This window comes from Callithrix jacchus, chromosome 16, assembly GCF_049354715.1.
Source record: "Callithrix jacchus isolate 240 chromosome 16, calJac240_pri, whole genome shotgun sequence".
Classification (NCBI taxonomy): Eukaryota; Metazoa; Chordata; class Mammalia; order Primates; family Cebidae; genus Callithrix; species Callithrix jacchus.
In genome coordinates, this window is record NC_133517.1 from 46,972,801 (window position 1) to 47,116,979 (window position 144,179).

General features: G+C 37.9%; 1 protein-coding gene and 1 long non-coding RNA gene across 3 annotated transcripts; one reads left to right on the forward strand and one right to left on the reverse strand.

Annotated features, from left to right (window-relative positions):
- Positions 1–31,747: 31,747 nt before the first annotated feature.
- STMN2 (stathmin 2) lies at positions 31,748–86,935 on the reverse strand. 2 transcript variants are annotated; one of them, XM_002759021.6, is made up of 5 exons: positions 86,838–86,935; positions 60,650–60,745; positions 55,980–56,152; positions 43,138–43,329; positions 31,748–33,082 (listed from the first exon to the last, which is right to left on the reverse strand). In XM_002759021.6, exons 1-5 carry the CDS (start codon positions 86,854–86,856, stop codon positions 33,023–33,025), a joined length of 540 nt encoding a protein of 179 aa, XP_002759067.1. In that variant the 5' UTR covers positions 86,857–86,935; the 3' UTR covers positions 31,748–33,022. The 2 variants fall into 2 exon arrangements, with proteins under 2 accessions (XP_002759067.1, XP_078208879.1); XM_078352753.1 differs by lacking the exon at positions 86,838–86,935 and adding an exon at positions 86,264–86,290.
- Positions 44,807–50,881, forward strand: LOC103788530 (uncharacterized). The gene is made up of 3 exons (XR_614484.5): positions 44,807–44,929; positions 46,914–46,977; positions 50,642–50,881. It is a non-coding gene; the product is annotated as an uncharacterized LOC103788530 (long non-coding RNA).
- Positions 86,936–144,179: the final 57,244 nt, after the last annotated feature.

Consider the following 144,179-nt stretch of genomic DNA (forward strand, 5'->3'; position numbering starts at 1 on the left):
GCTTGAGTACAGTGAAGCTAGTTTTGATTCAGATTGGATTCCCCTGATCGAATCTTTATCCAGCAATGGGAGTGAGCTTTCCTTATTCCAGCCTGCTTCCCTTGGTGTCCAGAAAGAACTTTTGCACTTTGGGGCTTCTGCTAACTGGAATACAGAGGTTTGATCCAGGAGAGCTGATTGATGGGTCAGCGTGGGCTCTCAGCAGCTGTGTGTCTTGGGAAAGTCACTCTATTGTTTGTGATTCGGTTTTCCTATGTGTAAAATGGAAAGGCACTCCTGATGCCAGGCCAGGTTCCTGTGAGGGCCAAATGGGATAATGTGCTGGAAGACCTTTTGAAGCTTTTAACAAATTATTGTGTACAGTTTATTTATTTTTATTTCTTTGTGAAATCTGCCACAAAGTGTGTTTATTTTTGTAAACTGGAAAACTTTATGCAAACAGAAATATACATACTAAGTATTCAACCCCCATGGAAATATTAACTTTCTGTAAGAATCTATCTACTACTCACCTCTTCTGGAATATTTTGAAGCCAGGATCCTTCCTGCTGTCTGCTTCACCTACTGAATGCTACTCTTCTAAGGAGCTTCCTGAAGAACTTTGTCTCCCTAATGCTATGGCCGGTGACTTTGTCTTTGTGTTGAAACTGCTTTTACAAGGATTATGACAGTGAGAGAAGTCTAGCATGGCTGACTCCATCTTGCTTCTAGCCTCACAGGCTGGCTGTCCTTGCTCATTCCTGGGCCTGGGCCAAGCTAACCATGGGAGGAATTTAGTTGATAGTTTAACGCGAAAACAAAAATGATAGTAGTTCTCTAAAACCAACTTTCTTCTTTCTCAGGGACCAAAATTGCCTTTGTAAAACTAATGAAAGGCCATGAGATTATTGAAGGGTCCTGAATTTTACTACACTGTAGGTATAGTTTCTTTAATTCCTTACTGCTCAGGAGTCATGTGGCCACAGGTCACAAGATTTGTGACTTCCTCAGTTGCTCCTATAGATAACTTCAGTATTGTAGAAGCTAAGATTGGTCTTTTGAGATGTTTTTCAGACATATTCCATCTGGACTCATGACTCATGACTCAACTGGTCCTGTGGTCAGTCCCCTACCCAGAGGTGGACTCAGTGCATGAGGATGGTTTTCCACACCCCTGTGACTGTATCCCCAGTCCATCAGCTGCACCATTCCCTAGTCCTCTGCCCACCAAATTGTCCTAACTGCTGAGCCTTCAGAAAGACTGATTTGAGTAATAACTGCATCTTCTATGTGGCCAACCTTGAATTGATAAAACTCTTTCTCTACTGCAATAGCACAGTGAATTGGTTTTGTCTGTACAATGCGCAGGAAGAATCCATCTGGCCATTATAGTGTGCATCCTTCTAGTAGACTGTGGCCTCTGATACTTTTCACATCTTCTTGATTGCAGTTATTTATTTGGATTTTACCAAAAACTCCACAAAATATATGTACATGGTGACAGATCAAACTGTATCCAGAAGGGTATAAAGAAAAAGTTAATCCAGTTTCCTTCCCCTCCAATCCTGTCCCACTTCAGTAATCAATGTTATTAGTTTGGTGGTATGCTTCTACTCTTTTCTCTGTGCTCATGCAAATGCTTTTAACTGTGCATGCATACCTATGGATTTCTCTCCCTTATTTTTTACAGAAAGGGAATCATATTACAAATACTACTTTGCAATTTACATTTTGCTTTAAAAATATAGCACATACCTTCAGGCCAAAACATATATTATTTTTTAATGGATACACAATTTCATAGTATGGATATACCATAAATCATGCAATTATTTTCTTATCTGGATTCATTGTTTCAAGTTATTCCGTCTACTCTCCACTAACAAAAAATTCTGTGACCAACATTCAAATACAAGTATCTTTAAATATATTGGTGCTTTTGTTTTTTTGTGACAGTTTTTCAAAGTTAAGGCGCATCATTGGCTCAATGCATTTTGGAATGTATTAGGTGCCATAAGAAAACTGTTAAAAAGATGGCAGCCATTTCCACTCCCACCTGCAACATATTAAAGAGCCTGGCTCCTCACATCCTGGCTGCCACAGATGCTGTCAATGCTATTGACAGGTTTTAATTTACATTTCCTTGATTACTGAAGATTATGAGTATTTTTTTTCAGACGTAAACTGATTGTTTTCAGTTCCATTCCTGTGAATTACTGTTCATATTCTTTGGTCTTTTTCTATGGCAGATTTTTTTCATATTAATATTAACTCATCTACTATATATAGTTTAGATGTGTTATAGTCTGAATATTGGTGTCCCTTCCCTCCAAATTCATATGCTGAAACCTAATCCTCAGTGCCATAGTATTTGTTCTGTAAGAGGTGGGGACTTTAGAAGGTGATTAAGGCATGAGAGCTCTGCCCTCATGAGTGAGATTAATTCTCTAAAACAGGCCCAAGGGAGCGTGTTTACCTTCCACCATGGGAGGACACATAGAAGGCACAATGAACAGGCCCTCACCAGACACTGAAGCTGCTGGTGCCTTGGTCTTGGACTTCCCAGCCTCTAGAACAGTGGACAATAAAGTTCTGTTATTTATACATTATCCAGTCTAAGGTATTTTGTTATAGCAGCTCAAAAGGACTAATTCAAGATGTTTTCTCATAGTCAATTAATTGTTTATTTCTATTATTTATGGCATCCCTTGCCACATGGGAATTTTTGTCGCTCACTCTCTCAGAAATCTTTTAATGATCTGTGCTGCTTCAATACTTCTGTTTTTCCCCTCTTTCCTTCACTCTTCCTTTTCCATTTATCTCCTGGTTTCTTCTTCTTTTTTTTTTTTTTCATTTTATCTAGTAGTGATGAGTTCTGCATGCGTGGTATTTTTTTCACTCAAAATGTGGAACAGTCCTTTGTCATCTCTCACCTTTATGCTGACGACATCCTGATCTGTAACTCTAGCACCAACCTCTAGTCCTAGGTGTCCAGTTCCCCATGGGGCATCTGCACTTGGATCTTTCTCCCTCACCTCGCAGACAACTTGGGTAAGAACAAATTCTGTTTAACCCCTGCTCAAAGCACTTTTTCCCACCAACTTCTCTGACTTTCGCAATATAATTAGTTCTCTGTCACCTGGACCTGCAATTTTGGGTTCTTCAACTCTTGTCCAACTCACTAAGGTATTTCAAACCCAGTTCCTGTCTCTGCCCAAAGCCTCCTCCTTGGTCTAACACCTGGCACTTTGTGAGAAAATACTTCCATTTTTAAGGTGTGAGATTCCTCCTACACGGACACAATGTTTGATGCAGTGTATTAGGAAATGCTGTGGTACTTGGAAGAGTTAAAAACGTGGTTCAGGGTGAGAGTTGTGGGCATGGGAATCCTGGACAGGAAAGCTCCCTGCAAGAATGAAGTCATGTGTGATGCCAACCATCTGGTGAGCAGGTGAGTCCTAGGTACGTCCAGGGAAATGAGAAAGGACTTCCGCTAAGAAGGATCTTCTCTAAGCTAGATATCCAGGTAGTTGCTCCCATTTGCATGTTTTAAAGATGGTTTTACCACATGAAATAGGCCAGAAGGTGAGGGTATCAGGCAAGTATTCAGGGATATCAGTCTTTGGAGTGAGTACTGTGTTCTGACATAAGGAACTGAGTAAGTGAGCTAGAAAAGGAGTAGAGATTTGTGTTCCGTAAGTCAAATTGTTTTTTTTTAGTATTTTTCCTGTGTTTTCACTTTATTCTCATTTATGAGGTTTTTTTTTTTTTGTTTTTTTGTTTTTTGAGACAAAGTCTCTCTGTTGTCCAGGCTGGAGTGCAGTGGTATGGCCTTGGCTCATTGCAACCTCTGCCTCCTGGGCTGAAGCGATTCTCCTACCTCAGCCTACTGAGTAGCTGAGATTATATATGCCTGCCACCATGTCTGGCTAATTTTTGTATTTTTAGTAGAGATGGGGTTTCACCATGTTGGCCAGGCTGGTCTCGAACACCTGACCTCATGATCTGCCTGCCTTGGCCTCCCAAAGTTCTGGGATTACAGGTGTGAGCCACTGCACCCGGCTGTTTTTTTGTTTTTTGTTTTTTTAAACCAGTTTTGGCTTGCTTCAGCACTAAGGGGACAGGGCAGGAGACCACTGCTGAGATTAGCATGGTAGTGTCAGCAAAGATGCTGATGGATGAGTTCGAGGAAAAAGGGGAGGTGTTACCTGAGAGAGCTAAATACTTGGGAGGCAATGTAGTGAAGCTGTGGAGGATGCAGGCTGTGTGGCTAGACTCCAGCTCCATCACTTGCTAGCTGTGTAACTGATATGGTTTGGTTGTGTTTCTGCCCAAATCTCATCTTGAATTGTAGCTCCCATAATTCCCACATGTTGTGGGAGATAATTGAATCTTGGGGTGGTTTCTCCCATTCTGTTCTCATGGTAGTCTCATGAGATCTGATGGTTTTATAAGGGGTTTCTGCTTTCGCTTGGCTGTCATTCTTTCTTGCCTGCTGCCATCTAAGACATGCCTTCCACCATGATTGTGAGGCCTCCCCAGCCAGGTGGAACAGTAAATCCAGTAAACCTCCTTATTTTTTTTTTTTTAAAATAAATTACCCAGTCTTGGGTATGTCTTTATCAGCAGTGTGAAAATGTACTAAAACAGTAACCTTCAGCAGGTCACTGAGCATTTCTGTTCCTTAGTTTTCTAATCCATAGACGACAGTAATAATAATATCCACTTCATCGTTCCTGGGAAAATTAAATGAATTAGTATGTCAAGTTCTTAAAACAGAGTGACTAGCATATAGTAACTATTAGCAAGTATCATTGTTGTATCACCTCTCCTTTGTGTCAGAAGACTATGCTTTGGGTACTCAATTTTGGAGACTCTGCAGTTTACTCTGATAGGGAAGATGACATTCTTTTCTATCCTTTGTGCCCTGAAAAATATACTAACCTCCCATTCATCACCCTCACCTAGATTTTCTAGGCTCTAAACCAAGCTTGTCCAACCTGACTTATTTTGTTGTCATTGTTTTGTTTTGGGCTTTCAGCAGCCTGAAGCCACGGTTTATAGTTTCTGTCTCTAGTGATAAGCAGAAAAGAGGGATGAGGAAGGGGCTTTATTGGCCAAACCGGAAACAGAAACTAAGGACCCGTGACTGCGTTGTCTCCCTTAGACACCCCCGCGTCTTATCACCAGAATATCCTTCCGCAGAGGGTACTTTATCATGACCCTGGATTCCTTCTATCTGTGAACATCATCTTTTTCCTCACAATTTGCTTTGTTCTGGTTGGTCTCATATGCTATTTTTGTTGCTACCTCTTTGACTTCCTTAAGAATACAGGACTATTCCCTTACCTGAAATGTTCTCCTGTGCCAGCCGCCCTCCACCTCCACCCTTGCACCTCCCTCTACAAACTCTGCCTAGTCGTCTGGGCCTAGTGTAATCCAGACTTTTCCAGAAAATCTTCTATGGCTACCTTAGTTTTCAACTAGGGGGTCATCTCTACTAGATGTTTCACATGCACCTTGAGCTCGACGTATTTAAATCTGAGGACTTTTACCCTCCACTCTTCCCATTCATTTTCCTATAGTTTTCTCCTGTTGATGCCAGCCAGGGTGTGAGTTGAAGATTGCACCCAATCATGATCCAGTAGAAATTAAGACCCAATAGAGATACATTGTCCTTGGCACTTCTCATTCCATATTCTCAACGTTAATTGGCTACCATGTCATCTTGGTTCTACATCCTAAGTAATTATTCCATCCCTCTCATTGGCTTTTGTTTGGACGATGGAATTGCTTCCTAATTATTTCCTTTCCTCTAAGCATGTTCCACTGCAAACAGTGCTCCTTGCAGCGATTACAATAATTTTTTGAAGATGCAGATCTGATTGTCCTAGTCTCCTCTTTTGATATTCAAAGACTTCCTATTGTGTAAAGCTGAAACCTCCTCCTTTTTGCCATCTGGTCTCTGCCCGCTACTGTGATTATGTCCCATGATCGCTCAGCTTTGACTGTGGTTCATCGATGACTGAAGCACGATGCCGTTTCCTTACTTTGTATCTTGCACACTAGTTCCTTCTACCTGGAAGACCTTCACTTACGAGTCTGCTTGGAAAATACCTTCAACAGTTTCTTCAAATGTCACCTTTTTGTGATATTTCTCCTAGTTCTCAAACCCACCCTAATGACCGTCATCTATCTATCTACTTACTTGCCTACCTATCTATAAACAAATAGGCCAGTCTTCACTATTGTTAAAATATATGTATTTATTTTTTTCACGTCGTCTACTTCCCTGTAAAAATATATGTATATATGACTACACACACACACACACACACACACACACACACTGCATTGAAAGTAAATGATTTGGGTTGGGCATGGTGTCTCATGCCTGTAATCGCACCACTTTGAGAGGCCGAGGTGGGTGGGTCACCTGAGGTCAAGATTTCGAGACCAGCCCAGTCAACATGGAGAAACACCATCTCTATTAAAATCACAAAAATTGGCCAGACATGGTGGCTTGTGCCTGTAGTCCCAGCTACTCGGGAGGCTGAGTCAGGAGAACTGCTTGAACCTGGGAGGCAGAGGTTGCAGTGAGCTGAGATTGCACCATTGCATTCCAGCCTGGGTAGCAGAATGAGACTCCATCCCAAAAATAAATAAATGAAAGAAAGTAAATTATTTGTTGGCCAGGTTTGGTGGCTCACACCTATTATCTCAGCATTTTGAGAGGTTGACTGGGAGGATCACCTGAGGTCAGGAGTTTGGGACCAGACTGGCCAGCATGGTGAAATCCCATCCCTACTAAAAATGCAAAAAATTAGCTTAGCATTGTGTCATGCACGTGTAATCTCAGCTACATGGGAGGCTGAGGCAGGAAAATAATTTGAATCCAGGAGGCAGAGGTTGCAGTGAGACAAGATTGAGATCAAGTCACTGCACTCCAGCCTGAGTGACACAGCAACACTCTGTCTCAAAAAAAAAAAAAGAAAAGAAAAGAAAGTAAATGAATGATACGTTTATAGGTCTGCCCTGCCAGTCCCCAACCAGACCATGAGTTCTTGTGAGTAATTGTGGGTTATTCATATTCTTCTTACCTAGCATGTGCTTTACATGTTGTTGGTGGTCCATTAATATTCATTGAATAAGTTAATAAGCAGAACAAACATAGTCTTTACAACTGGAGTTTAAAGTCTGCAATGGCAACCACAGTGCCTTTTCTATGTTCTTTCATCTCACTCATGCTTTACACTTAGCGGGTGATCAAGAAATATTTATTGACAATCTCTGTGAAATTCTGCCATACAGAAAGTGTTTTATATTATTATTTGCAAATGTTTTAATGCATATATGCCACGCTTTCATAATTAGATTTATATTCTTTCAGAATAGGAGCAATTTATATATATGAGTGAGATGGAGTCTTGCTCTGTTGCCCAGGCTGGAGTACAGTGGCACGATCTCGGCTCACTGCAACCTCTGCCTCCTGGGTTCAAGTGATTCTCCTTCCTCAGCCTTCCATGTAGCTGGGATTACAGGCACATTAGCACACCTGGCTAATTTTTGTGTTTTTAGTACGGACAGGGTCTCACCATATTGGTCAGGTGGGTGTCAAACTCTTGGTCTCAAGCGATCCACCTGACTCAGCTTCCCAAAGTGCTGGGATTACAGACGTGAGCACTACGCCTGGCCAAGAGCAATCTTTTATACATTGCTATCCCCACAGTGACTCATGCAGTGCTGTTGAATGAATGGCCACTGATTGAATAACCAGGTAGCAAAGCCTGGATTCTTTCCTTCTAACTTTTATGGCATTTTACTTCCTGGAACAGTATCTGGTCTCCTATTAATGGTTTCTGGTGAAAATGTTGCCAAGGCCTCTGGGAACACTCCTCTTTGGGCCAAACACAGGCTCTAAGCTGTTTATACAGGTCACAATGTGCTCTGACAGGAGGAACATCTCTGCGTCTTAAATATCACTGAAAGCACCCGGTCATTGACTTTTGCCAAGAAATGGCAGTGCTCCAGGGCTTGCTCACTTAGGCTGGTGGTGAATCAAAGGAACTCCCAGGGAGCCTGTCAAACCTGGGTGGCCGTGTTCAATTCTGCCCTAACCAGCAGAGAGCTCCTTGGTGTTTCCTTATCTGCCAAACAAAAATTATAATTGCCTCTCATCTATCTCAATGAGTTATGATGAAGCTAAACAAGACTATTCAATATGAAGGAAGCACAGGTTGGAAGTGCTTGAACAACATAAGTACCAAATAAAAACAGGAAAATTCCTTCTCATCCAGTATTAATACCTGCTGTGACCTATAGCTGAGTGATGGAAATTATAAATGATTAGGAAGTGGAGATTTGTTCCGTTAGATAAGGATACTTATACAATGATGAAACGCCTTTTATTGTTCCATTTTAATTCATTTAAATCCAAATACAGTATTTGTCATCTTCGAGGATTGTGTGTTTGTTAGTAATGTAGAAGAAATGAATAATATTTTAGGTCTGAGTCCTCTCTTTCCTTAACACAGAAGTGCCTCCTTACAAAGTGATTGTGCAAACGTGTAGTTGTCACCTGTGATCAGATATTGCCCCCTGGTGGTCGAAAGTGACCTCACCTTTTTCTCAACAAAACGAATCCAAAGGAAACAGACCAATCTCTCTCTTTTTCTCCCTCTCTCCTCTCTTTCTCTGCCCCAGCACAACTTCGTTCCCTACTTACTGTTCTTCCTCTATCTACCGTGTTCTTTTACACCATCATATCTGCCATGTACTTCTATCATTCATTCCTGTATAGACTTATTTGTTCAGTTGATTGTCAAGGAAACACTTATTGAGTGCCTACTATGTGGCAGGCATTTGTCACCACCTCAGACAGGAATTTTTGGGCCACTTTATCCTAGTTGATCTCTCCCTTTATTCTCTAATAGAGCATGGTTCTCATCATTTTCATGGCCATTTCCCCAAGTTGTGTGAACGTTTATACTTACTATCTCCCCTCATCATTTGAGGTCTGTGAAAGCAAGGAGCATGTCCATCTTGATCATTGTTGTGCACTGAGCACCTTGACAAATATTTGGCAGTTAACAATTCCTCAATAAGGTTTGTGAAGTGAATGGGTAAAACCTAAATCATTTCAATTGCAGTGTGATAACTGTTGATAGAGGCAAACACAGAGGGTTACAGGAGGAGAGAGGAGAGCCAACCAACCTGGGGCAGTGTGGGGCACAGAGATGTGTTCAAGACAGGCTCCTGAAGGAGGCCGTTGGATGTCTGAGAAGCAGGAGGAGGCAGGCAAACAAGGAGGAGGAGCAAAACCATCCCAAGCAGAGAGGACAACATGAGCAAAGGCACGGGACTGAGGAAGAGCATGGAGTATATGGGAGGTGTGACTGTTGTTTAGTAAGGTGGGAGGGTGAAGTTTGAGAGAGATGTGGTAGGTGGGAAGCTGGCCAGGAGGATGGAGATCAGGTTGTGCAAATTCCTCTATGCCGTGCTCAAGACTAGTGGGTAACTGGAAACCTTTGTAAGAGCACAGCTACATTTTGTTTTTCAGATTTGCTTTTTTGCAGATCACCATCTGCATGGCCTCAAAGCTGAGGATCAGGTTCCATTCAGTTATGTGCAGGTCCTAGCATGCAGGAAGCAGGACATACATGTTGAATCAAACATGAATTAGAAAGAAAAGGAATTTGTTCTTTCTTTTCTTTAGTAGAGAAAACCAACATGAGGTTTCACCATGTTGGCCAGGCTGGTCTCAAACTCCTGACCTCATGATTTGCCTGCCTCAGCTTCTCAAAGTGCTGGGATTGCAGGCATAAGCCACTGGTGTGGTGTTGATGGGTACCTGTAATCTCAGCTACTTGGGAGGCTGAGGCAGGAGAATTGTTTGAACCCGGGAGGTGGAGGTTGCAGTGAGCTGAAATCACACCATTTGCACTCCAGCCTGGGTGACAGGGTGAGACTCTGTCTCAAAAAGAAAAAAAAAAAAAAAAAAAAGGAGTGAAATAAGAGCAGTTATGGGGATGGTAGATTGCAAGTAGAAGATAAGATAGTGGGTTCATGTTTGTGTGTAGAAGAAAGAGCAAAGGATAGAAGATGAAAGTGAACGTTTTCTCCCGATGAGTAAACTCCATAGTAATCCTCAGTAAATATTTGTTGAATGAATAAATGAACCTTAGAGCTAGTTACTAGAGAAATATGGAGCTGAAATTGTCGCAGTGAATTTCCAGATTCTCCAAAGCTTGCTGCGTGGCAGGCAGAGAGCCACAAGTTCTACTTTTGTTCTGGGCTTGTTATAGTTCTCATTCTGTAGTGTCTTACAGTATATGCCATTTGAAGACCTAGGTCATTGATTTGCTTAGGTTTAACTTACACTTTATAAGGTTTCAACTATGAAATTGGTAAGGAAACTCTTTTGAAATCTGGGCATCTTTTCCAGAAGTTGGCCCCTACCTAAAAATCTACAGATTTTGTTCTTGGTGTGCTATGATGAAATGAGCTATGATTTTGGCTCATTCATGGGGTAGAATTTTATCTTAAATTTATAGATAGAGTAAAACCCATTTTGGGGTAGTTTTTACATGTTTTTTCTCTTGGAGACATTGAAATTCATGGGTTTTAAAATAAGCATATTACATAAGAGTAAGTTTCACTGGGCAGCAAAAACCTTTCTAGATTTCACTGCAGTTGCTGGAGGACATGAAAACTTAAGAGTCCAGCACAACAATTCACAAATATTCTGGATTTTGTAAAACTCTTAAGGAATGATCTGTTTTTATCGAGGTTTCTTATGTTCGTAAGTGTACTGAATTCTTCAGTGATATCAGAGTGGGAGGAGCCTGGTGTGAGGCTTGAGAAGAAGTCTGATTTGAATGTAAACTCTAAAGAGTTTCTCTTTATGAAAATATTTTTTTGGGTAGCATTTAAATAAATTCCAAGTAGTTATGGCCTTTAAAAAAGGCCAGGTGTGGTGGCTCATGCCTGTAATCCCAGTACTTTGGGAGGCCAAGGTGGGTGTATTGTTTAAGCTCAGGAGTTTGAGACCAGCTTGGGCAACATAGAGAAACCCTGTCTCTACTATAAAAACACAAAAATTGGGCCAGGCACGGTGGCTCACACCTGTAATCCCAGCACTTTGGGAAGTTGAGGCAGGTGGATCATGAGGTCAAGAGATCGAGACCATCCCGGCCAACATGGTGAAACCCCTTCTCTGCTAAAATACAAAAATTAGTTGAGTGTGGTGGTGCATGCCTGTAGTCCTAGCTACTTGAGAGGCTGAGGCAGGAGAATTGCTTGAACACAGGAGGCAGAGGTTGCAGAGAGCTGAGATCGTGCCCCTGCACTCCAGCCTGGCACCTGGTGACAGAGTGAGACTCTGTATAAAAAACAAACAAACAACCCCCAAAATTAGCTGCGTATGGTGGGAAGCATCGTAGTCCCAGCTGCTTGGGAGGCTGAGGTGGGAGGATTGCTTGAGCCCAGGAGGTTAATGTTGATGGAGTGAGTCCCTGTCTCAAAAAAAAAAAGAAAAAAAGAGAAAAGAACCGTTAGCAATAACAATGTCAGAGACTATGCTAATTATATCAAACAGAAAGAGATTAGAAGAAATTAGGTGCTTTACCAGAACTTTGAAAGTGCTGAAACAGTGAAAATCAGAAGGCTTTAACTGTGATCCAGAAAATCAAGAAGTTCCCGCTGCCACCCAGGAACCAGGAGATGGTAGGAAAGGCCACTACCAGGGCACCATCGTCCTAAAATGACAGGTTGTCAGGGAAACATAATTACCTAAAACAAGCTTGGTCCAACTTGTGGCCATGGGCTGCACACAGCCCAGGACAGCTTTGAATGCACACATTTATAAACTTTCTTAAAACAATATGAGTGTTTTTGGTAATTTTTTAAAAGCTCATCAGCTATCCTTAGTGTTAGTCTATTTTATGTGTGGTCCAAGACAATTCTTTCAGTAAAACCCAGGGAAGCCAAAAGATTGGACATCTTTGACCTAAAAGACCATGTTTGCTGAAATCCACACATACACTGCCAATTACAGAGAAAGGCCTCTGCTCCCCTTCCATCTTCCAAATCTGACGCAGGTACATGTCATTGTAAAAATCTGTAGTGTCAGAAGCTGCAGTAGCAAAGAAGACAAGGAAATGCAGTTTACAGACTTTTAGTCCCTGGGAAGACTATGGGAGGAAGTGGGAATGCTGCTGAATGACATTATGTAATATCTGGCATATTTATCAATAATAATTAAGATAGTTATACATCTTACATATTTTTTATATTGACAGAGTATATCCTTGACTAATTTTTCAGAAATTGACAAGTAACTTTTATGAGTTCTTATATTTCTAAAATTATCATTATTTTGAACTCATATATGATTGATTATCTGGTTGCATACAGGATCTTAGATTCAAAATTATTTTCTCAAGACTTTAAAGAGACTGCTCCATTATCTTTTAGCTTTCAGAGTTGCCAAAAGAAGTTCAGAGGCAATTTGATTTTTATTACTTTGTAAATAAGTAATTTTTACCTCTGTTGAAATGTAAAGGATTTGAAGTTTCAAACGTCAGCATTTGTATAGGTATAGTCTTTTTTTGTTCATCGGTTTGGCACTTGGTTTGTTCTTTCTATTTGCTGACTCACGTTACACTAGTACTAGACCGTTTTCTTCTGTTATTTCTTTATTTTGTACACGCACTTCCCCTCTCCCATCTAAGTAATGTAGAAGAGCTTTTAGATGAATGCTGGAGCCCTCCACCCATCCTTCTTTCTTCCTAACTTTTCTTTTAATGGGAGTGATACGTTCTGTTCTCCGTTTGAGGATATTAGCTATTCTTATTTCAAAGCCCTCCGTTTTCTTCATTAAGCTGATCTCAACTTTTCTGTTCATTTGTTTTTGTTTCTGTTTGTTTGATTTTAGTGTCTCTATCTTTTGGCATTTGTTTTTCTCAGACATTGTGATTCTCTGTGGTATGCTCTTCTTTATTTCTGAGTTTTTGTTTGCCAGCATTTGAATGCCATTTCTATTTAGCATAAACTTCATGTGGTGAATCTAGAGAGGGGAATGGTGGGCTGTGTTTTTGGATACGGGGACTACTATCCTTTGGTGTGAGTAGCTATCTGAGGCACTACTTTGCCTCTGTAAGAGGACTTACGCTCTTAGGACTGCTTTAGTGTGAGTCCAAAGAGTGATCACTGCCCAATGCTCAGCAAAACCTGGAAACGGGAAAGGAGTCAGTTGGGCAGGATGCTCAAGAAACATGCTCTCAATTAAATATGTACTCTGAGATCTGATTGCTTTAGCATCTGTTACCTCTTGACTCTGGGCTTAGGGCTCCCCCAAATCGGATATACCTGTGCAATACATGGCTTCCTCCAGCTGGTTTCCCTATAGATCTGAGTCCACCTCTCGTTCAGAGGTTGCTCAAAGTTTCTGGCCTGGTTATAGAACTTTTGTTTTTTGTTACTGCAATGGAATTATTTTATCTTTAAAAATCTTTGATGCCATTTCCCAGGTACTGAGCAGAGGCAGTGATAGATGAGTATATCTAACCTTACATCTTGATCCAACCGGTGACTTCTTGATTATGATTTTAAAATTTATTTTCCTTATATCATTTACAGTGTCACTGAAATGAAAGAAACTCACCACTGACTTTTAAAATTTTAATTAAACAGTTAGATTTTAAAACATGTATATACAAAATTATAGCACCAAAATTACAAAGTTTAACAACTTTGTAATTCTATCTGCTTTTATGTGTTACAATGTGCAAACCTGCCCAGTGACTAAAAATCAACTTGTGAATCTGTTGCGATTACTTCTGAATCTGGGTTTTTGATTGTTTTGTTTTTTACTACCCAGACATTTAAAAAAACTGTCATTGGCTATGGTTGTGGGCTACAGCCATGAAAAGAGAAGATGCATATCAAAATCATTACAAAAAATTATGTATTCCCTTTATTTTATCCATTCATTTTCACTCATTCATTCACTCCCTAAGTATTTATAAGGCTCCTGCTATAAACTAGGCACTTTGTTAAATGTTAGGAATAGCAAATCACAGTATTTTCCAGAAATCCAAGGAAATGAAGCTGCTACATAGGTTATGAGGCTCTAACTGGTAAGAGATGAAAGCAGTGAGACCACAAGTTTGTAAATTATGCTAGGGAATTCAGATTATCTTAAGGGCAATGAGAATCTCCCAAGATATTTTAAGTGGAGAAGTGACACAATCAGATTTCAATTTTAGCCACCTCCCTCCCTCCCTCCCTCCCTCCCTCCTTCCCTCCCTCCCTCCCTCCCTCCCTCCTTCCTTCCCTCCCGCCTTCCCTCCTTCCCTCCCTCCCTCCCTCCTTCCCTCCCTCCCTCCCTCCTTCCCTCCCTCCCTCCCTCCCTCCTTCCCTCCCTCCCTCCCTCCCCTTCCCTCCTTCCCTCCCTCCCCCCCTCCCCCCTCCCTCCCTCCCTCCCTCCTTCCCTCCCTCCCTCCCTCCTTGGCTAGAGGGTATAGAACAGATTGGAGGTGGGAAAATTTTTTCCCCAAAATACTGCCTTGTTTCTAGCACCTTTTTCTTGCTCTTCTCCTACATTTGGTGTTAGCATCTTTTTACAAAAATGAAAACCTAGCCAAAAAACATAGTCTAGTTTAATTAAGAAGGTTACATTTGATTCTGTAATACATATTCTGTAACAGTAGACATTGCTCACGTTTAATAGATATTTTCCCATATCCTTTGTGGTAATATTTAACTATGCTTGGTTTATAGCCTTGTAGTAGAAATTATGTTTCTTTCTTCTGTAACCATTAATTTTATACTGAATGTGTTAACATTAACAGTTTCCAAGATAGATATTACTCAAGATGTGAAACTTTCGGAGAATCATTGAGTCAGTCTGTTACTCCCACTATTTGCATAGAGTATATAATTTACCATTAATTGTTCATCTTCCAGTAGATGATGAAAGAACTATAGAAGCAAAATATTGCTTCTGAGTGAGTGCTTGTTAGTGAGTAAATAAACGAATTACATAGTAGAAAGTTGTTGACAACAGCTTGAAGTTGTAACTGATTCTTATGTTTTGCTGGGTGATGTATTCCTTCATCAGAGTAAAAGTATGTGACTAATGTTTTCTCTTTGTGGCTGCAAAAACTGTAAGAAGGCATATATTTATACCCTACTTATGTTCCAAAAATAGTCCTGGATATATATATATATATATCTAAATGAGGACCTATATATATATATAAATATAGGTCCTCATTGCAGGTGAATATATGTTTGAAAATTAAATCTCTAATAAAACTTCTAAGAGAGTGTAAGTTGTGTAGGTACAACTATAAAAATTCTTTTGAATAGCTATTTGGAATGAGTTTAATATAAAGTTCATGAAAGAAAAGCTTATATTTCAGCACTATTCATATCAAGCTACCAATCTCATTTTTCACAGAATTAGAAAAAACTTTTCTAAAATTCATATGGAAACAAAAATACCCTGAATAGCCAAAGCAATCCTAATCAGAAAGAACAAAGCGAAAGGAATCATGCTACTCAGCTTCAAATTATACTAAAGCTATGGTAACTAAAACAGCATGGTACTGATACAAAAACAGATATGTAGATCAATGCAACAGAAGAGACAACCCAGAAATAAACTGCACACCTACAGCCACCTGATCTTTGACAAAGTCAACAAAAATAAGCAATGGAGAAAGGACTTCCTATTCATTAAATGGTGTTGGGATAGCTGGCTTGCCAGATGCAGAATGAAGCTGGATCTCTACCTTTCTTCATATACAAAAATGAGTTCAAGATAGATAAAAGACTTAAGTGTAAGACTTCAAACTATAAGACTCCTAAAGGAAAACCCAGCATACACCATTCTGGACATCAGTTGTCCAGAAAGTTGCGGGAAAGAATTAATGACTAATCTTCAAAAGCAATTGAAACAAAAACAAAAATTGACAAGTGGGACCTAATTAAACCAAAGAGCTTCTGCACAGACAAATAAACTATCAACAGATTAAACAGACAACCTACAGAATGGGAGATAATATTCACAAACCATGCATTTGACAAAGGTCTGATATCCAGAATCTATAGGGAACTTGAACAATTGAACAAGTAAAAAACAAACCCATGAAAAATGAGCAAAAGACATGAACAGACAGTTCTCAAAAGAAGACATACAAGTGGCCAAGAAACGTGAAAAAATGCTCGACATCACTAATCATCAGTGAAATGCAAATCAAAACCACGAGATGCCATCTCACACCAGTTAAAATGGCAATTTTAAAAAAGACAAAAAATAACAGATGCTGGTGAGGCTGCAGAGGAAAGGAAATACTTATGTATTGTTGGACTTATGTACTGTTGATGGGAATGTAAATAAGCTCATCCACTGTGGAAAGCAGTTTGGAAATTTTTCAAAAAACTTAATACAGAGCTACAATTCAACCCAGCAATCCCATTACTGGGTATACATCCAAAGAAAAATAAATTCTTCTACCAAAATGCTGAGTGTGATGGCTCATGCTTGTAATCCTGGCATTTTGAGAGGCAGAGGTGGGAGGATCACTTGAGCCCAGGAATTAAAGATTAACACAATCAACATAGTGAGATTCCATCTTTATGAAAAATTTAAAAAAATCAGCAGGGCATGGTGGCACACCCTTGTAGTCCCAGCTACTTGGGAGGCTCAGGTGGGAGAATGGCTTGAGCCCAGGAGTTTGAGGTTGCAGTGAGCTGTGATTGTGCTACTGCACTCAGCCTGGTCAGCAGATTGAGACTCTGTCTCAAAACAAAACAAAAGCAAAACAAAAACAAAAACAAACAAACAAACAAACAAACAAAAACCCACCCTGTAATAGTTCATTGTCACACTGCTATAAAGGACTGCCTCAGAGTGGGTAATTTATAAAGAAAAAAATGTTTAATGGACTCATGGTTCCATGTGGCTGGGGAAGCCTCACAATCATGGCAGAAGGCTGAGGAGGAGCAAAGTCATGTTCTTACATGCTGTCAGGCAAGAGAGCTTGTGCAGGCGAACTCCCATGTACAAAACCATCAGGTCTTGTGACTTATTCACTACCATGAAAATAGTATCAGATCTCATGAGACTTATTCACTACCATGAGAACCATGGGGGAAACAGCCCCCATGATTCAGTTATCTCCATCTGGCTCCACCCTTGACACTTGAGGATTATTACAATTCAAGGTGAGATGTTGATGGAGACACAGCCAAACCATATCACCTTCCCAAAACCCAAAAAGACACATGCACTCGCATGTTATCACAGTACTATTCGTAATAGCAAAAACATGAAATCAACCTAGGTGCCTATCAGTGGTGGACTAAAGAAAATGTGGTACACATACCACATGGAATACTATGCAATCATTAAAAAATAATGAAATCGAGGGAGGACTCAAGATGGCGCTGTGAGAACAACCCAGGATTGGAGCTCTTCTCGTTGAATCCGCAAACGGTGAGTCAGAGCGGCATTTCCAGACTGATCTTTGTTGCCCACAGAACGGGGAAACTCCCAAGTATAAAAAAGACACGGGACACCAGGCAGTAGGTCTGCCTGGCGAAGCTGGCAGCCAGGGCGGCGGCGGCCGGCCCTACCCAGCAATCCCCACAGGGCGCGCTTGTCCGGGTGCCCTGTTGAACCGGCAACCTGAGACTTGAGAGGGCTGGACTTGAGACTGAACGAGACTTGGACAGTAGGCCAGCCCAGGGGATTGCAGGGATTGGGATACCCAGTGGGACGAACAAAACTGCGATTTCAAACTATCCCGAGCAGACGGTCTGAGACTCTCTGTGGGGGAGGGGCGTCCACCACTACAGAGGCAACCTGCCCCAACTGAGATACACGCCCACTGCTGACGCAGCCAGCCGTTGCCGAGGCAACCCGCCCCAACTGAGATACACGCCCATTGTGACCCAGCCAGCCATTGCCGAGGCAACCCGTCCCTACTGAGATACACGCCCACTGCTGACGCAGCCTGCCGTTGCTGAGGCAACACACTACAACGAAGAGACTCGGCCGCAGGGCGTGGCGGAGACCACAGCAGAGCCGGCAGGAACAGCGCGAATCACACAACAGCAGGGCGGAGCCTCGGCAGCCAAACAGTGGCTAGACTGCCTTCTAGCTGGGCAGGACAACTGATCGGACATCCAAAAATAAAGCCCAAACCCCTCAACACAGAGCATTTGAGGAAAAAAAAAAAAAAAAAAAGGGTTTTTTAATGAGCTCTGTTGCAGAAGAATAAAACATAGCAGCCTAACAGCCCTGAATGAACAACAGAGTGCACAGCTCAGCAATTAAACCCCTATAAAGTACAAACTGTCTCCTCAAGCAGCTCCCTGACCCCTCTATATCCAAAAGACTGACATTAGGCAGGCATCATCCTGGGACAAAGAGAGCAGAAAAAGAAACTGGTAGCATCCCTCGCTGTGCCACAGCTACTAGAGGTGCACCCCAGACAAGCAGGGTCTGGAGCGGACCTCAGCAGTCGTACAGCGAAGGGGCTAGACTGGTAGAAGGAAAACCAAGCAACAGAAATACTTCATCATCAACATTCTGGGTGTCCACTCAGAGACCCAAACGAAAAGCCAGCAACTACGCAGACGACCAGCAGACAAATCCACAAAGATAGGAAGAAACCAGTGCAAAAAGGAGGAAAACACCCGAAACCAGAACACTTCGCCTCCTAGAAAGGACCAAAACTCCTCACCAGCAAGGGAGCAAAGCTGGACGGAGAATGACTGTGATGAAATGACGGAATTAGACTTCAGAAGATGGATAATGAGAAACTTTTGTGAGCTAAAAGATCATGTATTAAATCAATGCAAAGAAACTAAGAACCTTGAAAAAAGATTTGAAAAAAGATTCGAGGAAATGATAACAAGAATGGATACCTTAGAGAGGAATATGAATGAATTAAAGGAGCTGAAAAACACAATACGAGAACTTCGCGAAGCAAACGCAAGTTTCAATAGCCGAATTGACCAAGCAGAAGAAAGAATATCCGAAGTCGAAGACCAACTCAATGAAATAAAACGAGAAACCAAGATCAGAGAAAAAAGCGCAAAAAGGAATGAACAAAGTCTCCAAGAAATGTGGGACTATGTGAAAAGACCTAACCTACGTTTGATAGGTGTACCAGAAGGGGACGAAGAGAATGAATCCAAGCTGGAAAATACTCTTCAGGACATCATCCAGGAAAATTTCCCCCACCTAGCAAGACAAGCCAACACTCAATTGCAGGAAATACAGAGAACACCACAAAGATATTCCGCAAGAAGAGCAACCCCAAGGCACATAATCGTCAGATTCAACAGGGTTGAAATAAAGGAGAGAATACTAAGGGCAGCCAGAGAGAAAGGTCGGGTCACCCAAAAAGGGAAGCCCATCAGACTCACAGCAGATCTCTTGGCAGAAACACTACAAGCCAGAAGAGAGTGGGGGCCAATATTCAACATTCTTAAAGAAAAGAACTTTCAACCCAGAATTTCATATCCAGCCAAACTGAGCTTCAGAAGTGAAGGAAGAATAAAATCCTTTGTGAACAAGCAAGTACTCAGAGATTTTGTCACCACCAGGCCTGCTTTACAAGAGCTCCTAAAAGAGGCACTACACATAGAAAGGATCAATCAGTACCAGCCATTCCAAAATCACACTGAATGCTAAAGAGCTTCAACATAATGAAGAACCTACAACAACTAACAGGCAAAACAGCCACTTAGCATCAAAATGGCAGTATCAAATTCACACATAACAATATTAACCCTATATGTAAATGGACTAAATGCACCAATCAAAAGACACAGACTGGCAAATTGGATAAAAATCCAAAACCCATCAGTGTGCTGTATCCAGGAAACCCATCTCACATGCAAGGACACACAAAGGCTCAAAATAAAGGGATGGAGGAAGATTTACCAAGCTAATGGAAAGCAAAAAAAAGCAGGAGTTGCAATTCTCATCTCTGACAAAATAGACTTTAAAGCAACAAAGATCAAAAGAGACAAAGAAGGCCATTACATAATGGTAAAAGGATCGATACAACAAGAAGAGCTAACGATCCTAAACATGTATGGACCCAACACAGGAGCACCCAGATACATAAGGCAAGTTCTTAATGACTTACAAAAGGACTTAGACTCCCACACAATAATAGTGGGAGACTTTAACACTCCACTGTCAGTACTAGACAGATCAACCAGACAGAAAATCAACAAGGATATCCAGGGCTTGAACTCAGACCTGGAGCAAGCAAACCTGGTGGACATTTACAGAACTCCCCACCCCAAATCCACAGAATACACATTCTTCTCAGCACCACATCACACCTACTCTAAAATTGACCACATAATTGGAAGTAAAGCACTGCTCAACAAATGCAAAACAACTGAAATCATAACAAACAGCCTCTCAGACCATAGTGCAATCAAGTTAGAACTCAGAATTCAGAAACTGACCCAGAACCGCACAGCTTCATGGAAACTGAACAACTGGCTCTTGAATGTTGACTGGGTAAACAAAGAAATGAAGGCAGAAATAAAGAAGTTCTTCGAAACCAATGAGAACGAAGACACAACGTGCCAGAACCTCTGGGACACATTTAAAGCAGTCTCTAGAGGAAAGTATATAGCAATAAGTGCCCATATGAGGAGAATGGAGAGATCCAAAATTGACAACCTATCGTCAAAATTGAAAGAGCTAGAGGAGCAAGATCAAAAAAACTCAAAACCCAGCAGAAGACAAGAAATTACTAAGATCAGAGCTGAGCTGAAGGAGATTGAGACACAAAAAACCCTTCAAAAAATCAATAAATCCAAGAGCTGGTTTTTTGAAAAGATCAACAAAATAGACAGACCACTAGCCAGATTGATTAAAAAGAAAAGAGAGAACAACCAAATAGATGTAATAAGAAATGATAAAGGGGAAATCACCACAGATTCCACAGAAATTCAAACCATCATCAGAGAATATTACAAACAACTATATGTGCATAAACTAGTAAACCTGGAAGAAATGGATAAATTCCTGGACTCCTGTGTCCTCCCAAGCCTAAACCAGGAGGAAGCTGAAACTATGAATAGACCAATAACAAGGTCTGAAGTTGAGGCAGCAATTAAGAGCCTACCTCACAAAAAAAGCCCAGGTCCAGACGGGTTCACAGCCGAATTCTACCAGACACACAAGGAGGAGCTGGTACCATTCCTTCTAAAACTATTTCAAACAATCCAAAAAGAGGGAATCCTTCCCAAATCATTTTATGAGACCAACATCATCCTGATACCAAAACCCGGCAGAGACCCAACGAGAAAAGAAAACTTCAGGCCAATATCCATGATGAACATAGATGCAAAAATCTTCAATAAAATATTGGCAAGCCGATTGCAACAGCAAATCAAAAAACTTATTCATCATGATCAAGTAGGATTCATCCCGGGGATGCAAGGCTGGTTCAACATACGCAAGTCTATCAACGTAATTCACCACATAAACAGAACCAAAAACAAAAACCACATGATTATCTCAATTGACGCAGAGAAGGCATTTGACAAAATTCAACAGCCCTTTATGCTAAAAACCCTCAATAAACTCGGGATCGATGGAACGTATCTCAAAGTAATAAAAGCTATTTATGACAAACCAACAGCCAATATCATACTGAATGGGCAAAAACTGGAAGCATTCCCTTTGAAATCTGGCACTAGACAAGGATGCCCTCTCTCACCACTCCTATTCAATATAGTACTGGAAGTTCTAGCCAGAGCAATCAGGCAAGAAAAAGAAATAAAGAGTATTCAAATAGGAAAGGTGGAAGCCAAATTGTCTCTCTTTGCAGACGACATGATAGTATACCTAGAAGACCCCATCGCCTCAGCCCAAAAACTCCTGAAACTGATAAACAACTTCAGCAAAGTCTCAGGATATAAAATCAATGTGCAAAAATCACAAGCATTCGTCTACACCAATAACAGACTTAAAGAAAGCCAAATCAAGAGCGAACTGCCATTCACAATTGCTACAAAAAGAATAAAATACCTTGGAATACAACTCACAAGGAACGTAAGGGACCTCTTCAAGGAGAACTACAAACCACTGCTCAATGAAATCAGAGACGACACAAACAGATGGAGAAACATTCCATGTTCATGGTTAGGAAGAATTAATATCGTGAAAATGGCTATACTGCCCAAAGTAATTTACAGAATCAACGCTATCCCCATCAAGCTACCATTGACTTTCTTCACAGAACTGGAAAAAACCACCATGAACTTCATATGGAACCAAAAGAGAGCCCACATAGCCAAGTCAATTCTAAGCAAAAAGAACACAGCGGGGGGCATCACACTACTGGATTTCAAACTATACTACAAGGCTACAGTAATCAAAACAGCATGGTACTGGTACCAAAACAGAGATATAGACCAATGGAACAAAACAGAGGCACCGGAGGCAACACAACATACATACAACTATACAATCTTTGATAAACCTGACAAAAACAAGCAATGGGGCAAGGAGTCCATGTTTAACAAATGGTGTTGGGAAAACTGGCTAGCCATGTGCAGAAAGCAGAAACTGGACCCCTTCCTGACACCTGACACTAAAATTAACTCCAGATGGATTAAAGACTTGAACATAAGACCTGGCACCATAAAAACCCTAGAAGGAAATCTAGGCAAAACTATCCAGGACATAGGAGTAGGCAAGGACTTCATGAACAAAACACCAAAAGCATTGGCAACAAAAGCCAAAATAGACAAATGGGACCTAATGAAACTCCACAGCTTCTGCACGGCAAAAGAAACAGTCACTAGAGTGGATCGGCAACCAACAGAATGGGAAAAAATTTTCGCAGTCTACCCATCTGACAAAGGGCTGATATCCAGAATTTACAAAGAACTCAAGCAGATTTACAGGAAAAAAACAAACAAGCCCATTCAAAAGTGGGCAAAGGATATGAACAGATACTTTACGAAAGAAGACATATATGAGGCCAACAATCATATGAAAAAATGCTCATCATCACTGGTCATCAGAGAGATGCAAATCAAAACCACATTGAGATACCATCTCACGCCAGTTAGAATGGCAATCATTAAAAAATCTGGAGACAACAGATGCTGGAGAGGATGTGGAGAAAAAGGAACACTTTTACACTGTTGGTGGGAGTGTAAATTAGTTCAACCATTGTGGAAGACAGTGTGGCGATTCCTCAAGGCCTTAGACATAGAAATTCCATTTGACCCAGCAATCCCATTACTGGGTATATATCCAAAAGACTATAAATCGTTCTACTATAAGGACACATGTACACGAATGTTCATTGCAGCACTGTTTACAATAGCAAAGACCTGGAATCAACCCAAATGCCCATTGATAATAGACTGGATTGGAAAAATGTGGCACATATACACCATGGAATATTATGCAGCAATCAGAAATGATGAGTTCGTGTCGTTTGTAGGGACTTGGATGTATCTGGAGAACATCATCCTCAGCAAACTGACACAAGAACAGAAAATGAAACACCGCATATTCTCACTCATAGGTGGTTGATGAAAAATGAGAACACATGGACACAGAAAGGGGAGTACTAAACAGTGGGGTCTATTGGGGGGAAAAGGGGAGGGCCAGTGTGAGGGGGAGGTGGGGAGGGATAGCCTGGGGAGAAATGCCAAATGTGGGTGAAGGGGAGAAGAAAAGCAAAGCACACTGCCATGTGTGTACCTACGCAACCGTCTTGCATGCTCTGCTCATGTACCCCAAAACCTATAATCCAATAAAAAATTAAAAAAAAAAAGATTACAACTGAAAAAAAAAAATAATGAAATCATGTATTTTGCAACAACATGAGTGTAGCTGGAGGCCATAATCCCAAGCAAATTAATGCAGAATCAGAAAACCAAATGCCATATATTCTTAATTATAAGTGGGAACTAAACCTTAGGTACTCATGGACATAAAGATGGCAGCAGTGGACACCAGGGACTAGTTAGAAGGGGATGGGAGGGAGGGGGAAAAGGGCTGAAAAACTAAATATTGGGTAGTATGGGTGATAGGATCATTTGTACCTCAAACCTCAGCATCATGTAGTATATCCATGTAACAACCCTGCACATGTACCCCTGAATCTGAAACAAAGTTGAAATTATATTAAAAAGCTTACATCACAGTTCCTTTTAGATAAAAATAACAAAAATAATGAATACACTTTGTAAGTATAATAGTATGTATGACTCACTAAGGGACAGACATTGCCTTTAGTCCTTAAAGTTGCTAATACTTTTAATTCTCAATAAATGTTATGAGGTTGGTACTGTAATTATCCTCTAATTTATATGTGAGGAAACAGAGGCCAAAGGGGTTAATCTATCTGTTTATTGTCATATGACTGCTAAGTAACAAAGGTGGGCTTTGAATCCAGCATTTTGTTCAAAAGTCCAAATTATTGTCTAGCGCATCATGCTGCTTCCAAATAGCTATCTCAATAATTCAAACAAGAGAGAACAGTAGATCAGACAGAGGCAATAGGGTCTGTATCCATATGCGTATCTCCATCTCGATAGGCAGATTTTGAGAATAGAGGCAACAGAATGTTCTTATGTTTGTCTGTGGGGAATGTAGAGAATAAAAGGAATCAAAGATACTACAAGAATTTTGGCTGCACAATTAGAAGAATGAAAATGCGAAATATTGGGACGGAATGTTGGAATATTGTTTTGGATGTGTTTTGAGATGCCACTTATGTATACAAAAGAAAATGTTTATTAGTCACATGAGAAGAAAATGTTTATTGGTCACATGAGATGCGAGTTCAGGTGACAAATCTGGAAAAATGAGTTTAGGAACCAGCAGCATATATATATGATGTCTGAACTGTAAGAGGGATGTGGATCACCCAAGGAAGTAAGAGTAAGCATGGATACAGAAAAGAAGGAGATCAAAGACTGATCCCTGGGGCATGCCAACAAGCAGTTTGGGTAGAACAAGAGGTAGCAAAGGAGATAGAGAAGCAGCAACACTGAGATGATAGGAAAGCCAGGAAAGTGTAGGATAGGGAAAGCCAAGTGAAGAAGATATAAAAAAGGAGGCTCCTCAGTTATGTCACATAATTGGTAGAGTAAGATGAGGGCTGAGAACTTACCATTGGATCTAGCCCCATGGAGATCACTGGTAACCTGACAAGAATAGTGAAACTGCAGAGGGATGAAGGAAAAAGACTTACTGGAGAGGGTTTATGAGAGAAGGAGAGGCAATAAATGGAAGACAACGAGTGGAGACAATGCTTCTGGAGTTTTGCTGTAAAGTGAGCTAGAGAAGCACGTCAATAGCGGCTGGGAAAAATTAGAACCCAAAAGTTTTTTAAGATGAAAAAACGCAGCATATTTTATGTTGAATTTGTAGAAAGAAAAATGATGAAATGGGAGGGAGAGAAGAGAATTTTTGCAGCAATACATCTGAGATGGTGAGAGGAGATGGGATCTAGGGTACAAAAGGGAGAACTGGCTTTAGATAGCTCATCTGTAGTAGTAGTTGAAAGGCAGAGCATAAGTGTGGTAGGTGGGTAGATGTGTTGGAAGAAGTCTATGGAAACTATCTTGTAATTGCTTCATTTTCTCAGTGAAGTAGGAAGAAAAGTCATTAGCTGAGGATAGGAGAGGAGGTGTTGGAAGTTTGAGGATATTTAAGAGAGTATAAGACTAGGGACATATAGTGTGATTGCCAGGAAAAATTAAGGGCTCACTTGAGGTTCCTGTTCATGAATTTAAAGAGACACCAGTCAGCATAGCTATTTGATTTCTACAGTTATGTTCATCTATATGGGTACAGGCATGGATTAGGTGGAGAGTTAATTTAGCTAGCATGATGGGTTTGACCTACTGAAAACAACACATTAAGAGAGGGAATTATGGGGTTATATGAGAGAGATTATAATAATTGAATGATTGGAATTTAATCTGGGTAAGGAGGAAAGACTAAGGATGACAAGGGATGTGGAAAGCTTCTATAAATGGATGGGAATCCCAGTGATGTTGAAGGATAGAAGTCAAGCTACTGAAGAAATTAAGCTGGAAAGACAGGAGATGGTGGTCAGAAAGTGGCATGCATGGAATGGAGCTAATGGAAGGATTGTGATACTTAGTAGTGAACACCAACAAGAAAGAGAGTCGTTGAATAGACTGGAGACATGAGCTTCAAGAGTGGGTGTCTTAGAAAGAACTTAGAATTATCTAGAAGTCACGAATGACAGCAAGGAAGATAATCAGCGTAACTCCTTGAGAAGACAGTGTCCTCAGGGGAGAGAGAAGAAGCGAACTCTGTGCCTCTGGATTCTCTCTCTGCTTCTCGTCATCCTGCTCGGCCTTAGAGGCTGAGTTCTATACACAGGATAACTGGGCTCCCCTGCTCTGTAATTTCTGGTTGGATTTGGCCAATGTGAAACCTTGGCTTGAGATTGAAGGGTGAGGGAAGAAAGATATTTAGATATTTATCCCCAAATCCTTCCTTGCTAGGCTGCTTTTGTTAGAGGCAGAGTTCCTCTCCTAAAGATCATAGCTTCTGGTCAGGCAATGCTTCATCATCCTCTGTTGGTTGCTCTTAATCTGCCCACACCCTGATATAGTTTGGATGTTTGTCCCCTCCAAATCTCATGTTAAAATGTGATCCCCAGTGTTCGAGGTGGGGCGTGGCGGAAGGCGCTTGGGTCAGCCGGGATCTCTCATGAACGGCTTGGTGCCCTCTCCGTGGTGATGAGATAGTTCTTCCTCTATTAGTTCATGTGCGAACCAGTTGTTTAAAAGAGCCTGTCAGCTCTCTCTTGCTTTTTCTCTTGCCATGTAACAAGCCTGCTCCCCCTTTGCCTTCTGCCATGAGTGAAAGCTTCCTGAGGCCCCATCACAATCTGAGCAGATGCTGGTACCATGCGTGTATAGCCTGAAGAATTGTGTGCCAAATACATTTCTTTTTTTTCAGAAGTTACTCAGTCTCAAATATTCCTTTATAGCAACATAAAATGTACTAAAAGACACCCTTTTAATATAATTGTCATAAAATCCTCTTCATTTACTCTTTTGTACTATGCCTTCTGTTTCCTGCTAAGGTCTGATCCAACATGGTGATCAGTAAAAACCTAATGACTTTCTGGTCACCAAGTCTGGCGGGCAGCAAGCAGGCCAAGAAATCTGCTTCCAAGGAGATTCAGATTCCAAGGAGGCATATTTCTCAATGTCCTTGCAGATATGACCGAGGAGAATAAAGAAATAGGAAGATTTGCTTAGAGAACAACTAAGAGCCATGAAAAACGTTGGACTGAGGAGCTCCTTTCTGGGAGCATAATGGAGAGAGTCAAGGAATGTGTTCCATCTTAAGGGTAGAGGGGCTTCACAATATCTGGCCAGTGGAATGCCAGAATTTATATGATCAGTAAATATGGTGTTGCTCCCATTCTTATCCTTTAGAATGAGCATGTTTGTTGTGATTATACTGTCCTATTTTGCCATTACATATTGAATATTCAGGGAAAGATGACTTCTTAATTTATTTGTTTCTCAGGTCACAAGAACCCATGTCTAAGTGTGTGTGTGTGTGTGTGTGTGTGAGAGAGAGAGAGAGAGAGAGAGAGAGAACTGTGCATCATCCAAGACATTGACCTTGAACTTGATGCCATGATCAAATGATACTTTGAGGTTTTATATCTTGTGGACAATGTGAGTGTACTTTACAGGGAGGAAGGAGAGTGAGCTGAATATTTAGTGATCAGCGGGATGACAGTCATTGGTATGACTCACCAAATAAATATTTCTGGCTTTCCTCCTGAGCTTATGATAAGACTGCACTTTTGTGTCCATTTCAAGTTAAATGAGATCATATCACTTGCTTCGGCCAATGAGATGTGATGTGTACTTCTGGGTAGAAGCTTTAAGAGAGCCAGTGCATGATTTGCCATGTGCACATTTGTTCCCTCTTCCATAGTGACCAGCAACATTACAGATAGAGGCAGCTCCATCGCCTTTGGCTCCAGAGTGAGGCGCACCATAGAGGAGAATCCACAGTGATCAGGATGAACACGTAGCAGGAGTAGGAAATTAACCTCTCTGGTGTTAATTTACTGAGATTTGGGGGTCCTATGACAGCCCGACTTAGCCTTTCCTGTAGCGAAGATAATTCCATACCGAGTACAGTGTGTGTGTGGAAGCCATTGGCATGTCAGAGTGAATAGTTTGGGGTTCAATGAGAGTAGTGTTTGTTTTGTTTAATTTTTTTTTGAGACAGGGTCCCTCTATGTTGCCCAGGCTGAAGTGCTGTGGCACAATCACATCTCATTACAGCCTCGACAACCTGGGCCCAAGCAATCTTCCTGCTGCAGCCTCTCAGGTAGCTGGGACTACAGGTGCATGCCACCATGACCAGCTAATTAAAAAAAATTTAATAGACATGGGGTTTCACCATGTTGGTCAGGTTAGTTTCCAACTCCTGAGCGCAGATGATCCACCTGCTTCGGCCTCCCATAATGCTGGAATTACAGGTGTGAGCCACCACACTTGGCCAGCTAATTTTTAAATTTTTTGTAAAGACAAGTTTTTGCTATGTTGCTCAGGCTAGTCTCGAACTCTTGGATTCAAGTGGTTTTCCCACCTCAGCCTCTCAGAATGCTGGGATTATAAGTGTGAGCCCTGTGCCTGGCCAAGAGTAGTGTTCTTGAGGAAAGAGATGGTGGAGCACTTCAATGTCATGTAGAGGTGTACAGATTGCATTCTAAGATGGGGGGGAGTAGAGTCCTGGAGAGACTTGATCACTGTGTGGGGGCTGTGAACTAGAGCAAAGCAGACTTGTCAGAAGACTGTTGCAAGCGTCTACCAGGACCCAAACTAGGTGGTGGTTCTGGAAGTAGAAAAGAAGCAAGGACGGTGGGACAGTGTGGAGGTCAAATTTACACCATTTGATATTCAACTGGAGGTGGGTGGTGGGGGACAGTGAGGAATCCAAGATGACTCAGGTAATCTGGGGGAGCTTAGGGGCCTTAGCTTTGCTCTGGGCTCTGTGCTGTCTTAGCAGTTTCAGCAAATGGCCTGATGTCTTGTCCAGGGGTTGAGAACAGAGGGATGATGTGTTATTTGGATGCTAATGCCACAGAGGTCATGTTTTCCCCTTCACACCCTCTCCTTCAGTAGAAGGAGGGTAGATAGGACAGAATACACCTATTGGCACTTTTTTCCCATTGCTTTCTCTTGTCAAGTGTTGTGAAGGCTGATGAAGAGCACAAAGGTGGGACTCTTGCTGAAAAGAGAAGGACCTTTGTCAACTTTCAGTTGTTTCATACATTTTTGGGTGTAGAAGAGATAGGAGAAGAGGATGAATCATCAAACCAATGGAACTTTGTGAATTTTCACAGAACATTTCAAAGGCATTTATACAATTTAAACACAGTACTGAAGAAGCCAAGACTCTGTAAAAAAAAAAAAAAAAATCTGTAAATGGAACCAGGCTAACAAACTGGGCAATTCACAGAATGGCAAATCCTCGCAAAAAGCACTCAGTTCATCTGTTAACGGGTGGGGAGCATCATCAGATTTTTGATCCTTACTGAAATCAAGTTGTGTGAAAGATGCTGAGTCATTGGTACTCTGATTCCACCTTAGCTCTATCCCAGCCCCTGGGTGCACGATTGCTTCCATTGTTTCACTATCCTGCGAGCCACAGCTGTTCATCTTGCTTTTGTCTGGATTCTTTACATCCTCCCACCCCTGAACTTTTTTGAATAAGAGTGAATGAGTTTCTTTTCATGCCCTGCCTCCAGCGGAACACGCACTGATTGAAACAGATGCTCTCTGTGACAGCCACAGAGAATGCACACACCTGGATCAGTTGCATTGTTGATAGCAGGACTTCTCAAGTAAGAGCTGCAGACAAGCAGTATTAGCATCTTCTGGGAATATGTTAGAAATACACATTTGCAGGCTTCCAGAGACCTCAGGAATCCAAAGCTCTGGAGGCGGGACTCAGCAATCTGTTTTTAACAAGCCCTTCATGTAACTCAGAAGCATACTAACATTTGAGGCCCCCTGCTCTAAGGAAGCTTCCTAGACATAATCCACCCTCACTGGTGTGGAAGGTTTGGAGGTGTTCTTTTTTCCACCACTGTGAATTATGCTCTTTCATTTATTTTTCTTTAAAAATTTTTTTTTGCTTTTATATTTCCATAGTTTTTGGGGAACAGGTGGTATTTGGTTACATGAGTAAGTACTTTAGTGGTTATTTGTGAGAGTTTGATATACCCGTCACCCAAGCAATATATACTGCACCTAACTTGGAGATGTTCTTCTGAGGAGCCTCAAATAAGGGGAGAAGTCATGAGATGTGGGCACTGTGGTCTGGAGCCGACCACTCACCTTGCCCTCCTCTGCTTTTCACTTTTTTTTTTTGAGACAGGGTCTCATTCTGTCACCCAGGCTGAGTACATTGGTGCAATCTCAGCTCACTGCAGCCTTGATCTCCCTAGGCTCAGGTGGGGATTCTCCTATCTCAGCCTTTCAAGTGGCTGAGACTATAGGTGCTCGCCACCATGCCTAGCTACTTTTTGTATTTTTTTTGTAGAAATGGCATTTCACCATGTTTCCTAGGCTGGTCTTGAACTCCTGCCTTCAAGTGATTGACCTGCCTCGGCCTCCCAGAGTGCTAGGATTACAGGCATGAACCCCTGCACCCAGCCTGCTTCTTCATCTTTGAGATTAGGCAGTTGGACTGGTCAGCAGTTTCAATTCTCATACAAAGTACTATGAGAAGCTTATTAACTATTTCTGATATTTCAGAAACTTCTTAGAAAAGATCTGTTTCCCCCCAGTATGCTGTAGAGGCTGACCAACACATTATATTTGCTGTTTTGGGGCCCAAATAAGCTATTGGACTGTGAGCTTCCTGTGGTCATTCATGTTCATGTTTCCAGGGCTTATTCTGATCTAATGAATAATTCAGGTAATGTTTTCCAAACTAAGTTATATAAAACCAGTATGAAGAGACAGCTCATTTCTTGCTAATCGAAAGCTCATGTGTATCACATCATCTATTGCAGTGTTAGTCTAATCCGCAAATATTAAAGGATATGCAAAATAGAGACCAAGTGGCCTGAACCCTAAACTTGGCTTATTAGAGCTCCTATGGACCATAGCTCACTGTACTTATTCATACATCTGTGTGGCTTCAATTATTTATGATTTTCTGCTAAAACTGGATGTGGTTCCTTTGGTCCTGTAAGATCCATCTGGGTCACTGACAGGACCCTGCTGCGTCCATGTGTGCTGTGTGTTTATTGGCAGTACAAAATTTGGCAGTATGGCAGGGAATCACATCTTAACAGACGGCCTAGGCTCGGGGAGGCATTCTGTGGCCATGGGGGAGAACTTGAGATGATGCCAGGAACCTTCAGTGTTTTGAAAAGGTCTCTCTTCCTCAGAGTTATCAGTCTGAATCCTTGGTATCTTGTTCAGTCCTGTATGTTTTTAAGGGGAACAGATTGAAAACCTCTCCCACTGTGTTGGCGCATCAGAGGGCAAGAGAAGAGAGATGCAGCCTCCTGCTCCCAAAGGGAAATGACTCAGCAGGGCATTGGTTTCCTTCAAACCCTCATTATTATCTCTTTGCTTGTGAGATTGTCTCATTCAGTGGTCGCCCTTTAAAATCTGTACTCCAGTGTCAGACACACAAGGTGGCAAGAGAACAGACCAAACCTTTATTAGTTCACAGAACTCCAATTCTTTATTAATCACAGCTTGCTCACAATGACATACAGGAAAATAGCACTAATGAAGAGTAAATATGCAGGCAGCAACCTTCAGGAGTTGGGAGTTGGGGAGAAATGACTTCAAAACTGCGATAGGTACTTATGGTGGGTATCTGGTGATTCTTAGTTGGCACAAATGCCCTGCCTAGCCCCCTTAACTGCGTCAGCTTCACAGATGGAGTGTTTTGTTGTTGTTGTTAATAGGCAGGATTGCCTCACACTGGGGAAGAAAGACCAGCTTGAGTGAAAGTCCGCAGTGTTTTTGATTTTGTTTGTTTGTGTGTTTTAATGCAACAACCAGCTCACAGTTTCCAAGTGGAAAAATATTCAGTAGCATCATGTACTTGTACTATAGGTAAGAGCTTAGAATGAACATCATCAATCATGGCATCCACAAATAAGCCACCTGACACATTAATTAATTCATTCCATCAAAAGAACTTAAACTAGAGAATTAAGCCCACTTTATGAAGAGCAATTTCATGGCTGCTTGAACCATTCGAATTTGGATTTGTGTTCAGCGCTTTAAAAGGTTCAGCTTTTTGCTTCTACCCAGATTGGTCTCAGATCTGTCTTCTCATCCATCCCTTTCTAAAGCCAAAGCACATTTGTAGCACATAATCCAGGAGAAGAAGTAAATGCTATGACTGGTGGTATTTCTTAGCCTGGTTGTGTAGTTTCTCTTAGGCAGTAAATAGATTATGAGCAAACAAATGTGAAGGTTCATGTGGAGTCATAATACCTGTGATCTAGGTATGGTCTTAGTCAAGCTCAGAGATAACAAAGCCTTGTAGGTCATTAGGCAATGGTGGGTTTCTAGCACCATGGACTGTCTACTGACCTCATTTTTCTTTTGGAATGGAGTTAGACATGGGGAGCTTCAAAAAGAACAGACCTAGCAAATTCATTTGAGTGGAAAGACACAACATCAAAAGCCTGTTACAGGACATGTAAGATTATGAAATAACTTGCATAATGCAATACTTGTATTTTTTAACAAAAATGTAAGTATTTACAAAATAAGATCCAAGGTATTTTTTAAACATCAAGCAAAACATTCTGCAAAGAGACCGCATTGATTTTTTTAAATTTTTGATTTTTTTTTTTTATAATGAGTTCTTTTTAAACCATGTCATACATTCCCCATCCTGATATCGCATGATCCATTATAATATAGGCAGGGGGAGTTACTATTGGTGGGGCGTGCCAGACCCTCCCTTGCTTCAGCCAGACAGTTCAACCTGGAGTTCCTTGTTCCTGCGCACCTCCACAGCATGCCTCTCCTGAAAAACACAACAGGAAGAAGAAACGTCACAGGCCCTTGTTGTCTGGTCCTTTGTGTACCATGCGCTTGACTAGAAGTAACCCAGTTTGGTGGGAATTTTTCTCATTTCAGTAGAGAGGAAAACATGGGCCCCAAGAAATGTCATGTTAGAAGAGAACTTACAAAACTTACCATGTTTTAAAAAATATATTTAACACTGTTTTTGTCTAAAACTATGACCAAAAGTTCATGTTATTAAGATAATTTTTAATATTAGGACTACAGTGTGACTCCAGAGAAAGGCAATAAAACATCATATTATTGTTTCTCTATCATTTCTAATGATGTCGTTCCTTTTCACTAATATTTGAAGGACTTTGTAATCCTGATGGACACTTCAGGAAGGTTAGCTCCAGAAAGAAGACTTTCTATATTGCTTCTTAAACTCTTGACCTATTTGTCAAGGCCTTTCGTAAGTGCATTTGAGTGGAAAGACACAACATCAAAAGCCTGTTACAGGACATTTAAGATTATGAAATAACTTGCATAATGCAATACTTGTATTTTTTAACAAAAATGTAAGTATTTACAAAATAAGATCCAAGGTATTTTTTAAACATCAAGCAAAACATTCTGCAAAGAGACCACATTGATTTTTTAAAATTTTTGATTCTTTTTTTTTTTATAATGAGTTCTTTTTAAACCATGTCATACATTCCCATCACTGCAGTGCAAGTGACTTTTCCAGTCATAACCCCCATCTTTTCCTACGAACACTTGGTGTTTCAGTTGAATGGAATTGTCTCATGCAGTTTTCAATGCTTGATAATCCTCGTCTTTCATCTCCACTGGTCAGGATTGTAAACTTACTCTTTAAGCCCTGTGACTGTTGTCCTTTTCTTTACAAAGATTTTTATGAGACTGCAAAGGCTAATCTGCAAACCTATCTCACTTTCCATTTGAACACCTGCATACCTCTTTCCTTTTATTCGGCACTTGTTTTTTTCTGGCTTGTATTATGAGCCTCTCTGTTCTTGTCTCCTCTGTTGTATTTGACTGTAAGCTCATTATGGGCCTGGACTGTGTTTTCTTATTTTTCTTCGATTTGCAGGGCCTGGCAGAGTGCTTTGCAGATAGCATGTGATTGGTGGATGTTTATTTACAGGAGGAACCAAGGTACTGGCCTTGGGTTGTGAACTGACTTTCCTGAGGAGAGAACTGTTGGAGGAAATGTGGCCCCAGTACTTTTTAGTACATGGCTATACATCAGATGGCTAAAATCACACTGTTTTGCATGTATCATAGGTACTAAATAGATGTTTGTTGAACTGAAACTTTAAGATGTGAATTATTATTAGTGTTATTTATATTTCTATTTAGAACATTGCTTATATGGCTTCTCTCCCTCCCCCGAAGCTCCAGAAATTATTTGAGGCTCTATAGATTCTTTTAGTTCCGTTGCTTATAGCCATTACTGGATAGTGAAAAAACAAAGAAACAACAACAACAACAACAACAACAAAACAAAAAAAAAAAATAGAAAAAAAAGGAAAACAATTCTTTGAGTTCAGGAGAAGTAAACTTGACTATAAAGTAAATCTTATCATTAAACTCTATTAATCTGAAGGAGTCTATACTAATAGGGTTCTTTATATTATAATACTGAATATTTATTAGGCACTTAATATGTACCAGGCCTGCACCAGTACAGGTTTTACCTGTATTAATTCTGCTAATCCTCACAATAATCCTACAGTAGACAGTCTTTTATTGTCCCTACTTTGCAGATGAAGAAACTGAAACGCAGGAAGTCTAAGTAACTTGCCCACATTCATGACACTAACAAGTGGGATTTAAACCCAGGGAACCTGGCTCTACAGCTCACCCTCTGAATCACTGCTATACAATTTCAATGTTGAGTGAGAAGAACATATTATAGTTGTGTGGAAAAAATGTGTCTTTTCAAGTGTAGGTCCTGGAAGAAAAAAGGCTTAGACCACCCTACACTTTTTTCAAAGATACAGAGTTAGAGTAAGCAGGAAGTTGACTCTAGAGAAAGAGATTAAAAACAATTTTATTTAATTGGTTTAAATGAGCTTTTGTGTATGTTCAAAAACCATGAAGGGAAGGAAAAAGGCATGCATAGAGAAATCAAATCCTGTTTGGAAATGTCACAGGGGAAATTAGCATGGATGCAGCTGATTCTTCTTTTCGTTCTGCTGTTATGAGGAAAAAGATGAAGCAAAATCTCTTTCTCATGCAGAAAGAAACTAATTAGTGAGCTGAGCTCTGGCAAAAATTGAGAAAAAGCCCAGACCATCATTATGCTAGGAAAAAACCCTCAAGTCTAAAGATTCACATAAATTCAAATTTATAACATAGCAGGAAATATTATAATTAGTATTATTAGGCTACTTGGGAGTACACTTCTTGGTAAACTAAAAATTAGTGTTAATGAAATGGATTTTGCCATAGGAAAGAATAAATAGAATTTGTGAGCTTGAGATAACGTGAAAAAAGATAGAATGAATTATTATGAGTTTTTAAATAAAAATTACTTGTTTTCAGGCATTTTAGTCACTATTATTTGAACACTTTGCATTCACATTATCAAATATCTACTTATGAAATGTTATTGTGACTTTATATCAAAATATGGGGGAACCAAAGGAAGTTCATGCAGGAAGCATATAATTTCCCACACAGTCTGTTTTTCTTATCAGCTGTTTGCAATGATCAGACTGTGAGTCTAGAGGTTCCTAAGGCAGTTGAGATACTCAGAGAAGGTTCACCAGGAGACTACTCTTTGATAATATTTATTTCATTATTGAGCTCCTGATATTTCTAGGCACTGTCAGAGGCCCAAGCATATCTAAATTTACAATGTTTTCTGCAATTTACTCCCTTCCTCCATCAATATAAAGGACATGTAATACAGTGTTTTAGCATTGTATGCAACTATGCCTTTTATATGAAAGAATGTATGAAAGTTGATTTTAGGAAAAATTCTGGTTCTCTACTTCTTTCCTCTGATTTCATAGAAAGATTTCTCTACTGGAAGGTGAGAAATATGGGGTATTTTCTTTCTTTACATTTTAATGTCCTTTTAATCTCACTAGGTATCCAATATAAACAAGGGCTTGGACTGCTATGTCAATTCCATCTATGGAATTCTGTCATATGAGCCTAATTAAATTCAAGATGAGGTCAATATCATCAAAATTCCTTCTTTTTACTAATGGCTGTGCACTTGCAATATAAAAGAGGGGTTAGGGTGAGTTGTGTGAGCTAAGAAAGCACATGTTCATGCATTGAGGTGATAGTGATCAGGGGTGATGGGCAGCTAGTAAAAAGGTTTGGCGTCAAAGACTTGCATTCATATCTAGTCTCTGTGGCCTACTTGTGATCTTGGCCAAATGATTTAACCTTTCTAAAGACCAGGTTCCTTAGATGTGAAATGGGGATAATCGCAGTATTTTCTTTTAGGGTTGTTGTTTGGATGAAATGTGATAGTACATCCAGAAATGCCTGGCTTATAGCAAACAATTAATAAAGGCTAGTTTTAATCCTGTTTCCTATTTAATTATTCATTCATCAGACATGTTCAATAGCAAATGGTTGCACAAATGCTATTTGTGAATCAGAATGATAAGAAAACAAAAGATGAAAAGAATCCAATAGATGTAAATTGATAATAGTTGAAATTATAACTAAAGGGTTAAATATTATCAACATCAGGGAAATGCAGATTAAAACCACAATGAAATAACATCTTATTCCTGCAAGAATGGCCATAATTAAAAAGTCAAAAAACAATAGGTGTTGGCATGGATGTGGCGAAAAGCAAAGAGTTTTACACTGCTGATGAGAACGTAAACTAGTATGATCACTATGAAAACATAAAGAACTAAAAGCAGAGCTATTATTTGATCCAGCAATCTCTCTACTGGGTATCCACCCAAAGGAAAGAAGTCATTATATGAAAAAGACTGTGTCATGCATGCTTATAGCAGCAGCACAACTTGAAATTGCAGAGATATGGAGCAAAAAGTGTCCATTGACCAACAAGTGGATACATAAAATGTGGTATATATACACCATGGAATACTACTCAGCCGTAAGAAGGAATGACATAGTGACTCTTGCAGCAACTTGGGTGGAGCTGGAGTCCATTATTCTAAGTGAAGTAACTCAGGAATGGAGCACTAAATATCACGTGTTCTCACTTATAAGTGGGAGTTAAGCTATGAGGATGCAAAGATATAGGGAAGGTTGGGAGTGGGGGTGAGGGACAAAAGACTACACATTGGGTACAGTGTAAACTGCTTGTGTGTCAGGTGCACTAAAGTCTCAGAAATCACCACTAAGGAACTTATCCATGCAACCGAACACCACCTGTACCCCCAAAACTGTTGATGTTTACAAAAGAGTTACATATTATCAAAATTACCTCTTCGGGAAAGAATCACAGAATCTTATTCTCTGAAAATATTTTTATCATTTTAAGTTACATCATATTATGTGCTGCTATTGCCACTAAAATAATGGCTATATTTTCATTTAATATTTTCTAGATGTCAGAAGTGAAATGATAAATTATAGTGAAACGATTTCTTTTATTTCCTAAGCACTGTACCGCATGGTTGGATAGGATAAAGCCGCTGTCAGGTTTGTCTGGGTCACCGGCTTCTCTCCTTTCTGAACAATATTGAAAGCTCCTTTGGTATTTGTTACCATGTTATGAGCTCGGAAGTCTTGGCATTGACTAAGATGATACAGTAGAATTACAAAAGAGAGAAGATATGAAACAATCTGGATTAAGTGGGGAATTCAACAAGGTCCAGTCGAGGTCCTCTTCAGTGATTTGCCATGTCGACCTCTCTATTCCTTCCATTGTCCTGCTGTCTGATGGCTCCTAAATGCTGAATTGTTTGAGAGGAGAGGGCTCTTCCCTACTATTGCCACATACTTTCCCCCTCATCGGTTGTGTTATATGCTTAATTATAGCCAATGGTATTTCCACAACTGTTTAGCAATTTGCATTTGAAAATTTAACTCTTTAATTTAATTAAATACTACATTAATGGAAAATTGTGAGGGTGGAGAGGACCTTTGGAAATACTTGAGAAAGTGAAATATTTAGTAGATATTGAGTGAATCAACTGTAAAAGCTATGGAAAAGTTGTAAAAAGTCTATATCTAGGTTATTTTGCAGGTGTCTTTAGTCCCTACTCAATTTTAAAGAAATTAAAACTGTAAATCATAGCTAATGTGAATAGGTGTGAATAATGACAAGAAAAGAAGTTCCCATAGAACTATTAACCTATCAATTTTTTGAAAAGGTATTCAGCCCAACGACATCAAAAATTGGTTTACATTTACATATTTGATGTTAAAATTATATGTTTAGTGAATAGATGCATTGTTGTTAAAATGATTATATCTGCTTTAACTGATTTTTCTTTTTTTTTTTTTTTTTTTGAGATGGAGTTTTGCTCTTGTTACCCAGGCTGGAGTGCAATGGCAGGATCTTGGCTCACTGCAACCTCTGCCTCCTGGGTTGAAGCAATTCTCCTGCCTCAGCCTCCCGAGCAGCTGGGACTACAGGCGTGCACCACCATGCCCAGCTAATTTTTGTATTTTTAGTAGAGATGGGGTTTCACTTTGTTGACCAGGATGGTCTCGATCTCTTGTCATGATCCACCCGCCTCGGCCTCCCAAAGTGCTGGGATTATAGGCATGAGCCACCGCGCCCGGCTGTGCTCTTCCTTTCTTCCTCTCTCTTCCTTTCTTTGTTTCTCTCTCTTTCTACTTCTCATACCACTCCAAGAATAAGAACATTTTGAACTTCACTATTGTGTCAGTCATAATCCACAGACTCCTTGTTTGAGTCCTGGGTATGACATAAATAGATCAGCCTAATGCAGGTCTTTGTGGCATAGGCATCCCTTCTCCCACATCCTTTTCCACATTTGATTCTTTTCTATATAATAGCCTGGAGTGTTAAGATGAGGTGATATGAAAACAGGAAACTGAAATAAAAAGTAAGTGTAACGTTCTTTTTTGGAGGAAGAAAGAACACTTATGCAACAAAGACAAAAAACACTAAAATATAATTTATAATGACATAACAAAGTATACTTAAGAAACCTTTAGCGTAGTGGTTCTCAGCAATGGCTAAATATTAGAGCCTATTAGTGAGCCTTTAAAATAATCCAAGGTTCTTGGCCCTATTCCAGACAATTAAATCAGAATCCCTTAAAGAGCTGTCCAGTAGATTCTGAAATGCAGCCAGGGCTGCTTTTGCTTTAGGCTTTCAGTTTGAGTTAAAGGCTTTGAGATAATATGGCTGGGGCTCTGAGGGGTTTCTGGGAATTTATCAGTCAGTGACAATGAAGATACCGTATGGGCATCATGGTGAAAATATGCTCGAATGCTCAATTCTCTTAATTGAAGGGAAGAGGGACTGAGGGCTGAATGGTAGGCAGATAGTGGAAAAGCTTGCACAGAGTTGTATCATGTCACTTGCATAGTTGATAGGGGCAGCGAGGGCTGTCAAAAGGGTGGGTGCATGGTGTAGTGAATTTACTTTTACTGATATTATTCAGTGTCTTCGTATTTACTGTCTATATTGGACCATACTACATGTTGTCTCACTCTCTAATTGTTGGAGCTATATTATTTATTGCTGAATTTTGTATTGCCTGTATTGGGAATGACATGGTTGGTAAATATCTTTCATATTACATCCTCTTCTAGGTTCCTAAGCATATAGTAGGGACTCAATAGATATTCATTGAATGATTGACTCATTAAAAGGTGTCATTTCGGAAGTTGTCATCTTTTTTTCCTCTTTTTGTTTTGTTTCCTCACTTTGTTTCCCAGGTTGGAGTGCAGTGGCATGATATTAGCTCACTGCAGCCTCGAACTCCTTGGCCCAAGCAGTCCTTCCACCTCAGCCTCCTGAGTAGCTAGGGCAACAGGCCTGTGCCACCAGTCCTGGCTAGTTTTTAAATTTTTGTTTGAGACAAGTTCTCGTTATATTTCCCAGGCTGGTCTCGAACTCCTGGCTTCAAGCAATTCTCTTGCCTTGGCTTCCCAAAGTGCTGGGATTACAGGTGTGAGCCACCATGCCCAGCATAATCATCTTTTTATATGTAGATTTCAGGACAGCTTATGTTACCTTGGCAGTTTCAAGCCTTTCACCTTTACTTTTATTACTGAACATCTTTTAAATTTCTAATTTTATAGGAGTAACTTTATTCAAACAAAAGGCTAAATATTGATTACAATATAAAATTTTGTCTTATTTTAGGAAAAAGCAAAGTAGTTTTAGTATATACAAACACATGCACAATATGTAAACAATTTTGCACTCAATCTATGTGATATACATCAAATCAAAGTAAATTTGGTATTTCCTCTTTATTGAGGAGATAAAAGATCTTGACTGACACTGCCAAAGATCCCATTAGATTTGAAAAGCACCTCGTTAGCTATGAAACACCAGAAAAAAAATGTGGTCCTAGAAATTATCTGGGCTGTATTATTTGACATGGGATAGAATGCTGACAGCTGAGATTTAAATCAGAACAGGCAGCAAACCACTAGCTCTCAAATCTGGCTGCATATTGGACCCATACAGAGACTTTTCAAAATATACGGATGCTGGGTCCCATCCTTGGAGATTCTGTGGGCCGATGCCAGGAATTTTAAGCACTCTTTAGGTTGATTATTTCCAGGAAAAGTGGTTTGCAGGTATGCATGTATGTATGTATGGGGGAAGTCACTAAAGTTGGGTGGGAGTGGAAAGAGTGCAAAAAGGAGCTGAGGATGGCTGGGCTGGGTGAAGAGAAAAAAACACAGAGGAAAAAAGGCCTATTAAAAGCTAGCACTTCTGGAAATACTAGATAAAATATGCAAATTTTATGAATGATTTTAAATTGAAATCAAGAAGGATAAGCCCTGCCGGGCATGGTGACTCACACCTGTAATCCCAACACTTTGGGAGGCCGAGGTGCGTGGATCACTTGAGGTCAGGAGTTCAAGACCAGCTTGGCCAACAAGGCAAAACACTGTCTCTACTAAAAATACAAAAATTAGCTGGGCGTGTTGGTGTATGCCTGTAATCTCAGCTACTCGGGAGACTGAGGCACGAGAATCACTTGAACCTAGGAGGCAGAGGCTGCAGTGAACTGATATTGCACCACAGCACTCCAGCCTGAGCAACAGAGTGAGACTCTGTCTCAACAACAACAAAAAAGGACGATATGCCCTGTGTTTGTATGTGTAATTTGAAAAATAAAAATGCTCTGAGACTACCAATGATATAAATCTTGCATTGGATGATAAAGGCCTAATTGAGGATGTTGCAATAAGATCAGCATGTACCGTTGTTAGCAACTTCACTTAATTTTTTAGGGTATAGGATGTAAGATGCAGGTTGAGTCACAGTGATCTCAAAGAGAACACACGGTGTCCCTGTGCTGTCCATGTTATGAGCACTGGTCAAGCAGGAACGTTTTTAGTTCTCTAGAGAAGTGCAAAATGGGGACAGATGGAGGAAGACCAACTGGTTCAATGTCAGGGGAGTAAACTTTAGCAAATGGAACTTTGTTCTGAGTAATACATGTGTTCCTACACTGCCATAAATCACCTGCAAATTCTGTTGTCTCTTCCAAATTCTGACTTGACTCATTTGGGTGAAATGCAATGAAATTGTTCTGAGGTATGAAAACACCATCTAATAAATACAAATTTAATCTGAACTTTCATGTTTTGGATTAGGCATCAGGTGGCTATTCCAGCTCTTGCCCAGGTCAGCAGTACTCATCCACGTACCTCTGAGAGCCTCAATGTCTTACTGCTGCATCAGAGTCCACACACCCTTCCCCAGCAGTGCTTTAAAAAATTCCTCAAGAGCACAAATGAAAATCTCCATGCAATTATACCTTTAAAAGATTTCATGCCTGATTTTTTTTTGTTTGTTTCTAGCTGGATAGTTGCAGTCGGAGTTTAAGAATGAAAACAGAATCATCAGAACTTCAAGATAAGGTTGTCTGAACCTTAGATGAGATGGGCCATCTCTAATAGAAGACATGACACTCTGAGAAATGTCAGAAAACAGGAGGCTCATCTGACTAAACTCTCTGGGCTCTGATGACAGGCACAGTCCGTTTTACTCTTGCATCTCCAATGTCTGTCACACAAAGGCACTCACTACTGGTGGGAAGGGTGACTGCTCAGAAAAGGATTGAGGCATCTTCCTCAAACATGCTATTTTCAATGCTTAATCCAGTTTCTGGAAATGGATACAGCTAAACTACTCACTGCTAAGCTGTATATTTTCAAGGGAAAGGTTTTTGAGGGGATGGGTGGGAGACAGCATAGAAAGTGCAAAAGTGAAAGACAGCGTTTTTCAGAGGACCTCCAGCACAGCGCCTCCTGACTCATGGGAATGAGTGTATGTTTAGATTGTTGAGGAGAAGGGCATCAGGATACCAGAACTGGACAAAACATCCTCTATGAGCTAATCTTTGCTATGGTCCTATGTGATGTTATTACACCCTAGTTTTCCACGTAGAGTTTCTACATGGAAAGAATGGGTTTTCCAGTGTTCATAAATATCCTGGCAAATATATTTTCCTAATTTAATATTTTAATTAAATATATATTGAATGCCACATATTAAATATTAAGCCAAATGTTATTTATATTTTATAGCAATATAATATATTAATACTAATATTTCCAATGTAACATTTTTCCAGTAGATTGCCTCTTGAGGTTTGTATAGAAGTTACACATTTCAGAAGCATGAATCGGCCTCCCTGAATCCACTCACCATAGGAAAACTTGACAAAATTCCAGCTTTAGTGTTAGATTCCCATTCCTATACCATGTTGCACCTCCTGCTAAGTCAATGCTACACTGTGAGACCCTGCCCATGTGAGTTAGTTGTCCTCACACCTGCAGCAAATTTTGACTTAGTCTCTGGTGCTTAGGCATCTGAGAGTTCACCCAGCTGTGTTGCATATGAATACATCCATCTGCTCAGGACTCTGCTGACATTACCTTTTCCTGCAGGCGTTCAATAATAGCAGCTAGATTAGCCTCACGGTTTTCCTTAATTTGTTCCATTTTCAGGATCAGCTTTTCCTCCGCCATCTTGCTGAAGTTGTTGTTCTCCTCCAAAGCCTTCTGAAGGACTTCTCGCTCGTGTTCCCTCTTCTCTGCCAATTGTTTCAGCACCTGGGCCTCCTGAGACTGGGGAAGAAAAATATAGCCATCTTACAATTATACAAACACAAACCTAGCAGAATAATGGCCCACAAATTGGAGGGAGCGTCCTTTTCAGATGAATAGTACTTCCAGCCTTGAGCACTATTGTCAAGTCTGTATTCATCCGCATGGCTTAGAGTTTTCTATAGAATGTGGCTAGTTGGGAAATGCAGTTAGCTGAATTTTCAGCTGTGAATATATTTCAGACTTTCTTAGAAGAAGAAGCATTTAATTCTCATTGAGGAGGTAAAAAAAATTTTTTTAAAAGAAGTTTCTGCTAAACATCTATGCAACAGAAAATGCTATAATGAATTACTGGATGGCAATATTCCGTTGAAGCCTAAGAACAATGGTTGAGGATTGAGGCAAGTTCTGATCTTCTTGATCTATTTTTTTTAATCAACTGTAGGCTGGGCCCTACAATGAGCTTTTCAGCTTTTATCAATCAAATCATCGAATTCACTTTCTCCTTTTCTTTCACACGTCCTTCCCCACCATCCCATCCTCCATACACCAAAGTCTCTTTGAAGATTTGAGAACAGTGCAAATGTAGTGTCTACTTGGCCACAGAGAGCAGAAAGTCCTTTTCTTGACCCTCTCTTGAAACCCTGTGGTTGCTCAGTGATTAGAGCCAGATGTACACCCTGTCCTGCACTTTGAACACTGTAATTTTCTTCCAGCATCAGGAGCTTGTATGGCTCTGAACAGTGGATAATCATTGCAGCACTTGACAACAATGCAGGTGCCTGGTATGTACCTCTAGGGATTCTAATTTCAAGGTTCTTTGGTGAGGTCCATTGATAAGCATCACCAGTGATTCAAATGCAGGTAGTCCAGTCTACCTTTTGTAAGTCATACTGCCATGGGCTTTGATGTCAGGCCTGTGTTCAAGTCTTACCTCTGTTTGTGACCCAGGATGTGTTATATAATTTATTTCCACATTCATTTTATTCTCATTATGCAGCTAAGAAAAATCCTACCCATTACTGACCCATCCAGGTTTGAGACTAAATTATTACACACTCATGGCTCCTGGATAATTCCTTAGGATCAGCTGACGCCCTGACGCATTCCTTCACAAAAGTAATTATAAATGGGACATCTAAACAATGATTGATTAAAAAATATTCTAAGTGCCCTGTTAAATACTGATTACCATTGAAAGCATTAGTGGGAAAACAGTTGATGCTGGTGGTTGTGGGCATTTACTGAAGGGTCTTGATGTATGAACAATATGGGGGCTAGAGAAAGGGGAAACTTATCTTCAAGTAAAATTCTACAGAAATGGTAAGGTCAGACTGCCTTACACATCTTTATTGGTGTTTTTATTTTGAAGTTGATCAGAAGCAGGTCTGTGGCTCACTGGAGGTTAAGCAGAAAATCCTGGGAACCAGCCTTGCTTCTTGCTTTAACCCTATAATGGTTTCAGAACATTTTGTTATCTATTTGTTTATTTTTTTTAGACAGAGTCTCGTTCTGCCACCCAGGCAGGAGTGCAGTGGCGTGATCTCTGCTTATTGCAACCTCTGTCTCCTAGGTTCAAGCGATTCTCATGTCTCAGCCTCCCAAATAGCTGGGATTACAGGTAGGTGTGTGTCACCACGCCCTGATAATTTTTGTATTTTTAGTAAAGACAAGGTTTCACCATGTTGAACTTCTGGCTCAAGTGATACACCTGCCTCAGCCTCCCAAAGTGCTAGGATTATAGGTGTCAGCCACTGTGCCTGGCCGATTTCAGGGCATTTTTAGTGGACCAAACACATTCTTACTTTGTATTAGTTTCAGGAAAACTAACACAAAAGTAATAAGAAAATTATAACATAAACTGAGTTCAAACTCCAATGAAGCCTTTCTGGAAGAAATATGAATAAAATATTTTCTAGCTGATTCACTCTCCTGCCTCTAGGTGGGACTGTTGTTAAAGCATCCTACATAGATTCTGTTCATTTACTGTTATCAGAACTGCTGAATTGTTACAGGGAGAGAGATGTGTGTGTAAATATTTCTCTCTCTCCGAGAAAAGTCTTCATGAAATTAATTTTTTTGTGTGTGGATAAGAATAGTACCTATCTCATGTGATTTTCAGGATCAAATGAAATACTGTTTGCAAGGTATTTAATGCAGGGTCTAATATTAAGTAAGTCAGTACTGAATGAATGGTAGTCATTATTATCAAAAGCAAAACTTAAGACACTTGTGACAAGGAGATGATGGCAACTGGACTTACTGGTATAACTCAAATATAACATTTTGGCAATTTCATGTGTGTGAAGTATTTGTTCATACTTCTTTGATTATGGACAGTTAGTGGATTTGGGGATTCTGAGGGTTGTTGAGAGTCCAAGTCCTTCTAACTTCCTCATCCCCACCTCACACATGTCCACTGACTCAGGCTGTATGGATAAGAAATCTCACAGTGAAGTGGGCACCATAAGGAAATAAGAGGCGACAGCTTTGCATCTTCGTTTTGGAAAATTTCATACATGTAACCTCCAGTGCAGAAAGCCATCTAGAGGAAGAAGGCTGGGTTATCACAAAACAAGGGTGCAATGTGTCCAAGAATTAGGAATTGGATTGGAGCCCTAGGATTCTCTGGTAATGAACAGAAATCTGTGGGGCATGCTCCAGGAAACAAAGCCAAGCCAAACAAATCAAAATAAAGCAAGATAAAACTTCAACATCCTCTAAATGCAGTGCTTTAAAATCAGTTTTCTATCTTAACACACAGTTAGATAATGCTCTTCTGAGCAACTCGCGCTCATCAGCCACAGCTGCTAAAGGCAGGTAGCAATGTAACATTGCTGCTCATTGGTTTAACAGTTCCTTCCTGGCCGGGCGCGGTGGCTCATGCCTGTAATCCCAGCACTTTGGGAGGCTGAGGCGGGTGGATCACGAGGTCAAGAGATCGAGACCATCCTGGTCAACATGGTGAAACCCCGTCTCTACTAAAAATACAAAAATTAGCTGGGCATGGTGGCGCGCGCCTGTAATCCCAGCTACTCAGGAGGCTGAGGCAGGAGAATTGCCTGAACCCAGGAGGCTGAGGTTGCTGTGAGCCGAGATCGCGCCATTGCACTCCAGCCTGGGTAACAAGAGCGAGACTCCATCTAAAACAAAACAAAACAAAACAAAACAAAACAAAACAAAACAAAACAAAACAAAACAAAACACAGTTCCTTCCTGCTCCTCCCCCCATAGATCAGTGTTTCCAACACTGCCCCAGATAGGATCAACCTATCTAGAATTTTTAATGGCCACTTTTTTCAAGTAGCCTTTATACAGAAATTTCTGTGGCACAGTGACACGAGCACCCGCCTGGTATTCGGAAAACCTGGGTTTGCATCCTGCTTTGCTGAGTCTGGCGCCTTGAGATGGACTTCACGGCTGGGGGCTGTGTGCCGGCTGCTCTTCACACAGGGTCTGCTACAGTTACTGTGCAGTATTGTCAAGAGGCCACTGTTAACTGCCAAATGTTTCATTTTCAAATGCTCCAATTAACTTTGACACTTTGTTCAGTCGTGCTTTAACTTAATGTTTATATTTGCATTCTTAATTTGTCTTTGTGAAAGAACCAGAATCAGGAGGAAACAGCAGTGAAATAGGATTCAGACGGGAAGGCTTTGAAATTACAAGGTAATACAGCAGCACACACTTTTCCAAATTTCTTGCCTTGGTGGGACACATTTGATCTGCATGAACAAACTCCTACTGTTCCTATTATGAATAATGGAGAATTCCCATTAAAACCAATGCCTACTGCATTTACTGGAGTGCAACGTTTGGCTCAGTTTGAAATGCTTCAATATAATGGGGTTAGTAGTTTTGTAGCTATGGGGGCTAGATGAGATTACACAGCATAGGTGTCAAGTGCATTTCTTTAGCACAGTTAATGGGGTGAAACAGAAACAGAAGGCAGTATAGAGTGTGGTCATGTGAGTCGCTGCTAAATCACAGAGACCTGCCAAACTGGTCCAGGCTGTGCTTTAGGGCTGCTCGCTGCTGTGGTGCTTTTTTTTACTCCCTGGAAGGGACTGTTACATCCACTATTATCTCAACTCACACATTTGCAGGACCTAATAATTGTCTGTGTTTCAAATATTTAAAGCTGAAGTCCATGCATACAAATACAGGATGTGAAGTCAATTATGGTGGGAAGCATTCTACCCCACGGAAATACTTATGGCTTCCTATATTAGTCTCTGTTCATAAGCACTCAATTTTAAAATGAATTTAGAGACAGGGTCTTGCTTTGTTACCCAGGCTGGAGTACAGTGGATTGATCTTAGTTTACTACAGCCTCAAATTCCTGGGCTTAGATTGTCTTGCCTCAGCATCCCTGGTAGCAGGGACTACAGGCATGTGCCACGGCACTTGGCCAGCACTCAGTTTTTGAGCAAATTATTCTGTGGTGCTAATAACCATGGGGGCATCTACCTCAGTTCCTAAAGTCTCTGCTACTTCATTGGCGCAGAAAGGCATAACCTCTCTTCCTTTTTCACAGTGTAGAATCCAGATAGATACTGCTGCCTATAACTCCTCTAACTCAATTCCTAGGTAGAAATTGATTCTCACATGAACAGCGTTTAATCTTCTAGTCATATCCTCAAGGAAGAAAATTGGTTCTAATTCCAATGAACAAATAAGCAGTTTAATCAGTGAAAAAATAAGCAGTTTGTTCAGAAAACTGCACTAAAACACGATGAGAAATGAGTGAGGCTGTAGAATAAACGCATATGCTATACAAAAGTGGAAGCATTTTTCTTCATTTTTGGCAGAGAAGTAAAGTTCTCACTACATGTTCAAATAGGCATTCTTACTTTATATCTTGACTGTGCAGATTAGCAGAAAGGGATTGTGATTGCGTGGACTGATAGGGAGGGTGGTGAAGTGAGATATTTGCTAACAGTTGTTAAAAATAAATTGGTCAAGGAAAAAGTACCTGGCCTTGGCGGAACACTTCAAGTAACCTGTACCTAACATAGAAGGTCACTGAAATAGTAAAATGGAAAATTAGGGCAAGACAATAATCAGCTGATATAATGCAAATGTCAAGGCAAAATATAGAACTGAGATATTCAACGTGACATTCTGGAGACGAAAGAACCTTCTCCATCTTGCTGTTATGGGAACTGAGGCACATTATTGGTGAGCAGCTTTTCTAAAACTTCCTCTCACTGAACTCAACATCATTGAAATAACTACATGAGAGGTATGTGAAGGGAAAAACAATGAGACAGGGAAGGTGACTTACTGCACATTTAGGAGCACCTTAACATTTGCAAAGAGGCTAATTACCATTTTTTTGTATTACTGAGTATAAGAGTTTAATTACTGTACAAATGGAGTGTAAGATAAATTTGAGTAACTGGTATATAAAACTCATTTTACTTTATGTACACAGATGAGACTTAAGACTACATTTTAGATGGCACTAATTTTCCATTTATTTCTAAATTAAACATTTATTTTCTTGTTACTTTTCATTATTTGGGGGATCTATTACTTGCTATCCAAGACCATTGATCAGACACTAAATTTCCTAGTACCAAAATGTCTTTACACTAGTAGGTTAGATGATGTGTCTGTAATTATTGGCTTTCCTGCTAACAATGAAAAAACATTATCGACCCATCTAAAGTCACAAATAATGTCCTGTTGCAGTATGACAATTGAAGATAATTATGTAAAGCCAAAGCGTGCAGAATTCACTTTGTGTTGAGGAGCCTGAGGCATAATAGGAAACTTAAAGTGATTAAAATCCAAAGACCTTCAGAATGAGCCCTTCTGCTGAAGTGTGTAATGGGTTTACTGTGGTTAGCTCCTAGGAAAAGAAATGTGGGGGTGTTCTTCCCCAAGAAGGTAGCACGCAGGAAGATGCTGTGGCCCACGTGCCAAATTCTGTGAGGAGCAGAATGTTTCCTGAATGTCAAGTTGTGAATAATCCAGTACTTTATTTCATAATCCACTGCTATACAAACTGCCCCCTCTTTCCCTGGATTCCATTTTAATTGCCATCGCCAATGTGAGATGCCAACAAATGGAAAAGGTAAGTCTATCATATGTGGTGACTAATGACCCAGTTTTACGCCATTTTATTAAGAGTAAGCAACACCTTTTCCTTTCAGAGGCTTAGTGACTTTGAAGCTGATTATGCCAGTAATGAGAGCATGCTAATGAATGAAATCTCACTGGACTGGTTGGAGTAGGGTGCTTTTTAATTTAATCTCTTTTAGGGTGAGATTTTTGTCAATGTCATTAAGATCCTTTTGTTTTCACAATATTAATTGTTTTAAGACACTTCTAGTTGCCTTGATCTATTTATGTATTACCTATCAAACTGTCTTTTCTTTTATGCAATTTGATAAAGAATATTTTACAATATTTAAAAATTTTGGCTGAGCATGGTGACTCACACCTGTAATCCCAGCACTTTGGAAGGCCAAGGTGGGTGGATCACCTGAGGTCAGGAGTTTGAGACCAGCCTGGCCAACATGAAAAAACCTTGTCTCTACTGAAAGTATGAAAATTAGCTGGGTGTGGTGGTGGGTGCCTGTAATCCCAGCTACTTGGGAAGCTGAGGCAGGAGAATTGCTTGAACCTGGGAGGTGGAAGTTGCTGTTAGCCAAGATGGCCCCATTGTACTCCAGCCTGAGCAAAAGAGTGAGACTCCATCTCAAAAAAAAAAAAAAAAGCAATGAGCAATGTATTGTATGGTAGCATTTCAGTCTCTGTTAATGAGAAACATCTTTTCTTTATACAATCATGAGTTTCCTAGACAATCTTTGTGAGGTCAAAAACTGGATGCATCTTCACATAGTAATTGCCAACCCTTTTACCATGCCTGTTACATGTCTTTATGTAGAGTAACCTTCCAATTCTCACAATAACTTCATGACATAAGTTCTATTACCAGTCTCATTTTACAGATCATCAGAAGAAGACATATAGAGATAAGGTGAGCTGCTTGAGGTCACGTAGCTTTTAAGCAGTGGAACCAGAATTTGAACACAGACATTCTCTTAACCATAAGTTCTTAAACACAATGTTTTAAAGATGCTTTTAAACACTGTGCCCTGCTAAGGATGACCATATAATTGATTGTCCAAACTGGAACACTTATTAGAGTAAAAGAGAAATAATTAATAATGGTATCAAAGCGACGGGAGTTAGCTGGAGTTGTCCTAGGCCAACTGATAGTTAGGCTAGCTCTGCTGCCTCTTGCTAAATAGGTATTTGTTGAATGAATGAATGAATAAATGATAAATGGATGGTTATTCATGTCACTTCACCCTTGCAGGTCAGTTGCATTATGGAAACTTTGATTTCAAGGGATGAGCTTCAAGCTGACCGCATGAGATTGATACAGACTCATAGAGGTGATCACCGACAACCAGCAACAATCAAAGAATGGAGAAAAAGCGGGGAAAGGGCTAATTCTTTTTATGACAAGCTGCTTCTACTAGCCAATCACTGGAGCATTAATTCTGGTTCAAAGAAGCCTGAGGGAGTATCCTCCAACCTAGTAACCAGATGGTCAGTGCTGCAATAGTGTCAACAGATGGAGTGGGGAAGTGGGGAAATGGCCAAAACATTGAACATAAAGTGAATTTGAGCCTAAATGGAGATGCCTCTGTGGCAGCCTTCCAGCTGTAAATCCAGGAAGTCCCCCAAACACAGCATAGGTCATTAGTTCCTTGAAGGTGTCCCTGAAGTCCCAGAAACAGGCTTTCAAGGTATTAAGGGTAGGGGGAGGGAGGAGAACTCATAAGCTTTTTATGTTTAAAAAGCCCTAACAGAAATCATATTTCACATCTATATCCATGTCTATCTTTATATTTACTTTGAGTTAGAATTGTCAATTTGGTGCAAAAATGCTTATCTTATAATAATTAGAAATAATAGGCAATTACAGATTACTTTGATTATAATCATCATAAGATAATTTATTAATACTTATTTAAAAGTAATATGCTTGCTAGGTAGAATCTTAAGAAACCTGCAAATTATAGGAAAGGAAATGGGTCCAGGGCAATGAAAATGTTGCTGACCCCTGGGCCAGGCGGAACACGCATATATTTTTGGAGTCTGTAGTGACTCTTTACTGCTTATATAATGGAGTTTTCTCACCTCGCTACTCTCCAACTCCCTATCCAAATCCACTAGTCCAAACCATTGGTCTGCCCACTGCCCTAAAACACACACATTCTGCATTCTCACCTCTGTGAATTCTTAGTTCTGGAATCACTGTCTTAGTCTCGTTTTCATGTTTTCTCTATGTATCTAACACTATTTTTCTAGTCATCTCCCCCTTTAAAAAAAATGGATACTTCTTTAAAAAGATGCTACAATTCACATAAGTAGTGAAATAGCTTTATTATCCCCAATGATCTCTCATTTCAGGTGAAGTCAAAGTCCTTCATTGTTACCTCTGACTTCAGTTGCTACTACTCTCCCCCTGCTCTCTCAGCTTCAGCCATGCTGGCCTCCATGTTATTTCTCGAACATTCAAAGTAATGAGAGTAGCAGGTACAAGGGCCCTGCTACTCTCATTACTTTGAATGTTTAGAACCCAGAGAAGAGCTGCCTGCCTCACTCCCTTGCTACCTTTGTGCTTCTTTTCAAATGTTCTCTTATTCAACAGGTTTTTTTCTGATTATCCAACAGTTATATTATTATATAGTATAATAATATATGACATTATTATAGTATAGCTTCTCTCACCCCCACTCCCCTGGTTCTCTTTGTCCTGCTATATTTTGTATCATCTAATATACTGCATATATATTTATTAGCTATTTCTTCCCCACTGGAATGCAAGGTTGATGAGGGTCTCCTCTGTGCCTAGAACAGGGCCTGCCAAATAGTAAGTGCTTGATAAATATCTGTTGATTTAGTGATTTTGCCTAGAGTAGGAATTCCTTAGTGCAGTTTCAGATATCATTTGGAAACTTAGTGACTATAATTGTTTTAGGATGGGAAGATGGGATAAAAAATCCAAACGAACTATATATTGCCACTTTCTCATTTGGCCCTGAAAGATATTATTTATCTATTCACTTAAAAACATTTGTAGTACTCAGACAATGACTAGCAGGAGTTGAATAAGAAAGAAAAAAATTTTGTAGTACAAACTGTTGCCAAGTACTATAAACAAAAGACAAGTTCTATCTTCAGGGAGTTGATAATCTAGTGGGAGATACAGGGCTAAATAAATAAATATTCATATAAATACTAAAATGTGAATACATACTAATTACTTACTAATTGTGCTAGGTGCTACAAAGGAAAACCTTGTTACCGTGAAAGACAGTAAGAAGTGAAACCTGGGTTCAGAGTCCCCTCCCCACAGTGAGGAATTGACATAGAAACTGAGAGTAGGCAGCTAAAGAAAAGGGCGTGAGGTTTAGAAGGTCCTGTTATTTAAGCACGTCTGAAATCTCACACTTGCCTTAGTTCTGATAAGTGTGAGATTTAATGTAGAGATTAAAGTCATAGAATGGAAATTTCTTTTGAACTTTCTGAGTTCCTATATCAATGTGATTTTTAAAAAGTATATATATATATATATATATATATATATATATATATATATATATATAAAAGTAAAGTTGAATCTGAATAGTTATCTGGTATCAGTTTTAAAAACTTAGGCCTAAAGTTTCCCCATTTTTCATTAGATGTTTTTTGGTTTAATATCTGTGTCTGTGCTACTGGCTGCCTTTGGCTACTAGGCACTGGAAATATGTCTAATATGAATTGAAGTGAGTTGTAAATGTAAAATAAACACTGGATATCAAATGCTTAGTATGAATAAAATCAAAGTACTACATCCTTTTGGCCACAATGATTGATTCTGGATTGAGCATATGATACAGGTCAGGCCACTGAGACTCAATTTCAAGACTTTTGTTAAACTATTGGGAAAAAGAAGCTCTGTTTCTGCTGAAGTCTCTAAGTTGTGAGAAAAATAATTTGGAACTGACTACTGAAATTAAACTTTCTGGGTAATGAAACCAATTAAATGGAGGAAGACATGGCAGGCATTGAAAGAACATTTTCTGATAATTCTGTGGTCCTTGGGTCCAGCTGTTCCTGATGCTGTAGCCACTCCTAGACTTTTTGGTCACATATTCACTCTTTGTTTTACCTAGTTGAGTTGGGTTTTGGGTCTAGGCATGTCCTTACTAAGATAATTACTGAGATATATGCACTTGCTAAAGGCTCTTTAAAAAGAATTAATAGTTCTTTAAATTAGCGCTAATTAAGTCAGTATAACCCAATAGAATAAAATCAATTAGTGATTTTTTAAAGTTGGCACTTTCTTTAATTAGTAGTATTTTCTTTTAATTAAAATTCTGCCATTAACAAAAAAATAAATAAATAAAGGACATAATCTGTTTGGTGATTTTTGCATGACAAAAATTTTAACAATAACTGGAAAGGTGATGAAATAAGGCTTTTAGAGGGTTCCAAGGAATATTCTTTTCTGGGCATCGTAATACTGGATGATTACATTTGTAAATGTCTTTTACCCATGTGGCCAGTTTCTAGCTCAATTCAATTGTTTAAATGTGCAATCATTGACAATTTCTTGCTGTCAGGGTGAAGGAGCTTTATCAGATTCATTAATTAGTAACCTCAGGGAGTTTTATAGGAACATCTAGTTAATTTTGATCACCTCAGTTCTTTTTTTTATCCTAAATAATTTCCTTCAAATTAAGTGTATTACCTAGAAACACCAGCAACATCCTAAATCAGGATGTTGAATTTTGGTTTCTGAGTTTTAATTTCACCTCAGTCACTGACTGTATTCTAATCAAGTCATAGCATCTCAATATATATCGACCTATGACTCATATCTCTACCTATTACCTATAAGATGACAATGCCTGGGTCAGAACTTAAACTGCTTTGGGTACAATATGCTCTCCACTGTTTTAGATATTGCTTATATCTGTTGACAGCAAAGTTTTGATAACTTTGAATAATTTATTTTAGCTTTACTATGAGAATAAAGCTATAAATAACAAAAAAGTAGATAAAAATGTTTTAAAGCAACTTCCTGTAGTTACCTTAGTTGCGTTAGTAGCTCAGTTTCTTGCTTTCTAAATCTAGAACAATTATAGCTAGTATTATATATATATACACACACACACCCCAATCTTAATATATAATTATGGTATATATATATATACATCACATATATATATACATCACATATATACCAATTACCATTGTTATGTCTATATCTACAGTTGGTATATGTAATATATAGAGGTAGCGATATATAATATGTCTATAATATGGATATCTCTATATGGCAATTACCATTGTAATTATATATATAAAAATTTATATATATATGAAATACTCATCAGGCATTTGGAGAACATCACTCAGGTGAAAATTGAGATCAGTATGCTACATATCATAGGAAGATTTTTTTCAACCACAAAGATTGGTATTTTCTTGTTCAGAAAATTTAATCTAAGGATTTCTAACGTTTGAGCCTCATTATTTGATAATACACATATTTGTGTATATATATGTATGTATAAATGCATATATATTATACATACATATTTGTTTTTGTTCCACATTCCCTCTTGGAGAATTCAATCTTTAGGAGGATCATCTTCATTCTGTTTTTAATTATCCAACATAGAAGTGTCTAAAGTGTTGGCTGACTTTTTATAGACATCATAAAATTGTGCAGGGAACATGTTCTTAGTGACTACCTAATTCTAAAAATATATCATTAAAAAGTAATGGAAAATACCACGTAGGGAGGAATTACCTGAAAGCATTTCATTTTTGGATGATCAAGAGCACCTTGATGGGATTAACTACCATAACCACGTGGTTGGAACGGACACATTCACATGACTTCTGTCTGTGTACAGAGTCCCTAGGATTTCTGAATGGTCTCAGATAATACCCTTGGCTCTTCTTAGGTATGTGATTATAGAAAATCAAAGATTTGGCAAAAGGAAAGCTGTTTAATATAAGCAGGGACTAATGGCAAAAAGAGATAAAAATCCCATCAAGGCTTAGAAAAAGATAAAGAACATATTCAAAGATCTCAGTGAAGGTCCTGATGTTGGAAGGACCTTTTAAGGAGGAAAGGGGCAAGCTCTTGGCCCTTACCCTTGGGGAGAACAGCATCTGGGCAGGAAAGATCTTGGAAGGAAGATCTGGTAATTTATAATTCCAAGGAAAACAACACCTGACATTGGGGGTGACACAAATCCTCAGAGGGAGGAATCAGCACTCCTTCCCCTCCCCGCCACTGGAGTTCACCAGGGCTGTGTTTTCTCTAACACAGTGCTTCTGCCTGATGGACTAGGGAAGGGAGACTTTTATAATAAGGGTATTCAATACAGGGGAAGGGGCACCAGTGCATTGAAGCTCTTTGGGTTTCTGAGAGCTCCGGTTTGGCTAGCCTAAAATTAGCATTTATCTTATCATAATTGAGGCAAGCTTAACCCCAACTAGCCTGGCTCTGTGTCTACTGAAAACCTATACATGTTGAGATGGTGCAGGTTCAGATGTCATTGTTCTCTGTGTGTGTGCTCGTGTGCATGAGAGGGAGGAGCAGAAGGAGAGAGAGAAGAAAAACCTATGGAAAGAATTACCTTTCTTCTTTCCTCTGCAGCCTCCAGTTTCTTCTGGATCTCCTCCAGGGACAGGTCTTTCTTCTTTGGAGAAGCTAAAGTTCGTGGGGCTTCTGAGATAGGAGATGGTGGCTTCAAGATCAGCTCAAAAGCCTGGCCAGAGGCACGTTTGTTGATTTGCTTCACTTCCATATCTGAAAAATGAACATTTGAGAATGTTAAACATGCAAAGCTTGCAGCATGGGTTCATTTTAATAATTAGGATTCCAGCAATTGGAAGTAGTGTTGTAATTCTGGGAGCTAGGAATAAAATGCTGTTTATGGGCGTTTGCTATATGTTGTTTTGAATGTATAAGACCTCTCTGTCTTTATTATAACTATGGATATCTTTTAACAGAATACATTTTTACAACATTGGGAAATTTGACAATATCTACAGGGAGTTGAATAATGTAAGCATACTTAGAAAAACAAGCCTAAATTGATTTTAAATTAAACTTTATTTTCCTTTTGAATAAATATGAGCTTTGCATGAAAATCAAAAGCACAGATTTCTGTTTTTGGAAATTATCATAGCTGTAGGCACTTCTTGGTTAGATGAGAAAAATAACAGAATTCTCCAGTTCTCACATCTAAAAAGATATCATTGTATAGATATGTATATATATGCATACACCACTATACATATTATCATCATTCCTGTGCTTAGGAATCACAGGAGCTACGGTAGAACCAATATAACTCCTGAACAGTTGGACATATTTGGCAAAGTCAATGTTGATATGCAAAGCATCCTGCTGATTTCCGTTTTGCCCTTCTTTATGTTCATTGCTTCCAGTCATCAATCATGCACAGTGTCCACTCCAGGGATGACAGCATCACTCTGTGATGGGGGTCCTTGTCTTCAAGATGCTTATAGTCTAATGGGGGCAATAAGACAACACCCATTGTAATGTCTTTGCTCCCATGTTGCTGCTGCTTAGAATATCCTCCTCTAGTGTACCTCGGCTGGTGCTGGGAAAGAGCCACTGTGGTGGAGGAGGGAGGAGCAATATCTATTAATCTAATTTACACACATGCAGTTGGGTGTAGTGGCTCACGCCTGTAATCTTAGCATTTTGGGAGGTCAAGATGGGCAGGTCACGTGGTCAGGAAATCAAGAGCATCCTCACTAACAAAGTGAAAGCCTGTCTCTACTAAAAATACAAAAACTTAGCTGGGCATGGTGGCATGTGCCTGTAGTCCGAGCTACTTGGGAGGCTGAGGCAGGAGAATCACTTGAACCTGTGAGGTGGAGTTTGCAGTGAGCCAAGATAGCGCCCCTCCACTCCAGCCTGGGAGACAGAGTGAGACTCCATCTCAAAAAAAAAAAAAAAATACACATATAATACTATTCAGCCTTAAAAAATCTTAGGGGAAATCCTGTCATTTTTCACAACATGGGTGAACCTGGAGGACACTATGCTAAGTGAAATAAACTAGGCACAGAAAGACAAATACCACATGATGTCACTTACATGTGGACTATTCATAAAGTTGAACTCACAGAAGCAGAGTAGAATGGTGGTTACCAAGGGCTAGTGGTGGAGACTGGGGACATGTTGGTCAAAGAATACAAAATTTCAGTTAAACAGGAAGAATAAGTGCGAGAGACTTATTGTACAACATGCTGACTATTGTTAATAACAATGTACTGTGTTCTTGAAAATCACTGAAAGAGTAGATTTTTTGTTCTCATCACAGATAAATGATAGGTGTGTGAGGTAATGCATATGTGAATTTGCTTGACTTAGGCATTCCCTAATGCATACATTTTCTAAACATGCCATACACCACAAATATATATATAATTTTTATTTGTTAAACAAAAGAACCGAAGAATGGTTAGCCATTTTTTTTTCTCTCAGTGGCTTATGTATTAAAGATAAGCAGATTATCAGGCCCTTATGTTTTAGGCCTGCAGAATATAAATTATACTATGAAATAGTATAATTTATAATGGAAAAGATGATAGCTAGCACCTGCTAGGACATTTATTATGATAGAACTCACAATTTAGTAAAATATAATGACTTTTAAAAGAACCTCGTTGGTCAGCCCTTGATTTCAGATGAGCATTCTCTGAGCCCCGAACTCCATCTCTCTGGTTTTAGCCCACTGATCCTTGTTTGAAATCTGGAGCTACCCACAATTAGGCCATTCTCTGTGGTGTACCACCATCTTTCAAGTATTTGACAACAGTTTGGTTCCATTTCAAGTTTTTCCCCTGGGCTAAACATCTTCAAGTGCCCTAGAATAACACTGTTTCTAGATCTTTACCACCACATTATTTCTTAACCTCTAAGTGCTCCCTAATTTATTACTGTCTTTTTAAAATTGTGGCAACCAAGCCAGCCAGGTCTCCAGGCTCTTGATGTGCAGGTTATGCTCCCATTAATGTTCTTTTAGCAGTCCGGTTAGAGTCTGCAGTCAAGTAAAATCCCAGGCTGTAGGGATTGACCTCATATCCTTAGCTGCTAATAGATAGTCTAGATAAAACTAACTCAATAAGTACATTGGAAATAATGTGCGGTTTTTCCTTCATAAATGTAAAAATGCTTTTCATTTTCCTGATGGCATCCAAGATTATACTTAAATTTTAAATACAATTCTATAAATACTTTGTTAGCCTTTGGCAAAGGATTATAAGAGAACACGGGCAAATAAAAACAGTGTATTTGATAAGGTGATGGGGTTTTAAATGGCTTAGGTTAGAGGCTCTGGAATTAGAATGACCTATACTTACATCCAAATAGTGAGCATCTCTTAATAGCTGTGTGACACTGGGTAAGTTAATTAACTTCTTTATGCTTTTATTTCCTCATTTAAAAGATGGAAGTAAAAAGAGTACCTTCCTCCTAAGGTGGTTGTAAAGATTAAAAGAAAGGATGCTGAATGCAAAGCACAAACCGTAGTACTTAGTGCTTACAAATAATTAATAATAATAATAATAATTTCTTGTTATAATGTTTGCCTACAATAAACAAGTCACATTATGATCTAACATAGAAATATCAGGTCAAGTTAAAGACTTCAGAAACCTGAGATTCTCTACGGACTCTTTGAGGAAGCATAGTTGACAAGCAGTGTTGAATTGTCTATTCAACTTCAACTTTAAATACAACTTAATAAAAATGATAGAAGCCTATAGAAAAGGACTATAAGAGAGCACAGGCAAATCAAAATAGCGTATTTCGAGATTCAGATCACATATAACTTCACATTTTTTTCTTCCCCTTTTTTCAATCCCAAACCCAGCAAAAACCATCCCTGCCTCCTTTGTCCTAACCACTCTGTTTCCTACTGGTCATTCACATAAGACTATTTTACTAAGCCCTGAATTCTTTGTAGGTGAGGACTCTGCCGTATTGAAATCTGGATCCTTAGGGACAGCTCGTAGTTCGACATTAGATTCTCATAAGAAACAGCTGGATCCTTCGTCACAGCTATATCTAGCAAATAATAAAGATCTAATTTATTTGTTGACCAAATGAATTTGTACAAAGTAGGCATTGGCCCTGCATTCTAATGAGTATTGTGTTTGGAAACACAAATCCTTTCACATGGAGGACATTTCCTTATGAAATAGTTAATAGCATTTATGATGCTTGTGCCATGATGGAATAACATTAGAAGGAAATGCCTTTGAGTCCTTGTATAGGTTTTAAAGGCACAGAACAGGTTAACTGCCACAAAGTCTGTTTGTCTTGTCTTTAATGTCTTTCTTTACATATGTGAAAGGAAAAATAATAGTGAGTCTGAGAGTTAGCAAAATATGCCTTAGGGATATCCAGGATACATATAACTATGTGAACTATTTTAGTTAAATTGACTGGATTAGGTAGGGATGACGTTGATAATGATAGCTATCATTGTAGAGTGATCTAATGAGCTAGGCTTGGTTTTGAGTATTTGACTTATTTATTAAACCATTTAAACCTCACAACAACCCTGGGAGGAAGATGCTAGAGTTAAACGAGACTCAGAGAATCTAAGTATCCATTTGCCCAAGGTCATGTGAATTGTGGCATAGCCAAAGTAAGCAAAATGAATCAGGATAAATCAAACCTAAAAAGTTGCACTTCGATAATATTAATTGTCATGCTAATTCTTTAGGCTTTTATTTTCAGATCCTCTTTATCTAGGGCCACAGTCATAAGTCAGTTTTATTTGTTGAGTAAATTATTATTATTATTATCATTAGCTTATTGACATGTATATACAAAATACAGAAACTTTATAAAGACTGCAATAAAGCAAAAACAGTGATGGTTGTTGATACTTTCCCTTGAGTTTTCTAAGTTTAAAGCATTTTCTTACAAATTTTGATCTGCTCTAATTATGGCTTAGCCTATTATATTATTTGTAAAGAAAGGCCTTAGGCATATTGTATGGATGTTGATATGCTGGATGTGGCTGTTAATAAGAGTCCATCCACATTTCTTTAGACAGCGATGTGTTGTTATTAGCACCAAATTCAAACCGTTTTGAGCAATAGATAATCAACTGGACATAATAGGTAGACACAGCAAGTCAATAGTGAGATCTACAAAATATTGATTTAATTACATTGGGAGCCGTGAGAAGCAAACATACATTAAGCTTTCCAAATGATCTAGCCAGCAGGGGCAGGTCTATTGTAGGTAACTCACCATCATAAGTATAGATGTTGATGTTGCGAGGTTCTGGGTAAAAGCAAGAGCAGATCAGTGACAGCATGGACAGCTCCTTCATTTTTTCCTTGTAGGCTGAAATGAAAAGCTGAAGATTAGTATATTTCATTTTCTTTCTGCATTTCCCTTGACTGCTTTCTTTAATTTCAATAATAATTATAGCGTCCTGTAGAGTGAATATTGCCGGGTACACTCCTTTGCCTCCTTTCACTAAATATAAATGAATGCAAGATGTCAACAGAACCCTGAAGTGCATATTCCTTATTGCAGAGGGCATGAATTGCATAGTATAGCACGTTAAATAACAAGGGAAAGAAAGGGAGTTAGAAAAACAAGGGGAGGTCAAAGGAATTAAGATGCAGCAGGATAGGAGGGAGAGAGAGGAAACAGATGGAATTAGTGGAAACAGACATGACTACCAGAGACAGAGAGGCTCATTCTAGTAAATATGCATGCATATCTATTGTATATAAGTAAGATTCCAGAGGACTCCTCTGTTGGTTTAGCCTGAGTTGCCACGTACTTATTCGGGGATAGTCAGATAACTCATCAGGTTAGTTATTAAGCAGATACATTATTCAGGGTCCTATGTTGCTGCTTTCTCTTAATCTCCACGTGCATTTTATCTGTCCCTCTTTTCTTTTCTTTATTTTTCCTCTCTCTCCCTCTCTCCTCTTACCCCTCTCTCAGAGTTGCTCTGTCACCTAGGCTGTAGTGCAGTGGCGTGATCTCAGCTCACTGCAACCTCCACCTGCTGGGCTTAAGTGATCTTCCCCTCTCCGCCTCCCTAGTAGCTGGGACTAAGGTGTGGTCCACCATGCCTGGCTAATTTTTGTATTTTTTTGTAGAGACAGAATTTCTCCAGGTTGCTCAGGCTGATCTCAAATTCCCGGGCTCAAACAATCCACCTACCTTAGCCACCCAAAGTGCTCGGATTGCCTTTTTTTTTTTTTTTTTTTTTTTATTTCAAGTTTTACTTTAGATACAAGGGGTATATGTGAAGTCTTTTTACATGGGAATATCATACGATGCTGATGTTTGGGGTACGGATCTCGTCACCCGGGGATTGAGCATAGTACCTGATAGGTAGTTTTACAAACCTCTTTCCTTCCTCCCTCTACTAGTCTGCAGTGTTTATTGTTCTATGTTTCTGCCCATGCATGTTCAGTGTTTAGCTCCCACTTATAAGTGAGAACATGCTGTATTTGTTTTTTTGTTCCTGTGTTAACTCACTTAAGATTATGGGTCCCAACTGCATCCATGTTGCAGCAAAGGTCATAATTTTATTTTTTCTTATGGCCATGTTGTATTGCATGCTGTATATTTACCACATTTTCTTTGTCCAATCTACCACTGATGGGCACCTAGGTTGATTCCATGTCTTAGCTATTGTGAATGGTACTGCCATGAACATACTAATGCATGTGTCTTTTTAGTAAAATGATTTATTATATACCAAATAATGAGATTACAGGGTCAAATGGCAGCCTCTGTTTTAAGTTCTTTCTCTCTCTTTCTACACACACCAAAGCCCTGGATCTGAGACCTGATTAAACTGATAAGGATCTCCTTCCCTCCCTTGCAACTCATCTTGGGTGCCAACCTTGCCAAGCAGTTGCAGGAGTCCAGATTGTCACCGCCTTAGTCCTTCACTCCCCTTTCCCATTTCATTTTCTCATTTTTCCTCTAGGAGGCCTCCTGCCCAGGTAAACTTGGTGAATATCTCCTCACTGTCAGTTGTCATCAGGCCAAATATCTCCAAACTACCAGGTGGGGGTAAGGAGGTGAAATCTTCTTACTTTGCTGATTATTCAACTAGTAAAATTAACAAATTAAGGAAAATGGAAGAAAATGATAGATATACTGTGCACTAACTTGTGAGAAAGTATAAAGAGATGGCTGTGGCCTAAAATATAGACCTCACAGGTTAATAGTTGCCTCTTGGCAGGGACTTCCAATCATTACTATAATATAACCCAGGGGAGAGTGCGTATCTTGGGAAAGAGCATTCTCAGAAGATCAGTTTGGGCATTATTGACAGGTGCAAGTTTTTTTTGGCCAGAAAGAAACATATTCAACACTTGGATGCTTTAGATCCACAGATATTAGAATTATTCTAAGAGATTATTTAGTTAACTGTCCACATATCTCACTACCAATTTTACAAATGAAGATATAGCCCCACAGAGGTGAAAGTCACATGTAGCCAGTGAAAATGGTGAAGCTTCTGAGTAAGTTGCCATAAATCAGTCTATTTTAAAACTGCCAGAAGGCTTTCTTCTAGCTCTACCTTTTTAGGATGAGGTTCAATGTGTTAACAGGTGCAAAGATCAAATATCATTTGCCTGTGATTCAACCTAACACATCCTGAGGCTCTGCTAAAAGAATCTCCTCACTATTTAGCTTATTTTCTTAAAATAGGCAATACATTTTGTCCTGTGCCATAAAAGTCCTGGAACACCCATTCCGAGACATTTTATTGAACACCTTTGGAATTTTACAAGGCTAAACCAAAATTCTTTCTATCATTTGTTTACTCGGTTAATGAAATTGTGTCACTTACAAAGGCCCAGGCAGATCTAGATTCATATGGATGTTCAGTGGGAATCATTATTTCTGCCAGAGGATAAAACATTTGGTGATTTAATACATTTAATTCCATGAACTAATTGAAAACAATAACAGCAAGGCTTTGTAGGCTGGTACCTTTTTTGGAAGAGAAATGCAATCTGGTATCCAAAATATTTTGCAAAATTAGCACATATTAGAAGCACATGAAGCATACTACATGCTGACTTTATTAAGAAGAGTCAATCCAAACATAAAAATAAAAGATTTTCCATCTCACAAAATAATAATAGATGAAAGCTGTAGCAGAACATGAATTTTTAGTGAAGAAAAAACTCCTCAACATCTGTCCTTAGGAAATGAAATTCAATAATTTTCAGTAAAGCCACTGCCCTAATTATGCTTGACAAGCTAATAAAGAGAGGTGAGTGTAAAAATTGTCAGATGCTAGCACATTTAGAGCCCTATGTGTAATGAATAATCATTACTATTATGGACTAAACATTTGTGTCCCCCCACAATTTGTATTTGAAATCTAATTCCTAACGTGATAGTGTTTGGAGGTGGGATCTTTGGAGAGTAATTAGTTCATGTAGGTGAAGCCTTCATGAATGGGATTAGTGTCCTCATAAGAAGAGACCAGGGCCGGGCGCGGTGGCTCACGTCTGTAATCCCAGCACTTTGGGAGGCCGAGGCTGGTGGATCACGAGTTCAAGAGATCGAGACCATCCTGGTCAACATGGTGAAACCCCGTCTCTACTAAAAATACAACAAATTAGCTGGGCACGGTGGCGCGTGCCTGTAATCCCAGCTACTCGGGAGGCTGAGGCAGGAGAATTGCCTGAACCCAGGAGGCGGAGGTTGCAGTGAGCCGAGATCGCGCCATTGCATTCCAGCCTGGGTAACAAGAGCGAAACTCCGTCTAAAAAAAAAAGAGACCGGAGAGCTATCTCAATCTCTTCCTGCAGCATTAAAATGCAACTAGAAGTTGGCAGTCTGGAAACCCAAAGAGGGCCCTAACTAGTATCTGATTATCATGGCAGCGTGATTGTGGACTTTCAGTATCCAAAACTGAAAAACAAATTTCTGTTGTTTATAAGCCACCTGGTCTATGGTGCTTTGTTATAGCAGCTAAAACTAAGAAAATGATGATAAAAGTGTTCTTTCCTGTTCGAGGTGGTGTGGCGACAAAACCTAGTTAACCTCTGTGGGTGATTCCTTTAATAACATTCTTGTTTTTAGTGTTATTTGTATCAAAGGCTATGACTCCGCATAGCATGACTCTACCCAGTGACAGCCATTGCATAAGTTCTCATTGATAAGTTGCTTGCATTCTAAGGAGATCCTTAAAAGCCAGCTGCAGCCACAGCCCAGGCAAATCCTGGTTGCTTCCCTGCAGCAAAGGAACACTCTCTTGTGAAGAAGGGTTTCTTCCTAATGTGGTGAAGTTGCCCAAACTCCCCAGATGGCATTGCTGGAAAGATGTTATCAGGAAGCAAACTTAAGACACAAATGCATAAAGCACAGCAGGTTATGTGACCTGGCTAAGGGAAATGGTAGTGCAAAGAGAAAAAAAGGGAAAAGACTTAATGAGAGTAGAACTGATAGGAACAGTAATTGAATTTGGAGCCACTGAACCCTTTGAAAGGTGGGATTAACTCATGAAAGACTCTTCTTAGATGTTTTCTGGCTTGTGTGGGAATAATCATGAATATGAATTTAAACACTTTCATTTTGTTATTTAATTTGGAATTGATAGTAAATTATCATAAAAATTGCTTCTGTTTATTCATCCTAGGCAAAATTTTATTTGACACCTTAGTTTTGGCTAATGCTGTGGGTAAAAGAAGCAGCAGTATGTATTAGACTTCCTGATCACATATAAAAGATAGTAAAGAATGCTCTGGAAATGTCATTAATATACTACTTTGAAAGAAAATGTGTCATAATCCCTGATGGGAATACTTGTTTGTGTCCTGACCCACTGGTGTTCTTAATGACCAGAAAGAAAATGTCATTCACAGGACCAGATGGCTGACCATGGCCTTGTGTTCAGGACAGCTCTGCTGACGAGTGCCCAGGGTCTGTTATCACATTCCCTGGCCACTTTTCCTTTCTCTTGTTTTCCCTGCAATCATGTTAGTCTAGTGGGAGGTTTTCTTGGCATGTCCTAAATACTCCATTTAAATTCAACCTCATTTTTTCCTTTTGAAAAGTGCCTGGGGATAAAGTAAAGGCTAAAGTCAGATGTTATAGAATGCAGGATAGATGTCTTTTGGCCTTGGTTTTACAGCAATTTGATTTGCACGGTTTCTGATAGACAGAAAGGACAAAAGCACTTTATATATTCAGTGGCAGAAAGCACCTCTTTCCTTAGGAAAAAAAACCCTGTCATTTTCAGGCAGTGGCATCTTTAATTCCTGGTAAACTGGGGCAATAGCTATGGACCCTGCAGTTCTCAGAGCTGATGCCAGGATTTAAAAGGACAGCAGTTAATGGGAGTAATAGGGGTCGCTGCTAATGGGTTCTAGAAAGACCTGAGTCTTGCACCCACAATTGTGAAACACTGCTCCTTCCCTAACTCTGTCCTCCCTTTTCTCTTTCTCCCATTACCTAAGTCTTAACAGAGACAGAAATAGCTAACTTGTAGTTCATTTTTGGTTCTTTTTTTCTTTTTCATAAGGAAATAACATTTCCTTTTTAATTTCAGAAATTAAGCCCTTGATGATAATTTTAACTGAATTCTGATCATATTTTGTGTGCTTGAAAGTTTGCTTACTTTGGGGCACTATAACTCAAGGTCAGATTATTTTTTTAAAAGACAGATATGTAATCCCATTTAAAAATCCTTTTGGGAGGTCCATCTCTGTGATACTCTGCTTTTAAGACAAAATAGACTAAAATAATTTCATTTCAAACACTTCTTACATACATTGGCTCAAATTTGGAGCAAAAAATATTTGGTTGATAAATATGTAATTAATGATGTAACATTTAAAAAGAAAAAGAAATAACTCAGATTTTGAAAGACCCTTTTAACATCTCAGAAGATCACTGACATGAGGTAATGTTCTAGATATTTCTGCTGTGATGATGTAATGCTAATTGCTTTAGAATAAAATTAGATTCAGTTCACATTTTACCCATCTCTGTCTACAAAAATTATGGTTTCCTAAGCCAGGGGAGTTTTGAAAGATTAATATTTTGACCAACCAAAGCATTATGGTTTTTCTATAGGAATAGATATCAAATCAAATAAAGGGATGTTTTAGAAGGTCAAATCAGTACAACCCATCACTGGGTTATACAGAAACATATGAGGGTCTTAAATTTCAATTTGATATATTTTTGGCACCAGTGACAGTGACAAGGAGAAGAAACTAGATGACATGAATCAGTCCTTGTGATCAAAACTGTAATAGAAGCAGTGAATTGTTCCATCCTGGGACCTCAACTTACTCTTGATTCCAGTTAAAGCTCCTGCTGTGTTTAATGAGAGATCTGCTACATCATGTAGTCTCTTGTCCTTTTTTTCTTTCCCCTGATGAAAGAAATTTTTGCAGTGCTTGATGGAGACCAAATGGCTGTGGTTTAAAGGAGTAATGAAAGCCCTTTATTCTGTATATGTGTCAAGATTTTTAGCACCAAGTCTAATTCTGAATATTGAGGGGTTTTTTCCCCCTAAGCCCCTGTATACTACCAGGTAGTAAAAACCTAAAATGATAGCTAGATTAATTGGAATTTACATGAGACAAAGCCAGGGTAAAAAAATAGAGTGCCTATTCATCTGGTCAAGGACAGTCCTCATGTAAGAATGACTGTGCTCTCCCCTTCCTGCAGCCTTCTGAGCTGGATGCTCCTGAGCAGCAATTTGAGGCTGCCATGATGTTCTCTGAATTGTTTCTCCAAAATCGCTCAGTGTAGCACCCAAGTGATTTAAATTTCTCCCTATTACTTTTTAATTCTTGGCTGAAGAGTAGAAAAATATTTTGCATCCATTTTTAATTAGCAAAACTCAATTTCTATGCAGAATGATTATTGCATTTGTGAGGCTGATGTCCAGAGTCACAAATGTTTTGGTTGTCAGTGATAAGGATTCTGGCTTCATTGTTCACTGTGTTGTAATGTGTGGCTTTTCTCCAGAAAATAAAGCCTGGCTTCTATCTCACATAGGTTTTTGAATTTAGCCTGACTATGACTTTGTATATAAGACTGCATAAGGGTGGATTGGCTATTATGTTCTCAGTGAAAGCAGGAACTTTCAGAAATAAAAAGTGCAAGACTTTTATCACACTGCAAAATAAGAAAAAAATTCAGATGACTTTATTTCAGTTCATGGGCCAGTTGACTTTTCCGTTTGAATTAACCAGAAGTTTGGAGACTGAGAATACAGATTAAATGAACTCAAAAGGAATCCTAGAGCTATCACCATGGGATGGGGTTGACTGTCTTCAGATAATAATATATGCTAATTTATATAGAACATTAAGAAGACATAGAGTCAGATTAAGCAGCAGCAATTTGTACCACAAACCTATTGGTTATATCATGATTTAATTCCTCTAACAATCTGAGAAGTTAAAAGTTCAGAGCATATTTCTTGAAGAGTTTGCATAGAAACCTCGACTTCTTTGGGCTGGCATGAAGTTTCAGTGCATTTGAAGAGCTCCATATTGCTGTTTTAGATCTGAGTATGTCTTATAAAATTCACTTTATGTGTAATAGTTATTAACATCAACTGTGAAATGAATATTTTAACTTGGTGTTATCGCCAAGTACTATTTACTAATGTTCCACCAAAACAGAATTCTTATCTGGGTAGTGTACAAATTGTACTTAAGGCAGTCTCCCTAAATGTTGCCTTAGAAAATGAATGATATCTAAATAATTAATGGAAGATAACTACTTCAGGCAAAAGTCACAAAAGCTGCATACAGGAGCCAAAATTTTGCTTCCTTCCGTAATACTAAAAAGAATATCCAAGTGTCCTTCAACAAAATTTTGTAAAATACGCATTGTGTAGCATTACTTACTTGTGTCCTAGAGGCTGGATTTTTCAAATCACATTCATTAGAGTTTTATTTTAGCCACTCATTCAAGCACTGTGCATTGTCTGCACAGTTTGCAGCATTAGTTTGGCTTATGTAAATGGTCCAGTGAACAAAAACCAACAGGTAGGAGTTTCTACCTGAATGACAGTAAGCCCCATGACTTTGCTTGTCATACTTAAGTAATATGTCCTATGGTCACTTTGTGTCAAAGAGAATAGAATCAATATATTCTATTTTATATTTATAAAATATGTTGGCTGGGTGTGGTGGCTCACACCTGTAATCCCAGCACTTTGGGAGGCTGAGATGGGCAGATCATGAGGTCAAGAGATTGAGACCATCCTGGCTAACATGGCGAAACCCCATCTCTACTAAAAATACAAAAATTAGCTGGGCATGGTGGCATACGCCTGTAGTTCCAGCTACTCAGGAGGCTGAGGCAGAAGAATCACTTGAACTCAGGAGGCGGAGGTTGCAGTGAGCCGAGATCATGTCACTGCACTCCAGCCTGGTGACAAAGCAAGACTCTGTCTCAAAAAAAATGTTATATTTTATACTTACAAAATATAAAATGCACTATATATAAATAGAAAATAACACTGTCAAGGTTTAAAACTACCTAATGTTACACAAAAGGTTACAGTGATTTTATTTTGGGGTAGCTCTGGCAGTATGTGAGAATAACAGAGCCTGTGAGATGAGTGTGAAGCATTGTACTTTTGTTTCCATAGTGTAATTATCTTCAACATCCATCTTAGAGGCAGCTAAATAGGGTGAAAGAAATATTTTGGGTTAACCTAGATATGAAACTGAAAATTGCTTTTTTGTTTTGGAACTCAAGTGTACTTTGCAATGTAGACTCGTTTTCTGAAATTAGTTTTATGAGATCATAGCCTTGATAATTAGTATAATTTTCTGCAAAGAACCTAAGCAATATACAATACAAGTAAGTAATCCCTCTGAGGCCTTTGCATTCCAGTCACTTTTGTGTCATGCAGTTTATGTCACAAACAGGGTCAAAATATAAAAGACAACTTAGTCTTCGATAAATTTTCTTTTTTTTTTTTTTCTGGATACTCTGAAATAAAAGCTCCTCTAAGAAGTGTTATTTTCTCCTCAATACACAGTCCTCAAAGGAAGACATATAAGTGACCAGTAGTTATATGAAAAAAGGCACAAGATCACTAATCATCAGGGAAATGCAAATCAAAACCACAATTAGATATCATCTCACACCTGTTGAAATGTCTGTTCTCAAAAAGACAGGAGATTGGTTAGCCAGAATGTGGAGAAAGGAATCCTTATGCACTGCTGGTGGAATGTAAACTCATAGAGCCATTATGGAAAGGGGATGGAGGCTTCTCAAAAAATTAAAAAGACAACTACTAGGCCAGGCGCATTGGCTCATGCCTGTAACCCCAGCACTTTGGGAGGCTGAGGTGGATGGATCAGGAGGTCAGGAGTTCAAGACCAGCCTGGCCAATGTGTTGAAACCCTGTCTCTACTAAAAATACAAAAATTAGCCAAACGTGGTGCATGCCTGTAATCCCAGCTACTCAGGAGGCTGAGGCAGGAAAATCACTTGAACCCAGAAGGCAGATGTTGCAGTGAGCCAAGATGGTGCCACTGCCCTCCAGCCTGGGTGACAGAACAAGGCTCTGTCTCAAAAAAATAAAAAATAAAAATAAAAAGGTAGAACTACTAGATGATCCAGCAGTCCCACTACTGGGTATGTATCAAAAAGATATCTGTGGGAGGCTGAGGCTGGTGGATCACGAGGTCAAGATATTGAGACCATCCTGGTCAACATGGTGAAACCCCGTCTCTACTACAGATACAAAAAGTTGGCTGGGTGTGGTGGCGCGTGCCTGTAGTCCCAGCTACTCGGGAGGCTGAGGCAGGAGAATTGCCTGAACCCAGGAGATGGAGGTTGTGGTGAGCCGAGATCGCGCCATTGAACTCCAGCCTGGGTAACAAGAGCGAAACTCCTTCTCAAAAAAAAAAAAAAAAGATATCTGCACTCTTATGTTCACTACATCATTATTCACAATAGCCAAGATATGGAACCAATCTGAGTGTCCATCAACAGATGAGTTAGTCAAGAAAATGTGCTACATATACACAATGGAATACTATTCAACCTGAAGAAGGAAATTCTGTCATTAGTGACAACATGGATAGGCCTGAAGGACATTATGTCAAGTGAAATAAGCCAGAAACAGAAAGACAAATACTGTATGATCTCACTAAAAGTAGAACTCATAGAAGTAGAGAGTAGAATGGTGGTTTCTGGGGGTTAGGGTGGAGGTGGGAGAATGGATATTGGTTAAGGATACAAAGTCTCGGTTACACAGAATGAATAATTTCTTTGTATTTCATAATAACTATGATAGGTATAAAATATTATATGTAATGTGACACATGTTCCATAAAGCAATTCATGTCTTGAATTTCAAATTGTTAAACTATCAGGAAAATTTCTACTCTTCTACATACTACGTGCAAAATCTATTTTTGGCTTCAAATAGTCTTTTTCTACTGTTAGGCAGAATAAGTGAAGCATAAAGTATAAGCTTTTTGGATGCCATCTGGAATTCCCTTTGAATTCCTGATACTTATTCTTAAGACATGAGAAGGACTACATGTCTGATTGGAATAACCTGTGTATTTTATCTGTCACAGAAAACACCATATGACTTGGTCATAAACGTATCCAATAAAAAAATGAAGGCAAAAATAGAATGAAGTGCTGATCTGCATAGATAAATATAACTTGGAATTTGGCATGATAAATTGCTGATAAACCAAACTCACAACTTGGGAATACATAATACGTAAAGGCAGAACGTTGGCTCTCCTTTATGTCCTATTTTCTCTAGTTTGTTCAGCTTAAATATTACTTGTAAAAAAAGTGGGATTCATGGTTTTAAACTTTGCTCATATCTTCAAATATTTTGCCACATAATAATAGGAAGGGCCAGACTGAGGATATATAGACTAGAATGTGGTGACAATTCCTAAATGTCTCTAGTGGCTGTGGCCCTGAGGTTATTAAGACTGGATTTGTATCTTCCTAAACACAGAAGCGAAGCAAACTTAATGGTTTCCATCACAAAGGCCTTGGAGTTTCTTTTCTTTCTTCTTCTTCTTTTTTTTTCAAGAACAAGGTTATTTTCCAGGCTTGTTTCACAGACCTAAGCCCTTACTCCTCTATGGCTTTGTTTTCTGCTAATCATTTCTTTGCAACTATACTCAAGTTTCTTGAGGGCAGTGGAAGGCATCTCCTTTAACATTTGCTGTGTTTTCCCTTGTACATAGGAGTATGTGTTGCAGTTAGCAGGTGTTTCATAAATGCATATTCACTGGCTGCTAAGCAGGGAGGGGCTGTCCCTCAGGTGCAAATGGTAGCTGCTGAATCTTCCAGTGGCCCAGTTGGCTTCCCCATGAAGAAGAAGTATAGGGTAGAGGTTAAGAGCCAAGATGTTGGAGCCAGATTGAGGTCAACTCTCCTCTCCACTAAATTTCTTTATATTATGCTACAAACTGGTATTTCTGTGCACTTTGAAGAGGCCGTCTCTTTCTTGGCCCTTACCACATAGCTGCACTGATAGTTTGAAAATGGCAATACTTGGTGGTACCACTGTAATTTCTTGGTGTAGAGACACAATTTAAGAAAGTCTTCTGATTTCTATCCTTCAAAAGGCAAACTTCACTACAGCAGATTATCAACCTTCTCTATTTAAGAAGAAAGAGAAGCAGGTAAATGTTTCCTTTGTATTCATTTATGTGTTATCTTGCTTATTTTAGCTCCAATACTAGTGAGTGAATGTTAGTTATTTCAGGGTAAGGGGAAGAATATGATAGAAATTGAAGATTCGAGCTCTAGGTCTGGAACTATTCAACCTTAGATAATTTATTCAACCTTCTGAACATAAGCTTATTTATGCACAAAGTGGGGATAGGAGATTGTTGTAAGGACTGAGTTAGGTAATATATTGAGAAACTGAAGTCCTGTACTTCATGCAAATAAGCATTAATTTCTCCAAACTGATCTTTGTTCTTTGGGTGACCTTTTGAAGTTTTAAGGAGCTTTGCTATAGTAAAGTGTTGTTGAGCCTTATTTCTTATAGTTCTCCGTGCTTCTGTTACTTATTCCATCATAAAAAATCAAATCACCAACACAATTAGAGCTCTTACTATGTCTAAGAAGACTGCGTATACAGTGGTTAATGAGGTCGACTTGGGTCAGACTGATTTGTTGCAAATCCTGGTGCTACGACTGTTGTTGGCTGTGTGTGACTTTACCTCCTTTTGTTTATCACCTGTAAAAATAACCCTCCTATAAGATATTTGGCACAGCCATAGTACTTGACCCAGTAAGTACCCAATACATGTTGGCCAATACTTCAGTGACCCAAAGAAAGACAACGTTAGTGAAACAAGTTTCTCATCTTAAAGGAGTCATCAGCATAGTTGGGTACAAGAGAAAAAAAAGTCTACAGTGCAAAATGAGGAATCTGAAGTGCAGTGGAGAGAGCACTAGATTTGAAACTTGGCTCTTCCTTGGCCAACATTTGTGATCAGGAGCAAGTCATTCAACTTTCCAGGGCTCCGTATTTCTTTCCTGTCAAGTAGGAATAATGAAATATGTCTCAAAGTGCTATAAAAATTAAATGGGAGGTCGGGCGCGGTGGCTCAAGCCTGTAATCCCAGCACTTTGGGAGGCCGAGGCGGGTGGATCACGAGGTCAGCAGATCGAGACCATCTTGGTCAACATGGTGAAACCCCGTCTCTACTAAAATTACAAAAAATTAGCTGGGCACGGTGGTGCGTGCCTGTAATCCCAGCTGCTCGGGAGGCTGAGGCAGGAGAATTGCCTGAACCCAGGAGGCGGAGATTGCGGTGAGCCGAGATTGAGCCATTGCACTCCAGCCTGGGTAACAAGAGCGAAACTCCGTCTCAAAAAAAAAAAAAAAAAAAAAAAATTAAATGGAAAAAAGTGCATGAGACATGTGACTTATAGGTGGCTCAGGCAGAGTAGTTGAAGGATAAATAATAAGGAAAAAGGTAACAAATATTGCTACAAGATGATATGTGGCTAATTGCCAAATCCATTGTTAGACAGTAAACTTGTGAGAGTGCACAGGAAGAAAAGATCAAGAAAAGCTGGATTCAAAGTTGACTTGGAAAGCCTGCTATTATTTGTTTTGTGGAGACCATTATCCTTCCAAACAGAAAATCTGAGAAATCCTCTTTGGCTTCTTAGCTGGCTGTCCTCACCCTGTGTATTCATAGTTCACTTCAAAAATTTATCAAAGGGGATAAAACGCATAATTTTCTGTATAGAATAACTTCATGGCCCTTTGGTATTTGTAGGAGTGATTTTGCAATGAGTTTAAATGGACAGGTTTTTAACCTTTTCAGCTATGCAAGCTGAACACGAAGTCCAGCATTCTTTTCAAGTGGCTTTTTTCCTCATTTCTCTTCTTGGGTAAGTTGTAATATAGCTTGCCACAATCCATAACCAATGCACACTGTAACTGTGTACACTGTCTTTTAAAAAAATTCATTCTCAGAAAAATTTCAACAAATGGAATTGGATTCTTCAAAGCTGCTTAATTCAATATTTCTTCAATGTTGTTACTGAAGTTAGACAAACTTTTCATCCTAAATACTGAATTTCATTTATCTTTATTTGTTCTACCACAAAACCTTTTTTTTTTTTTTTTTTTTTTTTAAATCATCAACCAAGGCTTTGGTTCAGAAGACACGCAGTTCTTTTACCTCCACCTTTATGCTTTGGCTTGGCATTCTAGAACCTCATTAGACTTTTTTTTTTTTTTTTAATAAATAAGGGAAATGTCTACATTTTTTTTTGAAGCTGAACTCTCCTGCTCAGTGCAATATATTATGACCTTGTGAGAGTTTAGATTGTAATAGTGCTTTCATATAGAACTCCTCCTTTGTTGCTATTCCATGTTTATGACAAAGTAGATGCATATTTTATTATCTGTATTTTATGGCTTATAAATGTGAAAAAATACTGAGTATTTTCATATGCAGATTATCATCAACAGCATCTGATATGAAAAGAAGTATACTATACTTGTAAAAATAAGCACATATTTCTCTTAATATGTCTGTAGCTATGTCATAAATATAATTCCTAGTTTATGTACCATACATTTACATGATTTGATATTTTGGAGCCAAAACAAAATGTTTAACTTGCTTTGGTATTGGTAGTTATCCTCCCTTAAACCTTTGTAAACTCAGACGCTAGATGAATATTAATTTGATTTTACAAGATATCTTTGTTACTCTAGTAATTACATTTTACTGACACCTTATAGATTTTAAAAATAGCAAGAACAGATTATTCATTGGTACCTGAAACACTATTGATTGTAAAGGTGTTGCTTTCATGTGTGACTGCAAGAATAGTGCTAAACCCTTAGCATCCATGTCTTTTTCCTCACCACACTTTTCTAAGGAATATTCTGTTCGTACTTTTTGACTCTAGTGTCCTTGTCATGTTCATCCTCTAATGGGTGGAGAGAAGGCAGGCTAAATTAATCCAGATAAGAAAGTAACTGGAGAATCCCTGAAGAGATCTAGCTGAAGGAAGGGGGTTGAAAGTGGAAGCAGGAGAGCAGGAGGGTGCCAGGCAGGAAAGAGACTGGGAGGTGGCGATGAGATATTGTGCCCAGTCAGGTGATGTGGGGAGGGAGTGAAACTGATGGGTTGATAAGATGTTAAGAAAGAACAAGAGGCTCTGTGTGTGATATAATTTTCTTTTACCTGCATTCAAGAGACCTCAGTGTAGACTTTTATGCTTTAATGCTTCTAAAGTCATCTTTTGTTCCTACTGAATGATGAACCTTCCTGGGTAAGCAGGAAGGCTCAGTTTTATTGAAGGTATATATGTATTTGAAATAGGATGAGATATAAAATATGATAGGGAAACATAAGATGAGAAATATATGCAAGAAAAATATACTTTTATTTTAATTATCCATCTTGTTTGTTGTGCTATGACCTAGATAAAATGCTTAACTATTAAATTCTGGCATTACACAGAATGGATTTTTCCTTGGAAATATTATATTGGCTGCAGTCTCATAAATATGATACTGTCTCTCCCTCTACCACAAAGAATTATTGAGCAGCAATAATTTCCTCAATTCCAAGTAATTTCTAGTAGATTTGTAATACCTGTAGAAATTAATAAAGTATAAGAATTGAGATGCATACTTTAAATTTTTATTATTTTTACTTAGTATTTTCATCATTCATCTAGGGAATCAGGCAAGGGGATTAATATTTTTGATTATCAAATGCTTAACAATCAATTCCTTACTTAACACCCATAATAATCATGTGATTTAGGTATCACTTTCCCATTTCATAACTGAGAAAATTGTAATATAAAAATGGTTAATACATTTGGTTAATAATTCTCAGTGAGTAGTGGAGCATGGTTCAAATCCATGTCCACTGGACACCCACACCCACTTCTAATACATGAGAGCTCTCTCTTACCTGTAACAGGAACAGTTACTGACCTAAGCATTTTTTTGGGGAACTTGTGGTACTGCTTTTTAATATTCATTGGATTTTACATTCTTTTGAGTTCCAAGACAAGCTGATTTTTTATTTTAATTGCACAGGGCTTTATGCTTCTGTTTTAACTTTTGAAGGCAGCTTTAAACCAAGCTTTAACACTTTTGGACATGGGCTGCTTTGTCTAAGCAGAGCTTGCACCATCTCCGGAAGGCAGACTCAGAGGGTAGAGTGTGTCAAGGTGGTGCCAGTGAAGGGTAGATATGAACCAGAAGCAAAGTGAGTACTGAGTTTTATCTCTGGCTTATCAGGCCTCTCACTTTTCGGGGTGCTTGCCGGAAGTACCCCTGCTTTCAGAGATTCTCTAAGCTTGATGGCTGTCATCTTGGGCCACCGCTTACACCCTTCCCTTAAAGCAGGTTGAGTTGGGGAAAAGTTGGGTGTGAACTGACTGCAATAAAATGCTGGGTGAGTTAATTTCTTCTTCTGAGCCAACCTTCATTTAAGAAGAAGGCTCTTCTTTAGCGGGGAGAAGGGCTGGCCAGGTGGGTTAAAATCACAAGAACTACAAAATGTCTGATGCTGTTGTCAGAGGGATTCAATTAACATTTTATTTCATTTTCATTACTTAAAAAGTATTTGTCAAACAGCAAATGATTCAGTTTCCGATTGTGCTACTTGTTCCCTCATCACTCATTCTAAATGCATGCACATAGGTATTTATATTATATTTAATGATAATTTAAATACTCAACTCCTTGCATTTATATACTACTTGACAGACACTAATCATTTTTCATGTTTGTTTCCTCGAGTCTGACAAAGACCTTCTGATAAGGACAAAGCAGTTCACATGGCTCTTTTACAGATGCTGAATTAGAAGAACAGAGGAAAATTGACCTGACCAAGGTGAGTCAGCCAGAATAAAGACTAAAACTCAGAATCCCTTCTGTGCTCTTCCTTCTACGCAGCACCAGCAGCGCTGGTGGAGAGGGCAGAGCTGTTGGGGACTTAGGCTCTGACCTCTTGATGCCTTGTTGCAGAGCTCCACAGGGGAGGTAACTCACATGCTGTCCTGGCCTGCTGCTTGGGAACCCTACAGGTCACTGCTGTTTTAGGTTTACTCCAAGTGTGGTTCTCGATCAGCCTCATCAGCACCACCTGGGAGCTTGTTAGAAATGCAAACCCATGGGACCTGCTTCAGACTCAGAGTGAGAACCTCTGGGGGTGGGTTCTAGCTCCTCAAATGCTGCTGATTGTCAGTAAAATTTGGGAAGCATTTTAATTAAAGAATTCTCTGGACAGATTGGTTGATGGATATTAAATATTTAATGATAAATATTTAAATTTTTCAGCCTTGTGGTGGATCTTAGTACTTACTAGTTGATGTTACTAGTGTATCATTATGTATTATCTTGTAATATTGTAGGGCAGTATAATAAAATTGTTAAAATGGTGAAATAGTAAAATGGCGAGATCCATTTATAGTTCTAAATGACCATTATTACTATTCAACTTTTTTGATATGTACAAGATCATTTTTTCTCCAAAAGACTAAATCAACAAGGGTAAGGAACATTTTTATTTTTGTTCTCATAATACCTAGCACAGGCTTCAGAACAAAGTTGGAGTTCAAATCTATTTTAATTTAGTTAGTGACATTAATGATCAATGACTTTAAACTGAAGACAAATATGCCTAGCGTGTGGTTTTTCTCACTGTGCATATTTTATTACAGATCAGCGGAGGGAGTGCTAAACCTTATTTTGTGTGAATATGCACATATGTATGAAATAGGCACATACATAACATATTTATATATTACATATAAATATATAATAGGTAAATAATATATACAACTTTATTATATATAATACATATATTATATGTTATAATAGATATAATGTATATTAGACCTGTGTTCCGAGCCTGCCTCTGAAGCTTGTCACTGAATAAATCCTTTGAGCTTAAATTTACCAATCTTTGAATAAGACAACTTGTATACTATGCCCATCTCAGAGGGATTATATGAAGACTAAAAAGGATGAAGCAGGTGAAAGTTTTCTAAAAATGACAAGGTCCCACACAGATAGATCGTGTGATCTAATATTTCTTTTGAACATTTTTTAGTCTTTTATGCTTGCCTGCTCATTTTTAAAAACTACATATGAAAAAAACTATCAGAAGTAGAATGAAAAAATAATTTTTAAAGTGACAAGAGTGCAGGATCATGTAATACATCATCAAAAGACTAGAACAACTTTGGTAATTTTTCATGTGTTTGAACAATTATTACTGGAATTTCTCAGATAAGGCTGTTAAGACTTAAATAATAACAATAGATATTTGTGTTAGAAATAAAAAAGAACTCTGCAGTAGTAAAAATAACTATGTTCTGAAGCAGGGTTCTCAGGGAGGCTGCAATAAGTTTACCCCAACAGTGCCTGAGATGATTGATATTCTTCCCTGAGAGTCTGGAAATGATAACAGTACCGTCATGATGTTTTCTGGTCTCAGTTTTGTAACAGTCAATATATTATAAGTTGGTGTTGTTTCATGTGAGTTAGGTTGCTACTCATTAGGAATCCCAAACTGGAAAACTATTATTATAATAGGTTTACTGTGAGCAGCTTCGTTAATGGAAGTTAAACTTTATGGCTGCATTTCAAAGGGAAAAAAATCTTCCAAAAGACAGAGTAGAGTGCTAATAAACATTTAATTTACACTTTAGCATGCTCTCTTGTAAAAAGTATTTGTGGGACTAGGTTTAGATAAATTTCATTCAATTCTCTTTATTCTGATATAAAGACATAAAACTAAAAGATGGACAGATTCATTATCCTGATGATCTATTGTTATATAAGACACTTGTACTAATGGATAATGTGCAAACTCCAACTTTCAGAATACAATTATTCCAGAAGAATAACTGCTAAATGGGCATTCCTGCAGGCACTGCTTTACAATCTTTGTAAAAAATAAATTCAGTCCTAGGCAATATTCTTGCTCTATAAAAATAAATTATTTTTAATGTGCTCTATGAGAACTGTAATTATCTATTTCTTGCCATAAAATAAATTTTGAAACCTATAATTTTCCAGAGTATTAAATATTTTCCTCTGGAGGTCAACAAGAAGTGAGAAAAAACTTAAAATATTTTTGTTATGGTCTTATAGTATGATATGTGGCTTCTCCTCTAAGTACAATTCCTAGAGAAGCTATATTTCCAGATGACTAGGAAAATGATTGCTGAAATGCACTAATTAACCTTTACATTCACATGAAAGTGTTTGGTGAGAACAAATGTATACAAAATGTTGTCTTTAATCATGACTAATAAAAATGGTTATTATAAACACAGGTTTTACTACTACAACTATCTCCTTGACAAATGACAGGGCCTGATTCCTTTATTAAAAGATAATTAAAAGTGTTTCACAAGGGACTCAGAACCTTCCTACAGTTCTCTCCTGCCTGCCTGCCTGCTTTGGAGGTAATAAGATGAAAAGAATCTTGACATAATATCTAATAGTTATATTAAATGTGGGTGTGTAAGTTTATTTCATTCAACAAAATTTTAAAACTAAATATCCAGTCTATGGAAGTAGTTAAGGAGCCATTTTGAAATGTGCTAACCATGATGGGACTGATGAGATTAAGTCAATGTTATTTCTGGAATTGGTCATCAGAGTGTGTTCACACCAGAAGTCGATGCTGTGCTGAGCCTGCAGAGTGCCACGTGTCTCATACGTTACAACCCACATGGCCTCATAGCTCTTTCTCCCAAAGCCTAAATCGTGGCAATTATTTAAATAAGCCCCAGGTAAGCTATTAAAACTAGTCATCAATTTGGAAGTATTTTCTCTTCAAGGTGAGTCTGTGATCAGAAAGGAGAAGACCATCTCAGGTCTGGTTAAATGAAACGGTGGGATCACAGATGTGACCTCCACAGTGGGAGCACCTCTAACATGGAACAGATATGAGACCAGCAGGAACTGGTAAAACACAGATTCCAAAGCCACATGGCCTGGGCCCAAATTCTGGATCTGACTAACTGTGTGATCTTGAGTAAGAAACTTCAACTTTCCCTGCCTCAGTTTCCTTATCTGCAATAGAACCTACTTCTTAGGATTACTGCCAAGTTAATATGTGGAAAATTCTTATAACTTTGTTCTTAGAACAATGCCTTGCATATTATATGTGCTATACAAGGGTTAAATCAATCAATAACAGTTACTTCCGATAGAGAATCTGGAATTTATGAATACATCAGAAAAACTGTTGAAAGAAATCACCATTGGAGGAAAATTGTTGTGTAAAGGACCAGTTAGGAAGAGCTGGAGGCCCTCTAGTTTAGATTTTTGTCATCTCCAAATGAGGTTATACAGGGAACCACACCTGACTGCCAGAGTTAAACATTTAAAACATGAATTATTTTTGTAATGCTGTCTTAGTGTGTCTTCCTTTCCTTCAACGTACAAGAAATTGCAAAAATGGAAAGTTTCCCAGCTTCTGAGAGATCCTGAAATGAAGTATTAACATCAGCAACTGAATGGCTTTCAGACTTAATCCAACGTAATGTGGAGTAACAGTATATTCTGCAAACTCTGAAGCTAGTTTTATCTGGGATCTTGTTTTTAGTACCTTACAGGGGAAAGGCTATATTTTTAATTGAGACATTTTATGTATTGTATTGTTTTGCAGCATAACATTTCCAGAAGAGTGGTAATGGCTGCATGGTCAATGGCTGCCAATCTTTGCATGGGAGACCTGACTAATTACGTCTTTGATGCTATTCCTTGAAGATCCCTTTTTTATCTCTAGGTTGACTTTCTTAGAAAGTTAGAATTGAATAATGAAGGTCCTTTGTTGGCTTAAGTCAGCAGAAGAAAACACTCATACTCTTTTCAAATATACAGTTATACTCAATAAATTCTTAAGAATTTTCTCACATGGTAATCAGGAAGAAATACTCTTAGAATAATTTGGTAAATAATAAATATAGGATATATTGAGACAGCAGTCTTTTGTTTAAATTTCTTCAGTATGTTGAATATTTGTGGTGGATTAGTTGTATGATAAATGAGGTCACATATTGCACATTATCCCACATATTAAAGTTTCTGGGTTGAACTTTTTGTTCTTCACACTGTTTTTAAATAATAATAAGCTTGCATTATTGATTTACTATCTTGTCAACTGTGCCACAAGCTGCATTCACAATTCACATTCATTTTTTCTTAGGCAGACTCTGTCTGTCTCTCTTTCTCTCTCCCTCTCTCTCTCTCTCTCTCTCTCTCACACACACACACACACACACACACACACACACACACACACGATCACACAGAGAGCCAAATTCTTATCTTCTACATTTCTCTTGGAGGTCTTCTGCTGAATCCTGCAATATGAATATAATTTAAAAAATCTAATTAAGAGAGAGTGATGATGCAGAACACATAATCTCCAGAGTAATAAAATCCCTAGGTATATGAGTTCAGAAATGAAATATTTTATAAAGATTGCCATGGATTTTAAAATGTTAAGACATAAGACCAGAGCTTCCTAAGAAGGGGTATCTGTATATTACAACTTTATCCCTAAAGCTGATGTGTTTGGTGGTCAGAATCACCATCATCTGGGAGCTTGTTAGGAAGACAGAATGTCTGCCTCAAGCCAGATCTATTGAATCACAATTTGCACTTTAATCCAAATTAAAGGTAATTCACATGCACATCAAAGTTTGAGGAACACAGTAATGTGACACTACTATTTTACAGATGAATTAGAGTTACATAAAATAGAATAGAAAAATAACTCTATCAATGCATACATTAAAACGTCCACTTTTGATGATACCCAAAGTAGTTTATATTTATATATTTCTTCTTCATTAAAATTAACATTGATTTTATAATAAACAGAAAACGACTACAAGGAGATGATCAATAATTGTTAAAATCTGATAAAATTAGATTGAAATCACATTGGATTTGATTTAAAAACACATCTTTAAATGGAAAAAAAAAAAACACCCAGAAGATGAGAAAAACAATAGCAGTCAGTTTGTGGTACACCTCCTCAGTATCACATACCGGCCTGTTTTCCTCACTAACCTGCATGTTCCCTGCAGGTGGAGATTCTGATATTCAGATGTGCTCTGAACATGAAGCACATTTCAAATCGATGAAGAAGTAAACAATGATTTTCTTTAATTTATCCTTTTATTTTTAAGCATGAAAATATTCTGCTGCTAAATAATTTTGCTATTACTATTGACATTTTCCTACCTTTTATCCACTACAAAATCCCCAAAGTAACATAAGTGGTATTATAATAACAATGTAATAAAAGTGGGAAGTAAAATCATCAGGGAATAATTAACCAAGGTGTGTATCTACTTGCAGATTGTGACCACTCATTTCATCCTTTCTTCTTGAAAATTGCACAAGCTCTTTTCATACATTAGGGTAAATCATGGCATCAGCTTATTGAATAAACACTTGAATGTTTTTGGTAAAAGAAAAGATTTTATTAAAGAATTAATATTTGGAACTAGGTTTACATCAATCATCTACTTCTTTAGAGAACATGATTGCCCTCTAGTGTGGTGAAAAGTTAATGCAGACACCGAGGTTTTCCAATTGACAGAACCAGTCTAGGTTCTGAAAACATCTAGGTCACTGGCTAATTCAGTATTTTTTTTTAATGAAAAATTTCTTGCATTTTTCATATAAGATCACAGATCTTGTGACAACAGGATAATATGTGTTTTTCTTCCCACGACCAAAAAAGAAACTGGTGTGAGCTGAACTTAGCTATCAGCAGCTCCGGGTGGCCACGCCCAGGCCTAGGTTTGTGCTGTAAGCTTCCTCCTGCTCTGAGGCCAGCTTCCTTTAGTCTCCTAAATAGTAAGCAATGTACTATTAAGGTGGCCTGAGCATATATCAGTCACATTCAGTTAAAGTAAAAATAATGTGATTGATAAATCAGGAATTTTCCTAAAGTTGGTTGGAATTTATCAATGACAAAATCTTCCATTCAATATGTAATCGATTCATCTTCCATTTCATTGTTAGTTGCACAGAGTCAACTTTAAAATTCTGTTTGATAGCCACTGCTAGGTATTCACAGAACTAAGTAACTATTTGATCCTAAATTACAGAGAGGAAAAGTATTTTTTATACGAATCAGCCCTATGGCACTCCAAAAGGACATTTCCTGAATCTGAGTAAAATGTAGTCTCTTGTAGCATTTTTATCATTGAGAATGAGCTATTTGATGGAAGCCATGTTGTGCCAAATGATCAAATACTTATTCCACAATCTATCCATTAATAATTTGAAAATTAAAAACCAAAAGTAATTAAAACTGCTTTCGATGCAACAAATAAAGCTTTACTAAAAATATTAACGAGGCAATAGCTCTAACAATAAAAACCTTAATTTCTCTTTAAGAATAGAATAATTTACTATGAATCTGTAAATCACACTATTGTAAAAAACCATTGTGAATTATGATTAAAGTTCTAGATTATAATAGCACAAATTGTCCAATCTTAACTATCATTTTAAAAGATGCTTTCTCTCAGAGTATTTTAACCTGCATAGACAAACACCACCACGTCTATTAATTTATCCTCTCATTCTAGCTACCTGCAACGTGCTACACGGAGTCAGAGAGTGTTTACTGCAGGCTCAGCTTACTCACCTGGTATGGACTAAATACATGAGATTAATTGATAAACCACTGTCATTTCTTTCAGTTTTATTCTGAAATCCTGACCAAATCCTCAGCTTTCCTTTGAAAAAGGAAAAGTGCCCACTTCATTTGAAAAGATAATGGGGAATATTATATGCACCTCTTACAATCATGCTGAATACATAATTGTTTAATGAACCAGGGTAAAACACTCGCCCTGCTAATGAATTAATTATTTTTGCAATTGGAATTTCAAAATCTGTTATTTTAATATTGCAGAAGTAGTGTTCTTCTGACGATGTGCAAATGCAGTTAAGTTATGGCCAGGAAGGATCCTTGCGTTTGTCATATTTGACGTGGGATTTTTATTGGGATGGCGGCTACCATTTCACGATCCATGTGTCTGTGTAGAATTGAGGCTGTTTCAAGAATTAGCAGTTGGAAGAAGTTTCGGAAGAAACAAACTTAAAATGTGCATAACCTATATTAATATATTTATAGATGTAATCTTATGCTGAAGATCGTAACATCTCAATTATATATGTAGATTCTCACCCATTGCAGCCACAAACAATTCTCTGCAGAGAATTTTCCGGCAGTCGTTGGCACACAAACCCTGCTCCTAGCAAGCACCTGCGCATATATCCTAGCCACATGAACACACATAATCCTGACAGGAAGCAAAAACGTATTTGCTTTATGACTTAAAATGGTAAACTGGAGACAAAATTTCATTTTTTTGGGAGAAGGGGATGAGGCCAATTAGATGAAAAGTGAACGTAACAAGGGTTAATCCTTAAAGAAGAGAAATCCACGTCCCTTTTGAACAAATGAGAACAAATAAGGCTACTGAGTCATTAAATAATAATAATGATTTGAAATAATAATAATACTGATGATGACGATGAGTTTGTAGCTGCCAGCCCGCAGTGTAAACCTTTCTGAGGGGTGCAGAAAGCGAAGAGAGACCGCCCCCACCTCAGCCTCAGAATCTTTCTGGACGTGCGGGTGAACTGCGAATTGTGGAAAGCGGGGGTAGTTCAGGACACTGCGCAGAAACCGGTCTCCCGGGCTGCACCGCGGGGGCGAGCGCCCAGCTCCGGGGAGGGGAGCGCAGGGCGCGGCGCGGGGCTCTGCAGGGCTGGCTGCGCTCCACGCGCCCAATCGCCATGTGCGCCCCCACCCGGCCAGCGATAGGCGGCTCTGGGCCCCAGATGCGAGGGGTGGGGCCGAGCCGCGCCCCGCTAGAGGAGCGAGGGTCTCCCTTATATAAGCCCCTCGCGGGGTCTCCATTCTAGAAAATCAAAGAAAATCATAGATTACAGAGGGTGGATGGTGGGTTTGGGCTGGGGGAAAAAAAGCCCCGAGTTCCGCGGACCGTGGATGGGCTAGAAGAGAGAGCCCTCCCTGAATGCCTGGGAAGGGGTCACCTCTGCGGTCTCGCGCCAGGGCTGGGTGGGGCCGCGCCTTTGTGTGGCCGGGTGGGGCTGGAGCCAGCTTTTCTGCCGAGCCACCCGCTTGGCTGGGAGGGGCTCGGCGCTGGGGCTGAGAGCCATGCCGGGGGTCTGCGCACGCCAAGGGGTGCTCCGGCCGCTGTGGACTGCGGGGCTGAAAAAAGAGGTTTCAGGACTGCATGCAGCTCAACTGCCCCTCCCATATTCATCTTCCCAGCCAGTCTCGGAGCCTGAGGTCTCCCCAGCTCCGCGGGGAGGGTGGGGCAGGGCGGAGCCGCGCAGAGCGAGCCCTTTCCGCAGCTTTCCCAGTCTCCGGATCCTGCAACCAGGTCCCAGGGGACGCGTGCTTCCAGCTGCCACAGGACCCCAGGCTCCACCCTTTCTGTCCATCCTGGGGCCATTGAGCACCAGAAGGAAGCATGGGCACTCAAGGCACAAGACCCCTTGCGGATGAAGGCCCTGAATCCAGATTCTTTTTCTGTCATTTTGTGTCCCTATAGCCTGTCTCTGAGCCTGTGAAATAGCCGATATTTGGCACTGCCTGACTCACAAAACGGAAATTTCGCGTGGCTCAACTTAAGGCTGACCGCTTTTGCTATACATTACTGTTTCATGTCTTCTCTATTATTATACATACACATGTCTAGGTTCCAGAAGCTTTTCCCGCAAACGATCGAAGGTCTTCAAAAAACCCCTTATTTTTGTCTATGTCTAAACACCCTATGTATGTAATGTGGTTTCGAAAGAAAAATGTTAACCCACTTTTCCCACCTCCCTCTAAAGCAGAACAATGAGGCCAGAGTGGGGAGGGCGGGGTCAGTGGTCAGGTCTCTCTTGGAAGCCGCGGCGGGAGTCGGGAGCGCCGAGCGCGGGGCGTGGCGCCGCTGTCCCCGCAGGCTGGGCTCCTGGGTGTCACGCTGCGCTCCCCACCCGACCGACCCCCTTTCGAATGAAGATGCAGCACCAGGCGGGGGGCGGGGCTGCGCGGTTCCGCACTGGGTGGGGCTGTCCGCATTGTGCGCCCCGAGCTGCAGGTGCCTCCCCCCGGGACCGCTGGTCCGCACACAAAGAAACCCCACCCTAGTGCCTTCGAAGCTGCTGTCCCTCCACCCCTCCCCACAGCACGCTTCCCCGCCCCTGCAGCTGCCCACCCGCGCCCTCCACGCCCTCCGAGACTTCCTTTCTCCTTCCCCTCCCTTGCCCTAAAACAAAGGAGCCGAGGTCCTACTCCCTCCTCCCGTCCCCCGCCGTCTTACCTCCCCGCACCGCACCCCAGGACTAGCGGTTTCTCCGAGGAGACAATATCGTAAAATGTGCCCCGTTCTCTCCATCCCCTCCCCCCGTCTCCACCCATCTTTCAAACAGCGGGATGGGACAGCTTTGACTTTCCAATTTTCTTTTTCTTTTTTCCCACCTTCCCTTTTCTCCTTCTCTATTTTCTTTTTAAACTAGAGGAGAAATAAAAAAGGTCGTTATAAAGCACTTTCCAAAATGTCCCTTAAGCCCTTTTAAGGCAAACAGTTAAGGGTAGCTTCCTCCCCTCACGGTTGAGCCCTAATTTTAAATATGGAAACAGAATAAATTCCCTACCCACAGGAGAGCAACTTACCTGCTTCTATCTTTTAAAAGCAATTCTTCGCTTTAGATTTCCATAGACCTCTTCTCTGCCCTCCCACCTCCCCCGAGAACTGCCCCTGTCCTTCCTGGTCCTGTGTTACCATTAACGTCTTTTTCTTTATAAAATATCTCTGAATGCTTTCAGAGCTCAAGAGTGGAGGTGAGAGGTGGGCTCCAGGTAGAGCCGATGGAGAACGAGGCGCGGTGCCTTACCCATTGCTGTTTTAGCCATTGTAGGGATGTGCAGACGCTGAGCGGTGGCGAAGGCAAAGGGTCCGGCTACAGCAGCGGAGAGAGCGAGAGAGAAGACTGAATAAGGCACTGAGTCTGCAGAGTGGGACCGTGCTAGAGAAAGAGCAAGAGGCAGGAGCCCATGAATAATTATCACTCAGAAGCTCAAGCAGATTGGCTCCCAAGGTCCCCTGACATGACTCCCGCAGAGTCAGAATCTCCAAGCATTAAATATTGATCGGCCAATGGTGCTGGAGTACAAAGTACCAGAATGCAGTTTGAAATGGAAATCAGTCCTTCCCTGGCGGCTCCCCCCATTTTGGGGTCCTGATAGTACAGTCCAAGTATAGTGGCGCTTTAAGCCCTGGAGCTTCCTAGGAGCTAAGAACTGGGCTGTACCTACCTGGGAGCCAGGAGGCTTGACTTTGCTCATACATGTGCCATTGCACAATTCAATGGAAAAGAATTCAGAGGCTCGAGAAGTCCTCACTATATGCAGGCTGTTAAAAAATTCTGTTTAAACACTGTGTTTTCACTTTTTCATATTTTCTTTCACCTTTGGCTCTGCTCTGGGTCCTAGTCTTTCAGGGCTACCCCATGTCTGGCTATGGTGGCAGCTTAGAGCAGACTGCATTATTGTCCTTTATCTTACAGCTAAACTTAGGTATCTCTAAACTCTTAAAGGTCTCTCAGGAGAGGGAGGCATGGTGTTTTCTCCCCTTGGCACAGAGGAAGGGGCTACCTGGATTTTTGGGAGTAGGGATGGTAATTATTGTCCACCTGGGGACATGGGGAAAGAGGAGGAACCTCTGTCACCTGTGTCCTGTCCATCTGCTAACAGGGCAGAACCAGGTTGGCTGGCTGGTTTGGGCATTGAAGAAACCACAGGTGAATGCCATGTTGCCCTGAAGGTGCAGAATTAAGTGGATCAAAATTTTAGTAACCTTTACAGGGCTCTAAGGAGAATGCTTTACATGGAAAACTTAGAAGAGATGAAAGGTGTGTTCTGGGGCATTATTTTTCTAAGAGTCAGAGAGACAACACTTATGTAGGCCCAGGAAAGATGTGTTCAAGTTTCAGATTGAGCAATGTGGTATGCGAGGATCTTTGAGACCAGTTGCAAAAAGTCACTTTGATTACAAACAAGGCACTCATTAGTTTCTCTATTTTACTTAATGGGCGCCAGTCATTCATTTGTTCTTTTTCACTTGACTCAAATATATATTGAGTAATTTACCTTCAGTGCACAGCTCTGAAAACACAATGGCAAGAAAAAATTTAGGAGTTGCTGCATGAAGCTTTTAATTACTGCTAACTCAACACTTGTGTGACTTTATTGAGCCAGTCTAATTCCATGCAGAAACTGGTTTTAATATTTGAAAAATAGGCAAAGAATTGCATATTTGAAAGCTGAAAGAAGAGCACATCGTTGCAGTCATGAACAGGTATGAAACCCTGGGAAGCTTTTAATTTCAGAAAAATGAATAGAATTTTTCTTCTTATTAAAATAGACTTTTAGCAGCTTTCTGTTTAATCACATTTCAGTTTTATTTCTTTCCTCAGGAATAATACACAGTTTCAAATACATAAAACCATTGGAAACTAGCAGGACACTCTCCTTGGTGCTGAAATAAATTTCTTCACCTCCTATTAACTTGTAAGACATTTTAACCTCATGGACATTTTGCTGGATGATAGGAAGCTACTGGAACTGGGACAATTTTGACCTGCTGAATCATGGGGGAAAATACAAGATGAAGGGCAGATCAATAAAATTATTTCTTGAACAGGAAGATTAGAAATTATAGTTCCTGTCTTTGTACAGGTCTGTGACCATGACACAGCAAGAGAGTGATATGGAAGTTGGCAGGGTCTGGAAATAAGTAACCATTTTTTCTCTCTCTACAGGCATTTCCTACTTTAAATATGAGAGCTAATTACCTCTCACTGGAGTAGTTATCACTCATGAGATGAAGGATCTTCTGCATGTCTGTGTGACTAATATCTTCAAAGTATTTCTCTTCTCCCCACTGCACCCTTTCCTCTCAGGCTGTGTGTCATCTTTACACATTCTTCAGCTTCCTTGGAGAACAAGGACCCTAAGTCGTGGCATTAATGTCTTTAATAACTGCAGTTGGCTGTTGAATGAAATCGATTGCACTTTTGATCACTATGAGGAAAACAAAACACTCATTCTACTGCCCTAAGTGTCAGATGTGTAACTCTTTTCTGTTTCTGACTTTCTAGGTATTAGCCACTTAACTTCAGTTATGAATGATGTTCAAATAATGTCAAACAGGGAAGGGAGTAGGTTAATATGACTTACCATAGAATAAAAAGATAGCAGGCAAAATTGTCAATCAGCTAAGAAAAACTAAATAAATTCAAAGGGCTGTGCCATTATCAAATTGTTTTTTGTTTTCTTTTACCATTACAGTATGCTATCATGCATATTCACATGGGAAAGTAAGAGCAAAATATGAATAGAAAAGTTATTTTGTATTCAATATGTTATTCACTTATTCATTCATTTTTTCAGTTAATTTGTTCATCAAATATTTATTTGATGAAGTTTCAGGCTTTTGTGATGCTAGCCAAGCTTCTCCTTAATGTCTAAAAAATAGAAAGTGAAGGAAAATATAACACCCATCTCTTTACGAAAATATTAATTTTGGGGAGTGAATATTATCTTGTGTATTTTGAATCATGTTTTGTTGCAAAATATTGAAAAAATAACCCAAACTGGCTCTAGTAATAAAAGTGCATTTGCTGTTTCATCTAACCATAGAGTTGGCCACAGAGATCTGGAGATGAGATCAGCTTTCCCTGAAGCAAATGGTTTTGATTGGAATGGGTGGACACTCAAATTAAAGAATAGGTACTACATCTGCACAATGTAAACTGACATTTTGGACAACTAGTTTCTGTCTTGCACGGATTTTGGTCGACTGAAGGGTTGTCATGTATAAGCTGCCGAAGCCACCATGGATATTTAGTAATTTTAAGTACTATGATTATATTTAGGGTTTCCAATACATTTAAACATTTGAAGGGTGGAGAATGAGTAGTGTGTATCTTTATACCCTTCCTAGTGGTTGGTTTCATGATTCATATGGTAGATAGTTAATTCGTGAAATAATAAATACTACACTGTTGAAAATGATTCCAGATGGCTGAATCCAGTGAAACCATATTGATACTTCTAACCTCCTTTGCTTAGCTTGTGTTGGGAGCAGGTATTAGGCTGTTTACCAGTGTTTATTTATTTATATCTTGCCCTATTCCCAAAGAACCTAAATGAGTAGAGTTCACATCAATAGAGGAGTCTCGTTAATTTTTGTTATCTTTAACAGAAATAAGCTGGAGCTATGGAAATCAAAGATTTGCTAACAGAAATTTTAATTATTGTGGGTTATAGCCTATTGTGCATTATCTCTGTGAGGAGGCCTGAGGTGTTGATTTCTTTCCAAACCAGAGAGGAACAGTTGCTTTGGAGGATTAGCTGATTTCATCTAACACAGTCATATGATTTTCTGCTATTAATAATCAAGTGCCTGGGAAAGAATCCTAAAGTAATTATTAAAATTTAGTGAGATACAAGAAACATTGTTAAAGCCAAATTAATTGTTTTAATCTGACCTCAGTTGATTACAAAAGCAGTTTGAGACATAAAAGCCACAGAATTTTTTTTAGATGTTTAGAAATTTAGGATATAAAGTAGTTACAGCTGAAGATATTTAGAGATGCCTCTAAAATAATCACACATGAAAAAATAGTTGACTTATTAACATTTTGATTATTTTGCCATGTTTAAATTCTTACAGATTAATGAAAAATGAAAAGAATCATATGTCCTTTAATAGAACTTCTAGCATGGTTTATTGAAAAGGAAAGTCATTCCAAGGAGGGAGAGCTAGTGTTCTTTATTTACATTGAGCTCAGTATTGCTCAGGAATTTGCCAGTGTGTTAGAGTTATTTCTGAAATGCAGAACAAACATACCTTTTTTCCCTTAAATTAGGTAATTAAAAATGAACAATGATTAGTTAATTATTATTTTATTTTCTCTACCTAGGGTTTTCTTTATATCCAAATGGGACGTGTATGTTTGAATAATTTGTATAATTTGCCCTGAAGCAAAATGACTTATTAAAATTAGTAAATCCTATTGATAGTTTTACAATTGAACTTTTCTGGAAATGAACTTGTTCTAATCATAAGAAGGGCTTGATATAAATTTAATGAGCTGAATCTTTACATTAAATTGATAATGTTGAAAAACTACTTGCTATCTTGGCAGCAATTACTGTAACTTTTTCCTTCTCTCCATGAGTTGATTTACAGCTTGAGCCCAGAGAGAACGTTAGTTAGACACCATTGACGCTGGGAAGTTGGTTCCCCTTGAGATTTCACTCAGTGTCTTAGTTTACAACCCTCAAGTGAGAAAACGGTGGAGACAACACTGAAGTGCTTGGAAGAGAAATCTCGGAGAAGTGTGACTCACTCTATTTATCCCACAAGCCACAAATTATTTCATTTTTTAAACAGAACCCCTACTGCAGCTTTGGATTATACATACAATGTCATTAGTTGCCTAAGGACTTTATTTTTCTAAATCAAGCCAAAAAGAGGAGGAAGAGGATTTAGGGAAGAGAAAAGCAAAAGCATTGTATTATACTGACTTCCTGGGTGATTTTTCCATTAGTCATTTGTTAACTAATTCGATGACCATCTGAACTTCTCCCACACCCATCCTGCTGTGTTATCAAATGGAATTGAATTAATAGATGTAGGTAGTATTTTAGAAAATCAATTTCATAAAAAATTTAATTTGACAATAATGCTGGACTTGAACTCAACTGTAGACAACAGAACCTCATTCCACTCTTTTTTTCTCTCTTCACATATTTAACGGCTTTTTCTGTTTTTGGTTTGATTGCTTCCTGAGCTACACCTATTTTTTTAGTTCAGTTCAGCAAAAACAGAGTGATGTGCAGTTAGGCATCAAATGCTGCCTATTGTGGCAGAAAAGAAATTACCCAGAGATTTGCAGATGTGTTATTTGGGTTGATTTAGAATGTGCAGAAAATGTCTTATTTTGGAATGAGGATTTCAATAACTTAAATATTTATATCAAAACATAAAACTATTGTACTTATATTTTTGTTATAAACTATTTCAAATGAACATGAGAACAAATAATAAAGTTGTATTAGTCAAGTTAAGAAGTTACCAAAATTTTATTGCTTCTGTTTCTTTTTCCTTTTTCACCTTTGCTGAAAGCTTTAAAAAGGAAGTCTTAACCATCATTTAAATTCACTCTTGTATAGTTAAGTATGTATCTCTAAAAAATATGAACCTTTTATATATAAATAGAATTCTATTACTATACTTAACAATTATTCATTGGTATCATCTAACACTTCATCAATAATCACATTTTCATGATTGGCTCAAAAATATAGTTGCTTTGTTTAAAACAGGACCCAAATATGGTCCACATATTCTATTCACTTTTATATTTCTCAGACTCCTCTAATCTGGTGTACTCCTCCCTTCATTTGAAAAATTTCCACCATTAACTTTTTGTAGAAACTAGGTCAATTGTCCTATGAACTTTCTTACATGTTGGATATGACTTTTTGCTTCCAATGTGGTCACTTAACTTGTTCCTGTCCTCTGTAAATCAAAGCCAATTTTGAAGCTTGGTTAAATTCAGTATAATCTCACCAACGAATAACTCAGATGTCCGGTTTAATTAAAAGCACAGCTGATATTTATTCACATGTGCTGGATCAGTCATGAAACCAAGGCAAGGGGGTGTTTATAAAAACAAAACTTCCAGCAGCCTGAGGAACAGTGAAATACTATTTTTTGTCCATGGGCAAGCTGATTAATTAAAACCTATCAGGGATGGCATTTTTCCCCAAAGCAGACTGGTATTTATCAGAGAAGGCAACTTTATTTATGAGATTTTGGAGAAATCTTGTTACTAAAAGTGACAGAAAGTGATATGTTTTATTTCTGGGCGTGGCTGCTGTTGAACCCTGCTGGACTTCTGCTGAGCCCTTCACCTTCGTTAAGCTAGGAGTGTACCATTTCTCTACTATAATAACGTTTCTCTTTTTGTCCAAGTCTGCTGAGTGAGCTGTAATAGCTTCAGTCTTTTTGATACAGAAATGAAATGAACTGAATATTTATGTCCACCCTCAAATTCATATGTTGAAATCCTAACCTCCAAGCTGATGGTACTAGGAGATGACACCTTTGGGAGGTGATAAGGTCATGAGCATGGGCGCCTCATGAATGAGATTAGTGACCTTATTAAAAAGGTGCCTTGGCTCCCTCCACAAGTGAGGATACAGCTAGAAGATGCCATTTATGAGTCAGAAGACAAGCCTGTGCCAGAAATCAAATCTGCTAGCACCTTGATCTTGGAGTTCTCAGCCTTCGAAACTGTGAGAAATAAATTGCTGTTGTCTAAAAGCTATCAAGTTTATGGTATTTTTGTTATAGCAGCCTATATGGATTAAGATATAGCTAAGTGTCAGCCTAGCATAAGTGGTAGTGTAGTAATTTTTAGTAATTGCATCTCATTCAGAAGAAAATGCAAAAGGTATGAAGACAATCATACATGTCAAAAGAAACGTTTGAAACCCCACAATGTATTTAATTTTAAATTGGCTTATTACCAACCAGGAGAACAAGTCCCATGGATCAGTTTGAGCAATCTTACATAACTGTGTTTTTTTCTCCCCCAAATTAATGGGTTCACTTTTCCTGAAGCGTTTATTCAGGTATTGGTAACTGACTCAATAGATGGTAGGGAAAATTTTTTAGCTGAAACTAGTCTAGCCAATAAATTCATGCTGGTTGGTTGGACTTCTCAAACTTGAGCTGCTTTATTTGTTTTTTGGTCCTAGTTATAAAATGTGGATTACACACTTCAGTCTAAGGAAGAAATGCTAGTGATATTTAATGTCTTGCATATTTTCTGGTAAGTTACCATGCCAGGCTCCCCACAAAATATGAGAAATAGTAGAATTTTTTTTCAGTCCTTACAAAGAAAAGATGATCTTGACAAAGAAAGGTCATGTTTCAATGCCATTAGCATGAGAGGCCTATCTAATTAAATAGGAAAAATAATCTTTAGGGGACATAAAGATAATCAGTTGATAACAGTTGCCATCTGAATGTATTTTGTCTAATTGCAAAGAACAAACATTCTAGGTAAATTTAAATAAGTCATGTGAAGCTTCTGAATTAATTCATGACAAAACATTTGAATCATAACATGCATTTTTAGTCACCTGCTCCTTGCTATCCTGACATCCATAGATGACTTTGAAGCTCTGGATATATAAGTAACAGTAGCAACTGTGAGGGACCTAAAGTTAAGTTGAGGCATATGGAATAGATGTGTGTGAGTTAATACTTTTTAGAAGAGTCTGAGCCATATAAGAAATTCTGCAATTGGCAGTGTTGGCAGCAGGGGCAACTGTCTGTATCAATAATCTACTTCTGTAAGTTTCTTACTTTGGAGGCCTTTTAGTGAGATTAGGGTTAGATCTCCAGTGGGGGTGGATATTCATGTTGTAAGATCCTTAATATGTTTGCATTAAGAAGTATAAGTCCATAAGTCATATGTTCTGGAGTTTAAAGCAGCAGCAGTGACTTGAAACACTTGAAATGGCCTTTTTCAATATAGTTCTAAGGCTGCCTCTCACTGATATGTTTCCCTATATAATGTCTACTGGTTGGGTATTTGGTAGGGGTGTATTCACTGGTGTCTCTTTAGGAAATGCAGTTTGTACCTGTTGGATATGACTCTGTGGATAACATTAGATTTTGAAAACACCCAACAAGATCAGAATGTAATAAGGTCAGCATAGAAGTGAGAATTTATGGGATTTTGTGATGTAGTTTACATTATCAAGGCCAGGGTGAAACTTTGGACAAGATACATTGAATTTTTCTGTGAATATTAACAGTTATGATTTTAAATATTATTAGTTTATACTTTTAAACAGTGCTTTGCTATATACTTTTAAAGACAGAAAAACCTGCAAAAAATCTTGAACACTCTTTAATAGTTTCTTGTGTGTATTGTATGGCTGTGGAAATTTTAGAAATATTTTATATATCTAGTAGGATTAAGAAAATGGTAAACATAATCTCATTGTTGGGAGCCAATGTTCTCACTGGGGAGGAAGGAAGATACATATATTGAAATTGGGGAAGTTGGAAAGAATCTTGTGGCATTAGATTGGAGTGAGAGATAGAATAATACGCATACATATACTTCTTAATAATAAATATATTTCTAATTCATGATTTAAAGGATACCCTATTTAACATAAAGATCTTTATTTCTTAGCTCTATTCACGGAATTAGCTTAGAAGCAATTACACCTTGGTATAATGAGCACAGCTGGCACTCAGATTTTGTTTTTGAAGTACCATTCTCCTCTAAAAGAAACTAGGGCAAGATGAATGTTGGGAAGGCAGGATGATCTTGTCAAAGTATAGGTCACATTTTCATGTGATCAGCATGGGAAGGCCATCTATTTACACGGGAAAAAGAGTTCCTAAGGGAGCATATTGAAGGGAGAAAGTTATTGATATAAGTGTAGAGAGCAAACACTCTGGGTAGACTTAAATAAACTGTCTGATGGCTTCTGAATAGTTTGAAGCCACGGCTGAATCCAGGGCTGAGACAGAAAACTCAACCTGAGTCTGAAGCACTTTATTGTGCCCAAAAGTATGGAAATTCTAAAAAAATGGAAATGATGTAAAGGTCATAAGAACCAGCTCAAAGGGCTCTTGATAGCTAAATCTATTATAGGACAATCTAACCAGCAACAGAAATATAACCAATGTCTGGTAACCTACTGAATAAAATTAGAATGGATGGCTTTTCGATGAAACTAACTAAATAAATGAGAGAGAAGGAAAAATTCTTCATTATGACATAATGTTACATAATAAGCAGAAGGAAAGATAGAAAAAACATTATGCAACTATTATAGTTATAATTGACTCAGGAAAGAATCATTAATAAATGCTGAAAGTTTGACGGGAAACAGATTGCTACATTGTCTCAGAGTACTTCCCCCCAGATCACTTATCAATCACAAAGAAAATATTGATGATTTTACATGGAGAAACCTTGTGGACGCCATCTGAGCCAGGTGATCCAAGTCAGCAACACTAGTAATGTGCTAAACTAACATCATGTGCCTCTCAGTGTTAAGGTGCACCAAGTAGGAAGCAATATTAGTTGTGTGGTATTCTTGCCACATTTGCAAAAACAAATTGTTACAAGACATCAGAGAAGTCCATATTGAGAGAAAGTCCACGAAACAATTAGCCTGTACTCTTCAAAAATATCAATTGTCATAAAAACAAAGAAAGAGGAACTGCTACAGATTAAAGGAAACTAAAGGGAGATGATAACTCATTGCAATGGATGATCCTGGACTGGATTCTGGATCAAGAAAAAGAAACCACATGAAGGTTGTTTGGGGATGATTGGTGACATTGGGATACTAACTGTATATTATGATATTACATCAATATTAGATTTTCTGAATTTGATAATTGTATGTTGGTTTATGTAAGAAAATGTTTATATTCCTTTTTTTTTTGAACCAGAGTCTCGCTCTGTCACTAGGCTGAGTGCAGTGGCACTATCTCGGCTCACTGCAACCTCCGCCTCCTGGGTTCAAGCGATTCTCCTGCCTCAGCTTCCTGAGTAGCTGGGACTGCAGGTGCCCACCACCATGCCCAGCTAATTTTTGTATTTTTAGTAGAGACAGGGTTTCACCACGTTGGCCAGGATAGTCTTGATCTCCTGACCTTATGATCTGCCCACCTCAGCCTCCCAAAGTGCTGGGATGAAAATATTCCTATTTTTACAGAAGGTAAATACTGAAGTACTTAGGAATAAAGACTGTGACATTTGCAACCATTGGCAATAGCAATGAACATTAGCAATAATAGCTTTATTATATGAATATGTGAATGTATATAGAAAGACAGAATGAAGGAAAAATATATAAAGTGATGTGTAAATACGAGTGTAGGTGAAGGGTATATAGGAATTCATTAAACTGCTTGTATAAATTTTCTATAAATTTGGCTTTTTTCAAAATAAGAATATAGAAAACATTAAAATGTATTTAATGATTATATAAAAAATAAAATATCATTTTACATTTTCAGGGCTTTGGGAGTGATAGTCAATGAAAGTTCTCTTTTAAAGGAAAAACTTAATATAGCCCCTTAAGCATTTCACCTGTAAAGAATGAAATAAAATATAAAATTATACACAACTCCCTTCCTCTCCCTGCAAAGTTTAAGTGTTACTTTCAGCAAGGGAAAGCTTCAATGTAAACATAAAACTTAAAGCCTTCTTAAAAGCTCTGTGATTTGGGCAAGTAAATACAACCATTTGTAAATACTCAAATTATGCTTGAAGTGAAGTTGTGAGTTCTGTTCTACCTTTGCAGTTTTTCCCTGTGTTATGATAAGTACAGAAAAGGCAAGATTTGGTCACATGTGAATCTTTCAAGGGAAACGGCTTCATAAATATTTTGGAGAAGTTTGAACCAATTTGCCTTTGCCACTGTGGGTATTTTATGCAGCATGTGTACTAAGGGGCTGAACATATACTTGGGTGCCATTGAGTAAATGTCTTGGGAAGGTCCAAATTCATCACTGTTCCTGAGACAATGTTGAGATATTTTTTCTTTTCTGTAGGGACAGACTGTTATTTTTGAATAAGTACTTCTGGATTCATGAAATAAGAGGAGAAGCTTTCTTTTAACACCAAGATTATAAAAATCAGTAGGAAGTTATGTTAGCATTCTCTAGAGAAATAGAACCAATAGCACATACATGTATATATTTTCCTATCCAAATCTAAAAATATAATTAATTAATTAATTATGATAAGAAATTGGCTCACAGGATGATGGAGGCTGAGCACTCAAGCTCTGCAGTTCAAAGACCTAAGACGTAGGAGAGTAAGTGGTGTAAGCTTCAGTCTGAATCCAAAAGCCTGAGAACCAAGAGATCTGATAGAATAAGTTCTAGTTCAAGTTTGAAGACAGAAGGCTGGCATCTCAGCTCAAAGAGCATCAGGCAGAGAGGGCTTAGTCTTTTGTTTTATTTAGGCCTTCAAGTGACTGGATGATTCCCACCCACTTTGGGGAGGGCAATCTGCTCTCTTGAATCTATAGATTAAAATGTTATGCTTATCCAGAAACACCCTCACAGACATACCCAGAATAAGGTTTAGCCAAACATCTGGGCACCTTGTAGCCCAGTCAAGTTGACACATACAATTAACCATCACAGTAGTGCTTTGTGCATTGCAGCTTGTGGATAAAGTAATCCCTTTAGTTTCAGAAGTGTAGGCTTTAATTCAGATCTAAGACTTCCCTTGTATGTAGAACTGCCTCTAATAAGTCATTTCTTTACTTATGTTTGATTCGGGTATTGCAAGAGGTTAGAAAACCTCATGCTGATAGGAGCAACTGTGATGTGGCAGCGACATTCCTCCTTAGGACTGAAGGTCCTAAGCCCTCAGCCATCAGGTCTTCCTAGAAATTGCTCTCTCTCGCTTGTTTTGCCCAAGGTCATGCTTTCTTTTCAGGGGAAGCCTACATCTAGTGACTGATTGATTTTGAGTAAAATGCCTGATTTTCTTGTTATAATGGGGAACAATTCTGAAAGAGTATCCCAGCTTCAGAGCTCTCCATAGGGTTGCTTGAGATCTTGGTTAAGAATGCATCACAGCTCAATCTTATTCTCTGTCCTATCTTGCCCTTTTTTCCATTTCCCTTCAAGAGGTGCTGAACCCAAGTGTACACTCCAACAAATGCCTTAAACAGATGTTAGTCTGTCTTCGATTTTGTTTCTCAGGACCCCAACCTGCAACAAAGCTGCAATCACGAACAACTTCTCAGGCATTTTAACTCAAAATTTTAAATAAGGTAGCTTCTGTAACAGAGTGCCTAGCACAAAATATCCATAGATTATTTTAAAGACATGAGTCATCAACAAAAATATGTAGAATTTTCTAGGAAAATATTAGTCAAGTCAAGATAGGGCATTATGAAAAACTGTTAAATGGTCATGAAATTTATCTTTACCCGGAAGAGGAAGTAAGGTAGCTTCCCTTAGATTGGAGCAGTGGTTGACTATCACATGGGATTCAGCAAAGTAAAATTTTATAAGTGGTAACAAGTTTGGCTACGTGGTGTTGGATGTTATTTTAAAGTAATGAGGCTTGTACTGTATTAGGGAGTCATCGTATGAGAGGTGAGGCCAGAACACTTGCTATTAAGGCTTCAAGTAGTTAAGCTGCTGCCACTACCACGTGCAAACAAACATGAATTAACAGAGTCAAGAGACATGCTAAGAAAACCAATGGGCTTATGACAAGGTCCCACATTGCTTGATAAGCACCGTAAATCATAATTTTTTCTTTTACCTACAATGAGAAGGGTTTTGAGCAGTTGGGGAGTTCAGGAACTGTAATTCTTGCTTAAGCAAGGAGAGGACTCTTGGTACTAGAGCCTAATGGGTATTTCTGGGTCATTTATTTTAGCATCTTTCATGGTGAGATAATTAATATATGAAGAATGTATTAATTATTTCCAGCATCCATCCCTTATAAGGTATAAAAGTAAACTGAGCAGGATTTGAGAAACACCCAACAATTACTTGAGTGAAAAAGACATCTTAAGAGTTTATTATTCTGAATTTGGGCCTATGCTTAGGAAAGATAGTATCAGAAAAACTTCTCAGACAACTAATCATTACATCAGTATACTAGCATAGGCCAGAGGTTCATGAAGCTAGGAAATTATTATGTGGTTTTGAAAGGGCAAAATGTTTAAAGTGAACACAATAGCAAGTACAAGCATTTATTAGAAATCATAGCATTTTCAGAAACAAAGAGAATTTGCGTTAAAAACGATTTAAGTTATCCATTCATCCATTGGTGGACACAGGTTGTTTCCATACCTTGCCTATTGTGAATAATGCTGCAGTGAACATGGGGGTGTAGATATCTATTTGAGATGCTGATTTAATTTCCTTTAAATCTATACACAGGAGTGATATATATGCATATACTTTTTATATACATATACTTTTTAATATAGTAGTTCTATTTTTAAATTTTAGAGGAAACTTCATACTGTTTTCCATAATGACAGTACCAATCTACATTCCCATTAACAGTGTACAATGGTTCCCTTTTTTCCACATCCTTGCCTTTTTGAGAATGTATTTCTCATCATTTTGATAATAATAACCATCTTAACAGGTGTGAGCTGATATCTCACTGTGGTTTTCATTTTTATTTCACTGATGATTAGTGATATTGAGCACATTTTCATATACCTATTGACCATTTGTATGTCTTCTTTTGAAAAATCTCTCTCTCTCTCTCTCTATATATATATATATATATACACACACACTCTCTCTACACACACACACACACACACACGCACACGACTATATAAATCAGCCATAAAAAGGAAAGAAATCCTGCCATTTGTGACAATATCCATGAACCAGAAGGACATTATGCTGAGTGAAATAAACCAGACATAGAAAGACAAATACTGTATTATCTTATTATATATGGAATCTAAAATATTGAATTCACAGTATCCAGGAGTAAAATGTGTATTTTCAGGGGAAGACAGGTGGGGAAAGGAGGGAAAGGTAGTCAGAAGGTACAAACTTTTAGTTATAAGATGACTGTGTTCTGGGGATCTAATGGTGACTATAGTTAATCATACTATATTGATTACTTGAACTGTGACAAAAGGAAAGATGTTAAGTGTCCTCACCTTGCACACACACAAAATGGTAACTATGGGAAGTGATGGACATACAAAGTGTGTTAATTTGATTGTGGTAATCATTATACAATGCATATCTATATCAATACATTATACTGTATACATTGGATATATATATAATTTTATTTGTCAATTAAATATTTTAAAATAAAATTGATTTGCTATGTGTATTTTGCTACAATTTAAGAGAAAAAATTAAAAAACTATTTGGAATTATAACAAAAGTTCTACTCGAGATCAATCTTTTTCTGAACTGACATATAAAGCTTTTTTTTAAAGCATAAAAAATACATAAAATAGGATTTCTCCCTCTTTCATTATATGCTGTTTTCTGTAGTAAATTAAGCATATACAAATTTACATAAAGTTGCTTATGGTGTTTAACTTGAACTTCAAAAAAAATAGCAGCCTTGTCAGTATGTCCAGGACAATTGATATCTTCACTGAGTTTGCCATCCTAATAAAATTACATCTATTTCCATGATAAGCAGAAAAAACACATCTACCATTTAACATAACAGTATGCAATTGTGGTATTCTTTGCAACTACTACATCACCTACATTAATTTTGACTTTTTAAAAAAGTAAATTTTGATCCTTTCCACTTACAAAGAAAACTAGAAAGTAGATAATTGAGAACTACTATACATTATTTATTGCTTTAGTGGGACTTACTTTTGCTTGAATATTACCCAAACATATCCTAATGGAATTTTTCTGTATTTATATGTCCAAAAATAAGGCTATTTAAATTTTGTTTAAAAGAACTAAAGTTTTACTTAGAAAAAAGGATAAACTATTTGTTAGCCTGCTATAAACTGGCATTTATTTGCTTTTTATATTGTGACTTAGCAACCAAATCCTTATTAGTGTGATTAACAGTTAAATTCTTTTTTCTTCCTGTGAATTCTAGTTCCTGCAGTTCTTAAAAGACCAGGATTTTAAAAGTACTTTCTACTTTGCTTTCTTGGAGATTTTGTTTCTCTAGGTGAGTTTACATAAAGGAGTCCTCTCAATTTGAGATCATTTATAATTTATTAATATTTTCTGGAATAGACAAAAGTATGGAAATATGTTTGTTAGAAACATATCTTATCTCTCGCTCTGTTGAAGAACCTTATCACACTCCGGGAAACATTGAGATTTCCCCCTCTTTCATTATACGCTGCTTTCTAGTACTTTTCCATTAGACTTCTTTAAGTCAAGCCGGGGACTCAACTTTAAATTTTTGTTGACACTAAAAGCTTTCCTTATGCCTTAATTTGGCTTATTTTGTGTATTTCTATGTAATTCCCTATTTCTTTTCCGAAGACAGGAGAAAAAATCATGCATTCAAAAGAGTTCAGATTTCATAGGAGACCCATGAAGCTTCAGACAAGCCAGAAGCAATTAATCATATTCCATCTGCATTCCCTTTCCATACAATTGTTATACAAATGGTTAGAGTTATTTGTTTTTCAAGGATGCAAATGTTTATATTACTTCCTTAGTATTCTTGTAATATCTGTAAGAGGATTTCTATTTATGTGTCCTCTTTCATTCTTGACATTGGCACCTTATGGCTGTTATCTTTTTCTTGATAATTCTTGCTTTTGGTTTTGCTGGTTTTCTCTGTATCATATTTTATTGCTTTTTGCTCTTTATTTTTTATTTTAGAAAATTTTATTTTTATTTCAATAGTTTTTGGGGTATAAGTTTTTAGTAGTGATTCCTGAGATTCTAGTGTACCTGTCACCCAAGCAGTGTACACTATACCCAATATATAGTCTTGTATCCCTCACCCCACTCCCAACCCTCCCCCTTGAGTCCCCAAAGTCCATTATGTCATTCTTATTTCTTTGCATCCTCATAGCTTCACTCCCACGTGTAAGTGAGGACATAAAATATTTGGTTTTCCATTCTTGAGTTACTTCACTTAGAATAATGGCCTCCAGTTCCACCCAAGTTGCTGCGAAAGACATTATTTTGTTCCTTTTTATAGCTTTGTAGTATTCCATGGTATATATATACCATTTTCTTTCTCTACTCATTGGTTGATAGGCATTTAGGCTAATTCAATAGCTTTGCAATTGCAAATTGTGCTGCTATAAACATGAGTGTGTTTTTCATATAATGACTTCTTTTCCTTTGGGTAGATAGTAGTGGGATTGCTAGATCCACTTTTAGTTTTTTAGGGAATTTCTATACTGTTTTCCATAGTAGTTGTACTAATTTACATTTCCACCAGCAGTAAAATTGTTCCCTTTTCACCACCAATATCTATTGTTTTTTAACTTTGTAATTATGACCATTCTTGCAGGAATAAAGTGGTATCTCATTGTGGTTTTAATTTGCATTTCCCTGAAAATTAGTGATGTTGAGCATTTTTTCCTAAGTTTGTTGGGTGTCTGTATATCTTCTTTTGAGCACTGTCTATTCATGTCCTTTGCTCACTTTTGGAAGCGGTTATTTGTTTTTCACTTGCTGGTTTCTCTGAGTTCCTTGTAGCTTCACGATATTAGTCCTTTGTTGAATGCATAGTTTACAAATATTTTCCCCCGCTCTGTGGGTTGTCTATTTACTCTGATGATTTTTTTTTTTCCTGTGCAGAAGCTTTTTAGTTTAATTAGGTCCTATTTCTTTATTTTTGTTTTTGTTGCATTTGCTTTTGGCGTCTTAGTAGTGAATTCTTTGCTTATGACAATATCTAGAAGAGTTTTTCCAATGTTCTACAATTTTTTGCTTTCAGTTGTTAGATTTAAGTCTTTGATCCCTCTTTTGTATGAGGAGATGAGGATCCAGTTTCATTCTTCTGCACGTGTTGATGAGGATCCAGTTTCTTCTACATGTGGATTGCCAGTTTTCCCAAGACCATTTTCTGAATAGGGTAACCTTTCCCCAGTTTATGTTTTTGTATGCTTTGTTGAAGATCAGTTGGATGTGAGCATTTGGCTTTGTTTCTGGGTTCTTTATCTTGTTCCACTGGTCTGTGTGCCTATTTTTATACCAGTACCATGTTGTGTTTGTAACAATAGCCTTGTAGTATAACTTGAAGTAGGATAATGCGAGGCCTCCAGGTTTGTTCTCTTTGCTTAGGGTTGCTTTGGTTGTGTGTGCTCTTTTTTGGTTCTGTACGTATTTTAGTATTTCTTTCTAGTTCTGTGAAGAACGACAATGGTATTTTGATAAGAATTGCATTGAATCTGAAGATTGCTTTGAGCAGTATGGGCTTTTTTGGTGAAAAATTTCCTTCTGCTTAGCTGAAAATCTCAGGGAGAGCTGGGAGCTGTCTGGGATTTGACTGGCAATTGTCAAAGAAAGCATTTTCAGTTATTTATGGGATCTTCAAGAAATCCTGTGGTTATAGAATGTGTGTGATATATAAATTTCTAGGTAGTGGCTATTGGAGTGTGGCTTTTGGTATCTCCATTCTAGTTAAGGTAGGAATGTATCATATCCTTAATTATAATTCCTTCAAAAATTTTGGCAAAAATTAACAAATTAAGAATCATGAATTGTCTGTATTTTTGTGCTGCTAAGAATGATCAGTGGGTTATGGATGGTGGTGGTCTGATCCCTCCATTGTAAAGTTTTCCACAATCTAGTAATTCATCTATTGATGATTATTGAATTAATTATTTCATTTGGAGTAACAAAATGTGATTTTAAGAGTTCTATAATTTCACCCATATCATTCTGTAAAGAAGAATTTTCCTCATCAAGAAAAGTTATTTTGTTACTCTGAAATATACTTAATAGAGCGAGAATGGATTCTTAATTTCATCCTTCTAACTGATTTTCTTAAAGTAGAAATTTAAAAATGCTGTTTACTAAGATAGGTTTTCTTTTTTACTTTCTCTCTTTATTATTTACTAATTTAACATATCTATATTTAATGTATTTTGAACTATTACACTCATTATTATTTTTGATATTCAAATCATTTCAAATTTGGCCAGGGGCATTCTTTCATGTTGGCTTGTGCACCCTTTGGAAATGACCCTTTCGCCTTCATAACTGACTTGATTTTTGGCACAGCAAAATGTTCATCTCGTATATTTCCGGATACACATTTAGAATCTACTATTTCTTTGAAGGCTCTGGATTCTTTTAGTAGGGAATGGCATTTAGAGAATTAGTACTTTTTGGTTGTGATTCAAGAGGCTTCTAGACCTCTTCAGTGATCAGAGCTAGGAAATTTGTGTTTTCTAAAAAAGAAAAAGCCATGGGTTTATAATGATAGTTCAAATTCAAATATTAATTCAATATTAATTAAAATTGAGAATTAATATTAAAATATTTTAACTCAAATTAAAAATATTTCCCAGGTTCATTAAATCATAATTAACAAACATTGTATATATTTATGTATACAATGTGATGATATGTTTGAGGGTACTTTAAAATTTGTGGAAAAATGAAATTAAAAGATAAAAATAAAAAGTGCAAACTGTGCTCTCAACACAAGCTCTGCAAGTTCAAGACATTTTGTAAGCAATGATACCAGCTATTTAGTGCATCCCTAAAGAACTGAGAGTCCTGGGAAGTTAGCCATGTCAATGAAATCTTTTTCACATTATTTACTGAAGAAAATGAATGCCAGTTGAAGATTTTTTTAAGATTAGGAAACAAAAATCATTCAGAAGAAGCCAAATTAGGACTGTAAGGTGAATGCCTAACAATTTCCCATTGAAAATCTTGCAAGATTGCTCCCTTGTTTGATGGGAGAAATGAGCAGGAGCACTGTCATAGTGGATTACTCTCTGGTGGAGCTTTCCTAGGCATTTTTCAACTAAAGCTTTGGCTCACTTTCTCAAAACACTTTCATAATAAGCTGATGCTATCATTCTTTAGCACTCCAGAAAGTCTGCAAGAAAAATGCCTTGAGTGTTCCAAAAAACTATTGCCACGGCCTTTGCTTTTGACTGGTCCACGTTGGCTTTGATTGGACCACTTCCACCTCTTAGTACTCATTGCTTTGATTGTTCTTTGTCTTCAGGCTCATACTGGTAAAGCAAGGTTTCAACTCCTGCTACAATTCTTCAAAGAAATGCTTCAGGATATTAATTCCACTTGTTTAAAATCTCCACAGCAAATTCTGCTCTTGTCTGCAACTGTCTGGGTGCAACAGTTTTGGCATCCAGTGAAGGGAATGTTTACTCAACTTTAATTTTTCAGTCAGAATTGTGTAAGCTGCACCAATTGAGATATCTGTGGTTTTAGCTATTGTTTCTGGTATTAATCATCAGTTCTTTTCAATTAGGGAATGCGCAAGATGAAGTTTTTCCTCACAAATGGATGTGGATGTTCGGCTACAGTGGGTTTCATCCTCATCATCTTGTCTCTTCTTAAAACAAGTTATTCATTTGTAAACTGCTGATTTCTTTGAGGCACTGTCTCTACAAACTTTTTGTAAAGCATCAATGATTTCATCATTCTTCCACCCAAGCTTCACCACAAAATTGATGTTTGTTCTTACTTTAATTTTAGCATATTGCTATGATAGGGGCTCTTTTCAGACTGATGAATTATTCTTACTGCCTCAAACTAGAGCTTATTCAGGCATGTTAACAAGTTTGTATGAATTTATTTTGGGACATAAAAATTTTGAAATCCATGCAAAGATTTTTGTAATATGCATTTCAAAGGACTTTTTGAAGAATCAAAGAATATCATAAAATTATTAAATTAAGCTACTTAACATATCCATCACCTCGCATACTTATCTTTTTTTGTGGTGAGAGCACTTAATATCTACTCTCTTGGTAATTTTCAAATGTATAATATAGTATTATTAACTACTGTCACCATGCCCTACAATAGGTCGCCAGAACGTATTCATCCTAACTGAAACTTTGTACCATCTGACCTCTAGGAACCACAATTCTGATAAAGTCACCAATAGTTTCTGCTTCTGTGAATTCAACTATTTTACATTCCACATATAAGTGAGATCATGCAGTATTTATTTTTCTGTACCTGGCTTATGTCACGTGACATAAGATGTCTTGGTTCTTCCATGTTGTCACAAATGACAAGATTTCTTTCTTTTCTAACGCTGAATAATATTCCATTGTGTATATGTACTATATTATTTATATCCATTTATCTATCTATGGATCCTTGGGTTGATTCAATATCTTGGCTATTGTGAATAATACTATAATGAACATGAGAGTGCAGATACTAGTTTGAGATACTGATTCCATTTCCTTTGGATATATACCCAGTAGTGGAATTGCCAGATCATAGGGTAGTTCTATTTTTAATTTTTTGAGAAATATTTATAGTATTTTCCTTAGTGGCTGTACTATTTTACATTTCCACCAACAGTGTAAAACGGGTCTCTTTTGTCCACATCCTTGCCATATTTGTTATCTTTTATCTTTTTGATAACAGCTATTCTAACAGGTGTGAAATGATATCTCATTATAGTTTTCTGATATAATTTCCTTGATAATTAGTGATATTGACCTTTTTTTTCATATTCCTGTTCATTTGTATTTTTTTTAAGAAATGCCTTTTATGGTTCTCTGTCCATTTAAAAATCATGATTTTTTGCAATTGATTTGGTTAAATTATTTATATATTTTGTGTATTAACCTGTTATCAGATATATGGCATGTAATATTTTCTCTTATTCCATAGGAAATCCAATATTTTTCCCATTGTCTTTACTCGATTGATTATTTCCTTTGCTTTGTGGGATTTTAGTTTGATGCAATCTGATTTGCCTATTTTTGTTTTGTTGCCTTTGTTTTTGTGGTCATATTAGAAAAATTATTGCTTAGATCAGTGTCAAGGAGTTTTTCCCCTGTGCTGTCTATCAGTAGTTTTACAGTTTCAGGTCTTATGTGAGATAAAGATCCAAGTTTATTCTTCTGCATGTGAATATCAAGTTTTCCCAACATCATTTTGAAGACATTATCCTTTCCCCATTATGTGTTCCTTTCCCATAAAGCTTCATTATGTGGCAACTTGGTTGAAGATCAATTGAACATTAATGCATGGGTTTATTTTTGGGCTCTCTATATTGTTTCATTGATCTGTATGTTTGTTTTTAGGCCAGTGTCATGCTGTTTTGAATACTATAGCTTTGTAGTATATTTTGAAATAAGGTAATGTGATGACTTTGGCTTTATTATTTTTCCTCAAGTTTGCTTTGGCTATTTAAAGTCTTTTGTGGCTCCTTATAAATTTTAGAAATGTTTTTTCTATTTCTGTAAAAAATGTCATTCAAATTTTTGATAGGGAGTTCATTGAATCTGTACATCACAATTACAGTATAGATACTTTAACAATATTAAGTCTTGTAATCCATGAACACAAAATAACTTTCCCTTTATTTGTTTCTTCTTCAATTTCTTTTATCAATGTTTCATAGTTTTCAGTGTATCTGAAAACTTTTATCTCCTTGGCTAAATTTATTTCTAAGTATTTCATTTTATTTTTGATGCTGTTATAAACTGAATTGTTTTTATTAATTTCTTTTTTGGATGGTTGATTGTATGTGAAAATGTTACTAATTTTTGTGTGTTGATTTTGTATATTACAACTTTACAAAATTTGTTTATTGGTTCCAATAATTTTTCAGTGAAGTCTTTAAATTTTCTTTATATAAAATGACATCGTTTCCAAACAGAGACAACTTTATTTATTTCCTTTCAATTCGAATGCATTTTATCTTTTTCTTGCTTCCTTATTCTGGCTGAGACTTTCAGTACTATGTTAAGTAGAAGTGGTGACAATGAGTATCCTTGTCTTGTTCCTGATCTTAGAGGAAAAACTTTCAGCTTTGTGCCACTGATTCATGAGCTTGTCATATATAGCTTTAATATATTCAGGAACATTCCTTCTATATCTAATTTGTTGAGAGTTTGTATCATGAAAGGATGTTGAATTTTTTCAAATGCTTTTCCTGAATCTGTTGAGATAATCATATGATTTTTGTTCTTCATCCTATTAATGTAGTGTATCACATATATTGATTTGTGTGTATTGAATCATCCTTGCATCCCAGAAATAAATTCCACCTGGTCAGAGTATATAGTCCTTTTATGGTCTGTTAAAAATACTAGTATTTTGTTGAGGGTGTTTGCATCTATGCTCATCAGGAATACTGGCCTGTAATTTTCTTTTCTGTCTTTTTCTGGTTTGGGTATTAGGCTAATACTGATCTGGTAATATGATTAATTTAACTTTTTGATTGTATACTTTTATTGCTTTTCTTTTACATGGGTATTTTATTTCTTAACATTAAATTTTAGTTATAACATCAAAATATTAATTTTAATGCAATATTAAATTTAGGTGAAATATTAAAGTATTAATGCAATTACTAAGTTTTAGGTGAAATCAAATTTTACCTAACACTTAATTTAAAGATATATTTATATTATTCTAATATATGTATAGAATATAAAAATAAAATTAGTATTATTATTGATTAGGCGGCTAAGATTTGTTTCAAACTCTATTTGTCTATGAAATATATTATATTTCACTAAATATAAAAAAATCAAAATACTATGTGAAGAACTTTTTATTGTGTTTATATCTCTAATTTGATATGCAATTACGTTTATTGTTTTGATTTATTTTCATATTTTAGGGCTTTTGCTTCAATTGAAATTCCTTCTATTCTCTTTCTTTTCTCTTTTTATAGCTACTCATTTTTTATAACCAGTTATTGTTTAGTACAAAAAATTCCCTTTTCAAATGTAATTTGCTAAATAAATACAAATTCTTTTTCTTATATAAAAATAGCACATTATATATACTATTCTGAGTTTTTTCACTTAATACTGTATCCTAGAGAATATTTCATATCAGTGTATAGCAATCTTCTTTATTCCTTTTTAAGGCTATATAGTATTAATTTATCATAATTTATTTAACCATTCTCTATTAATGGACATTAACTCTATTTCCAGTTAAGTATTAAAACTATTCTGTAGCAAATAATCTTGTGCATAAACATTTCATAATTTTGCTTTTTTGGGCAGATTCCTAGAAATGAAATTGCTGAGTCAAAAGAGAATGTGTAAGTAATTTTTCTAGATATTGTTAAATCCCTCTCTATTTATATCTTTTTGCATTTCCAACTCTTATGTGGTTGCTCCATGACAATTAAATAACATATTGTCCAATATTTTGATTTTTGCCAGTTTTAGAGACGAGAAGTGATACCTTACTTAAATGTTAATTTGTGAGTTAGGTTGATTCTCTTTCCATATGTTTCATTTCTTCTTCTGTGTTCTGTTTGTTCACATCTTTTGGCCATGTTTTCTATGTACCATATAAATAGTATCCCTTTGTCTGTGACATAATTGCAAGTATTTTTTCTTAGTTTGTCCTTTGTCTTTATTACTTTTTTATATACAAATTTTTAATTTCTTATTTATTGTAGTCAGACTTTACTTCTTTTATTTCTTCTAAATTTTGAGCTAGGACTATATTTCCAACCCGCAGGTTATAAAAAGTTTATCCTCATTTATTTTCTTATTGCATGGTTTTAAAATTTTTTACATTTCACATGTTTGATCTATTTTTTTTATCAGTTTGAAATGAAGATTTAGTTTTATCTTTTTTTTCCTCCAGCATCATTTTAAAGCATCCATCTTTTCCTCACTGATTTTTGTTTGCTTTGAGATGAGGTTTCATTGAGTTGCCCAGACTGGCTTTACACTCCTGGGCTGAAGGAATCCTACCTCAGCCTCCTGAGTAGCTGAGTCTACAGGTGCATGCCACTGTGCCTGTGTTTCCCTCACTGATTTACAGTGCCACCTTTGTCATAGAAAATGATGGACTTTTCAAGTTCAAAAGTTCATACAAACATTTCTGGTATCAGAGCAAGATGTTGTTTTCAATATTTGACAGACATAAACTGTCTTCATTTTAAATAATGTCAACCCAAACTCATCTTTGAATTTGTCTATAAATATCTCATGGAAGCTCTTATTTAAATGTAAATATATTAAAAACAGGAGTAAAATTTCCAGATACTATCATATAACATGCTACAAAGATGTATAAGACATAGACTGTAATTAGGAGCTCATAGCTGAATGAGAGAGAGATACACAATGAGATTATTTCAATGTATTTTTCAATATATAGGTTATTATTGATTTATGCACAGAATCTGCAAAGATACATATGTGGACATGGATTCTTCAAAAACAAGTTGCAAAGAAACTATGCAGGTAAAACAAAATGATTGTTTCTTTTATGTCTACTCTTTGATATTATTAGTGTTGTCCTAATTCTTATTTTCAAGACAGACCTTAAAGATAAGCAAATCAAGCTGAGTAGATTAAGCACAACATACAAATAAAAAGGGGAAAATTACTTGTGCAGAAGGCAGAGCACAAGGATAATAAATTCCTAAAATTCTGGTGAAGAAGGAATTCTGACCTTCACATTTAAGGCCAGGGGACTGTGTGAAATCAGAGATACTTTTAATTCTGTTTATATTTAATATCTGGAAGTTTAACCACTTAGGAAGAGGTTTCCTCCCTTTGGTAAATCAACACCTCCAGCGTTGACAATGGCAGATTAGACGGGACATGTTCAACCCTAGGGTCAGGTGTTCCTACTTCTGCCTAACGTTTTTAATTTTGATTGACTCCACTGCCCTCTTTCTCAGGGTTTAAAAGGACTTCCGTTATTGGTAAAAGAGTGGTTTTAATTTTCCACTAAGACAGTTAATTAAACACCAATTTTGATTCTTTCCTGTTTGGTGTTTGAGTGATAAGAACATTTCCTCAAATGTCAGAGGCTGAGGAAACGGACTAGAGGATGGATTCCTGGGACAAAGACATATGAACCTATGTCCTCATCACAGAAGGTTTTTGGGAAGAGTGGCAGGCAAATGCATTTCTCCTTCAGAACAATCTCAATCCTAGGCTAGTGGTGTATGTTGAAATGCTACCCTGGGGAGAGAGGTGATAGAAAGCTGTGTTAAAAAGAGATGTCTTAGAGGACAGCCTTATGTGAGAAATAGCATTCCATTTTTCAATCAGTGCCATTTCTAAGTCTTGTAAGGAAATCATTTGTGGGAGTGGTTATCTGACAATTCATATATCATTTTGATCCACATCTGACCCCTAGATTTGGTCAAATGGATTTAAAGATTTAATTAAGAAAAGATATGACTTTCAGATTTTTTTTGGAGTTTCAATGGAGTGTTCATATGAACTCTCAGGTCTGTGTATGTATTAGTCTGTTCTCGCACTGCTATGAAGAAATACCAGAGGCTGGGTAATTATAAAGGAAAGAGGTTTAATTGACTCACAGTTCTGCATTACTGGGGAGGCCTCAGGAAAATTACAATCATGATGGAAAGCAAAAGAGAGGGAGGTACTGTCTTCACAGCACAGCAGGATGGAATGAGTGCAAGCAGGAAAAATGCCAGATGCTTATAAAACCATCACATCTTGTGATAATTCACTCACTTATTATGAGAACAACATGGGGGAAACTGCCTCCATGATCCAGTTACCTCCACCTGGTCCCACCCTTGACACATGGGGATTATTACAATTCAAGGTGGGATTTGGGTGGGGACACAGAGCCAAACCATATCAGTGTATTCATAGAATTACTATATTTGCCTTTTCCAAGTCTAGTAAAAGGAAATATTTAAACACTTATTATGAAGCATGATAAAATCACAAGAATCAGAGATAGAGAGAAAAATAAAATCACCTAACTACACAACAGGACTTATCTACTTTCCTGTTCCTATGTACTTCCATTAGAAGAGGACACAGTGCCTATTGTTCCTCATCAGATTCCAAGTCAATTAATTCTTTTTGATATTTGGCTCACAAATAGGTGAAGTATAAGCATTTCACATGAATAGGTATAATTTTATAAAATGTTTATCTTGTACTAGTGGCTTAATTATTCATATTTGTAATTTTTATATTTGGTTTAATTGTCATGTCAACCTATGAGATAGGCACTGCTGTTCCCATTTAATATTCATAGGTGAATATTTAATATTAATAGGTAAATATTATTAGATAACATTAGTAGGTGGAAACTTAGGGCTTGGGAGAGTCTAATAACTTGTGCAAAGTAACAAAAATACTAAGATTTGGACCTATGTCTGTCTGATTCTAAAGTACATGCTTTAGTAACTATGCATTATTTATAGGGAAACATAAAAAAGTATTTAGGCTTGGAACTTTATTTTAGACTAAAAATGTATGCTAGAAATTTGATATGGTGTCTTGGTGAAAAATGAGAAAAGGTTATGACCAGAGATTTGAGGAATGGATACCAGTTCCTATGGTGTACTATATGGATAGATGCATATTTATCTATGTGTCAATGAATGAAAGAATGGACTATTACACTGTTGGCTGAGAAATTTGTATTTATATATGCACCAATATAGACATATCTATGAATTCCTCAACTAATTGATGGGAGTTTTGCATGCTGTATGTTAATTATCAGAAACTCAGTACACAATTTCCTATAGAATCAAAGTTATACATCATGCTTATGTATTAAAACCAACACGTAAAACATTAACAGTCTTATCTGTTTGCTTCTGGTCATATCCCCAGACTCATGAGTGGTGTCTGGAATGCAGAAGAGAATCAAATATTTTGTTAAATAAATAAATAAAATGAGTGAAAGAAACTGAAGAACAATACTAATCACATTAAATATCTAATTTTTATTTATATTATTACTTCTATTGAAAAATTACATTTGGAATTCTAACTTGGGGTGTCAGTAACTTACCTCTCCTCCTTGCTTGCCTGAATACATGAAGGTGTGAGTGGAGACTCTTCATCGGGCTACTAATTTATTTTTCACAATTTAGGAAGTGGTTTCCTGCAAGCCAGAAATTATTGTACTGGTATGAAGGGTTGAGAAGGGGATCCTGGGGTGTGAGAGTAGAGTTTCTAGGAAGAGGACCTTGGAAAGGTGCAGTAGTGTGGTGTGGAAATGTGGAACAGATAAGTGAATGAAAGGAAGGGAGGTACAGAAATCTTTACTGATCATGAGCTGGAATCTAGAAGAACTTGTGCAGCCTGGCTGGGGAAGCCCTCAGCACATTAGAATTATATGTAAATAACTATGTTTTTTTTTGGTGTGTGTATGTAATGGAAAGATTGATTTTTTAATTGTAGATAATAGAAATCACTTTCACCATTTTCTAGCCACAGAGCTAGCATGGGAACTCAAACTTCATATCACAGTCCATTCACTAGAAGCAGTCTTCAAAAGAGACACAAGATTCATCTACACTAGACTAACTGGATTGGTGAGTTAGGCAATTTCATTGAACATAAAACTGAAGAAAACACAGCTCTTAGTCTATTTCTGATTCACGCATATTCCTTTAGAAGAGCTCTATATAAGAAAACGATGACTGTGAGGCAAAACAGTCCAAAGAAACAGAGTATCTGGGTGATGCTGCTTAGAAGTAGGCTCAGATGTTTTTTTCATTATCAGTATTGACACTAATATGTATAGAATCTTTGGAAGAAATAGAAAGTGTTTTCTCCCTCTCAGTTCACTTATGATTCCAAGAAGACTTAAGCTCTCCAAATTTTGTATTAATATTTTCCTGCTGTTACATCAACAGCATCCAGGTATTTCAGTCTTTGTTAGAATCCTCTTTTATGACCAATACCCAATTCATTTCTTAGTAGAAAGCTTGTTAATGAAAGAAACTCTTTAATCCCTTCAGCCCACCAAGATACAATCTTGGGCATTACTGTAGCACTGCTTACAGAAAAATGCTCCAGACCGCCTTTCAGAAAGCGCACAGGTCTAAACCTCAAACTACTGAAGCATACTCAATGACCCTCACAGTATATTCATTTCTATCCAGGGTATTACAAGAACAACTTCAATCTAAGGTTGCCCTTGTGAGTTCTTCTGAAGTAAATAAATTAGAACATGGATCTTTGAGTTTCTCACAGCTTTTCTTAGTATTCCCTTTCTTTCGGAATATGTTTTTGCTCTAATCAGCAATCATTTGATTGTCACTTACCAAAACCCACTCAAATAATTTAAGCAAAAATGAAATTATGCTGAAAGGTACAGTGACCCAATGAGAGAAGTGAAGTCAGCTTACAGAGAGCTGGAAGCAGAAGTGGGAGGTTGTTTTGCTCTACTACAGCCTCCCTGTCTGTCTCTCTCCCTCTGAGCCCATATGGTGTTTCTGCTCTCATATGCTCTCTCTCATTCTCTCTCTATGCTCCTTCGTTTTCATCTCTCTCAGCAGTTTCACGCACTTGTACACATATTAGAAAATGGCCTTCTCAGACCCCTCATTGTCTATGCAGTTTGATGCTAATGGAGACAATGAACAATCTCCAGATAAACCTCTGGTAGAGAAAATTTGACTGGCTTGGTTTGAGTTAGTTTTCCACTCTCTGTGGCCAAGGAAGAGGTAGAATGATGGCTGCAAGAATCCATTACTAAAGGTTGCAATGAGGCAATTTAAATAAATTGCTAAACAACAACGAACATTATATAGCATTTGTTATAAGCCAGACCCTGTTCTAAGTTATTTACATGTAGTAGGAAGGTGTTGGCTGGTCTATGTCTCAAAAGGTGTTCACAGCAATTTAGCGCCTCTCAGGGTCTGGATAGCCATTTTAGTCTTTGTTTTCTATGTGTGTGCAAATAATATCCGAATGTAACTTGTTTCTGACATGTGTTTAAAAAATTCTCTTATGGATTAATATACATTGGGAAGCCTGTGATACCTTTTATCTTTATTCTTTCTTCAATTCTAAATTTGTCTTGGTATACTCAATCATTTTATGTGACTCTTTTCCTGGTCATAACAATTCCTAGAGATGGTGGCTATGTTTTGCTGAGTCTCATGCACTGACAAGGCAGAATGACACCACAGCAAGAGTCTGGTCTTTGGGGTCAGTTAAAGAGGGTTTAAATTCTGTCTCTGACAGCTCCAGCTCTGGTGCCTTGGTCAAGTCTTTTAACTTTTTTGATTCTTGGTTTCCTCAAGTTAAAGTGCATAAATATGTATGTTACCTGTAGTATTAAAAGTAATGCTTATAATGGGCCCAGCACATAGAGGTCTTTGGTAAATCATGCATAATAAGGTTTCTCATTATATATTTATTTTTTGTTTGTGTAAGTATGGCATACTGGCATCTCTTAAAATAAGTTTTTTGATGTATTTATGTTGAAACATACTAAAGGTAACTTATCTGACTTTCATGGCTGCAAGGCCTCATGCTGATATGAATAGAGAAGGGAACAGAAAGAAAATAGAAGAGGTGGAGGGACAAGTATTTGACCATTGATCAAATTATAACTATTGGCAATTAGAATAAAAATGCAAACTGCATTGTGTGTGTGCACACGTATGTGTGTGAGAGAGAATAATAAATTTTAAATTTTCTAAAAAAGTATTTATTTTAAATTGACAAATAATTGTACATATTTATGGAGTATGACGTGATGTTTTTCTTTATGTATAGATTGTAGAAAGATTCACGCAAACAAGTGATTATCAGAGGCTGGGGATGGGGAGAGGAAAATATGGGGAAAAGGGAGAATAATGATTTTTAAAAAATCATTGTTCAGAACTGCAAAGCTGAGGTTTCCATTGATGGTCATTCATTACCATACTAGGTTGTCTATATGTGATTTCTAATAGGAATTCAAAAATGTTGTTCTCCCAAATATTCATACTCAAAGGCATAACAAATGAACCTATTTGTAGAGTTATTTTCTCTGTAGTTTATGCAAAGCCCTTTGCAGTGTTGCTCACCTATTCTTTAATCTCCTGTTAGAAAACACCTATATGTCTTCATCTTTCCAGTGTCGTAAATTCCTCTTATTCAGTTATTGACGTCAGATATACAAGTTTCTTTTTTATGAAGTTTATATTCTTTTCTATTTTAATTTATTTGGGCAATTTCACTTTTAATTCTTTAAAAATGCCCGGTCATCTACTCAATATATAACACCTTGATTCAAGTCCAGGCAATGTCACTCATTCACAACATGACTTTCAACAACCTTCTTAACTATTCTGTGTCTTAATTTCTCCATCTACTAATACAAAACTGGGCTAATAATACCTATCTTAAATATATATATTTTTTATACAGAGTCTAGCTTTGTCACCCAGGCTGAAGTACTATGGCAGTCTAGGCTCACTGCAACCTCTGCCTTCCGGATTAAAGTAATTCTCATGCCTCAGCTTCCACAGTAGGTGTGTACCACCACACCTGGCTAATTTTTGTATTTTAAGTAGAGATGAGGTTTCACTATGTTGGCCAGGTTGGTCTCAAACCCCTGACCTCATGATTTGCCTGCCTTGACCTCCCAAAGTGCTAGGATTACAGGTGTGAGCCACCACATGCTTGGCCTTTAAGAATGCATTGAGAATTAAATAGCATAATAAAGAGTAAAACTCATGGAACAGTAGCACCTCGTATGTTTAAGTGCTTGATAGATATTACTTATTTTCATTAAACAGGTAAAATTTGGGTATATTTAAGCATTTATTTTGATATAAAATTTTTCAACTTAGAAAAGAGGTAATCATCTGAGTATTCTTATATAGGATTTAATATTTTCAAGGTCTGTTGGGTCAGGATTTTGTGCCAAATTACCTTCACTTTCTCAGCCACTCTCAGGATACCACACTGCCATGCTTTATTTCCGTTTTCACATAGGTAAGTGCCCATTCTTATCTGCATGCTTATCTATCTCTGTAAGTCTGGATTTCTCTGAAATTCTTCTATAGTAACAAGGAGATCCACATACGGAAATGCTAAAGATCCTAGCAAGGAGATTGCAAAGGACTATAGATTGTATCTTCACTGATATGCATGTCACTGAAAATGACAAGCTGCCACTTGGAAGCAGCTTTTCTTTGAAAGCAATGGCAACAAAAGCCAAAATAGACAAATGGGATCTAATTAAACTTAAGAGCTTCTGCACAGCAAAAGAAACTATCAATAGAGTGAACTGGCAACCAACAGAATGGAAAAGGACTAATAACCAGAATCTACAAAGAACTTAAACAAATTTACAAGAAAAAACAACCCCATCAAAAAGTGAGTGAAGGATAACAACAGACACTTCTCAAAAGAAGACATTTATGCAGCCAACAAACACATAAAAAAAACCTCATCATCACTCGTCATTAGAGAAATGCAAATCAAAACCACATTGAAATACCATCTCATACCAGTTAGAATGGCAATCATTAAAAAATAAGGAGACAGATGCTGGAGAGGATACGGAGAAGTAGGAACACTTTTACACTGCTGGTGGGAGTGTAAATTAGTTCAACCATTGTGGAAGACAGTGTGGCAATTTTTCAAGGATCTGGAAGTAGAAATACCATTTGACCCAGCAATCCCATTACTGGGTATATACAGAAAGGATTATAAAACATTCAATTATAAAGACACATACACATATGTTTATTGCGACAGTGTTTACAATAACAAAGACTTGGAACCAACCCAAATGCCCATCAAGGATAGACTGGATAAAGAAAACGTGACACCTATACACCATGGAATACTTTGCAGCCATAAAAATGATGAGTCCTTTGCAAGGACATGGATGAAGCTGGAAACCATCATTCTAAGGAAACTGACACAAGATCAGAAAAGCAAACACTGCATGTTCTCACTCATAAGTGGGTGTTGAACAATGAGAACACATGGACACAAGGAGGGGAACATCACACACCAGGACCTGTTGGGGGCTGAGAGGGCTAGGGGAGGGATAGGAGGGTGTGGGGGGATTGGGGAGGGTTAATATAAGGAGAAATACCTAATGTAGATGACAGGTGGATGGATGCAGCAAACCACCATGGCATGTGTTTATCTATGTAACAAACCTGCATGTTCTGCAAATGTACCCCAGAACTTAAAGTATAATAAAAAAAAGAAAAAATGCAGACTATAACATAGTTTTCTTACAGGACAGAAACATATTGAGGAATAAAATAGACAGCTTTTGAGTATGGTCCACTGGGGAGAGGGAAATTGAACTTGAGGTCAGAAGATGTGGGTTATAGTCAAGGTCCATACTCATATACATGAGCATGTCACTGACAAATGGGCACCATAACTCTGTTAGTCCATCTGTGTTGCTATAAAGGAATAACCAAGACTGAGTAATTTGTAAGAAAAGAAGTTGAATTGGCTCATGATTTTTCAGGCTGTGTATGAAACATAGTCCTAGTATCTACTTCTGATGAGGGCCTCGGGAAGCTTACAATCATGGCAGAAGGTGAAGGGGAGCCAGTGAGTCTTTTGGTGAGAGTGGCAACAAGAAAGAGAAGAAGAGGTGCTAGCTCATTTAAACAACCGGATCTCACATGAACTCATTACTGCAGGGAAGACATCCAGTCATTCATGAGGGATCTGCCCCATGACCCAAACATCTCCCACCAGACCATACTTCCGACACTGGGGATTACATTTTAATATGAGATTTGGAAGGGACAAACATCCAAACTGTGTCAATATCTCTACTCTATTTTGAGGATAAAATACTGTGAAATATTTGAAAAAACTTTGTAAGCTATTGGTTAAGTCATTAGAAGTTGTGTAATCATTTTGATTCTTGAATACTTACCACATGCTCACAGATAAGTCATTTACTTTTTATACAGAGCTTGACTTTAAATATTTACAAATACTTATTGTTAAATATTTGGCAGTGTCAGCAATGTATAGGTCCAAGCTTACATGCAAATGAGTTTGTAATTACTATTTTGAGAAGAAATGTCATTAAAAAAATTGGAGTATATGACACCAGAGGCATCCTGTTATAAAATCTTATCCTTTGGAAAAGTATTGCATCTCTCTGCAAAAGATAGTAGTTCTAATTTGTTTGATCAAATACATACAATTTGTGCCTTTTACCATAGGGGATTATAGCCTACAGGCATCACTGAAGGAAAATGACTCCCTGATTATGTCCTGAAAAACTAATAAAAGCATCTTGAAAGAAAAAAAAATAAAAGGAAAGCCATTCCCTTCTGCAGAATAAAAGGGAATAGTCATAGAATTAGAAAGGAATGAATTTAGACCTTTGAAGAAGTTGACTCCGTGGTAAGAATGCAAGTCAGAGAACTGAGCAGGTCATGAAGGCCCCCTGCAATTCAAGGCAGCACACAGCTGAGTGTGCATCTTTGTCAGGACTGTTTTATTTTTTTAAAGTAAGTTCACCACTTAAATCAAATAGTGAGATTCCAGCTTTCAGGAAGAACAGTAGCAATTGCTCCCAAACAGAATTATTGGGTAAGAGAACTTGTGAAATACCAGTCTAATTTGTGCTTAGAGGAAAAAAATCTCTTTTTGTTAAGGACAGGGGCATGTTCTACCAGAGACTATTGTTTGGATAACTTCTGGTTGGGGACCTAAGGTGGCAGCAGGATCTGTCTCAGTATGGCTGTGCAGATGTAGTGAGTCATCTTAGAGAGAAAACAGCCTGGGAAAGTGAGATGGCCGATCTGACTCCCTCTCCAGTTCCCATAGCAGAAGCTACTAGGTGGAAGAACACAGGCCTACACATCCCTCAGGCTCTGGGGTCATTTCTGTTTCTAGTAGGCTGCATAGGGCTTTAAGAAACCTAGTACTGGCTGGGCATGATGACTCACGCCTGTAATCTCAGCATTTTGGGAGGCCGAGGCGGGTGTATCACCTGAGGTCAGGAGTTCGAGATTAGCCTGGCCAACATGGTGAAACTGTCTCTACTAAAAATACAAAAACTGGCCGGGCCTGGTGGTGGGGGCCTGTAATCCCAGTTACTCAGGAGGCTGAGGCAGGGAGAATTACTTGAACCTGCAGGGCGGAGGTTGCAGTGAGCTGAGATGGCACCACTGGACTCCAGTCTGGGCAACAGAGTGCGACTCTGTCTCAAAATAAGCCAAAATAAAGAAACCTAGTCCTGAAGACCAAGCTTACTTAACCTTCCTGATGATCAGGCCCTGATTTATTTGCAGTACCAAACTCTTGCCTACTTCCTGTGAGCAGGTCACTGCCTTGTTTCAGTATCTGAATCCCTGAAATATTCCCATGTGCTTCTCTGTCGTGGTTCTCTTCCAATACTGCAACCCTGCCTTGCCCCATATCAATGTTCCCAGGGGCTCGAGGGCAGGCTCTGGATCATAGGCACCATGGCCATGTACTTGTTTTCCACCGGTCTGCTTGCTGACTGCAAGGGTTCTGAGGCACCTTACTCCTTCAAACTGGGGTGACCTCTGATGTTGCCAAGTTCTAGAGGGTAAGATCTGTGAGGGCAGAGATTGTGTCTGTCTTACTCAGCGTTGTATTTTCAGGATCTTGCATGGCGCTTAGTACAGGCTCGGTGCTCCATATATTTTTATTTGTTTATTCATTCATTTTTGCAGCCAATGTCTGCTTTAGTCATCTATGCTGTCCTGACTAATCCATCTTATCTGGTTCTGGTCATGAAAGCCTGAACCCACCTCTGCTGATTGATTCCCAATATTCACATACATAATTTCGTTGAAGTACCACGCTAATGCTAATTATTATTCATAGAAATACTTAGCTCTTTTCATCACTGAAATGTCTTCCAAATTTAGTTAATTAATCAACCACAGATTTATGTGGAGGTGACTATAAAATCTGATGAGTGATGATAAATCACTGCAAAGTGGCATGATAGTTTTTAATAGAAAAGAGATAAATGTGAAGATAATTTCAGATTAACTGTCGTAGGGAAGTCAACTGAGCAGTGTGTGTTGCCCTCAACGGTTCCTCAGATTAGCTGTGCACAATCAGTCAGGGACAACTGAGTTCAAGCTTGACTCTACCAATTATTGCCTGAGTATCTCGAACAGGTTTATAAACCTAAGTCACTTCAATTATCTTATATGTGAAGTGGAAGTAATGATAGTTAAGTACATCAGAGAGCTGTGACCATTAAGTGAACCAACATGTGAAACACCAAATACTGTGTTAGGCGTATAATAAAAGCTTAATAAATACCCCAAAAAGGAGTCACTCTGCAAAACTGCAGCTCAAATCAGAAATGTAGAATTTCCTGGAGTTTGGAAGCAATGGAATTTACTTTTTGGTGCAGTATGAAGAGAGAGAAATCTTTGAAGCCAGAAAACTTCAGCTTCCTCTTCTCATTAGATGGGTGAATGTGAAAAAGTCACTTGATATGACCAGGTTGTACAAATCCTGGATGTGTGGTTCACTTGGAGTACAATGGGAATGGAGCCCCCTGGAGTTTAAGCTCATATCCTGGCTTCTCAACTTTGTTACCTGTTAAATATGTATATTAATACTTTTCAGGGCTGTAAGAATTCAGGGCTGTAAGAATTGAGGTGATGTTTACAAAGCTCAGTGCCTAGAATATGGTAAGTACTTGATAAGTAGCTATCATTTTGGGAAAATAAAAATGTACATAATGTTTAATATATATGAAGTTAGATCTAAAGTTACTTTTAGTGAATAAATATTGGAATGTATTATTTCTAACTTGGTTTCGAAACAAAACCATAGTGTTTACAGCTATCAATGCCTGGAGAAAATTTCCACTTGATAGAAAATGAAAAATTATCTTCAGATAAAGGACATTTCCCCCCAAGTTCTCATTATTTTTTCTTTTTCTAAGCCTTTAAAAGTCTGCTTCACACAAATCTCTCACACTATTGGTGTACATATTAGCTCTCTTTATTCTATTTTTTATCTTTTTAATGGAAAACTCCTTTCTTTGGTAAAATCCCATTATCTTTTAACTTGATTTCTTTCTTTACATCTGTATTTCTTCCTGATACCACTACTACCATCTTCCAAACTTCAATCTTCATTTCACTTTCCTTCTTGGTAGGAAACCAAGGTGATCGAAGAGTTAACCCCGTGGTTACGTCAAGTTTTATAAAACTCTGTTCTAACTGGCTGGTAAAAGAAATGCCCCCAATGGCCTTGAAGAAGTAAACATCCATGTTTTGAGACACCAGATAAGAGGGTCATGTAGCAAAGAACTGTGAGCAGCCTCTAGGAACTGAGAGTACCCCCTGGCTGACAGCCTGCAAGAAAATGGAGACCTCAATCCTACAGCTGCAAGAAATGGAATTCTGCCAACACTTACATGAACTCAGAAGAGCATTCCAAGCTCCCGATGAGAATGCAGCCCAGCCAACATCTGGGTTGACTCTGAGCAGATGACCCAGTTGTCAGACCTGGGTGCATGACCCATAGAAACTGTGAAATCAACAAGTGGGTACTGCTTTAAAAATTTGTGGTAATTTGCTATACAGCAACAGGAAACTAACAAGCATCTGCTTCACTGGACATAGTACACAAGCAAGTCCCTGATTGCCCTCACAATGTGATGTAATAATATTGTTTAATCTTATAGCACTTTTATTACATTATCTATCATACTATATTGCTATTGATTATTAATTTGTCTGTTTATTGTGCTTGGTTTAATAATCCAGGGTTATTTATAAACATCTTGGCAGAAAAATCAAGACAAGTAAAACAATGCATATTTGCAGAACATCCCCAGAAAGAAAGAAAACCACTTGGCTGGGTGCGGTGGCTCATTCCTGTAATCCTAGCACTTTAGGAGGCTGAAGTGGGTAGATTATTTGAGGGCAGGAGTTCAAAACCAGCCTGGCCAACATGGGAAACCCCTTCTCTACTAAAAATACAAAAAAACTTAGCCAGGCGTGGTTACGGGTGCCCGTGATTCCAGCTCTCCGGTGGGAGGCTGAGGAAGAATTGCTTGAATCTAGCAGGCAGAGGTTGCAGTGAGTCAAGATTGTGCCATTGCACTCCAGCCTGGGCAACATAGCAAGACTATTTAAAAAAAAAAAAAAAAAGAGAAAACCAGATGAAAACTCCAAGTCTCAGTCTGCTCAGTTCAGAATGGCTGGACAATACTGCCAGGTGTCTTTTATCATTGTCCTTAAGTGTATTAAATAAGAAAGAAATATGTTCTTGTAGGAAATAAGAAAAAGAATAAAAAGCATATTTCAGTAATTTGCAGGGTAAAGAAATGTATGAAGGAAAAAATACTGCTTCACAAGGTTAGCAAATAATTTATTAATTATTTGAAAAATGTTCAGCATTGTCATGAAGTTAGTTTAGAAGAAAGGCATATAGATTTTAGCTTTGTGTATTAGAAAATATAAAAGAATTATGAGATTTCCTCCAAATCCACATCTTCATTCTTTCTCTTGAATCTAAGTGAACAAGATTCACTTTCATATAACATTTTTGAAAGCTTGAAATGAAAAAAAACTTTACTTCTACTGCTTAGTACCTTAAATATTCAAATGCTTTTTTCTCTAGTTCATAAGCCCATCTTTTTTCAGGTTTTCATTTTCATCACTATGGCCTCAATAAATGAACCTATTTCATTGCCATCAAAAGAAAAAGAACTTATTACATTCCAGAATAAAAAAAGATTATGAATAATTATTCATATAGACTAAGTCTGTAGGGAAATTCATATCATCAAAATTTCTCCTCTGACTCTGCTATTACAGCTCTATGCTTCCAAATATGAAAAATAGAAATAACTTCATTTCAAATGGAGATTGACAAAGAAGAGCTACTTATAAAACTCAAATATCAAATCAAGTGCATTGTTTCAAGATACATCTTATTTTCCCTGTTTCTCTCCATACCTGTCTCATAATTTAAGAATAAATGGGCTGGGTGTGGTGGCTCATGCCTGTAATCTCAGCACTTTGGGAAGCCGAGGTGGGCAGATCACGAGGTCAAGAAATCGAAACCATCCTGGCCAACATGGTGAAACCCCGTCTCTAACAAAAATACAAAAATTAGCTGAGCATAGTGGCGCACACCTGTAGTCTCAGCTAGGGAGGCTGAGGCAGGAGAATTGCTTGAACCCGGGAGGCAGAGGCTGCAGTGAGCCAAGATTGCACCACTGCACTCCAGCCTGGCACCTGGCGCCTGGCGACAGAGCAAGGCTCTGTCTAAAAAAAAAAAAAAAAGAATAAATGACCCTACTGGGAGCTCTAAGCTATTCTGACTTGGGGTCATTTGTTGAGGTGATCTGAGGCTAACCTGAGAAGTAGGCAATGCTTGTGTCTAGTGTCGTTCTTAGCCACCTTATTTTGTTCCATTCCACTTGAGGGGCTCCCATTGGAGTGAAATACCTAATTCTCCTTTCCTGGATATTATCCCACTTCAGAGATTTCCTCCATCTCAATTCAAAGTTACCTGTGTCTTATTTTCACAGCGTTTTGTTAGATAATAGGCTGGAATTCAAATTAGTTAGTTGGTTCTGAGAAATTACATTTTTTTTTTTTTTTGAGATGGAGTGTCGCTCTTTTGCCCAGGCTAGAGTGCAGTGGCATGATCTTGGCTCACTGCAACCTCCTTTTCCTGGGTTCAAGCAATTCTTCTGCTTCAACCTCCAGAGTAGCTGGGATTACAGGCATGCACCACCATGCCTGGCTTTTTTTTTTTTTTTTTTTTTTTTTTTTTTTTTTTTGTGGAGACAGGGTGTTTCACCATATTGGCCAGGCTAGTCTCGAACTCCTGACCTTGGCCTCTCAAAGTGCTGGGATTACAGGCGTGACCCATTGCGCTAGGCCAATGTAATTTTTTTTTCCTACGGAAAGATAGCAATTCTTTATTCTAACTGGCAGTTTAGAGTTTGCAGACTACTTCCCCAAGCACACCAGGAAACTAGCAAGCATATATTTCGTTCCCTATTTTGCAGAGGAAAAATCTGAGAAGTTAAATGACTTCACTAAGGTTAAACAAATAAGAAAGAATCCTGGTCTTTTGATTCTAGGCCATTCCCTTATACTAAGACTGTCCTGGACATGAGTAATATATTTTCAGCCAATAAGAGACTACTGTAATTTTAGGCACCATATTGGTCTAGTGGGAACTGTATTATTGGAAAGTCCTCTTATTACTCTCAAATAATATCACATTGTTAATGTTATACTGTGCATATATTGGTTATTCTTATTTAACACTGTGCATGGCTATCACCTGTGATGTCAAAATAAGCAAAACAGATGCTAGCATTCCATCCCAGACTGAAAGTAGACAGGGGAAAAATTGGTAGTGTAAGTCTACTGTTGGCTATGATGCTCATCCCTGGTTAAAAATCATTAGTACAGAGCTTGAATGGCACTTAACTTTTGCCTCATCTTGTGGCTCAGGATTAAGTGACAATCTTGTACTAAACTCAGTCTAACCCAAGGTTGAGCCATCTCCCCCAGCAACCTTTCCCAGGCATGATATAACACAAATGACATGAGACAGCTGCCTTACTGTATCATACCTGTGATCAACTCAGGTATGCACCAAAATGCCGGTCCAACACTGGGGCTTCTTCCCAGCATTCCACTGTTACCAAATTAGAAAATGGGATTGGGCATATGGATGACTAGGACAACGGGAGATTGAACAAAACTGTTTGGAAACTACTTATTTTTACAGTTCTAAAACATTGAGGTAATTTTTAGAAGATCAAGGACTATTAGAGTCATTAGTGACCTAAAAATTGTAATTAGATGAGACTGAGAATTAATGTTAAGACATATTTTTATTTCCTCTTCTTCCTCCCAATCAAAACATTGCTTTGATTACTACTCCCTTTCCCCTCTCCTCTCTTCTTCCCTCCCCCCTTCCCTTCCCCTCTTCCCTCCCTCCTTCTCCTCCCTCTCTTTCTTCTCTTTCTCTCCTTTCTCTCTCTCTCTCTCTTTCTTTCTCCCCCTGTCTCTCCTCCCCTCCTCTCTCCTTCCCTCCACTTCCCTCCCCTCCCCTCTCCTCTCTTTTTCTTTCCTTTCTTTCGAGACAGGATCTTGCTCTACTGCCCAAGTTGGAGTTTGGTGTTGCTATCACAGCTCACTGCAGCCTCAAACTCCTGGGCTCCAGCAATGTTTCTACCTCAGCCATCCAAGTAGCTGGGACTACAGGTGCACATCATCACACTCAGATAATTAAAAAAAAAAAAACCCTCTTTTTTTTGTTGAGACTGGGTCTCACTGTGTTGCCCAGGCTGGTCTCAAACTCCTGTCCTTTAGTGATCCTCCTGTCATGACCTTTGGAAGCCACTGCACCTAGTCTACCATGCCTCTTTAAATGGATGAATGCCACTTATTTCAGAGTATAATAGTATATTAGTGTATCAGTTACCTATCACTGTGTAATAAATTATAAAAAAGTATCGACATAACAGTTTTATTTGCTTATGAGTCTGTGAGTCAGCAATTTGCGCTGAGCTCAGCTGGGACATTCTTCTGATAGTTTTTCCTGGGTTCACTTGGCTACACTCTTCTGGTGGCCTAACGGGGACTGGATTGTCTAAGATAGCCTCAAGTGAAGTGGTTAGCAGACTGTCAAGTGGTGCTCTGCTTTACTTCAAAGGATACCTTCAGTAGGTTAATTTGGGCCCATCATCCTGTCGTCTCAAGGTTTCATTTGGAGTCAAAAAGAGCAAGCTCCAATGTGCAAATATTTTAAAAATCTTTGCTCATCTTATGCTGCTAATATTTCATTGGCCAGAGTCGGTTAAATGGCCAAACTCAAATTCAAACAGAAGAGCAAAAACCTTCGCTTCTTGATGGGAGGAGAGCAAAGGGGTGAGTGTATAGGAATGGGTGATATTTAGGTCATCTCTGCAAACAACTTACCACAGATAATAAAAACTGATGGATGGTTATTTAAAATACAGACAAATTCAAGTGACAAATATCCTAAGAATAAAAATAGCACAAAAAAAAAAACAGAATAGAACAGCCTAAAATTAAAGGAAACATTTATTTTAAATACTGAGCAAATGCAAATTTAAGTAAACATTTTCTTAATATTGCACATTGCAATATTCAAATCCTGCTTTTTTCCAAAATAGTTTTATTCATTGGGAAAGATTATATTAAACATCATTTAAGTATTTAAGCTCTGAGGCATACCAGGACATAAATTGTATTAATTTGTGCAAAATGAAGGGTTGCATAAATGGCCAAACACAATTTCTATCCTAGAATATTTTATCACAATTATAAAATATCGTATTAAATTATGAGAGGATTGCTTGAGTGAGTGAGAAACGTGTCACCAGGTCAGTGCTCTGACTGTGAAGTGAGCATTATTTATTTACTCTTGAAAACTTCACTCAGGTAATGAGGCACATTAATTCTGAGCAGGGTTTCAGTTATTGCTCTGAATTAAATCTCATCTTTTAATTCTCCTCTGCTTATAAAAAATTCATGGACTAGGGTTTGATGTATCCAATGTTTCTGGTAAGCACACACCTTGCTTCTAATTTGAGGTATATTTAAGAACAAAACAGACAGGGAAAATGCTTGATCTTGCTCTAAAGTACAGAGTACATGACCAAAGAGCTCATTACAGTCAGAAGACACGTTACGTGAAATTTTATGAGAGTCTCTGCCTGACTCTACTCTTGTGACAGTCTGCTGATTTTAGAATTAAAATGCTGCAAGAATTACTCCTTTCTTTTATTATACTTCCCAAACTCTCACATCATTCACTTCTGTTTCTCTGATTTGTCTTCCTCTCCCCTGCTTCCTCCACACCTCAAAACTCATTCCAGTTCACCTTATGCACTAATTCCACCTGTAGAACACCCATACTTACACTTTAGTCTAGCGTTTTTTTTTTAATGTAACCTTTAGTTTGCTACCAGAAACTTTCCATCATCAGACTTTTACTGCTTCAATGGAAATGTGGTTTCTTCAAAAAGTGCTATATATATGTGTGTGTGTGTGTGTGTGTGTGTATGTATAGACATATATTAAACATGTATGTATACACATATATTAAACATATATGTATATATTTGCCTTTTGCAATTTACATCCACTCAGAAAAGCTCAGCATCTAAATGTCTTTTGTAGTTCCATCACCTTTCGCCATTTCTTTACCTGGACATTGTGTTCATGCTACTACTCACATCATGCCTTTCATATTTCTTCTTATCTTCCACTAAATGATTAGCACCTTAAAAATCCATGTTGATTAGTAGATACTGAATCAAAGTTCTTCACTCAACACATTGCCAGGGGCCTTAACTTATGGTCTTTGTTACACCCATTGTCACCCTCATTTCTTGAATTTTGCCATTAACAACCCTGTTCTGTCTCACAGATTGCTAACTTACTTTTATCTGACACTCACCTGTGCTTTCTTTACATCTGCTAAATCTTGTTCCTAACTTCTTCATGAATGGGCATTTTCTCTCTTCCCTTTTGCCACTCTGGGCAGCTTAGTGCAGTGGGAAGAACAAGAGCAAGGAGATTTGCAGAGGCAAATGGAGAACTTTGTTTTCTATCAGAAAACAAAATGCAGAGTGGGGAGACATAGCCATCAGTGTAAAACAAAGTGCCAAATAACAAAAGGAAAGTCTGGCTTAAATTGGGAAAGTTCTTGCTCAGGTTCTCAATTTGGTTCATTTATGCAAATGAAGGATTAAAATTTGTTCAGCTCTGATTGGTCTAAGTAGATGAGCCCTGATTGGATGGTTTCCAAGCATCCAACTAGAAGTCTCTGTCAGATATTTCTTTCAAATAGCCAGTAGTGGGTTTCCAGCCACAGGCTACACCAGCTCCTGTCATGGAAAGTGTTCTGGCCCAGGGGTGCAAAGCAAGATGATGGTGAAAAGCTTTTGTCGCCAAAAACCCAGGCTATGTACCACTCCCTCCCACCCTGCTTTGGGGACATGGCTCTACTTTGAAATTTAGAGTATTTTCACCAACCACAGGGAGTTCATCTTATCTGTGGAGCTTGGGGTCTTATTTTACAGTTTTATTTCTCAGGCAGAAGGTCTGAATCTTAATCTTTCATTACTTCATGGGAGCTGAATGACTTTCACTAGTTTCTTTGGGCCTCATCTTCCTTTTTTGTACAATGAGAACAAAATAACAACCTATTTCAAAAGGTGAAGTAAATTCCCAAAGGACTGAGTTGAAGTTCTGGTGAGCATTATTGCATGTACTCTTACTGAAGTTATGGTTTGCTGCTATAAGAACAAAGAAACATTTTTAACAAAGTATCATAATGAATAGTCCTCATGCATGCCCAGTCATACTGCAACTGTAGAATGGTGACCAGTTTGTGAGCATGTGGAAAGTTCTAGGAGGTCAGACTAGTGCAGGCTTGGCTAGAGTCTTCTATATACACCTTATTGAGGAGCAAATGAGTTACTGTTTGGAAAACAGCTGGGCACATGGATTTCTTTACCTCATTGCCCTCTGTAGTGCCATTTCTCAGTTTCTCAGTGCGGGATCTCCCACTAGTACCTGTTTTCGTTGCTTTTGTTTCTGGGTCACAGAGAATTGCTGAGGAAAGTCACTGAGTGGTGAAGTAATTTATCCACTATACAGCAATAGTACTTAATTTCAGCTTGCCTTTTATGAGTACTGGGTAATCCCTTCTTTCTTTTGTTTCATAAACCATTCTCCCTGAGTTGTTATCCTTCTATCTCAAATGCCAGTCTCACCCTCCTCCCCCAGTTCGTTCAGGCCAATTTATGTGGTTCAACTGAACTTAGCAGCTTTTCCCAAATATAGCTTCCTTTTCACCATGGATCTCTGTTTTTAATTAACAGTGTATCATCACTTTCTCTTTCTAAGTAGATTATAGACGCAAATTAGAGTGTTTTGCTTTAAATTTTTTTTAAATTGTGATAAAGTACACATATTAATCATTGTAAAGTGCAAACCTTAGTATTAAGTACATTCACATTGCTGTGCAACCATTATCACCATCTGAAACTCTGTCCTCATTAAACAACGTCACCGTTTCCTCTCCTCCCCTCAGCTCCTAAGAACCACCAGTCTATTTTCTCTATGAATTTCACTACTCACATGGTATTTTCGTTTGTGACAGGCCTATTCTACCTTACATAATGTCCATATGTTTATCCATCTTGTAGCATATGCCCAAATTCCCCTTTTTATTTTTATTATTTATTTATTTTACTTTAAGTTCTAAGATACACGTGCAGAACATGCAGGTTTGTTACAAAGGTATGCATGAGCTATGGTGGTTTGCTGCACCTATCAACTCGTCATCTAGGTTTTAAGCCCTGCATGCATTAGGTATTTGTCCTAATGTTCTCCTTCCCTTTGCCCCCCACCCACTACAGGTCCCAGGGTGTGATGTTCTCCTCCCTGTGTCCATGTGTTTTCACTGCTCAGCTCCCACTTGTAAGTGAGAACTTGTGGTGTTTGGTTTTCTGTTCCTGTATTAGTTTGCTGAGAATGATGGTTTCCAGATTCATCTGTGTTCCTGCAAAGGACATGAACTTTTTTATGGCTGCATGGTATCCCGTGGAGTATATGTGCCACATTTTCTTTTTTTACAGCCCCCTCCCCAACCTGTGCCACATTCTCTTTATCTAGTCTGTCATTGATGGGGATTTGGGTTGGTTCCAATTCTTTGCTATTGTAAATAGTGCTGCAATAAACATATGTGTTCATGTGTCTTTATAGTAGAATGATTTCTAATCTTTGGGTATATATCCAGTAAGAGGATTGCTGGGTTCTGGTTCTAGAGCCTTGAGGAATCACCACACTGTCTTCCACAATGGTCAAACTAATTTACATTCCCACCCATGAGTGTAAAAGTGTTCCTATTTCTCTGCATCCTCACCAGCATCTGTTTTTCCAGACTTTGTAATGATCACCATTCTAACTGGTATGAGTTGGTATCTCATTATGGTTTTGGTTTGCATCTCTCTAATGACTAGAGATGATGAGCTTTTCTACATATGTTTGTTGGCTTCATAAATGTCTTCTTTTGAGAAGTGTCTGTTCATACCATTTGCCAACTTATTGATGGGGCTTTTTTTTCTTGTAAATTTCTTTAAGCTCCTTGTAGATTCTCTATATTAGAGCTTTGTCAGTTGGATAGATTGCAAAAATTTTCGCCCATCTGTAGGTTGCCTGTTCACTCGGATGATACTTTCTTTTGTTGAGCAGAAGCTCTTTAGTTTAAAATTCCCCCTTTCTAAAGGTTGAATAGTATTTCATTGTGTGTGTGTGTATATATATATATATACAATTTATATATATATAACATTTTATTATACATTCATTCATTGATGAGTACTTGTGTTACTTCTACCTGTTTGCTATTGTGAATAACATTGCTATGAACCTAGGTGTACATATATCTTTTGGAGATGCTACTTTCAATTATTTTCATATTGTTTTCCATAGCAGTTATACCATTTTACATTTGTACTAACGGTACACAAGTGTTCCAATTTCTCTACATCCCCACCAACATGTGCTATTTTCTGTTTTTCTGATAGTAGCCCTCCTAATGGGTGTAGTGTGGTACCTCACTGTGGTTTTGAGTTGCATTTCCCTAATGATTAGTAATGTTGAAATCTTTTCACGTGCATTTGGCCATTTGTATGTCTTCCTTAATGTCCTTTTAAAAAAATCAAGTTATCATAATTTCACTTTCAGTGAATGCCCTTAATGATTTCTGTCTACTTCCTGTTCAGCCTTCCCTGTCTATTTCTCTCACTCTGTACTTTCTTCCAGGTTCAGGTCTCTTGGCAACACACTTTGCCCACATCCTAAATTAAAGACACTGCTTATCCTCCATTATTTCATAGAACTATAAAACAATACTGAAGTTTTTATAAAACACTATACCTGTTGTGTAAGTTTTCCTGAGAAAATAACTGGCTTTTAATAAATAAGGAGGCAAGGTGTGCTTTCTAAGGAACAAGAGGTATAAAATAATCAAGTCCACAAATTTGCATGTTAGATAGTAAAATTAAAGAAAAATTTTAAAGAATATCTGAAGGAAAGCGATATTTGGATACAGAATTCACTTTTCCCTTTCTGGATACTGGAGTTGAAGGTTGTTTAAAGGAGGTTTTGCTTTCATCATCAAAATTCTCTATGAAACAGTTATTCTAACGGTTCTAATAGCAAGAAATATTGAACACAATGGCACTGAAGATGGGCCACTTTCTGAGTGGTATGTTGTCATTAGTAACACATATTATGATTAAAGTATATATTTATTCATGCATTTTAAGTTTATTTAAAATATTTATTGCATGTCTATTACATAGCAGGCAAAAAACCAATAGGTGTTAAAACCAAAATTTATATCAATTCTCTTAATTACAAAGCCCGTATCTTCTGTATCACAACATGAAACACTTCCCAAAACCATAAGCATATGGCTGGAGTAAATACATTTTGCTCCATTCCATTGCAGGGCAACACAATTATTCCTAAGCCATACTGGAAATCAAACTAATCAAATCTGGAGAGCCCTCATATATAAAAAGAGCAAGCAGTACTTCTGATTCTCTGACAGTTATGGGAAAAATAAAAAATAATGGATCATTTACCTCTATTATTGGTTAAGATGGTTCCAGAGATATTTCCACTCCTCTATATGTAGCAAAGGTTTGAAAGCTTTCATATTTATCTATGGGTTGATAGATCTGATACAAAATTCTGAGACTAGGTTCAGATGAATTTTAGCTCTGTGAGTGTATAATATTGCTTCAAGTGCTTTTGAGGATACACATGCAAACAGGCCCAAATATAGGTTCTAGTCTCTGATTTCAAGGAGCTTAGAATCTGGTTGGGCACAAAAGATATAATACAAGTGAAACAACTAATGGATAATAATACCAATGCTTGGAATTAAAATAGTATGGTAATGACACAAGAGAAAATAGAGCAATGAGGGAAATCGAATTCAGAAGTACAACAAAGTTATCAGAGGATTTAATATAAAAAAGGCAGAATTTCAATCAGGGAGAAAAAATGGACTTATCTCTAATTAAATTATGTTGGGGTACTAATTGTTTAAAAATATATAATTAAAATTATTTTAAAGTATGTTAGGATAAGCCTGAATAAGGGCACATATGTGCGCGTGCGCATACACACACACACACACACACACACACACAGAGTAAAATCCACTATCACACTAAAATTAAAAGACAAGATAGAAAAAAATATTTGCAACATGTACAACAAAGCTTTAATATTTTTATAAAACAGAAAATTCTTGTCAATAAAAAGAAAAGACCAGTAAACCATTAAAAATGAAACCATATGATTAGGCAATGTAGAAAAGAAAAAAATAAAAGAGAGAGGAGAGGAGATCAGGAAAAATAACTAGTGGGTACAGGGCTCAATGCAAGGGTGACAAAATAATCTGTACAACAAACCCCATGACACAAGTTTACTTTTATAACAAACTGCACATGTATCCCTGAACTTAAAATAAAAGTTAAAAGCAAAACAAAACAAACCAAAAAGTGGCATGTAAGCGTATAAAGATTTTCAATTTAATAATGAGAGGAGCAAATAAAAAATCGAGTATTACTTTTAAGTTCTTAGATTGAAAATCATGGAAAACATTTATGCTATTAATTCATATTTAGTGTGAGACATTTATTTAACCAAACTGAGGCTGTATGTTGACAAATAAGTATTTCCAATGGTTGTGCCATTGACTTGGTGATTTCATTTCTAAAAATACATTCTTATTGGGTATTTAAAAATGAATAATGATTTCTGTGCAAGAAGGCAGAATTTTTAGTAATTAGGAAAAAAATTGCTAAATAGCAAGCAGTGGTGAAGAGTTGTGATGCTGTTGATGTTTTAGTCAAGCTACATGAATTAAAATTTTGGCTTCATTTCTTCTGTTTGTTTGAAATAGACAAATTACCTAAGCTCTCTGGATGTCAATTTTGCCATTTTCAAAATGGGGCTTTAAAATTTTAAAAATACCTACCTTGAAGAGTGATATACAGAGGATGGCAGAATAGGAAGTCTCAGCCCTTGTCCTCCCGTAGAAATGAATTTAACAGTGATTTATGCACCATAGTGTCTTTATGAAAGAGAATTCAGTTACAAAGTTGTAAAACCCCAGTTGAGCAAAAGACCAAGAACAGCCACACTGAAACAAGTATGAAGAGCAATTTTACTTTACCTGTGTCAGCTCCTGCTCAACCTAGCACACGGCCACTGAGACAGATTGCCTCAGCCCATGATTTCTCCCTTGGGGGAAAGAGAGAACAGAGTGTGCATCCATGTCTCAGACTTTTCAGTGTGTTTCCCTAGGGCTGTTTTTTGTCTTGCCTCACATGAAGCCTGAACAGAACTGGCATAATAGATACTTGGAGTAAACTAAGAACAAAGAAAAGTGGTTGGTAGTTTATTGCTGCTGACATGGCTCTGTAAGATTGAGAGAAGGCACATGGCTCTCTGACTTCTCCCTCAAAAGGAAGAGGAATGGAGTGGGTTTTCAGCATCTCGGACTTTCAATATACTGCCTGAGGGACTGGTTTCTGTCTCACTTTACCCAGAGTGGTGACAGAAGTATCTTAGTTTGGTAGGGACAGCTAAGAACAAAGGAAAGGAGGCTGGTTGCTTACTATGCCGCAAGTGGCTTTGCAAGACAGAGAGAAAGCATAGAACTCATGGCTTTTCCATAGGAAAAGAGGGAGAGGAGGGAAGTGTGCCTATAAGTCCTGACCGTGATATAGCAGTCAGATACCAGAGGAAGCAAGATACTGTGGGCTCTTAAAAAAAAGAAATCGGTAAATCCTTTTATTTAAGAATTTATATGCACAAATAAAGAGAAGACACAGTTATAGAAAAGGTTTAAGTTGCTTCCAAAATCTCTAGCTAGGTTAACTGGTGAAGATCTTTCCCTGTCAAAGTCAGTCCATAAAGATTGGGAGAGATGGCTCCATTTCTTCAGATTTGCAGCCACCAATACGAAGGTACAAGGAACAGCACCTGAGACACATTATCATTACGTTGTCAAAAGACAATGACAAAGAATTTTGGGAGCATCAAGGGTAAAATAACTTGTTACATACAAAGGAGCCTTCATAAGATTATTTATTATTTTTCAGCAGAAAATTTTGAAGGCCAGAAGTGAGTGGAATGGTACATTCAAAGTTCTGAAAGGAAAAAACCCCGCCAGCCAAGAATACAGTGAATGGCAAATCTGTCCTCCAGAATGTGTTGAGGGTACCAGAAAAGAGAAAGAAAAGAAAAGGGAAAAATTTATTTAAATAAATAAGCTTCACCACTAGACCTTACAAGAAATGCTAGTGCTGCTTCAGTAAATCCTTCAAGTTGAATGAAAGGCAAGTTGAAATGAAACAGCAACATACACACAAAAAAATCACTGGCAAAGGTAAATAAATAGACAAACAAAATATTGTCATGCTGAAATGGTGATGTGTAAGTCACTTTTAGCTCTAGTAAAAAAGTTAAAAGCAAAATAATTCATTTTATTTTATTTTTTAAATATATTTTTAAATTTCAATAGCTTTGGGGTACTAGTGGTTTTTGGTTACATGAGTGAATTGTACAGTGGTGAATTTTGAGATTTGGTGCACCTGTCACCTGAGTGGTGTATCTCGTGCCCAATATGTAGTTTTTTTATTCCTCACCTCCCTTCCACGCCTCCATTTCTGAGTCTCCAAAGTCCATTATGTTACTCTGTTTACCTTTATGTACTCAGAGCCTAGCTCTCACTTACAAGTGAGGACATATGCTATTTCCTTTTCCATTCCTGAGTTAATTCATTTAGATTAATGGCCTCCAGATCCATCCAGGTTGCTGCAACTTGTTTCTTTTTATGGCCAAGTATTATTCCACAGTGTATATATACCATGTTTTTTTTATCCATTCATTGGTCAATGGGCTCTTAGATTGGTTGCATGTCTTTGCAGTTGTGAATTGTGCTGCAATAAACATGCATGTTCATGTGTCTAATATTGGCAGTGGGGTATTAAAGTCTCCCACTATTATTGTGTAAGTCTAAATTTCTTTGTAGGTCTCTAAGAACTTGCTTTATGAATCTGGGTGCTCCTGCATTGGGTACATATATAATATATTTAGGATAGTTAGCTTTTCTTGGTGCATTGATCCCATTACCATTAAAGACCTGGAACCAACCCAAATACCCATCAGTGGTAGACTGGACAAAGAAAATGTGGCACACATATAATGTGAAATACCATTAAAGACCTGGAACCAACCCAAATACCCATCATTGATAGACTGGACAAAGAAAATGTGGCACACATATAATGTGAAATACTATGCAGCCATGAAAAAAGATGAGTTCATGCCCTTTGTAGGGATATGGATGAATCTGGAAACCATCATTCTCAGCAAACTGACACAGGAACAGAAAACCAAACACCACATGTTCTCACTCATAGGGAGGTGTTGAACAACAAGAAAACATGGGCACAGGGAGAGGAACGTGACACATTGAGGTATGTTGGGAGTTGGGGGTAAGGGTAGGGACAGCGGGAGGTGGAGAGGTTGGGGAGGGATAACACTGGGAGAAATGCCTGATGTAGGTGATGGAAGGATGGAGACAGCAAAACACCATGGCATGTGTGTATCTGCAACAATCCTGCAAGATCTGGACATGTACCCCAGAACTTAAAGTACAGTTAAAAAAAGTGGGCAAAAAGCATGAATAGACATTTTTCAAAAGGATACATTCAAATGGTGAACAAGCACTGGAGAAAATGCTCATTATCACTAATCATCAGAGAAATGCAAATTAAAACCATAATGAGTTATCATGTTATACTAGTAAGAATGGCTATTACTAAAAAAACAAAAGTAACAGATGCAGAGGAAAGGGAATGCTTATACACTGTTGGTAGGAATGCAAATTAGTACAACATCAATGGAAAACAGTGTGGAGAGTTCTCAAAGAACTAAAACCAGAACTACCATTTGATCCAGCAATCCCACTTCTGGGTATCTACCCAAAGAAAAACAAATCATTATGTAAAAAGGATACCTGCACTTTAATGTTTATTGAAGAAACCAAAGATAAGGTGTCAATCTAAGTGTCCATCAAAGGATCATTAGATAGGAAAATATAACATATATACCCAATTAATTACTATATTGCCATAAAAAGGTAAAATCATGTCTTTTGCAGCCACATGGATGAAATCAGAGATCATTATCTTCAGTGTAACAATTCAGACACGTAAAGTCAAATACCACAAGTTCTCACTTATATGTGGGAGCTAAAATGATGTGTACACATGGACATAGAGTGTGAAATGATGGAAGTTGGAGACTCAGAAGTAGTGGGAGGTGGGAGAGACTGGATAACAAGAAATTACTTAATGGATACTGTGTACATTATTCTAGAGATAGATACACTAAAAGCTCCAACTTTATCACTATGCTATCTATCCACGTAACAAAATTATACTTGAGTGACAGAAAAGGAGTACTGGACAAAAGCTGACAAGGGAAAGGCCAGTTACAGACAGAAAATTTATAGGAATTTTGTATCTGATCCAGATCTGTATAGAGTCACTGGCATCTTTTATGCTTGCCCAGGATTGCTGGTGCCCGACAGAACATCTGGATCGATTTCCTGGAAGGAGTGATTATTTTGTGTTGATTTGTACTTAGAAGATCACCATCTTATGTCATCATATTTTGGCTGCTGGAATAATGAAAGGTAAATTTTTGTTCTTCTGCATTATTTTCCCTTCAGGAGGTAGGCATGAGTTTTATATTTCCCTATAATTAAAGGGCGTGAAGCTGAAACTAGCAGTTTACATATTACAAATGAATCTTATGTAGCATTTTTATCACCTAATTAATATCTCAAGGCAATGTTTTATTATACTATATCACATTCCAGAGTTTTTGCAAATTGAGATTTGGTAAAGATGCTATCATAAAATCTATCATATAAATCACACAGGAAGACCCAAGATGCAACTTACTAAAATTATTTTTAATAAGGAAGCTATTGTTGCATAAGAATAATTGTTATAAGATGACAGCTAATATATGTATACTAACTAATATATACAATCTTTTATCTTTTTAATAGATCCTCAGGGTAGGAAATATAGCTGTAATTTTGAAACAAATTACAGGCTGTTAGAAGAAAAAATAAAGACTGAGTTTTCACTGTACCTATTAAAAGGATGACTGACCAAAATTGACACTGTATTACTAATGTATATGCTAAAGAAATACTGGACTATAGTCTAGGGATAGGTGGAAAGGGGAAGAAAGAAGGAAAGTCCTTATTTTGGGATAGTGGAATAAGGCTACATACAAGAAGTAAAAATTTTAGAAACCGACTTTTAAAATGTTCCAATTGACAGAAAAAGAACTATGCTAATTTTGATTTCCTCAGACAAGGAATAGAAAGAAAGTAATGCTAGTTTAAGCTAATAATAATAATAAAATAAAACTAAGCATATAATACAGGTTATAGATTACAGAACTATGTTTTTAAAAAGTTAAATAAGATCAAATTATATCAGCAGCATCATTTAATAGGAACCTTCAGAGAAAATATTTTAATAAGCACTATTTTAACAAACAGATAAAACTATATTATATTTATCAGGTAATTTTTATGTAAATAAGACTTTAGAAATTCTTACGTTGTATTACCTTACATTGTTGTTTATTCTGCACACCTACATAGACTACTAGATGCTTAAAAATGCATAGTTTTTGAGAGAAATTAATATTAATAGTTTTTTATTAGCATTCTTTTCATCCAACAAGTTTACAATGAGTATATTCTGCATCTAGCTTTGTGGCAGGTACTTTGGAGATGTAAAATAAGAATATTAAGAGATGGCACAGGTATACCTATGTTACAAACATGCACATTCTGCATGCATCCCAGAACTTAAATTATGATAAAAAAAGTCTAATAAACTTACAGGTAAGTCAGAGGATTTTTAACAGCTTTATTGAGTTGTAGTTGACATAAAATGTTCAACTCAATGAATTTTTACATATGTATATTGCTGTGAAACTATCACCTCAATCAAGATAACAGTCCATCACTCCCAAAATTTTCCTTGTGTGCTTTTGTACTTCTTACTTCTGTTTCTCTTCCTCCTGTCTCTAGTCAGGCACCCATCTGTTTTTTTCACCCACCATGGGCTACTTTTCATTATCTAGAATTGGAGATATATGGAATCATACATTATGTACTCTTTTTTGGTCTGGCTTCTTTCACTCAGCATAATTATTTCCACATGCAAATTCAAATTGTTGTATATCAGCTGTACAGTTTTTCTATTGCTAGGTGGTATTCCATGGTATGGATATATCACAATTTATTTATTCACCTGTTGATAGACATTTGGGCTGTTTCCAGTTTTGGGTGAGTAGAGCTGCATTTTTGCTTGGGTGTATGCTGTTATTTATTTACTTATTTATTTCTTCTACAAATACGGAGTGATTAAGTTTCTAATGAGAGAATTAGCAGGATGACGCACCTGGTTCAAAAGAGGATACGATGAAATGTATATATTTGTATGGTGAATGCTTTTATTTCAGGTAAACACGTAGCAGTTGAATAGTTGGTTTATATGGTAGGAATGAGCATAACTTTTTAACAAACTGCCAAACTGTTTCCCAAAGTTGTTGCACAGTTTACATTCCCACCAGCAGTGTATGAGGATTCTAGTTGTTCCACACCCTCTTTAGCACAGAGCATGGTTCTGTCTTTTGATTTTGGCCTTTCTAATAGCACTTTAATGGTTTAAATTAAGTCCTTTCTCCCTTCCTTCCACCATTAATATGTTGAAATCCTAACCTCTTTATTGCAGAATGTGACATTGTTTAGAAATAGGATTGTTGGCAGACGTAAATCGTGAATGTGAAGTCATACTAAACAGCGTGGACCCCCAATCCAATATGATTGTTGTCCTTATAAATATGGAAAATTCTGACATAAACACATGCACACACGGGGTGAAACACCATTTGAAGAATATAGTTGTTCTGCCACAGGCCAAAGAAATGCAAGAATCTAGGAGCGAGGCCTGGAAAAGATCTTGCGCTGGTCTATTTTTAACCTTACAAGAAATGGCCCAATTGTTTCTAAAGAAACAGTGTCACTTTGCATTCCTGCCAGCACTATACCAGAATTCCAGTTGCTCTAAGTTCTCATCAGCATTGGTGTTGTCATTGTAAATTTTATTTTAGCCATTTTGATGCCTGGCTAGTGGCATTTCTTATTTTGGCAAATCTACATTTTCCTAATGAATCATAGTGTTAAACATTTAAAATATATTGTTTGTCCTCTACATATTTTCTCTGGTGAACTTCCTATTCAAACCATTTATTGACATAATTCTTAGTGCGGAATTTTGAGAATTCTCCATATTTTCCGAATATAAGGTCATTGTTAGGTATGTGATTTGCAAATATTTTCTCCCATTCTGTGGCTTATCTTTCATTCTTTTATCAGTAACTTTTCACAGCAAGCATTTTCCATTTGGGTGAAGTTATTGATTTTTTTTCTTTTAATGACTATGCTTTTTGTGCCATATCAAAGAACTCTTGGTCTAATCCAAGGTTATAAAGATTTACCCCTACATTTTATAAATTTATATTATCCATTTGGAGTTAACTTTTTATATGGTTAAAAGTCTTGGTCAATTGTTCCAGCACTAGTTGTTGAAAGGACTACGTTTTTTCCATTAAATGGTCTTTTTATGTCTGAGAAAAATCAATGAACTCTTTCAATAAATGGTGCTGGAACAATTGAACATCAACGTTAAAAAAAAAGAATCTGGACACAGATCATACACTTTACACAAAAATAACCCCAAAATGGATATAGAACTAAATGTAAAAGACAAAACTAAAAAAATTCCTAGAATATAACAGGAGAAAATCCAGATGACCTTGGACTTGGTGATATCTTTTTAGATGAAACACCAAAAATACAATCCATGAAAAAATAAATTTGACTTCATTAAAATTTAAAACTTCTGCTCCATAAGCGACACTTGGAAGAATTAAGCGACAAGCCACAGACTGTTAGAAAATATTTGCAAAACACATGTTTGATGAGGTATTTATCTAAAATATACAAAGAACTCTTAAAACTCACCAACAAGAAAACAAAAACTATTGAAAAATGAGCAAAAGATCTGGACAGACACCTCACCAAAGATGATATACAGATGGGAAATAAGCATATGAAAAGATGCTAAACATCGTTTGCTATTAAGGAATCGCAAATTAAAACAACAAGGAGATCCCACTCCACATCTACTAGAATGGCTAAACTACAAAGCCCTGACCTCACTAACGGTGGTCGGAATGTGCAGCAGCAGAAACTCTCATTGATTGCTGGTTGTAATCCATGAAATTATCACTGATAGTCTGATTACGATAATCAGTGAGATTATTACTGATAATCAATGAGTGGCAAAACAGTACAGTCACTTTGGAAGGCATTTTGGCGGTTTCTTATAAAATTAAACATACTATTATTGTAATATTCAGCAGTTGCCTCTCATGGTGTATACTCAAATGAGTTCAAACCTCAAGTTCACACAAAAACCTGAACGTGAATGTTTACAGCAACTTTATTCATAATGGCCAAAACTTGGAAGCAACCAAGATATCCTTCAATAGGGGAATAGATTAACTGTTGTACAGTTTGTTTTTACATTTGAAAACTTAAAAAATTGTTTTAAAAAATCTCAATTTTAAGATGACATGATACTTCATAAGCAGTCTGGTAAAACTGATTAAAGGTCAGTCAGCTTCTTTAGAAATTATAGTGGAATGGTCAGACAGACAGATGTATAAGCCTAGTTGGTTATTCTCCTGGTTTTTGACTAGTTTCTTTTGTTGGCACTTGGGGTAGAGTATAACATATCATTTGTGTAAGTGGAAGGTATCAGAAATCATTAGTCTATGTAGTATTTCTAAAATATCACAGAATAATCATCTGCGAAATCACAAAATTGAGCCCTTAAATTATTCCCGCATGTAGTACTGAACTTCAGAATTTATGTGATGCTGCTTATAAAACTCTAGGTGATATACTTCGAAGTTATAAACATCATACTAATTAGCCTGTGTAATGCCTGGCATGCTTTCTCTATTTTATATCTTCCATCTTGTTTATTGACAGGGGATTCATATTCTCTAAGATTGACAAGTTACATGTTTCAGTTACTGAGCAAAATAATTAAAACCTGACTTTACGTGTCATCACTTTCAAAGTGATGTCAGTGTGTGCATTACTCAGGACACCGGGCAGTCCTCCACAGGAAACACTTCTTGCATCCATATGGTTAGCTGTCATTTAAGATAATAACAACATCATTGTGGTGATTATCAGTGCAAATTATTTATCTTAGTGACAGAAGCTTGAGAAGTGCATGAAGAAACAACTGTCTAAATGGAACATAGTGCAGAATGTATGGGTACATTTAGTCTTACTTTGATACCTTTTCTTTCAGCCTGATTGGAAGTTTAGTTCTAGTCTTTGTGATGATATCCATTCACCTCAGTTGAGCACAGACCACAGTGCCCAAGTGGCAAATAAATGAATTTCCCTCCGGGGAACTCGAGGATAGCTGATCACGTTTTCATCTATTATCATCAACATAATCATGATTGTATCAGTCCATTCTCACACTGCTATGAAGAAATACCCCAGACTGGGTAATTTATAAAGGAAAGAGGTTTAGTGGAATTACAGTTCCACATTGCTGGGGAGTCCTTAGGAAGCTTACAATCATAGCAGAAGGCAAAGGCAAAGCAAGCACCTTTTTCACAGGGCAATGGATGGAGTGAGTGCCCAGCAGGGGAAATGCCAGATGCATATAAAACCATCAGATCTCGTGAGACTCCCTCATTATCTGGAGAACAGCATAGGGGAAACCACCCCCATAATTTAATTAACTCGATCTCGTCCCACCCTTGACATATGGGGATTATAATTCAAGGTGATATTTGGGTGGGGGCACAGAGCCAAACCATATCAATGATCATAGCAAACACATGGGTCTTGGGTTACCATGTGAAACAGATGAATCTGCTTGTGGACCAAATGCTAAATAATTATCTTCTGACTTTGCTATTAAACATTTTCTCCTTCCGGACCAGAAGGGATCAATGAACCTCAGTTTTTTGATCTTGAAAATGGGAGCAATAATATATCAACCTTACAGGTTGCTGTGAACCTTAAATGAGTTATTATATGTAAAGTACTTAGAACTGTGAGTAGCATATGGCAAGTGCTCTGCAAGTGTTGGCTGTTGTGGGACTGCTGAACATAAAAGCAACATTATATGGGCCAAAATGGAATGTGACATAGTTCTCTGTATGTCATCAGACTTGACAATCTGTGGAAGCTGAGGCACACTGTCCTCTGCCCACCCCTTGGCTCACTGCATTGCCATCTGCGGTCCAGTCCCTGTAGCCCCTGGGATTGCAGCAGCTAAAAAAGGGACTTGAGATTGGGCTCTTATGTGAGGTGACAAAAAGATTTATAATCACCACCTCCTGAAATTCAAAGAGCTTCTTTATTTGGATCAGTTTAATAATTTGCTATAGTATTTAAAGCCACTCTATATTAGTCAGTAGAAGCCAGATTATTCTTGGGTAACAAGCCCCAAATTGCTG

Bases quoted from the DNA above. Each gene is read 5' to 3' on its own strand.
- STMN2 (XM_002759021.6), bottom strand. The intron at 43,330-55,979 runs GTAATTCTTTCC...TTTCTTCCCCAG, and splicing joins CTGCAGAGGAAAGAAGAAAG to TCTCAGGAGGCCCAGGTGCT. The intron at 33,083-43,137 runs GTAATGTCAGCA...TGTGTTTTTCAG, and splicing joins TTGAACGCCTGCAGGAAAAG to GAGAGGCATGCTGTGGAGGT.